The 144,179-nt window shown below is 41.6% G+C and overlaps 3 protein-coding genes across 3 annotated transcripts; 1 reads left to right on the top strand and 2 right to left on the bottom strand.

Annotated features, from left to right (window-relative positions):
• The first annotated feature begins 863 nt into the window (after positions 1-863).
• LOC140239916 (tRNA (guanine-N(7)-)-methyltransferase-like) lies at positions 864-13,194 on the top strand. Its single transcript, XM_072319732.1, has 6 exons — positions 864-986; positions 2,662-2,774; positions 6,531-6,715; positions 7,474-7,587; positions 8,578-8,679; positions 9,950-13,194. The coding sequence occupies exons 1-6, from the start codon at positions 901-903 to the stop codon at positions 10,085-10,087; spliced, it is 738 nt and encodes a 245-aa protein (XP_072175833.1). The 5' UTR covers positions 864-900; the 3' UTR covers positions 10,088-13,194.
• A 16,813-nt stretch (positions 13,195-30,007) lies between these two features.
• Positions 30,008-84,833, bottom strand: LOC140239656 (uncharacterized; the record flags this gene model as incomplete). Its single annotated transcript, XM_072319486.1, has 35 exons — positions 84,149-84,833; positions 83,458-83,707; positions 82,881-82,975; positions 81,998-82,203; positions 76,566-80,352; positions 75,681-76,039; positions 74,871-75,063; positions 73,731-73,911; positions 72,962-73,191; positions 70,518-72,416; positions 69,703-69,834; positions 67,089-69,121; positions 66,416-66,590; positions 65,878-66,114; positions 64,838-65,199; positions 64,124-64,484; positions 63,325-63,621; positions 56,582-62,815; positions 55,406-55,527; positions 54,750-54,903; positions 53,393-53,670; positions 49,057-52,314; positions 48,347-48,548; positions 46,130-46,774; positions 45,025-45,198; positions 43,932-44,441; positions 42,630-42,791; positions 41,405-41,794; positions 40,384-40,626; positions 39,455-39,734; positions 38,220-38,343; positions 33,322-37,708; positions 32,597-32,724; positions 31,461-31,801; positions 30,008-30,584 (listed from the first exon to the last, which is right to left on the bottom strand). Coding segments are annotated over exons 1-35 (29,691 nt in total), but the record flags the coding sequence as incomplete, so codon positions are not given.
• Positions 84,834-85,203: 370 nt separating this feature from the next.
• LOC140239577 (uncharacterized) lies at positions 85,204-93,769 on the bottom strand. The gene is made up of 6 exons (XM_072319408.1): positions 93,476-93,769; positions 92,701-92,882; positions 90,940-91,165; positions 89,159-89,363; positions 87,569-87,718; positions 85,204-85,463 (listed from the first exon to the last, which is right to left on the bottom strand). Exons 1-6 carry the CDS (start codon positions 93,767-93,769, stop codon positions 85,204-85,206), a joined length of 1,317 nt encoding a protein of 438 aa, XP_072175509.1.
• Between the last annotated feature and the right edge of the window lie 50,410 nt (positions 93,770-144,179).

The raw sequence follows: 144,179 nt of genomic DNA, 5'->3' as shown, positions 1-144,179 counted from the left end.
ATCTATCTATCTATCTATCTATCTATCTATCTATCTGTCTATCTATCTATCTATCTATCTATCTATCTATCTATCTATCTATCTATCTGTCTATCTATCTATCTATCTATCTATCTATCTATCTATCTTTCTTTCTTTATCTACCTATCTATCTATTTATCGATTTATCTACCTACCTATCTTTCATCTATCTTTATCTATACCTATCTATCTCTATCTCTATCTATCTATCTATCTATCTATCTATCTATCTATCTATCTATCTATCTATCTATTATATCTATCTGTCTAACTATCTATCTATCTAAACTTCTATCTATATCTAGCTAGCTAACAACCTATCTGTCTACCAGCTATAGATCCTTTTTTATCATGTTTATCTATAGGGCCTATCTACCCCTTCATTCATTCATTCATTCATTCATTCATTCATTCATTCATTCATTCATTCATTCATTCATGATCATCTGGGAGGTGATATTTGCTTGGTTTTATAGTTAGGCCTACTGCACAAAGTTTGCTCATGGTACATTCAAGGGAGGTGGTCGAGCTAGTTTAGAGACCACCTCAATCATATTTTGTGGTCTTTATTTTAGGGCAATGATTATTGTACCCCCTGGGCAATTACTCCAGACCCTTCCCCTGACCCTAACCCTAATCCTAATCCTGAGCCCAAACCCTTTGCCTAATCTTAATACAATGTACTCTCACCTTATCACTAACCAGTATTTAGCCGGAGCTCCCTGGTAGGATTTGATCGATCTCTCGAGTGCTGCTGCTTGCATGCCGATATGGACCGGCGCCGCGGCCTGGCGCCTGCTCTGCGTGCAGCGAGCGTGCTGCTGTTTGTGAATGGAGTTATGTGTGAATCCCGACGATTGAAGTTGTCTGCACAGCAAGATGGCAGGGCCTCTGAAACTACCGCAGAAGAAATATTACAGACAGAGAGCTCATTCGAATCCTATGTCCGATCACACCTTTGAGTAGTAAGATATTTTTCGAAATAAGCTGTTTTTTTTTTTTTTGAATCGTGATATTCAAGCAGTATAGAGGATGATAGTGACACCGCGAGAACCTCTTACCGCACATTGTTTGTACCTCAGTCCCACTCCTTTAAGACTGTGTAGTGGAATAGCGTTGACTTCAAGAACGTTCGATCATGATTGCTGTTGCTAAATAATTAGTGTTGTTAGACCCGAGTGTGACTGTTCAGTAAGACTAAGTGGAATAGACCACTTGTTGGATATTCAGCCTATTCATTTAACGAATTTGGAACACATCTGGCACGGTTGTCCTCATGGGCAACTTGATCTAAAGAAACTAGCAAAGCAAGGTTGGCTACGTTTTGTTGATCGCAGACGTGCAGACCTGACCGCCAAGCAGCTCATTTCCACCCATGATGGGTCTACATGCATGCTGAAAGTCGCCCAATTTCCTAATAAAAAAGCCTCTTGTTTAAATCATCACTAGCTTCCAGCTACGTGGTGCCTTGCTCGAGCAGAGCACACGCTTTAGTGTGCCTATTTTATGCTATGCAAACCTCGCAAATCAAATGCGCACAGCTTGAATTCCCAAGTTAATTACGGTACCATTGACCCTCTCTGCAAAGAGATTGAAAAAAAGAAATACTTCAAAAATCCATGAAAATTCCTGGATCATTACCACCTTTTCCTGCAAGTTTCCTTCAAATCCATTACCATTCACAACTTTCAGTTTGCAAACAGACAACCAGACGGCAGGAGGAGGAGGAGAAGCCGTCAACAGGAACAAAATGATGCTGAAAACGTTTATCTGAACAAGAATTAATCTTGAATCTAGTTAGAAAAGAGTGATATTTTGTGACTTGTTTCCGAGTTTAAAAAAAAAAAAATAATAATAATGAATGTACATTTAGTAGATCTCTAGTACATGTACTAGGAGTCCCCTGTTGTCCGGTTTGCCCATGCATAGTCAAAAGTTAAGGGTGTTGGACAGTATCTCTGAAAAAGAAAAAAAAAAGAAAAGAAAAAAGAAGAGTCTGGGTCTAATGAATGGATGTGGCTAGACCTACAATGTATAGACTAGATACATGATACATTTGTATTGATAGGCTCTGTATAGAATTAATAATTTTCTGTAAATGGTCATTTGCAACATGCCTCAGTACAATTAAAAATGACACTTGCTTTAAGACTGCCAATTGCCAGAACCTACAAGTAATTCTCTAGTATGCTTTAACTTTAATTTTTTTTTTTTTTTTTTTTTTTTTTGTTTCAAAAGTTTCAAACTTGGCAAACCTGGTGTAGGTCGGTTTTTTATTTTTTATTTTTTGTTTGATTGATTGTATAAGACACATAATAACTGGTCATTTGAAAGAAAAAACAATCATGTATTTGTCATACGATTTACATCAAAACAAAGCTCGGCATTTTTTCTTCACATTTTTCTCATTACATGCCCAAGGTAACAAAAAGTTACATAGATTTGAAAAACAAGACGTTTTCCGAAAGCATGACTACATTGCTGTCTCAGAAGTATGTGGCATACAGGGGGTTTACACCATGGCACATGAAGAGTTAACGGTCATAATAATGCTGCTGCTACATATAGAGCTTTGCACATTGTTTTGTTCATAGAAGGGGATATATTCTTGATCCTTGATATATGGTTTTCCTCATGTAGCCCTGTCAAGCCATCAGAAATGGACTGGACGCAGTACTATCCCACTGAGCAAACGAGACCGAACCAGAGGGTGGAGCTTCTTGACGTTGGCTGTGGATACGGTGGACTGTTAGGTGAGTTTCTGTTCCTTTTTGCCTAAAACTTGTGTAATAATTGTAATAATATGCATGATGGTAACATACAGGGTATAATTATATGATAGAGCTTTCATTTCCCCTTATTCAGCTGTTCTTAAAACTCTATATCCAGTGCAGGCAGCCAGTCAAAATTACCGGTATTGTAATTTCTTACATGCATCTGTAGTCTGTCGGGAGCATAGACAGGACAGACCAGTCCATCTACAGCTGTTTTGTTGATCCAGGGTTGATATAAAATGAGCATACATGCACAATATCATACTTCTCTGTTGTTTGTTGTTTTTTTTTTGTGGTCTCTGTGAACCTGTACCTTGCTTAATTTTGTGTTTCTTTTCAATTCTTCTTTTGTTTATTTGTGTATGTAAATATTTTGTGTATCAATTGTATTTAAACTGCTATATTGTATCAGGGCATCCCAACACAAGTTATTGTACCTGTTAGTGTAACTTCTTGGGACATATCCTCATCAGATCTCTGTATAGCTGTTGTGTTCCAAGTAAATAATCTTTGTGATTGATCTGATGTGAATGGAATGAATGCATATGAATTTGAATTTGAATTTGGATTTGAATCTAAACTTTTGGAGTTATTTTGCAAACAGACATACAAGCAGACCAATGCCAGCAAAAACATGACCTCCTTACACGTAGCATAAGTAATAAGCCTTTACTATTGGATGCAAAAGCAACAACAAAAATGCACTCAAGTCAAATTTTCTAACAGATACAGTTGAAATACATGTATAACTTTTAAAAGTTTTATGAAACTCTATAGAGAAAAGCAAAACAAAACATGAAGCCAAGAATGGTAATTTTGATCGTATTTATGCTGCTTCAATTCAAAGAAACTGAGCAATTAAAAACATTTGTGAGGTTTTAAAGCTAAGAGAATCAATAGCATCTAGGGGCTTCATGACGCATGGTGAGTTGTTGAGACGAGGTAATGAGAATTATGAAAGTACAAATGTATTATATTTCCCAGAAAATGCAAGACGTCTTGGGACACAGTTAATAGTGCACGGTGAGGCTTCCCAAGGATTTGCAGGTCTCTTCATGTGGCTTCATAGTCATTATGAATGTGAGCAATGACGCTTGCAGACGAATGATTTAAATTGGCTTAGAGATTTGTTGATTTATTTTTCCTTTTCCTCTGATCCTACCGTGACGTTAAATGTCCATTTGTTTTGTTTTGTTGTGTTTTTTTCTGTGGCATCTGATGACATGGGTGTTGCGTGCTCATGTACACTGATTTGTATTTTTTTTTTTGCTTTATCTTAAATTTGCATGAAAGACAACAAATTCAGTTATATGACTATTACGGAAGGGAGGAAAATACTGGTTGTGCAACAACTTGTCACACGTATCATTTCTGACAACAAAAAAATCACCACCACCACCATGCCTGACTAAATGTAACCACAAGATTTTATTCCTCGCCTCGCCTCCAGGGCCATCATCCCCAGTCTCGATCCATCCTCTGCCCCAACTTGAGCTGAATTGTGTGGGGGTTTTTTGTTTTGTTTTTTTATGCCTCCGCCACGAAGTGGTGCCGGAGGCATTATGTTTTCGGGTTGTCCGTCCGTCCGTCCGTCCGTCCGTCCGTCCGTCCTTCCGTCCGTAATGAATTTTGTGGACAAGGTAACTATCGAAACCTGTTGAGGTATCCTAATGAAACTTGGCATGTATGTGTATTAGGGGGTGAAGTTGTGCCTATCAACTTTTGGGTGCACATGCTCAAGGTCAAAGGTCAAAAGGTCAAGGTCAAATACATAAAATTTCACTATTTCCACCATATCTATTGAATGCCTGAAGATATTTTCTTGAAACTTAGTGTATACATGTTTTACCCAATTAAGATTCTCTGGTGAAAGTTTGGGTCATGAGGTCAAAGGTCAAAAGGTCAGGGTCAAATACATGAAATTTCACTATTTCCACCATACATTGTATCTATTGAATGCCTGAAGAGATTTTCTTGAAACTTAGTGTATACATGTATTACCCAATTAAGATTCTCTGGTGAAAGTTTGGGTCATGAGGTCAGAGGTCAAAGGTCAAAAGGTCAAGTAAAAATATTAAAACTTCTTTTTTTTCTCCGTACCTTGGAAAATTGTTCAAGGTATCTTCATGGAACATAGTATTTACATGTACTGACTGGAAGTGATTATCTAGAGAATGTAGGGTTCATGGGGTCAAAGGTCAGGGGTCAAAGGTCAAGTGCAAGACTTCAAAATGTTACTATTACCCTCATATTTATGCAATGCCAGCAGGGTTATTTTTTTACACTTGGTGTATGCATGTGTAACCTAATAGAAATTCTCTGGAAAGTTTTTTTTTTCTTCTTTTTTTGCCTCAAAGGTCAAAAGGTCAACGATCAAGTGAAAGTGCTGAACTAACTTTTTCCTCCATATCTCGAAGTGGCTCAAGTTATCTTGAAACTTAGTACATATTATGCATGTTCTACCTGAAAGTGATTATCTTATGAATTTTAGGGTCAAGGGCCAGATGAAAATGGTAACAATTTACTATTCAATTCAGAAATTGCACTTTTTCTCCACACCTGTACCTTGAAAATTACTCAATGCCTAAATGTATGAATGGGTCAAAGTCAAGTTAAAGTCCTTAAATCCCTAGATACATGCTCTCCTATTCATCCAATTAACCCTAAAGGGGCCGGGCTTTTTTGGCTATGCTCAGGCCGGGGGGGATGGATTCCGCCCCCCCCCTGAGATCTCGGCCATCGGTGGCGCGATCGAGATGAAATTTTGCATGCGTGAGACCTGCGTCATAATCTACAAGATTGTGTCATAAGATTTTTTGAAACAATCAATTTCTAATTTTAATTAATTAATTATGCAAATTAAGCTCAAGATCATATTTTAGCCTAATTAAAAGCATTGAGAGTCTAATTTTTGGTCTGTAAATCTGTTGCAGCATATTCAACGATTGTACATCACAAAAACTTCCAAAATTCATTTCAATTCTTATGTATTTTATTGTTTTCAGAATTTCTTATGTATTTCTTTGTTTTTCAACTTTTGTTTTTTCTTTGTTTTTTCATTGGAAATTGTCACTGACCACTTTTCTACCATAATTAGCACAAAACTAATCAATGAAAGTGATTAATTGTAAAAATAATCAGATTTTTATGACTTTCACGACAGAGCACTGTTTTCCATAGGAAATGTACACAAAATCACAAAATTGTGCCCGTTTTGGGGCGACATTCCGTTACAAAAATGGGCGTGGCTTCGCAAAAGTACGCGCGGACGTCGCAAATTTGGTCTCAAAAGTTGCGCGAGACTTGAACAAACAAAGTCAAGAAGCCTCGCGACGAGGCCTTCTCGCGTAACAGAATTATAGCGCGAAACGTCGAGGGGGGGGCGGATTCCGCCCCCCCCGGCCCTTTTAGGGTTAAACCTACGTCAAGGAAGGTGAACATTCAACACATTTGTGACAAACTTGTCATTTCAATATTTTGCCAATTTTGTGAAAATGTAATCACACATTGTCCACATGTACTATCTAGACCTATTGGGAAAATCATGCATTATGGCGGAGGCATACCAGTCGCCAAAGCGACATTTCTAGTTTTACTTTGCATAGATGCATATTCATGACAATGACACACAACTGATATAATTCTTTTGTCTAATTAGTTTGCCATGACTGCCTTGTATCCAGACATTCACAGCTTCACTCTGTTTGTTCTCCCTGGTTTCCTTTCCCTTGCCAGTTTCGCTGTCCCCCATGTTCAAGGACACCCTCATTCTGGGCATGGAGATTCGCATCAAGGTGGCTGACTATGTGCAGCAGCGAATAGAGGCTCTCAGACAGAACCACCAGGACATGTATAACAACATCGCCTGCATCCGCTGCAATGCCATGAAACACCTGCCAAACTTCTTTGAGAAAGGACAGGTGGGTTCCTTACCCCTTCCCCTACCAGCTTCAAGTCTCAATGAAGTTGTATGGGAACTGCCAAGTCCCAGTTGTCAATGGGTTAAATGATGTTCACATAACAGGCAGAGGGACAAGAGTATGTGTTTTAGTTTATGTACTTTGTACAATGTATTTCTGTATTTTTTTTTTAAATTGTATTATCTTAAATCTTACATGTTTGGTCAGAGGACCAGTGGAATGTAGTGTTCCAAGGGCCTGTTGCATAAAACTTGACATCAAACATAACTTGAAGAAAATCAAACATAATTATCTGAATTCTTAATTCTGAGTGGCTGATGTATGCCATTTACAAATACATGTATGCTTCTTTAGTATGATATTTTACTAATTTGAACTTTTTGATGACAATTTTACCCGTGATTGAACCTGTGATCAAGAACCACGGTGATAAAGTGAAAAATGTACTAAAGTTTCTTTTCTTTGGAGAGAACTGTGGATTTCCCACTTAAGATTATGACAGGTAATGCATTCTTGTTACAGAAGGCAATGTAGTCGAGTTGCGATTTTGTGAATGTTTTTTGACTTACAAAATTCACAGAAATTTATGTTGCACCAATAGTATTCATACATGCTGATGCATCAGTGCGATGGTATGTTATGAGGTAAAAGTAGATGAACTCAATGTGATACTCTGCATAAGATGTTGTATCCAATCTGTGTACATCATTCTAAGGTCCGAATTATTCTTTGCACATTTCACTTTTTTTTTTTTGCAGCTAAAAAAGATGTTCTTCCTCTTTCCAGACCCCCACTTCAAGAAGACCAAGCACAAGTGGCGGATAGTTAGTCCAACCCTGATAGCCGAGTATGCGTACGTTCTCTCTGAAGGGGTAAGAGACCTCATACTGAAATTTGGATAATAGGCAATACAGGCAATTCCCATTACAGTTAAGACCTTGGGACCTGCAGATTTCTTTTGGTATATTAAAATTTTTGTATAAGCAAACAATAGAATATGTAAACATATACTGTAAAACATGATATATTCGCGGCATTAATTTTTTGCGAATTGGAGCCGATGGTCTTTTTAGCGGCAGGAAATTTTCGCGAACTGCCTCTGGCATTCCATGCATATACTGTAAAACGAGGGATGTTCGCGTGCATTTTAATTTCGTGAATTTCGCGAGCGCCAAGATTCGCGAAATTAAAATGCACGCGAAAGTTCTTGTCTTCACTATATGCATTGAATGCCAGTGGCAGTTCGCGAAAATTTCATGCCGCTAAAAAGACCGTCGGCTCCAATTCGCGAAAAATTCATGCCGCGAATATATCATGTTTTACAGTAGTGAAGACAAGAACTTTCGTGTGCATTTTAATTTCGCAAATCTTGGCGCTCGCGAAATTAAAATGCATGTGAACATTCCTCGTTTTACAGTACAGAACCCGTCCTTTTTTTTGACGGTCAAAAGGAATCTGGTTTGGGGGTGTTGAAAGCTCTGAGAATTATTGGAAGGAATAGGTTATCACAATTTTTGGACCTGAATTTTTACTTTGTTGTAAAAAAATTTCTGTTTTAATGGTGCAGATGCATGAGTTGAGAATGAACAACAATTTTGAAGACAGGAATGCCATTTCAATCTATGCAGCACCAAAATGGATTTGTGTTATGTGATTGGTCAACTGCCAAATAAACAATGATAATAATTAAAAAAAAACCAAAAAAACAGAGTGGATAATGTTGCAGTCTTAATTTTTACTTTTGTATCTGGAATTTTGTTGTAAACATGCTTGTTATAATGGGGCTGCACCGTATCTGATAAATGCAAGTACAACACACTCATATCATAATCTATCATACTTATTTTTCATCTCTTCTGTAGGGGCTCGTTTACACAATAACTGATGTTCAGGAGATGCATGAATGGATGGCAAAGCACTTTGAAGAACACCCACTGTTTGAACGACTCTCGGATAAAGAAATGGTAAGTTTATATGTAACCAATTTGTAGGTATCCTACAGAATTACACGCTCTGAGATGTACATTGTAAGGTATAACAACAACTCTAGCAATGTTTGTACACCTTGCCCCCTCCCCCCAAGAAAGAGAATGATGCAAATGTCTTCAATGACAAAACCAAACCAAACGAAAGACTCAAATTTGTACTCCTGGGGGATGTTTCACATAGAACTTAAGTTGATCTTTAATTCTAAGATCAACTTAAAATTATGGTAGGCTTTGTATGACTTTCATATAAGAATGAAAATTTTGGAGATACTTTCATACTTGCATTGATTGATAAAATGAAATAAGGAGTAAAATTTTTTCTTCTGTAAATGTTGATAACAATTTGAAGTGGATTCTGGAAACATTAGATGAAACTGAAAATAGAAACCAAATGGCATACCATAATTTGAAGTAGATCACAACTTTTAAGTTCCACTTAATTCTTTGTGAAACACTACCAAAGGCTTGAATGATGCATACTCCAAGACAAAATGTAGCGCTTTTCATAATACAATCCCAACACTCCAGTTTATATACGAGCGAGGATGTTCTTGGACAATGTAGGTCTGTTCGTCTGTCTGAACAAACTGGGTTGACCCAGACACTAGAAATGTGCTTGTGTTTGTTTTTGTTGCAAAATATGCATTACACCAGCCAGTAAGCCTTTCTTGTATATACATGTATTATTAAAGGAACAAGTGGAGCTAACCAGTGTATGACAGAGGTAGGAGTGATGAACAAACTAAATGTCCCAGTTTAATTTCATAGTGGTACAGTGCTCTCCCATTAAAACGAACACGGTTATAACGAAATTCCGGTTACAATGAAATAAAAATCCAGGTCGCAAAATTATTGGCTCAGTGTTTTTGTATTGTTTATTTGTTCGGTTATTAAAAAATTTTGATATAACGAAAGAAATTTACTGGTCCCGAGGACTTTGTTATAATGCGAGTCCACTGTAATACATGTGCGTTGTATGTAAGAACATTTCATTATTTTGCTGTGTGATGATTATGCAATTATGCAGAATGCTAAATTTTCCTTCTATGCTGAAATCTTCACATGCCTGCATATTTCTGTATCACTTCCCAGTGTTGGGTATTCTTATAGATTGTATGTATCCTATACATGAAGAATTCACTTTTTAGCTACATTTTGTCATGAAAATGTGCTCTATGAGGTTTTTCTGGATGTTCCTATATACATGTATATGGTACTGATATCAGTTTTACTCCTTTTTCTACAGAACGAGGATCCTGTAGTGAAGAAACTATACGAGAGTACTGAGGAAGGTCAAAAGGTCACACGTAATCAAGGAGACAAGTTTCCAGCCGTCTTCCGTCGAATTTCAGACCCGTATGTCACATCAAACAGTAATTCATAGCAGCTCACTTACAACATGTATCAACGTAATCATGTCATTATGTTTCATCTGTATTTATGTGACATTCCTGCCTCCTGTGGGCAGTTAAAATAAAAGAGGAGAAATAAAAGGTTAATATTTTTGATATACTGTATTATCATGTCCATATGTTCGATCTAATAGCATTCTTATCCTGACGCTTAAAGTGAAGGATCACCCAGTATATACAAGGTGTATTATTTTGCAATTTGTAAATAAATGTTAGGAGAATAACAGGTATCATGAAGTAGAAACACAGGGTGGTTTTGATAATCAAAACTCATCAACTGACAATGCATCTGTCATGAATATCTAAATGTTTGATTTGTTCCAAACATCACTGGTAGAATATGAGTGATAATGTGGATGTGGAAGAGTAAAGAATAAGGAACAGCAAAGCATTTGATTTTCCTCCCAAACCACAGACTTCACATTCTCACTGCTTGCAAGATTCAAATACAATGTACTAGTGAAAAAAAAAAATAAATAAATATTAATTTTGGATCAAATACCCAATCTTATGATATTTGAGAATTTGTTTTCATTACTTTCTCAAAACAGGATTTTCTTTGCTTTCGCATTAAGGGCATTTCCAGCTTAAGTGTCATACAATGTTATGGTACAACATTGTATATTGATTCATATTTGTTTCACCTGATCTGGACTGTAATATTGGAATTGTATTTGGACTTACCGCAGCAGAAATTGTAATGAGTAGAATAATACACAAATGAGTATGACCTAATTAGCATATCCTTTAATATGGGAACCTGGTATACCAGGTCCCTAGAATATTGATAAGCATGTCAGTATTTGTGGTCTGAATTCATGTTTATTTCTGCTATCCTAACCACAAAAATGACTGATCGAAAGATTCAGGTTTTGTCTATTATTAAATGATCTATTCTTTTTCTGCGAAAACAAAAACAAAACAAAAAAAACCCGCTTGAATTTTTTTCCTCGGCATGAAATACGATGGGACATTGACTGACATGATAATACACCACATTGGTTCACAACCAAAAGTAGTGCAATTCGAAGTGCAGATGCCAAAGTGCGAGTACCTAATTTGTTTACAATGAAACCTTTGTGTACAGTGTTCCATTGGAACGCCTCCTTGAGCAAAATTCAGTAGGCCTACTGTATTTGGTTTGTTCAATCCCAGTGTCTCTTTTTTTCCCCCCCATCTTTGCATTTTGGTTTCTACCGTGGTAAAGTGTCTGCAGTAAAGACAAAAAATTTGCAGTCCCACAGGCTCCACGGTACCATTTTTTTTTTCCCCAGATGTTTTGCAATTGACTTTTATAGGGATGGACTACTGTCATTCTGTGATCAGGCAGTCATTTCTTACTACTGTGCAGTTTCACCAAAAAAATATATGTGTACTAAGATTTACAAGCAGAAATCAGTCAGTGTGTTTGCACTTTTTTCAACATGAAGATATTTACATGTACATTGTATTGCTTAAAGGCAGATGCAGTGCACCCCTGTTATAACAAAATTCCGGTGAAAACGAAGTAAAAATTCAGGCTACAACATAATTTGCTCTGTGTGTTTATTGTTTGTTCGGTTATAACAAAATTTTGATATAATGAAAGAAAACTGCCGGTCCTAAGGACTTCGTTGTAATGGTAGTCCACTGTATATGGGTACGTGGTGCCTTTAGTTTATCCTTGTGTTCATGTACAAACATCAGACTTGTAATAATCCATATGTTGTATTTTGCAGCGGGGAAATACAATATTGTATATAGATATTGCCCTTTAATCTCATCTGTACCCTGTCCGTCATATGAATTAGTGTATGTGTACAATGTATGTTGGCATAAAACAGATGTGTCAGACTGTGCGTATGAGATGTGGACGTTCAATGTGTGCTTGAGTGTACATACGTACATGTATCCATGCGAGCGTGCTTGTGTGTTCATTCATGTGAGGCATGCAGGACTCTAAGTATACATACCGTGTGCACGTGCCTGATGTCTGTAGTGGTCTTTCAGTAATGCAGGGGTGGGAAGTCTCCCTGATTTCACAGGACAGAAAACCCCCGATACTGAGCAAATCATGAACCATTTTGACCCTTTCTGTGCAGGGACTTAGGACAATTTGTACTGTACAATGTTATGGAGTTTGTATGTCATTAGCATGTCCAGGGAATGTGTATTTTTTCATACCAAATATTTTTTTTTTGAAATTTTCTTTGTTTTCTTAATGTCGTGCATAAACCTGTCTCACATCATGATCTGCTTCCTTGAGCCCCAACTAGTGCATTCTTATGGTAGGGCTGCCATGTCATCATCCTTCTTCATTGCAGTTTGTTATACATTTTGAAAACATTGTTATTCCTCATCCCAATCACTACTGAAACTCTGTACTCAGTATAACTAATTTATCATAAATTCAAATGTAAATGTCTGAAAAGCATCCCGAGGTCTCCTTTAATGTTACACTTATTGTACAATTGATACAAGGTACCCAATTACTGTGTATATAACAAACAAGGTTGCTGGAACCGTTGATTTCACATGTACTGGTACCTCAATATAACGAGTACTCCATTGTAAACATACTCAATAGGCAACAGCCAAATACTGTTATACAAAGGACTCGCGTTATAACAAAGTCCTTGGGACCAGCAATTTTCTTTTGTTGTACATGGATCAAAATTTTGTTATAACAAATGAATAGACAATAAAAATACATAAAGTTGATAATGTTAAGGCAACAAATTTTACTTTGTTGTAAACGGAATTTTGTTATAACCTTGTCCTTTATAATGGGAGTGCACTGTAAAACGTCCAGGAGAAGACAGTGATAATGAACAACACATCACACATTTCTGTGACGCTGAACAATAATTGGAGCTAGGTCACCATCAAATGTTTGAAGGAATTAATAAGAACTGACTTTATTACGAGAGTGCCACGTGTACAATCTCCTTCTCTAGACACTTTGCAATCTGCATGATTTACACAAATTTGCATAATATGCATAATCATACATGTTTAAATGCAGTAATGGGAAATTGGGACCACTATTTTCACTTTTTTGTTCGAGCTAAATGCACATCCAGTGTTGTAAGCAAGCTCAGTTTAATGGAACTTCACTGTAATGCTTATATATTATTCATTTTGAATGAATATCAAAAAGTCTCACGTACATGCTCAACTCATAACTGATTCTACAATTGACAACTTATTCAAGAGGATATGTATTCATGTATTCAAGATTAATAGCACATTCAAAAAAAAAAGAATCTATTTAGATTTTTGGCAGATTTGATACAAAAACTAACGACAGTCAACCTTGCTTAAGTTGACCTTGCCTAAGTCGAACAATTGCATAAGTCAAAGGTCTTTTTAAGTCCTCTTATCTTCATATTCTATTGACTTTAATCCCTTATAAGCCAAATGTTCTCTTCGTCGAAGCTATTTCTTCAGTCCAAATAGATTCGACTTAGGCAAGGTTGACTTGAGGTCTATCTCATATTTCTCCAATACAGGATGTGCAGTGAAATCAGAGTTGTGAATTCAATGATAAGAAGATTATAATTTTTGCAGTAAATTTCCCTGGGAGCTGACGGAGTAATGAACACTACGGGAAATGAGATCTATGGGAAATGAGATCACTACGGGAAATGAAATTGCAGTTTATCCGCTTCCTTGAGGGAGCGGATAAACTGCAATTTTTCCAAATTACAAGTGGAAGAAGTCATCAAATAATTCAATACAGGAAGATGAGGTCTGAGATCTTAAAAATGGATCAAAACAGACCTTCAAGCTGTCAATATGAATGCTGTGTAAACATGTATAGCAAGGTTACTGAGTAGATATGTCACACACCAAAACATGATGATTCAAGTTTTCTTTGTCTTGTACTGAATGAATAAACAGTTGATAAACATAGTAATGCAAATACACAAGTTACAGTGTACTAATAAACAATGTACTGTATCTGAACTTATCTGAACTACATTGCAAAGTAACAGAGATCTTGGATAACACCACATGTGCTACAATGGCTTGGAATGAAAAGCTTGTATAATGTCAATAAAATGTTAATACAGTATGAGAACGTCAAGGAAGTTAAAGCATGGTTTATGCAGGGCTCGACACTGACGGTGGCCCGGTGGCCTGGGGCCACCAAAAATGCAAGTCGGGCCACCAAAATTTCAGAAATGAAGAATTTGGTGGCCTGATCGGGCCACCAAAAAAGGTCGGATGTTTGCCTTTGGGCCACCAAAAATAAAAGTTAGTGTGGAGCCCTGGTTTATGTCAAGATGTACAGTATATTCACTTTTACATGTACTAGTATATGCTACAAATCTCAAGAGGAAATTGAAAACACACCCTCTCACAAAATATCCAATTGCTATACTTTGAATTGGCTCTTTAACGGTAGGACTGTATATGCTATAGCTGATAATACTACTATACTGTTAAAACTACTGTACTACAAAGTATACTACGAAGGACAGTGTACAACTAACTACATGTACTACAAAACTACATGTGTATGTATATGTACTATACTACTACTAATACTACTACTACTACTACTACAATTTGTATATTACTTTAATACAAGCACTGCTATGATAAGACCAATTCTCACTGGATGCACAGGTATTATATGAATTATTTCATGAGCATTGGTGTATATAAATTCATTGTATCGACACATTATTTCAGTAAATCACCAAACTAATACCAAAATATATCGCCCACAATTTACATTATCCCTGTGTGTATATTACACAGTATTGACCCGTCTTGCCCAAAATACCAGCAGAATTATTATTGTTTTATTAGTAATAAATAGACAGGGAATTATGCAATTATTTATGATGACTAATAATATCAATAACAACAATACTTTTCAGGTCTTAAATATGCATAATACCCAAAGAATGTCTGTGTATGATTATGGTACATAAAGACAAAAATATAAAACTTTGAATGTTCATATATCACTAATAAAATCAACAAATCTCAAGAAGGTAAGATTTTAACACAGATTTGTCAATTCATTTAATTAAAATCTGTAATAGGTGATCAACAAGTTACAAAGAAACAAATGCTTATTCCTTGAGTACCTGAGTAAATATACTACAAGAACTACCAAAAATGTAAGGTGAAACAACTGTATAATGTACAGTATGTGTCCGGTAACCATCACAAAACCAACCAATAATGTACATACGTATCTATGTACGTATGATGGAAAATTAAAAAAGATGAGCAAAATAATGGACCATCAGCTCACAAAAGATGCTATAGGAATGATGGTTATGTGAAAATCACAAATTCATGTCATGAGGGAACATACGAGATTAAAACCATGATGGTACAACATCATCCACTACAAGTGAAATATCTGTGAAAAAACGTACAAGTGCTATCCATACTCGAAAGCTTGGAAGTGCAACATATGTGCTCACCAAATACAAATTTGAGACAAGACATAACATTGCTACTTACTGACAATCTCGCAAAAAATCTAGAAATTGCGGTAGTAATCCTAAAACTGTTTTAATTTTGTCCATCCCCAAGAACACAAAAATGCAAGCTGATGGCACTGCCATGGCACCATTGTACAATATACCTGTATGACAGATTTTAAAATCCAGTATAATGATAAATTTGCAGACAAGAAACTAAAGGTACTGTATCTTTGTCACATTCCTTTATCTTGAATGCATGTTAAATTGCATGGGCCTTCTTGATTTTCTCCATTTCCTTAACTAAATCTGCCAGTGTTTCTTAGCATAAATTTAATGTGACAGGCTTGCCTAACGAACCATCATTTCTATGCACAACCCACATTGTTCTTGAAGAGAAGCAATTTTTACTTTGACATCTTTTGAATTTTCATCTTGTTTCATAGGGGTAAAAATGAAAGTCTGTGAAATGGATAAGAAATGAAGTTAACAATACTGCACATACAACTTTGTTTCTTCAAGTTTAAGCTGCAAGAGGTATGTGAGTATACCTAAAGCTTGAAAGCATACTAAAATTCATCTTCCATCTCCAGAGTACGATTATCAAATTGGTAGTCATTCCAGGCTGTGCGAGACTCTGGTCGGTCAGGGTCGGGTTTTGGTGCACAGATTTTGGTCACCTGACTCAGTCCAGGAGTAAACCTTCCACTTTCTTGACCATGATCCACAGCGCCAAGCTGTAAATCATCATTCTCATCTGCTTCGACCCTTGTCCCCTTCAACTTTCCTTCACGCCAGACCCTATACCTCCATATGCACACCGTAATGATGATGACAACCAAGACTGCAACAAGAATGTAATACCAAGGAACGACTGTTTTTGAAGCGTAACGACAGAAGGTGTAGAATCCACACAGTTCTCTATCATCGATGGTCAGGGTTTCCTTGCACAGAACAGCAAACATATCAGCAGATGTATTTCCAGCATCAGGGCGACTGGTTGCCGCAATATCATAAAGGCAGGCTTCGTAGTAGAAAAGGTGAGTACTCTCTAGGGCACGGCAGTTGTTATACAGAGGACTATCGAAAAACAGCAGCTGACAAAGTCTTAGTGCCTCTACTTGAAGGTCAGGAGATGCGAATGAAGGCCTGTGGTCTGGTTCTGTGGAGATTGGAGCAGAAGATGGCATCCACTTTGGCAGGGTATCTCCCAAAAGATACCCCAGAATCTTTCTTGTGCTGGATCCATTTTTCCACACAGACATGGTCTCATTACCCCATCCTTCTTCCATTGGTATGGAAAGGATAATATCACTTTGGAGATTCTCAGTGTACTTCATACTCGCTCTTCTAATGTCCTCTTGATTTCGGAACTGATTCCTCATCACAATATGATCGATGTCTCCACTGAACACTTGGGGTGTTCCCATTTGATCATCAGGACTCCGTCCAATCCACAAGTTACTGGAAAGCCTTAGTCTTCCTGCAACTAGTAGATTGAAAACTGTGTATGTTCTTGTCATGTCGACCTCTGTCTCGTACAGGTAGACAGCCAGCCTGCCATCATAATTTCTCCAGGTCACTGCAACATGGTACCAGACACCCATTTGAACAGTCAATGACGTATCAATGGTAAGTCCACCTACAATTAATCTCAAGTTACTCTCCATCAGGCTAATGGCAAGAGATTTCCCAGTCCATGATATGAATGTCTGCTGCAGTGCAATCTTGTCAAGAATCCTCACCCACATTTCAAGACTGAATTGGTCCAGGCTGATTGAAGGACAGTTGCTGAATGTGATTGCACCTGCCACAAAATGCAACATGTAGCCACCACTAGCAAAGGGTGAGACCATTGGGTCCTGGAAATCGATCTCAGTTGAGGATAGTTGGAAGCGCGAGGCAAAGTGGGTGTCTATGTATGCTTGGTTCAGCACAACATCCCTGAAGTATGTCTGGTTTACAGGGATCCAGTGTCCCTCACTATGTTGAGAAGGCAATCCAATGTTGACATCATTCATCCAGTCATTGTCCCAGGACCCAAGCATTGACTTCGACCCCAGTGTCACGCCACTCCCGAGGTAAACCACAGCAGAAATGAAATGTGAACTTGCTGATAGCTCTATCTCAATATCATCCAGTAATGTGATGGAGATGAAGGTCTCTTCTCTGAAAAAGAACCCAATGCCATTTTTACTCGATTGTCTCAGTCCAACGTCAATTCCTCTCCATGTTCCTTGATCATGAAGCATCACCTTCAGTTTACCGTTGGTCTCCTGGATAGACATCTCCTGTGTGCCACTGGAGGTGTGAACTTCTGTTAATGCTCTGCAGGAAATCCGTGCATTGCATGGTTTCACAAATGCGCTAATGCGAGTACGTTCTGTGACCAACAGGCTGTAGAGTCCAGGAATGTCAATAACGACACTGATTCCATCAAAAGATGTAAAGTGGGCATTGCCGGATAATACTGCCACAGCTTTTTGTCGCGTGTCAGTGTGGTTATGAAACAGTGATGATCCCGAGCAGTCGGTACCAATCCACCCTTCAGAACATTCATCGCAGGCATACTGGTCTTGTTTGTCGACCCCTGACCCCAACCAGTGACTATCGCATTGGCATTCTCCCATGTCCAAAAGACATTCTCCATGATTTGAACAAGGTGAGAGTATGCCAGATGGACAAACTTCATCACATGCATCACCCCAGTATCCTTCATTGCAGATGCAGATTGTGCTGTTTTCGCTGCTCCTCTTACCAAAGATGCATGGGATGTCACACTGCGGTCCTATCCAATATGGAAAATCACGACTGGGGAAGGCATTGCACAGGTACTGCGCTGGCCAGGTATAAAGAGACAATTCTGTCAGGCAGATGTCCCCAAACACGACAGTTGATTGAATAGCAGCATCCAAGTCTGAGTGGAAAGCAATGTCATACAAGCACTGAGTGTAGTACAACTGGAGCAGTGCTGATCCAAGGTTTTTGCACCGTGAATGCAGTAGTCCCTGTAGGAAGATGTTGTGGCAGACGTGCTCTGCTTGTTCCTGCAAATGTTCATCCGAGAATGTAGGGAAGAAGAATGGTGGAATGTTTTTGTCGCTGTATGGATCATCTGCACGGCGCCATACTGGATTATGGTCATCGACTGGGTTCAGATGGTCACCATTTGCGGTGTCATAAACAGTTGGACCATGACCTGAATTCATTTTCCAGAGATTTACTAAGTCTTGGGTGTCTGATGGTCCATTAAATTTCCAACTTGCAGTTACAACTGAGGGATTGGAGTGCCTCTTCCAGAGTCGGACTTCATCGATACTGCCTACAAAGGCACCTCCAGGTAGGTTTGGGGCCACAAGTGGTATCACAGTGTACCACTGTCCAATCACCAGGTGACCTCCTGGTTGGAAGGTCAATGGATCCAACCTAACAGCATTGGCAATTGCCACACCATACTGGTCAAAAAGGTATACCTCCATCATTCTCGTGCTCTGTTGCCACACCACAGTTATTTGCTGCCATATGTTCAGTTGGACATGGAGATCCAATTCATAGAATGTTACACCAGTGCTTATCTGTACGCTTGAATTAGACAGCAGTAAAGCAAACACGTTTCCTGCAGATCCATATGATAGAATAACTCCTTCAGTGCTGAGAGGTTGCACATACACTTCCAATGTGAATAGTTCTGTGGGGAAATGCCAAAGATGTGTTGATACAATGACACTGTCATCGAAATACAAGTAATATCCGCCCCCTCTGACCGGCAGTAACAGATCTGATGTTTCATATTCACTGTTGAAGAGATCTTGAGCAATGAACCTTGATGTGTAATCATCAACGTCGTCCTGTGTGCCGTTGAACGTGCATGATGTAGTTGTGTTGCCGATGGGCTGACTGCTGCTATGATAGGTCTCCGTAGTAACAGAGGAAGGCACATTCGAACACTCGGAGGCAGGGAGTCCTTCCGCTGTATCACACGCTGCAAGCAAACCAGATAGGGATGAGTCATCACACAAGTTCGTATCCGCAATGATCTGTATGCCCATCTCTGATTGGTGTACGGTCAAGATGACTGTCACTCTTGGGGATAGGTGTATGTGGTACTGCAAAATATTCAGTCTGGTGATGACCAAAGTGCTAGAAATTCTTGTGACATGGTCGAGATAAATTCGTTCATAATTTCGCCAGCTAACCAGTCCGAATAGGCTATGTTCATCTGCACGAATGGTAACCCTGTCCTCTCCTGACTGAAACACGACAGCATCGTAGCAAAGATCGAAACTGTGAATGCTGACGCAATGTGAAGGTCTCAACAAAATTCTCCAGTGCAGAGTTGTGTGAGTAAGGATGTTGTAGGTGAAGCCATGGCGCAGAAAGATGGATGCACCATCGAAAGTTGTGACCCTTCCAAGAATGGTGAAGTATGCACTCATGCTTGCACTGTTCCTCCAATCCAAAAGCTTGATAAATCCAAGAGCACAGTCATGTCCATACCAGCCTTCTCTACACAGGTTGCAAGCTGCACCAGCCCAGTTTGGCAGACACTCACACGTTCCATTTTCCAGACACTTTCCGTTGTTCATGCAGGGACTTGCATAACCACCTGGACACTCATACGTACAAGTTCTTCCCCAGAATCCATCCTGACAGATGCAGTTTCCAGTGTCGTCACTGCTCCCAAATACACACGACGGTGCGCAATCTTCCAACAGCCACTTTGGTAATGGCACATTGGGTAGTAGTTCGCATATTTGACTGATTTCAAAGGGTTCTCCAGCTAGAGTCAGGCAGTGCTCTGAAGAGGCTACTATCAAAGCAAAACCAGCATCTGTGTTCTCAGATGTGGCAATTGCCTGAACACATGACAAATAGAAGAAGTCTTTGTATGCAGATGTCGTGTTTGGACAGAGCGTGTGTATAGTGCTATTCATACCATCATCAAAATAATTACAAATAACCATTGCCAAAGATTCAAGGCTCTGGTTGGCAAAGGTTGACATGAAAGGATCTGGCACCGTAAAGGCAATAGGTGCGTCTGATGGAACCACCTCAGGATGTGGCCAAGGATAGCTGGGTGAAAAAATACTGTGATCGCGAATAGAGTCCCTGAAGCCTGTGCCATGATTGTCATTGAATTTATACAGCCCTACCAGTGATCCGTCATCATAGTTTGCAATCATGTTTAACGTTTTTCCTGAATCAATGAGAGCTGGATGAATTGCAGAAGACCACAAATGGAGTTCATCTATCTCACCAGTGAATGACGATACAACAAGGATGTTGTCTTGTGCAGGCTGGATGATGTGCTGACCTAATGAGAGTATGTATGTTCCCATGGTATCAGAAAATGGATGAATTGACACTCTGTAGGCACTGGTAGTTCCGTTGTCAAAGTAGCAGTAAAGCTGAAGCAACCCGCTGGCTCTCATGACAAGGTAAATATGGGACCATGAGCTCAAAGGAAAGAATATATCTGTATCAAAGGACTGGTCCCCAAATGATAGCTTCAATGTTCCATCCAGATGGAGAGTGAGTGTTTTGTCCAAGAAAAATGACAGAATGACTCCTTTGTGCTCCTGGACCTTAACCATGAATTCCAGAGTAAATGCTGACTGTGCTGTCACGTTGCCAAATGTGCCATTTACTGGATCAGTGAGAGCACCTGAATTTGCAATTCTCAAACTGTAGCCCGCTCCAGTTGGCACTGACACTTCTGCATAGACACCATAGGTAAGGATGAAGTGACTCTCCTCAGCTGGTACAAGCCAGTGCTTGGCCAGGGCATCGTTGATAGCTTCTTGAGATGTATTGGTTGGTAGTTCGAGGAGGTCATCGTCAGTTATGCCATTACAATTTCCAAGCAAACCCTCAGACATTTGACAGATCTCATCCGGAAGGTCTATCCTGAGCTGCATAAAAAGTCCAATGATTTGGACATCGATGACCACATTTTCATCAAGGGATGATTGAAATCTGTATCTCTCTGGTGATAGCTGATGCATGCTCCAAATATGACTAATTTCAACTGATATGCTGTAGATGTTAACATGCTTCCCATTTAGCCACAAGATAGGCGTCTGACCGGTACTGTAAGGAGCACGGAAAACAATCAGGTCATTGTGAAAATTCATCGCAACTGCATTGATACATGATCCCTGCGAAAAGCAGGGGACATGGCGTATCTGCAGGGTGAAAGTAGATGTTCTGACCAGGTAGAATTCTCCAACAGATCCAAAGTAGAACAGAAGTCCATCAAACACAATGTATTGCGCATGAACTGTAATTGTTGCAGTGAAGTAGACCCTGTGGAAAATTGTTACGGATCTTAAGGATTGCTCCACAACTGTGCAGTCTTCTCCTACCCAGTCTTCTGCACATGTACCACAGTCTGCTCTTCCTCTCCAGTTCAGCTCACAGAGGCACTGCCCAGAGGGTTTGCACATCCCATGATCGCTGCATGCAGCCGCCAGCCCCCCTGGGCAAACATACTGACAGGCGCTGCCATAGAAACCTTTGATGCAGTCACAGGTTCCAGAGCTTTTGATGCCATTCACACAGTTGTCCTCGCAATGACGCCCAGACCTGAGGGTGGGCACTTCCAAGCAAAGTGGCTGGGCAGGCCATGTTGTAAGATTCAAGGCTACCTGGCAAATATCAGCATAGGCGAAGGCCACACTGTATGCCTCGTGATCACCGGCACCATCAGCAACATCCAAACACAATTCAAGGTACATCTGTGTGGTTGACACCATCAGCTGGTCACATGCACCTGCCAAGGGATCAGACCAGAACAGTCTCTGACACAGTTGAAGACTTTCATTGAGATGCCCGTTCTGCCCACCAGACAATTCGACTCCGCCATATGCTAGAGGTACATCTGATGCCACCCATTCTGGCTGGGGCCAAGGCCCTGAAGCCATGGTCAGCTCTAAGCCTGCCATGGCGTCAACAGCAGTATTTCCCTCTCCCTCATTCAATGGCCAGTAATGTGTAAGGTAGTCTTCATCATCAGGAAGTGATGCTTGCCAAAGTGCTCCTATCTCCCCAGGAGTAAATGCCCTGCAAGGAAGAAAGAAAATAAAAGATTCCAAATTAGTCTTCTCATTATCTTCCAGCAAGGTTATTTGGGGGGTTTACATACACTGTATGAAATCATACAAGAAAATGACAGTGAAATGCTGAAGATCACCTTACAAATATATTTTTTTACTCTTTCAGCGTAATGCATACCATCCGCACTGACATTACATCAAAAAAGCAATTTCATGTTAAACTTGACTAACAGCAAACGTGAAGAAATAAAAATGAAATTCTCACCTATTCCATGTACTGAGATCACCGAAGAACCCAGAGAAGCCTTCCAAAGCTGTCACCTCCCCATCACTCCATCCTGGCAGCCATGAGCCCAGGGCAAGGTATCCAGCTTGATGGAAGAAAGCAAAATGACTTCGCAGTTTCACTGTTCCCCGGGCAGTTTCTTGGTGAGTAGATGTGAGGTATATGTCGATATGGTTATTATATGAGGTGTACACGATTGCGATGTGACTCCATACCTCTAGCTGTGGCCTGAGTGTTGTTGAGTACACTTCTCCCCCAATGTAGAGCTGGAGGACATGGTGGACGTACAGTGAGAATGTAGTTGAGTGAGAAAACGACAAGATCACCCCTGTGGCCCGCTGGATCTTCACGGTGAGAGAAAATGTCAAATCATTTCTCACTGGAGTGAGGAGGACAAGGTCATGTGTGAACATGACTGATGCAGAGAAGTGGAGACTGAATTCCAAGCGTACTTTGGATCTTTCCAGTTCATTTATATAATCTATGACTGACTCGCAGTCATTAATGGTCCATGCTTGTGTTAGCTCAGAAAGACTGTCAGACGTCACTGGTGTGGAGGAGTCCTCTTTGCAAGCTTGACTGGTCGCAGGATCATCAAAAGAAAATTGTTGGTTGCCTGGATCACCAGAAGATGGCTCTAGCTGTGATGTGCTATTGTCTCTGAAACAGACGTGCGGCAGGATCGGAACGGTTATAGATTGCGAGGTGCAGCACCCACCCACGAGGAGTCCTTCTGCTAATGGGCAAAGTTCATTGGGAAACTCGGTCTGCAGTGTGAGATGATGCTGGGATGACGTCACAACAAATGATAAGCCACTGGGTCCATCGCACTGGATCTCAGTCAAAGACAGTCTTGTGAAGGTGTAGCCAACATTAGCAAATGTTGCACTGGTGTCAATGTAGAATGGCCTGTTATTTAGTCTGAAGGTCATACCACCTCCTCTGTAGCCAGTAGCACTTATTGTAAGCCTGGCAAAGCCATGGGTATTATCCCCAAATACCAGTCCAACTTGCTGCATGCAGCTAAGACCAGAAAAGCAGAGAACAAATTTAGCTTGCAGAATGAATCTATTCTGAGCAATAGACAGGAGGTGGTACTCTCCCACACCAATGAAGCGGAATGTAACACCAGTGAAGGTTGAGATGTAGGACAAACCCACCACAGAGATCCTGATCCTAATGTTGACTCCAATGTTAACCAGAGCAAAGGAACAGCTTGGTCCAGTCCAACCAGGAGAACAGGACGAACAGTCCGGTGCACCTTGCCAATTCACAGGACAATGGCACTCCCCTGTTGAGATGTCACATTCTCCCACTCCATTGCAGGGGTTAGCAGACCCACCAGGACACATCACATCGCAAGATCTATTCCAGTAGCCCTCGTCACAGACACAGATGTTACGGTTATGCGGTGCCTTCTTGCCATAGATGCATTTGATGTCACAATTGTCGCCGATCCAGAGTGGGAAAGGGGCTTCCCCAAACTTGTTGCAGAGTGTCCTTGCTGGCCAGTGAGTAAGGGCGAGAGAACTCTGACAGAAGTCTGCATGCTGGACTACCACAGAAAGAGCAGCATCCGTGCTGTTTGCTTCCACAGAGACCGAGACACAGTCACTGTAAACCTCCCTGGAAACTCCTTGTCCTAAGTGGCAAACCCTGCACAAACAACATCAAAAAAAGAATAAGAAATCACACTCCTCCAATAGTCACAACACTTTCATGCTTAACCATCTATTAAAAGCTGTTTACTCTTCATCTTTGGATGTTCAAACTGTTCTCCACTTTATGGGTATACAAATAAAACTACAAAGTTTGTACCTAGGCAATACCAGTCTAATTTGCTTTTAAATTCATAGTATCCAACGATCAGTACACATGATCTGTCACCCTTCGTTAGACTTTTATGTCTTCTCAGTGCTTGATGAAATGAATTATGCTGCACCCAAAGCCATCATAAACCGAGAGATCTGATTTTTACGATTGCTTGTTTCACTCAGTTATATATTCTTTAATTATGCAGGTCCTATCTGTCGCAGGGCTCCATTGCAGAGTATGCATGGCTTTGAATGAGAAGACCTTACCACTGAATAGAGAACTGATAAAAAAATCCAATTCAAGTAAATAGATTTGAAATTATTTTTCTCTCTATGCCATTGTGCCAAAGTCATGGATTATTCATGTTTCTTGTAATATGATAATGATGCCATTACAATGCACATTTTGTATGTATCAATAACATTCAAAACATGCCCATACAGCATAGATAAATGTTTTCCTTCACTCATTTTGTCTTCCCCATGGAGTAGAAGTACAAAGCATAATACTCACGCTGCTATTGGGCCAGAAAGAATGACGTCTGTGCAGAAAGTCACGATCCATGATGGCACTTCACTCTCTTCTCCACAAGCATCTACGAATGCCATTCCATCATCATCACCCACCACGGCTTGCTGGGAACCAAGAGTAGGAGTGTCAGAGGGTGGGATACCAGAACCAGGAGGGCCCAAATCCAGTGTAGAGGGTTGTAGGGTGGCTGGAGAGAATCCAGGAGAAGACAGGTGCAGGGCCAAACCAGACACCAAGTCGGTGACTACTCCATCTGTCAGGACAAAGAATACATTTGGCATTTATTATAAAATGGGCTTTTGAATCTCTGCAATCTGATTGGTCAATTGTCATGCACTGATTTTTACTGATCCACAGAGCCATGCATCCAGTAAAATCTGAACGCATGGCCATGCGTCTGGTAAAATCGGAACACATGGCTCAAGTCTTGTATGGTGTTGTAGGTGTATTGGACGCATGATGGGGAAAATGGTTGTATTTCATGAATTTACGGGCCCATTTTATAACACAAATGATGCACAGGTCAATTTGAGGATCAGCGAGAATTGGATGCTCTCGATTAACTTTGGAACAGTCTAAAACCCACTCGCTGCACTTGTGGGTTTTAAACAGTTCCAAAGTTGAACTCGCGCATCCAAATCTCACTGATCCACTCCGTCCTGTGCACCATTTGCATACAGGAAAGTACATACCTGGTATGTACTGCCAGCGTCAATATGGATATTATGGAGAGCTAATTATTGGCATTCCATAATATCCAAATACTTTTCTACCATAGGGACACCAATGGCATACAACTGTCTTATAAGCTACTACATGTATGTCTATATAAATCTGCAATACATATTGTTACATCAAAAAGGTGTTTGATTTTGTTTTTGTAGCTTAGCATAACTGAGACATCATAATTACCTAACAGTATATATATGTTTACACTTTCATGTTAAAAAAAAAGATTTGCAATCTGCCAATATTACATGGGAAAAATGGAGAATGATGTAATGTAGTGTGCATAATGTGATATCAATCACATGTCACTTCTCACCAATTTGTACATTAACATTAGAGCGTAAGAGCTACCAAACTGAAAAGAAAGTCTCATAAAATGGTGATGTAAGAAGCAAGGTGAGCCATCAAGTTTAGGTAGAGACTTGAAACCTTAGGATGCATTTTTTTCCAGGTACTAAAGCAAAACAGTATACAGACTGTGAACACTTCACGACATAGATTTGATTAGTCATTCTTTCACTGTATCATTTCTATCTTATTTATAAATGAAGTGTTTATTAGAATAACAACATGGTATCTCAGGCAAAATCAAACTCCTTTACAATCATCGGGAAAGCCAAAGAAATAAAATGGGGGGGGGGGGGGGAGAAGGGGTGGTCACAATTTGGAGTTCTCTAACTCTTCACAGCAATAGCCATATTGTTGTTATCTCATGGCACATTTCTAGAGTTCCAAAGTGAGAAGATATAGATATTCATTGCACCAACATCACTCAATGTATACATTCCATAGAACAAAGAAAAAATTTCAAAAAATTAGGATACATTTACACAGTATCAATACCTTGCACACTATCAAAGCGCCACTGAACTTCAAGATTTGGAGTGCAGGAATATGGACTAGCTCTCTGAAGATCTTGCAGTTCTGTGTCATCCAGGAGTCTAAATGAAATCAAGAGATTCACCCTTGATCATCTTGTACAAATTGTACATGTACAAAATTGTAAATGCCATAAAAAGAATACAAGTTCCTACATAAAGTCTCTATTTCATACACCCATCACAGATCCTCCTGTCACTTAATTGACAAAAAAAGGTTTACCATTCTCATGAATATTCAACAAAATGGGTTTATGTGTGCTTCTTTGTTGTTGTTGTCATATCATCCATTGTGATACCGTCACATCACAACTTGTTGGTAGACCAGTTGAAACCCCGTGACACATTGATAGCCAAGCAATACATGGCGAGGGCATAAGCTAAATGCGAACAGGCTGGGCGTGGTGGCTTGAACTTGGATGTACAAATGCAACATGTCTTTCAAAAGCAAAGGACTAAGATTTTGACAAATGATTGCAGGAAACTTGGCAAGGCTGTTGTCACGATACTTTCTTAAAGAGATTTGTCAAAGGAACTGCTGTAACATTTGAAGTGCTACTGTTTAAAACTTTAACATAGAGACCGGATATATGTATAGGACAGGGCTTTCATTGGGAAAGTAGTCTTCTTTTTTTAATTATTATATAATTATATCTGACTAGGTAGTCACAGCAAAAACTGGACTAGAAATTATAAAGGGTATCCCTTGTTCCCATCACAGAAGTAAAATGTATGATTGACCATTTTACAGGCGACATACATATGATTATTGAAAATAACCAAAAACAGCGACAACAATTTTTTTTTTTCTAGTTTACAAATGATATCAGAATCACAACTGAAGGAGTTGTTGCTACTGTATGTGACGAGTTACTGGAAAGAGCCCTCACCTGCTCCACAGGGTGAGCTCATCAACCTCTCCAACAAAGTGTCCAAGCGTGCTGTAGGGTGCTCCGCTGTCCCCTGGCAGCCAGTGGCCAATAGCCAAAGTCCCGTGTGATTCCATGATGTCTCTGTCTACTAGTTCTAACCTCCTCCTAGCAGCACGGCCACTGCTGTCGTGCAAAAACACCTGCAGGATGCCCGCAGCCCGATCATACACTAGACTGAGCTGGGTCCAAATTGCAGTGGCCATCACCAAATCTGTTGGATAGGCTAGATCATTAACGTAGATGGTAATACTGTTGCTTACTGACAGGACCAGTGTAGAGGTGCTGGCATAGGACAGTATCACACCACCACAGCTAAGTCCGCAAAACCTCACCTGCAGCGATATGGTGATCTCGGTGTCTACAAATGCTACCTGGTTACAGTAAGCCAAGGAGTTGTTCAGTAGGATAGAAAAGCCTGCATACCCTCCAGGTACGACATACTCTACTGAGTCATTAAAGGTGATGAAGGCCTCTGGAAGGGTGATGGTAAAATTCTTAATCTTCTCTGCAATATCTGCGTCAGAATCAGATGGTGTGATTTCATAGGTGGAGTTCAGAACTGCACCCTGGCACGTGCAGGACCCTGCCAATCCAGTCCAGGTTCCGCCCAGGCAACATGCGTCTTCGGCCACCGTCAGTGTTGTTCCAAGAGAGCCCTTGCTTAACTCTGTCCTCAGCTCAAGGCCACTTGAACTCGCAACAACATAGTGGCCTGGACTTACTGGTGAAATGTCATAGGTATATCCAAAGTCATCCGCCTCTTGTAGGGTCTCATCAAAATGGACTTCGTGGCCATCGACAACTACCTTTACTTGTTGTGTTTGCATGTCAAGGTAGAAGGTGACTTCTTTCTCATTTTGTTGAAATGAGACAGTGGTGATTGCTGTGGATTGACCCAAGTGCACTTGTTGCACCTTGGAGAAAGAAGGTGAAAATTCATATAAGTTTCATTTCAGTCACTTTTCCTGGTTTATCAACGAAAATCTCTGAAAAAGAAAGAAATTGAGTCACACAGGTGTATACAAATATAAAGTAAAGCTCTTACCCTTACTATCTACAATGTTCTCGTTTGCATTCAAGAAGGTCATCAGTGGAAGATGTACAAATATACATTGTCAGTGCTGATGAGTGCTTTCTAGTACTTCTGAAGCATTCTCAATCAGGAGCTCAGTATTTGTAAGGTTTAGTTGTCTAAATGAAAAGCTAGTTGAGTATATATCTTGTGATAACCCCCTTGGTATATAAGTCGAAGTCAATGATATAGCAACTTTGAGGCAAATACAATCTCTATATGCAAAAATGACAAATGTCATCAATGAATAAATCGTCGCCGGTCACACAAACCGACGAATCCCTCAGGTTTGCGTAAGAATGACAATTCGAGAAAATCGCATTTGAAGTTAACCCATTTTTGACTTATGGTTGCTACACTTTCATGTCTATAATTTCCAATTATTTTTGTAGTACATCAGACTTGCATTCTTGCTCTAACTTGTGAAGTTTTTATCAAATTGTATTGTTAACAAATAAGCGGGAAATCGTCAAAGAGCTGCATGCATGTATTTTCGGTCTGCAAAGAACGTTGTCATTTTCCATGTGTGTCCATATGTACATGTACATTGAGCGTTGTCATTGTTAACGCATGTATTACATAGTACGCGCACTGTGCGCGCGGTCAAAGAACTGTTGAATCTCAAAAACTACACGCAAGTCAATGCGCACCGAACCGTTGAATCACCTGATTGTTTAACACACGCGTCTATGGGGAAAACAAATAATTTTCACAAATGGAATTACATACTTCTACAAAAGTGATAACTTTGTAAAAATTACACCGAATTACACACTGAGAATTTCAGAATATGTAGTATAGAATGTCTACTATCGAAATGATTGAAAATCTCAAAATCGAAAATTTGACCCAAAATCGAGTAATTCGTCGGTTTGTGTGACCAGCGACGAAATGTCAGACTTCTCGAGAATGCATGTTTTACAACCTTTTCCTCTACCTTATTACATTAGCCTCATTAGTTATCACTCAGAGAAAACGAGAAAATCACGAAATTTCAACTTACTTGGTAAGATACGGCAAAGTTAGAGCCAGTAGTTTGTGCAATTTGGTATGTTCCAGACTGGTTAAAGGGGAACATGAGTCCACTGTGGCTTGTCACAGTTCCAGGCATGATGGTCACAGTGTCCAAAGTGCCATCTGGAGCACCTACATCAACGATGGAGCAGTCCCTCCCTGTCACACCATCAGCACAGGTAGAACAGTTAGTCTCGCTCTTCCAACCCCATTCACATAGACATTTCCCAGTCTCTGCATGGCACAGACCATGCCCACTGCAAGGATTGTCCGGTCCACCAGGACAAATTTGGTTGCAATGGCTTCCATAGTAGCCGGAGAGACAATGACATTGGTTTGTGTAGGAGCCGTAGATACAAGGTACATCACACTGGTCTCCAGCGAAGGGCCAAGCAAGTTCTTCTGTGAACTCCTTGCAAAGAAATTGAGCTGGGGATGATGATAGATCTAGATCATCCTGACACTGACCTGAGAAATCCAGGACACTGTCCACTGAGAGGTGAAGCATTTTAGAAGCAGCACAGATCTGAAGACAGGACTGGTAGTGGAAGCGAGCTGATTGAGTCAGGCTGCTGCATTGGTCATTGACTGGACCCGAGTACAGAAGACGTGTGCAGGTGGCCACCGTGTCACTTTCAAACTCTCCACTAGGAAATTTTACAATGAGGGAAAAACTGGCTGGAAGTTGATTCCTCGTTAGGGCAAGAGTTGATGCCGTCCAGTACGGACTGTTTGGTGAAGTGTGAGGAAGATGCCAGGCAATTCCCAATGTGCCACCCCCAACAACCCTCCCTTTCCCACTGTTGAAGGCCAACAAACTTGACACAGATACATCTGTATGAAATCCTGAATTCATCCAGGAAAGTAGCACTTCATTGTAGGTCATAGTAAGACCTACAAGCATGCTGAAACTGTCCACCTCACCATTGAATGACCCCACTTGTAAGGGGACAATCCCAGATGTTGGCAACAGCCATGATCCAATACTCATTGATGCTCCAGGAACAAAGTGCGATTCACTGAAAGTGACATAAAATGATGCTTGTGCAACAACCCCTGAGGAATCTATGCAATAGAAAAGAAGTCTTCCTGCTAGGTTTGGTACAGAAAGAGTAATGAACAACCAGTCATCAACTGGTACCGGAATGGTTGTTGTTAGAAACGTTGTTCCCTCAAATATCATAAATGTGCCATCATCTCCAATAACCAATGCCAGGGTCGTTCTGCCAGACACAGAGAAAAGAGTTCCACCTGGTGTGTCTGTTATTCGGGTGTAAAATTGAATTGTAACAGCAGTATTTATTGGGAAAGTGTCTGGTAATGGATCGCTAAAGATACCTGTCCCCCGAAAGCGTAGACTGTAACCAGAAGATGAGGGGAAGAGTGGGAGAACAGGGCGAACCCTGAGCATTCTCTGAATGACACTCTGTGAGTGTTGCAAATGGTAACTGGCAAAGTACCGCAATGACAGTTCATGGCTCAGTGGAAAAAAGGATGCATAATTCTTTATTCCCATGGCATTGATGGCACATATTGGTGATGAATCGTTACATGAAGTCTGGTGTGTTTTACATGGCCCACACAGGCCCACAGAATATGTGCACCCAGTTTGGACTAGCTCGATGTTGAAATACGCTCCAGGACTGAAGATGTTGAGCAAGAAGTCCTGGGGACCATGTAGTCTGTATTCCCCTGTGGCCACTCTCACCAAAGAGTAGTCTGTAGACCCTACATGTAGCTGTGCTTCAAGGGAGAGAGTGCTGTTATCGACAAGAATGACTGGATCTGACTCTTGGGATGTCGATGCACTAAGCAGCATTTGTGTTGAACCAAAGTCAAAGCCAATGGCTGTCACACAAGAAGACAGTCCACTGCAAGGAATCTGTCTGATATGAATGGCCAGCTCTGTCGTCGTGTAAAAATTGAAGTCATCAGTTACTGGCAACTGGAGAGAAGAGCCATCGAAGGTTGTGATATATCCATTGACAAAGAAGGAACATCGAGATGTGTCAACACCAGGAGTTGATGTTGAGGATATGGAACAATCAGTTCCAAACCATCCTGGTGCACACTGGCTACAATCTTTACCGATCCAGTTTGGCTCACATTGACACAATCCTGTGCTTACAGAGCAGACTCCATGGTTATTACAAGCAGTTGATATGCCTCCGTCACACTCCTTAGAGCAATCATCACCCCAAGTACCAGGTAAGCATGTGCACACTGATACATCATTAGATGCTGCTTCGGAAAAGTAGCACATCATATTGCAAGTTGGTCCATGCCACAGTGGAAAGTTGATATCTTCGAAAGAATTACACAGACTCTGGGCTGGCCAGGCTTTCTGAGTTGTGTGCAGAAGATACAGATCTGAGAACCCTAGTATCACTGCAAGTTGCGAGAAGTTAGAGATTGACATCGCATAATCTCTTGCACATGCAACCAAGAACACATCAACACTTAGATATAGAGATTGGTAAGACATTTTGTTGAACAAATGCACACAAGAGTCTGACCACAAGGTAGGGTTTGCCAGTGTGTACACAGGAGGATGTAAAATGATTGGAGCAGAGGAGAATTGCCACTGGGAATGTGCCCTCATCCATGTGTGAAAGCTCATATCAAATATTTGGTGACGAATCAAGTCCACAGCCTCAGAACCTTGACCTTCGTCAAATTTCCACAAAGCAAGCAGATGACTGTGACCAGGTTTGATGCCAGCACCGATACGAGTCAGTACTTCGTGTAGAGACAGGGCTTTGTCCCAGATGCAGAGTTCATCGATGACACCAACAAAAGGGATGGACACTGGAGATGGAAGAAATGTGTCCTCACCGGGCAGCCAACGGCCAAGCACCAAGTACATGTCTGAAGTGAAAGGATTTAGGAAAGCACTTCCTTCCCATGTACGGTACAAACCGTTTGCATCAAAGAGGTATACATTGATGACAAAAGAATTGACTCTCCGTAGGAGAGAAGGCTGTAGCACAAAAACCAAACGATTCCACCCTGCATAAGGGATTAGTCCTGTGTCGATCAGTCCGAGACCTATGGCTACTCGAAGAGTGCCATTAAGGAATAAAGAGAAAGTTACCTGCGAACCACATGAGAGGAGAACACCATTATTATCAATACTTGTAAAGAAGAACTCTAGCGTGATTTCAGTGCTAAGCTCTAGATTCAATCTTTGTGACTGCAAGAATGTATCGTTAAATGAAATGCCAAATCCTGCTCCTGTTAATTCATGTCTCTCATTGTAAAACGTGGACTGATGAATTGGGTTGAACAATGAATTGTCAGATATCCACCACCTCCTTCTACTGTCTTCAACAGAATAGAAGTCATTCATGTCAACATTGTCGCATGACCCACACAAGCCTGTTGAAGTGGTGCACTCATCAGCAACTACAAGGGAAAAGATTGCATTGAGATAGCGATCAACTGTGCGCACATGTATATCCCAACTCTCATCAAGAGCTTTAATGTGATATTCCCCAGAAGCTGGCTGTTGTACGATAATGTGGCCAAATGTTTGCTGTAGATGAGTCAACTGTGTCTCTTTGGCATTGAACCAGAAGATGGCGTTACTTTCCGATGTGTAGCCTGCACGAATGATCAGTGCATCGCCCTGATATGACACGGCCACACCCACTACACATGACGTTTGTTGATAGCAGGGGATGATCCTCAAATGTACCTCCAGATTAGCATTCAGGTACTGGTAGAACAGGTATTCGCCATACTCCTTGAAGTCATACTGAGCACTGTCAAATGTTACAAAGTGACCTTGGCCAAAGACAGAACATGTTTTGTTTGCAATTGTTTCTCTTGGATCCGGGAGGGCAATGGAACAATTGTCTCCAGTCCACGACCCAGCGCATTCCGTGCAGTTACTTGTCTGTGACCAGGTCAGGAGACATTTGCACTCACCTGTGTCTCTATCACAGAAACCCCGCCTGTTACACGGGTTCTCGTGTCCACCAGGACAGACACCATCGCATTCCGTGCCCCAGTAACCCTCTAAGCAGTCGCATTGACCGCTTACCATGTTACGAGTTCCAAAGTTGCATGATCCAACGGTACAGCCAAGGGCAAAAAAGGCTTCGGGATCCACACTAACGTTTTTGCAGAGTGCTGCGCTCGGTAACGTGGGAAGTGCAAGAGTCGCCATACAGTATGAAGAGTACATCCTTGCAGTAATGTAGGCTGTGATATTGCTGCCCTGAACTGATGAGTTGTAAACACAGTTCTGAAGGAAAAACTGCCCAATGGATGGACCTAAAGAGCTACAAGCTTCAATAATACCTTCATAGAAGACAATCCTCTTACAGTGGTCATATGCCTCCTCATAGGAGTCTGCACTTGAAAACTTGTGGTAAATCTGTGATGAAAAGTCAAAATCCATGTCGAGCTTTTCAACAGGAGCCCCACATATTGCATACACAGGGGCAGCAATACTTGAAAATACCAGCTGCGATCCATGGACAGAATCAGTTGCAGCAGTTGATCCAGCACCTTCCGAGAACTTCCACAAGGCGACAATATCTTTGTTCCTGCCCTGGAGGTTCAGATTGATGTTATACCAGACAGTGTTCAGATCGAATGCTTTCCTCCATATTCTGACTTCATCAATGTATCCTTCAAATCTAGAATCAAAAGGAACTGCAAAGATTGGAGTGGTGGGCCAGGTACCAAATAGAACGGTTCCTCCGGGCATAAAGAATCCAGTTCCAATGTTGATGGACACCCCGGTTATGTTCTTTTCACTGCTCACATATGCCAAAGTGCAGCCTCCAAGATCTCTGTGGTAGATCAGTGATATAAAGGCCCAGTTATCTGCCTCAGGTGAGATCCCTGTGTCAATCTCCACACCAGGAGAAAAGTGGAGGAGTAGAGTTTGACTCACTGAGACAGTGAGGTATGTTTCTCCATCAGCATAAGCGAAGATACACCCGGGCTCACTGTTGAGGGTCAAAACCAGGAATTCAATGGTCAAATCTGAGTTTGGGTCAAATGTAGAATTTGAGATTGGTTCACTGATGCAGCTAGAGCTGTTAAAGTACAGACCATATCCAGCAGGGGTAATTTCTTTAGCATCAATACGGTTGGCCAGTCTGTAAACAAACTGTGTCTGCATTGTTCTTGGCAGTGCCATATATTCTGCCCAGGGACCATTGATTAAGTCATATGTAACATTGCTAGCATGGACCTTGTTTGAGCTGTTGGTTGCTATGTCATTTGATGGATCTCTGTCACAATTGCCACTGATGATACGTCCCGTCAAATTTTGGCACAATTTTTCACCAGTTGTCACTTGGATGTCAAAATACTTTAGGTGATATGTGATGAGGATGGTAGAGATGTTATTGTAGATTGTAAAGCTGTCAAATGATACACTGACATTGTGTCCCAATGGCAAAACTATGTCTGTGGGATAAATCCTCTCTCCATTTAGAATGACCATCAGTTCTTCCTTCTCAGATGTTGGTATCTGTATGGTCAGATTGGCATCCTCTAGCATAAGCCACACAGATGTCAGGCAGGTTGGATGTCCTGGACATGGAGTTAGCCGAATGAATACATCAATGTCCTCTACTTTGGTTAAGTGGTATTCTCCTGCAGTGTTGAGGGTGAAGGCTAGCCCATCATATGTGACGATGTGTCCATAGCCATACAGGGAACAGACAGGATATGTAATGTTCACAGTCTCAACAATGGCTAGAGAACAGTCTTGCCCATAAAAGCCAATGCCACATGACGAACAGTTCAGGAGTGAGTCGTGTGACACAGGACAGGAACAGTCTCCTGTGTCTTTGTCGCAAACGCCGACACCACCGCAGGCAAATGATCCACCGCCACCGTCGCAGAAGTTCTCACATGCTGAACCCCAGTATCCTGCATAGCACACACATGAACTAGCTCCTTCTCCAGAGTGGCATGGCACATTGCATTGTGGGCCAGTCCAGCCTGGGAAGTGTCTGCCAGGGAAGTCATTACAGTGTGACTGGGCTGGTGATACAGTTACTCTGTTAATGTTCTCACACTGAGCTGCATACACCAATGCCACTTCCATCGTAAATGCAACAGTATTGTAAAGTGCAGCATCTGCTATGCACTGTAAAAGGTAGTAGCTGGATGTCTCCATATTGCTGCAGACGTCATATGATGATGAAGTAATAAGGTTGTGGCAAAAGTCTCTTGCCTCTGGCTGTGACAGAGAGCCTGACCAGAAAGTACCATACACAGCATTGACAGTGAGAACTTCATATCGTTCAATGTGGGCTGATGAAAACTTCCATCTTGGAGGATTCCATGCATCGGGCAACATCTGCATGGAAACTGCAGACTTGATATCATAGATGACAGATCCCTGCCCTTCATTAAATGTCCAGTAATTACAAAGTGCGTGATCGGATACATCCGCTGCAACATTGATACGTGCGAGCAAATCCTCAGAAAAGTAAAAGGTATTCCAGATCCTGACTTCGTCAAGCCATCCATGGAAACCTTGGTAGAGGTACGGTCCATTGTAATTTGGAGGCAGATGCCACTGGCCTAAGACTAACGTTCCTCCAGGATCAAAGAATTCAGAGTTGACATCACTTAAGACAAATATCTCTGTTGACCACAATGTAGTAGACTGGAAGGCATACAAACGAAGCGTACTGATAGATTTCTGCCAGACAAGAGCAACACGATACCAAGTGTCAACCAGAAGCTCGATTTGAGATGTCCATATGAAGTCAGAGCCGATGGATACAGCAAGATAGCTGTTGCAGAGAAGCAGTGTTGAGGTGTCCTGCAGTACATAGGAAAGGACTGCCACGCATTCAGAGGATGCCCTTGCCGGCTTCAGATCTAACTCCAGAGTGACATCCGGGCCTGTGAAAGTAAGTACCTGGGTAGTTGTTCTGATGGCTGAGTCTTGAAAATACAAAGCATAGCCAGAATCAGAATTGCCAGACAGCTTAACCTCGTTGTAATCTCCAGCACCGTAGATGGGCTCCAGCAAAGATGTTCCTGTTTCTTTCCAAGAGGGTCCAAATATTGTGTGAATGTTGCTCTGATCCAAAGATAAAATATTGTTCCTGTCCTGAACCAGTGTTTCTCCACTTGAAAGGCTGAAGTCATTGAATGGATCTCCATCACAACTGCTCAGCAGTCCCTCGGTTGCACTGCAAACCGAGCTGACAACTCTTACATACACATCCAGGCTTCTGCCCCTTAGATGAATATCAATGTGCACAAGATCAGTTTTGAATATCGAGAAGTGGTCGTAAGACTCTTGTTCAATGAAGAAACTACCGCCAAGATGAGGGGAGTTATTGATGTTGGTGACTACCCCATCGAGCCACACCGGGAATTCCACTTCGTCATCTGTGTAGCCAGCGTGGATGACAACAGATCGTCCTCCCTGGGGAGCAAATGCCACTGCATTGATGCATGTTGCATACATCCTGGCCTGGCAGGTCACCAGCTGAACCTGCAGGCTAATGGATCCTCTGATCAAGGTGTGTATCCCTTCTCCTCGGTAAGTATAAAGTGCTCCATCAAACGTAATAAAGTGTCCAGGTCCGTAAGCTGCTGCAAAGTGCAGGAGAAGATCTGCGGGCACCACAGAGTAGCCAATGGAGCAGTCCACACCAAACATACCTGCGGCACAGGCGGTGCAGTTGGCCGAGTCTGGACTCACTGCGCTGCTACAATCACAGACTCCCGTTGAAGAATTGCATGCGCCGTTGCCATAGCAAGGGTTGCTTGCTCCACCGATGCACTCAAATTCACAGGCTGGACCCCAGTAACCCTGTATGCAGAGGCACTGATTGTCATTGGTAGCTTGTTGGTTCTCCTCCTGCAAGATTGACAGATATTCCATATTGCAATTATGCAGAGCCAATTTGGAAGTGTTTTGTGCAAGCCAGTGGATATCATGATCATTTAAACCAAGTGACCCGAGACAGTAAATTTGCTTATCTGATTGTAATCATTACCACATAATAAGTTTTTAATCTAATGAGCATGTTGAAACTTTATAACGCAATGTGGCTTGTGTGAGAGAGTAACATTTCATTATCATTAATTACCTAGTTTTCAGTTAAACATTTTTCTACTTGATTAGGTATTGTACAGTAGCATTATATCGTCATTTGGCTTGTTACTTCTTTCCTCTTACTTTTAAAGATGGGTTGTAAGAGAAAGAGATGTGCCCAAGCTTATTAACATCTGATTTTCTCTCTGATGAAATCAATTTAGCTCTTTGATGAATACATGATGCCATGCAGGCACAAGCCAAGAAGAAGGCACAACGAACCCGATAAGAAGATTTGTTTTAATATGCAATTCGAAGATTTGGTTGCACTCACTTCTGCCATCTGCTCATCCACTGTTGAGCAATGCCTTACTGTGTCCAATGATGTGGTGATGCTGAATTGTGTGTTGGAAGGACTGTAAGTCAAAAACCATGCTGCTTCTTCATTCTCATTTAATCTGAAATTAAGGAAAGGTGGAGGAAATCAGGGCTGTAGTTTTCCCACAACACATTTTTTTTTTTTCCATTTAGTGGTGCTCACTGAACTTTACAACACATCATTTTACAATGAAGTGGAAACTAAAATACTCAACTTCCTGTAGAAAATTCCATTCTGGTTGACATATTCTAACACACACACAGTCTCAAATAAAAAGACATTTGGCTTACCATCGGTTCTCCTGCTTTCGACAGGGTTAAATAAAAAGCAATGGACAAAGTGTCTCGATGCAAATTAAGAATTCTCACTTCGACTCTCTATTGCAACTGATTGACAAATTACCTTACAACAACATATGTAAGCACTGATTGTTTTTAGGAGTAGCCATGATAATCAGGAGATTGTTGCTTTGAGTCCACCTGCGTATGTACAATGTATGCTCTTGATTTTTTATCATGGCTACTAGTACTACTAAAACACTGAATCATTGGTGCTTATTTATGTTGATGTAGCACAATTTGTCAATAATTTGCAACAGAAGTGTCTCTAATTTAGGACCGAAGGCCCTGACACTGATAAAGCCAAGGACTCTGCTTAAAAAAAGAAAAAAAAGAAAAAAAAAAGTGTATTACTCCTCCCCTATCCGAGATAAAAATACCCTCATATGGCTAGCTTTCAAAAAATGCCAATGCAAAGGTGCTTGATAATTTCCCCTTTTCAAAGTTTGCTCATGGCAAATATTCAAGTTTCATTAGTGAAATTATTGTCGTGATAAAAAGACATACGTAGAGTGATGAATGATATTTTAAATGTACTTCACACGTACAGCTGCAGTGCACTACATTTCAGATAACGTGGTGAAGCAAGGCAAACTGTTACAGGTGATTTCACTCTGAGGAAGACTGGTTTCCACCATCTACTCTTGCATTACACATTCCCGACACTAGAAATGTAAAGATGGATGTCACACATGGAGATGAATTCTCATGATGTTGTGGCATAACCCTCAGAAATAGAATGTACAACTTTCATAGCTCCCCCTTAAATGGTGTACTCACAAGATTCTTAACAAACTAAATAAGCAAACTTGATAGGATAAGACATTAGAGAACAGTGACAGGTTAACCTACTTGACTCTCACTGCGCTGTAATGTAGACCAGGTTTGAACTTGGTTGGTTGACCTTCAAAATCCTCCCGATCGAAATGGTTCGCCGGGCCGATGGGTATGTAGATGTTATGCCAGTTACCATTTTCATAGCCAAACCAGGCCTCTCCTTCGTCGGTTTCATTCCCAGGGGTCACACACTGCAAGAAAGGTCGCAAGACCCCACGACCTCCCGACCCATCGTTGGGGTCACTGTAAGTACCTTGACCTTCAATGCATCTGATGGTGCAGTCTCCTACATAGTCTGGGAACATACGACAGACAGGGAGACTAAATTTCATTCAATATTCTTGGCAGCATGCACTGAATCTTGCTATGTATTACATCTCTCTACTTTGAAACTAAATAGAATAAGTTTATTAAAATTGCATTTATCATTCCATAAAAATACTGGTAAACTAGACATAGAATGAAATTGGAGGGGGATGAAAGCAAAGTAGGTCTTGGAATCATTTAATATGTTGAGGAGTCCCGAGTATACTCGGGCAAGTGTCTATGGGAAATGCATGTTGTAGCAAAATCAGCCCATCCTCAACTTGTTAATACTTCTTACTCTGACTAGGCTTTATAACACACACACAAACAAGCACACACATTAACTAAAACCTGTAATATGTCCATTCATTGTGACCCATACTGCTCTTTACTAATTTGACGAATGAAAGTGTTTCTGCCTAACATTTGAACTCCCACTCGATAAGGATCAGCATAGGAAGGATATGTGTATCCCTACTCACTGACTGTATAGTTTCAGAATGTGAGTAAACAGACAGAGTGTGCATCAGCAGATACATATATATCGACTATTTAAAAGAGCTCACAGAGAGGTGCTTTATTACCTGTCTGACATGCTCTGCAGTATGGCAGTGCATATCCGTCCTGGCACCGCTCACAGCTGACGCCTGCCCAGTACCCCAGCTCATTGTTGCTATGGCAGTGGCACTCGTCACCGCCAACCTCCGAGGCCACACCCCGGAGGCAGTAGATGCTGCAGCTTGCGTTCCACCCGATGTAGTTCTCGACGCAACGTTCGCAGTTGTCGCCGCTGAATCTCTCGCGGCATGTGTCGCACGAGTCGCCAGCGAATCCGTGGTCGCAGATGCAGACAGGCTGGTCTCCAACCAATGTACATGTTCCTAATTATTGATGAAAGGATTTCAAGAAAGTTTTAATCCAAGGTGCCCTGGCATGTTTAATTTGATTGATCATGAATGAAATCAAAGAGAGCCAACTTAAATAGAACTTCATGTAGCTGAACAATCACATAGTATTTCCTTTTTAACCCGTTGAGGACGGACTGATTTTGCTACAACACACATTTCCCATAGACACCTGCCCGAGTATACTCGGGACTCGTCCTCAACGGGTTAAAGTGAATCAATCTTCATCTATTCTTTGAATATCCACAAGAGAATGTGCAGCTTCTATGGAGTAAGTATGATGCGATAAAATATATCATCCTGCTCTGTGTTGTTGAAATGAGCAAATTCAAATATAAATTAAGACTAGAAGGGCATGGGTTCAATGACCTGTAGGACCTACCTTGTCCTGTAGATTGCTGGATAAAAGAAAGAAGCAATGTACACATTTCCAATGACATGTGATTTCTCACACTTTACCAATAACTCTTACTTCTATGGAAGCTGGTCACCATTTTAACACGGTTTTCAGGAAAAAAAAAAGCAGTTTTGAGATCATGTTAAATGCAGTCAAGTGTTGACTGACTGAGACATTACATAATTATGTTAGCTCAAGAAACCATAGTAAAGAAATCATTTATAAACACTGAAATAGTCCAAGTTCAAGACATCTACTGACTTTTCAAGTGGGGCAGGATTCTAATAAGGTGTGTGGTGGTGATAAATTGTATATACATGTCATACATAATACATAAGAAAAAAGATCTTTTCATACCATGGCCAGAACATTGAGGCTCTCCAGGACAGATGATTTCACTACAGTTCTCAGAGGTGAATCCTGGGTCACAAAGACAGAGAGCCGTCTCGTCACGGAAAACGCACGATCCCCGACCCGAGCAGTCCGGTTCGCCGGGGCAGTCGTATTCCTGGCACAGGTCTCCCTTGAAGAATTCAGAGCATGTACAAACACCGTTTTCTAGACAGCTCCCTCTGCCTGAGCACTCCACGTCGCAGCTAAGCCCAGAGAAACACCCATGGCACTGGCACATTCCAGATCTTGGCGGCGATTCCGTTCCATTGACGCAAGACGTGTCACAGTTCTCTCCCATCCATCCGGAGTAACACACGCACTGGGGTGGGACGAATTTCTCCCCGTCACAATATCCTTCATCGAAAGCAAGAACCATATGAAGAGGTTTTTTTTTTAGGTTGAGATATTTGTGATTAAAGCTGCTAAAACACAAAGAAAATAATAAGAAAATACAGGATATCTTTAATCATAGCTTCTAGAACATTCCTTGTTATGCTACAAGTGAGGTATTCCTGGAAAGGTTTCATTTTCCTCTATCTGATGATGAACTTACTTTGAAATGTTTAAAAATGGCACTTAGCTCATTTTGCAATAAAACTCTTGATGAGTACCATCCCATCATGACATTATGACTGCGTCATAACAACAGCATTTAATTATAGCATTGGAGTTTGCACAAAACACTGCCATATGTTTGTGTGTCTGTGTCTATTTCAAGTCCATGTTTATGTTAAGTAATGTGACATTTTTTACTCACTTATGAGAATCATTTTTGTATGCTAATAACTGTGATATATATTACCATATTAAATCACTCAGACACTTTGTAGATAAGTTTTTGGCTTTCCATCTTGATATTGGCATTAATTGCTATCAACAAATCAAGCTGGTCAGCCCCTCCTCTACATGGAGACATCCACCCCCCCCCCAAAAAAAAAAAAAAAAAAAAAAAAAAACCCTGGGAAAAAAAAAATACTTCCTCCTCACATAGTCACATGCTTTGCATGTGTATGGAATGCTTTCATCCCATAAATTTTTAATTGGGCCATTTTCCAAAAATAAATGTAATTTTGTAAATGTAAGATTCTTGAAAATGATAACTGTCAATGAAATCATGCCATTTCTCACTTCAGTTTAAAAGAGGCAAATTATAAAGATTTTGACTGTTTTGAGAGTCAGCAGCCCTTACCGTTTCCTCCACAGTCGGGTTCACCATAGCAGTCTGGAATCTCACAGCCGACTCCCTTCCAGCCCTGCTCACAGGAGCACTGCTGCTGTAGAACATTGCAGTACCCATGGCCAGTGCAGTTCGTTCCCTCCCCAGGGCAGCCCCTGTAGCTGCACACCGGACCTAAGATTACAAGTTCAAAGTTCATGAACTCTCGTATGATGATTTGATTTGAATTACTGTGATGATTAATGTCTATTTGTGACCCTGCACCACAAAACCAACAAAAAGTCGCCAGATATGGATTTTTAGTTGATGTTAGATTCTGAAAGAGCAGACTCTAAGTAGTAATGAGTAGCGCCATCCCTTCTAAAGTTATTGAAGTTGAAAGTGATGAGCATGGACAGGGTTTTTAAGAAATTAAAAGAGGACTCTTTGTGAAACACCTAATCACACTATTCTATCAAAAAGTGTTCCAGAAAAACTGCTAAAAAAAGAAGTTTCCTTTTTGATTTATGATCCCAAACTTCAGTATAATGTAGAAGACGACTTGCTCTTTCAGAAAATATGAAAAAGTGAAGATTGGCTAGGTTGACCTATTTCACTTATTTTCAGCTCTCACACAAAATCAGTCAGTGCGACTTTTTGTTCATTTTGTGATGCACAGTCACATTATACTGATTCTTATCAGTCACTGACTTGCACTATCACATTGTGCACACCACACACAAATTATAACAGATAGCACTTATGCACAGAAACTGCAATCTTTCTCATACAATAATTCTTCACACACACACACACACACACACACACACACACAAATGAATGCAAGCACTCCTTCACAAAAGACCAGGAAGTTACAATGTAGATCAAATGATGATAATTATTCCACTCATTTGGTCTAATAATCCCTGCCAGTCGGCTAGCAAACAAGGCAAAATCAATCTGATTTTAATTCTTCGCAATAGTTGCATAGATTTTCTTTTGCTTATCATCTCTCAAAAAGACACTCAATCATTTTTGTGACATGCATTTATTCCAAAAATTAATGTAAGGGAGAAGTTCTCTTAGAAAACAAAATCCTACAGCATGACACTGTGTTTCAATGTTTATGCTCTTTCGTTTTGAATTCATGTATGCTTTTTTGAACATTTATATTCTTCAATATCAACACTAAAGTACTTCTGTATGGCAAATAATTGAGACAAGGCATGAACACTTAAACCATGGTACAAACTATCGGAACTTCTCTCAAAGAAGTAAAGTTTACATAATTTGACCATATTTTTACAAGCTGAAGACACAGGCAAGTAATCTTACCCCACCATGAAGCCTCACACAGGCAGATGTCATTTTCACATTGACCGTGTGCTGCACATTCCTGATCGCAGGCCGGTCCCGCGTAGCACGGGTCGCACTGACAAGTGCTGTTCACTACACTCCCGTTCTGACACAAATAGCCGCAGTCCATGCCAAAGTGGTTGGCATCGCACTCACAGGTGGGCACACCGGAAGCACCGCTGCAGACACCATAACCACTGCACTCCCCAGGGCACACAGGAATCTGGCAACCATCCCCCGTCCAGCCCTCATCGCAGAGACACGCCCTGTTGGACTGACACACCCCATGGCCGGAGCAGGGCATCCCGTCGCCACGGCAGCTGAGGATCTCACAGAAATCTCCCCAGGCTCCGTCCAGGCAGTCGCAGGTTGCGGTGGCGTTGTTGCACGAGCCACGGCCACTGCAGAGGTCCAAGCAGCTGAGACCGTGCCAACAGGGGTCAGTACACTCACAGATGCCACTGTCCATTGGCCTCTGGATACCGTGTTCTTGGAGGACGAATTTGGAATGAACATTAATCAGTTGAGTATCATAGTGAAATGGAAATAATCTGGTCCAAAGTAAATTCTTCCTGACGTAAGCTCACCTCCAGTGACATTTGCAAAAATTTGTTTTCACTTCCTAATCATATAATTAATCTTTGTCAAGTTTTATGTCATTTTGGATTCTGAAGACCTCACTGAACCGACATTACAGAGGATAGATAAATATTTCTGCTAATTAGCTATCACTGGCAGCATATAATATGTGTGTGTAACTTTTGATATTTGCACAAATCCATAATTCATAGATACCACCTAGAAAGTGTATCATTCATTATTTACTTTATACATGAATTCTCTTTGGTAAAGGCAGCATTACTTACTGCATGGATTTCATTCTGGTGTTATAGCTAATCTAACATTATGTATAATTGTAATTATGATAACAAACCTTCAAACAACACACACAACAATTGTAGCCTGATACTCCATGGAAAAATAAGTCATCAAATTCTAGACTGAATCTGATTACAAGTAGTCACCAAGCCAAGTCATATTGGGGGTGGGGGATACCATCTTAGCGTCATACCTGGACCACACGGAATCTCGCACGCCTCTCCCATCCATCCAGCCATGCAGTTCCTGCATTCCGGAACCGACACCTCGGCAAAGCAGTCGCCCCGCCCATTACAGTCTGGATCCCCGGGGCAGTCCGCCTGATCGCAGCAATCGCCTGCCCAGCCCTGATTGCACAGGCATTCACCTATACAGGGAAGAGGCACAAGGGGGTTTTCCAATGTTGTTTAAAAGAATGCACCCTTAAGAGATGTCAACAATCAATACAGGCCCATTAAATAATATCATGCATCGTATACTTCAATTCTTTGTATTGCTTTACTATTACGACATACAGGTAGTATGCACAAAATGATAGGGTAAGAAGTCATGATGGCTACTGCTCAATATCATCCTAGCTACCCTGGAGAAAAACTCATTCTGATATTTCAAAACATAACTGCCACACACGGAGCAAATTTTATCAAATGATAGCAAATGCTACATTGATATATACAGACCATAGTTTATACTGCGCAAAGTGATGTGTTGCCTTGTGTAGGTTTGTGAAGGAGGGCTAACACTTTCTACAGTATCACAATTGCACCTTTCCGAGGTGCATAAACAGAAGTCTGTATTTATCACATAATCTAACAACCTTGGTGATGACGTACCTCCAGCTATATAAAATCACTTGCAAGTATAAAGTTTACAGATTTTCATATATCAACTTGTGTGTGAGATGATTAAAACTTTGTAACAGATGAGAAGGCTGACATCAAATTAATGCATGAAAATGAAACAAATGACCACTTCCAATTGTTGTGCATATCTTAAATGTTTACTTTGGTATTTAAGAAGAGAGAAAAGTAGAATAGTCTGAAAAATAAATATACAGTAAAGCTGAGAGAAGAGAGGATGCATCAGTCAAAACAAGGTATTTTTTTACTACATATTGTACTTACCACTTATCAGAGAACCTCTTCCCATACAAGGCAATCCAGTTTGACTTTGGCAATAGTGTCCACAGTATGTGCCTTTTCCAGTGGTATTCGAGCAGTCACACGTGCCATTGTCTAAGCATCTGCCAACACCAGAACACAGTTCATCACAACTCACGCCATGGAAGCAAGGCTCACAGACACATACACCAGAGTTTGGTGGATCTTGGGCACCGTTGACACAGGGAATCTCACAGGCTGGTCCCATCCAGCCATCACTGCAGTTGACGCAGCGTGGGGAAGGGTTATCCTCCAGGCATATCCCCCTACCATTGCAGTCGTCAGGCTCCCCTGGACAGTCCGGAAGGTGGCAACCTGCTCCCGTCCAGCCTGCGTCACACAGGCAGGAGTGATCGGCAAGGTTGCACTGTCCACGGTTGCTGCAGTCGGCACCGATTCCCGGACAACCGAGAACATCACAACGCTCACCCCGCCATCCTCCGAACCCGCAGTCGCACACGCCATCAACACACTCCTCGCTTTGGTTGTTGCAAAAGGACCCGCAGTCAAGTCCAGCATAGCAGTCATCACAAGCGCACACCCACGTCGAGTTTATCAGGGTAGGCACTCCATGGAAACATCGGAGCTCACAGGCATGGCCCATGTAAGTGTCGTGACAGTGGCAAACAGGGTTTTCTCCTACAGGCGGTAGAGGGCAGTCTCCATTTCCGGAGCAATCTGGAGTTCCTGGACAGTCCGGTAGCTGGCATCCCACTCCCTCCCACCCAGGATCACATAGACACTCCCAGCTGCCTGTGTTACAGCTGCCATGCCCGCTGCAGTCTGTCATGTTACCAGGACATCCTGGAATTTGACATCTATCCCCATGGAAACCTGTTTCAAAGTGGCAGGCGCACCTCCTGTCATGGAAGGATGAAGCATAGACAGCTAATTTGAATGATTGTGCAAATATCTCTTTAATGAAACTTTGAATTAACTCTGTTTATTTCATCACATCATAAATGATATATTTACATGTACAGAAATTCGTATGAAAACCAAATGAATATGACACCAATAGAAATTGGTGTAAATTCACTTGTCTATCCTGTTGTCATTACGTGTACATACAAAGTTAAGACACCATGCAAATGAGGTTCATGACTTTAGGCTATCTGCTACTACTATTTACATGTATATCTATCTATCTTTTATACTTATCTAAGTATCTTATCATCCATCCGTATATATATTATTGGAAAGTGTACGTCATTAAACATGAAAGGATGGAGGATCAAATTGTAGCAATAAAATTGCACATTATTCAACCTACAAGGAGAATAACATTTCTTTGACACCAATTGATTCTTACAAATCTACATACACTATAGGATCTTAAGGCTATAAAAGTTGTGTATGAATTGAATTATATGAAATGAAAGTGGGAATCACCCACCCATCCTGGCATAGTCCATTCCCACTGCAGATCTCTGTGCAGCCTACACCAGTGAAGCAGGGATTGCACACACATCCCGTCCCATGCGTGTTGTTTCCGTTGGAGCAAGGAACGTCACAGGCAGTGCCTGCCCACCTTGGGTGACATTTGCATTTTCTCGGTATTGTGTCTCTGCAAACACCATTACCTGTGACATGACACATGGAGTCAAACTATCACAGTTACAGGTATAATATCAGCTTATAACATGGTGCATTCAATGAGATTACATTCTTTTACGGTTATTTTATGGTTAATAAATGAGTCAAAATATGCTGAATTCTGAAATTTCTCTGGATTTAAAGAGGTAACTTTGCATCATTAGCTTTAATAGCGATCAGCCAAAACACGAATTGACATCGAATAGAAGCTGTCATTGATGCAAAACCAAAACAAAAGCGAACATTCTTTACTCAAACCAAAGAAACAAAATTGGGTACTGCACATTCACTCCTTTGGTCATAAAACATATCATAAAATATCATAAATCATAGTGCTGTCTTTGAAATAGTACTAAAATATGAGACGTACGATCAAAGTCTCATTAATAGACAAAGAACCCCTCTGAAGAATTCCTTATTTGACAGTATGGTGACATAATGGTCTCCAACATTTGACAAGGCTATTATCAAACCTGGCATAATATCTTGTTAAGATTTCAATAAAACATGAAAATCACATCAGACATCTAAACTTGACAATTTAAGTTGCTGGTGGCAAGGTACTTTTAAGCTTTGTAAAGGAATGTAGTTATCAAGGGTATTATTGTACACTCTACTTACCTGAGCAACTGGGTGTTCCGGGACAATCTGGAGTACTGCAGTCCTTTCCTGACCATCCAGGGTAGCAGGTACACTCTTCTGTACCAGAGTTGCAGGAACCATGTCCACTGCAGGAGCCGGGACACCCTAGGAACTCACAGTGTGGTCCCACAAAGGCCTGTTCGGCAGTGCTGGTGCACTGACACTGACCATTCTCGCACCGCCCATTACCAGAACACTCGACGTTGCACTCATAGCCAGTGTAGCAGTCATCGCAGGTGCACACCGAGTCCTCCACACTACCGTGGGCACAGTGAAATTCACATGCACTCCCAAAGTGGTTATCGGAGCAAGCACAGATCTGCAGATTGGTAAAATTAGGTGCACCTTCATATCAATAGGAGCAATGTTCTTCTTCTGACTGATTATAAGAGGAAGTGGCATATCGAAGTTGTTTTAATAGATAGAAATAAGTTTAAAGCACATAGCAAACATTTGAATGTTCTTTATTCAGAAGTCATGAAAAACCATTACATGCAGTTAGGTTAAGCATAATGGGCTGTGACTGGGTAGACTGCCATCAGAAAGCTACTTCATGTTGAAAATAATCTCCTATGGTTCATTCAGATGCAAAAGAATATAAGTTTCAAACAAAAGTGGAGTAGTTCTTTTCGGTGAGCATACCTACGTGTATTACACAATGTTCAGAACAATGTCTGGTAACTCCATATTTCCTTTTCTACCTGTAGGAGAAATACATGCTTGATATTTCACCTACATTTCTCTGAATCAAAACTTGAGTGAAAAGCACTCTTTCCTTCAGGTTTCGAGAAGTATTGTTTACCTTCGCAGCAAAGCATGATACTTACAGCTTCTTGTTCCTCGGATACCAGACATTGGCCTTGTTCATTGCAGTCAGGCTCCCCCGGACAGTCAGGCTTGTCACAGCCCTCTCCAGTCCAGCCAGGAAAGCAGAAGCAGATGCCCACGGCAGTATTGCAGTCGCCATTCCCGCTGCAGTCTTTCCCCTCACCAGGACAACCAGGGATGTTACAAAGTGGTCCTCTCCACCTTGAGTCACACGAGCACTCCCGCTCGTCGGTATCAGGGTTGGTGTAACATCGGCCATTCCCAGAGCATTCTGAGTTGCAACCGCTGCCAGCGAAGCAAGGATCGCAGACACAATTGCCACTATTGGCAGGTTCCTCCCTGCCAAACTGGCACAAGCTGTTGCAGTCATGGCCAATGTATGGCCAAGAACAGTTCACACAGCGAGGACTTCCGGAGTCATCAGTACATGTGCCACGATCAAAGCAATCTGGATCACCAGGACAGTCAAGGTGTTCACAGCCCTCTCCCTTGTACCCAATGTCACACTGGCATGTGTGTGTGGCTGCATTGCACTCTCCTCTGTTGCTGCATGGTGATCCCACACCAGGACATCCTGGATCACAGCACAGAGGACCCCACCACGCAGGGTCACATTGACACTCGCCATTCACCACTGTCCCATGAAGACAGCACTCAGCATCACAGCCGACACCGGTATATCCTTGACTACAGTTGCAGAAGCCACTGTTGGGAGGGTCTTGTACACCATGAATGCAAGGATCTTCACATGCTGGTCCCATCACTCCAGGCTCACAATCTAAACATCTCGGAGGATCGAAGGTATCGTTGCAAGTGCCTTTACCATTGCAGTCTGGTTCACCTGGACAGTCAGGTTCATGACAGCCAATGCCCCTCCAGCCAGGGTCACAAGTACAAATATGAAGTGAACTGTCACAGCTTCCATGACCACTGCAATCCACATCAATGCCAGGGCAGCCTGGGTTGTCGCAGAACTCTCCTCGCCAACCCGAGTCAAAATCGCAGTGACAGACACCATTCACAACCTTTCCATGTCCTGAACATTCCGAGTCGCAACTTGTACCAACCCATCCGGGCTCACAAACACAAATTCCGCTGTCCATAGGCTGCTGGATTCCCTTTACACATGGCTCATTGCAGTCAGAACCCATGTACCCAACAGAACAGTTTGTACAGGTTGGAGAGTCCAGGGTTGTATTGCAGAAGCCTCTATCATAGCAGTCTGGCTCTCCGGGGCAGTCTGGCTCATGACAAGCCACTCCGGACCAGCCAGGATAACAAGTACACTCGTGAATGGCACTGTTGCAATCACCGTGCCCTGAGCAGTCGGTGCCAATTCCAGGACATCCTGGGATTTGACAGAAGTCTCCTCTCCAGCCGAGCATGGGGTCGCAGTCACACCTCTGTTCCTCACTGTTGCAAGCACCATACCCTGAGCAGAGGACATTGCAGCCTTGACCAACCCAACACGGCTCACACATACAGATGAATTTTCCATCTATCACTGTGGCATTCCCGTGCAGGCATTCTTCTTCGCAGGCCTGCCCCATCCACCCTGTAGAGCAGACGCACTCAGGAGGGTCACGGATGGGCGAACACTGTCCGTTTCCATTGCAGTCTGGGTCTCCTGCACAGTCTGGGACAGAGCAATCTGCTCCTGCCCATCCTGGATTGCAGTAACACAGGTGGATTGCTGCATTGCAAACACCATTACCAGAGCAGTCAAGGTCATCTCCTGGACAGCCTGCAATTGAGCACAGCTCTCCTCTCCACCCTTTTTCACAAGAACAGAGACCACTGATGCAATTCCCATGTCCAGAACACAAGGAGTCACAGAACTCTCCAGAGAAACAGCTGTTGCATTCACATCTTTCGTAAGTGGAACAAACCCCAGCATCTCCGCACATCACTGAACAGTTTTCTCCATGGTAACAAGATTCACAGAGGCATTCCCCAAAGTCCGTACATTCCCCGTGCCCATTACATGTCTGGCTTTGACTGCACTCATGCTCACATCGGAAGCCAACGTAGCCTGCATCACACTGACAGTCACCGGTGTCTGTGCACAAACCTCTACCATTACAAGTATCTAGAGCCGAGCAAGGAACTTGGCACCTGCTTCCAACGTATCCAACATCGCAAGTGCATCGTTGCCGAGTAACATTCCAAAAGCCATGGTTGCTGCATTGCAAAGAATTGGTGCAGAGTGTTCCGTCTTCACCATCATAGGCAGAAGTGTATGAGTTATGGCCTTTTTCTACCGTTCTCCTTCCAGAAATTATATGATACTCATTTGGAGAGTAAGTTCTTATTCTCCCCCCTCCGCCTCCACCACCAATATAGTACGGGTGGAGATAGCAGGTTCTCCTTGAAGAACCACCACCTGTGGCTGACAGAATTCCACGTCCTTCAAAATAAGTACTGTCTAACCAAATAGTGCCCCCACTGCCACCTCCACCAGCATATCGTCCATTGCTCCCATCCATCATGACATCCCCTTCAAGTTGGGTGAGGTATGAAGCAACAAACTTCACTGCTGATCCGCCTTTGCCACCGGTCGAAGAACAAGGATTAGAAGCGCCTCCACTCCCGGCTTCAAGTGGGAGACATGTGGTGCCATACACATTGCTTCCAGAACTACAGCTTATCCTCTTACCATGCCCTCCATAACCACCGCCACTGCCCCTCGTGCAGCTGCCTCTTCCGGGACCTGCGGATACGCCATACCCTCTCGCGATTCCATCTACCGATGCTGCCATCTCTATCTTTATTCCCCTTGTGTACACCGCAAGACTGCGATCCGGTCTGATCACTCCATGGTACTCCACTTCCATGTCCCTTGACAGGTAAAGACGCACTCCATCCTCATGTCCAATGTGATAGCTCCCGCTTGAAGTGTGTAGGATGCCGGAAGTGTGCACTCTCAAACTCGCAAGACGATACTGGCCAAGTTCAGTGGAACTGGTTGAGCAGTTACTGCAGACTGTGAATCCTTGGTTAGCAAGATTCACAGTCCCACTCACAACCAGACTCTCCATACCGTGAATCCCTCCATTTACATCGAGTGTGTCAATTATTTCGGTGTAGCGAGGAAGTACACAGATGCCCATGAACTCAATTGAGATGCTCGATTGAGGTCGGGTTCGCCTGTCGCTGGAAGCAAGGTGCACCTGAGCATATCGGCTGACAAACATTAACCCAGTCCTGTCTCCATCAAGTCTATGCACAGATGCATACTGTATTGAGTCTGCAGCTCCCTGCAACAAAGGGGGTACATCAAGCAGACTACCATTTGAGGAATGTATGTCAGTATAACCAATTGGTTTACATATATTAATTACATTCAAACAGTGATCCCTACCCTCAACGATAGCTATCTTTGAGGATAGGCTCTTAGTAAGGCATGTGTAGACACACTTGTTGATAGTTACGTATCTTGAAGTTAACTTGAAGATAGCTATCCACAAGATATCTCAGGGTAATGCTCTATCAATGAACTGCAGGCAGTCCCCACTCGTAGTCAGACATTATGTGGACAGAACTTAACAGGGACTTGTAGATAAGCATAGTTATGGGGGCAGTGAGCCTATCCTCGAGGATAGGCTTTGTCATGTGAACGTACGTCATAGTTAAAAGGCCAGTGCCTATCTTCGAGGACAGCTATCCTTGAGGTTAGGGATCCTCGTCTGAACACAACTATTGTTAGTGAATGTATGCATATTTTATTCGGTTTTGTTAGGTTAAGATTCCTGCTTCAAAATAGCTTCATACTCCTCTCAGCTGTGGAATAATTTATCTGAATGTATAAAACAAACTGACTCATGAGAGAAATTCAAATCTCTGTTAAAAACCTATTTGTTTAATGAACAGTCTCATGCATGAGCATGTGCAGCTGGTAATTGTTGTTGGATATGTCTGAACATTCTGAAACTGTACTTTCTTCTTTTCTTTTTCTCTAGTTTCTCAGTGCTTGGAGACATTTAATGAGATAAGCACTTTACAAATATTGTGAAGTGTTACTATAATCATTAATCATAATTGCTGAACCTAGGGCAATACAATGTCTGTAATTAAAATCAATCGACATCCACATACACCTCCACACCTTCTACAACCAACAAATGCAGTTTAATCATAAATAGACACTAAACACGTGTACCATACTGTACAAGAACACCAAAAAAAAAAAATGGATGCACATTAACCAACAAAAAAAAAACAACCAAACAAGTAAAAAAAAAAAAAAAAATACCACAGATAAAATGCAACTTATCTATTGCCCAATTGACACATCTTGTGAGTATACAATACAATGGAACCAAACTCAATAAGAACCTGAATATGAAGTCGTCCTCCTCGCAGAAGTTTGACCACATAGAAGTTGTGTTGTATTCCATCCATCAGAGTCACAGTGTTGGGATTGCTGCTGTAACCACTGTTGTCTATCTCCAGCTCATCCCTGGTGAAATCTGCAGTTGTGCTGTGTTTGTACACAGTACCTGGCCCACCAGCACTGTCACCGGAACCGCCCAGAGCTTTCACAGTTCCCAGGAACCTGTACAACTCGTGTGTGTACACGGCAATACGTCCTCCGCTTCCTCCACCATAGTTGACTGGTATTTATTGGTCATAATAAACAAGAGAGTGCAACATAAAATTGCCTGACTTGCAGATAAAATCAGAAAGCAAGTGCAAAAATACTTTTCTGAGCATTTCTTCCCTGGCAATTTGAATCTATATTCATTCAAATATTGTGCATATTCATAGGTAATGATTGGTGTGTGAGTGTGAGTGTGTGTGTGTGTATGTGTTCTGTTTTATACAAATAAGATGAAGAAATACCAAGCTGCACTGATACCACATGAAGCTTGTCGAATGTCATGTACATTGTACATGTCAGAAATTTTGTTTTAAATTCATTCTTGCTGATTGCTGTTTGTAGAACAAACATCGAGTGCCTGTACAAGCATATTAGTGTTGACAGATCAAATCAGTGTAAATCTGAGATACGTTACAAAAGTGCGATGTCAACACCATGCTGTGCACTTAACTTAAAGTGCACTTAACTTAAAGTCCACAACATTGGCGACTGCTTTCTATATATTCGAGTTAAAGTCTGCTTGACAGTGAAAATTTTAACTAGAAGGTTTAGTCAAATAAAACTTGTGAACAAGTCTTAATACAGGTACATGGAAAGGAAAAAAAAATCCACTGGAATATCTAAATCAGAAAGGATATCCAATTATCAGGTCAAAAAAGCGTAAGTTTTTACCTGTTTCTACACTTGCTCAGTGACCATTAAAACAGTTTAATCATCAACCTGTAGTACATACATGTGCTGTCTGTTTAAAGAACATATTTTTCCACATTCAGAGAAAATCAATTCAAAACATAATTATGACCACCAAGCTTAAAGTATAAATCTTGTCAAGTATTGTTAGTTACATTAATAATGATATCGCAATCTATAGCATTGGTGGATTAGAGAGTAACTTGATACAGATCAGAAAATGATGTACAGTGTACTTATGCTGAATGCAATGAGGTATTTATGACTGCATGCTCCCACTTAACTCGTTTAGGACGGCCTGATTTTGCTACAACATGCATTTCCCATAGACACCTGTCCAAGCATACTCAGGACTTGTTCTCAATGGCTAAAAATACCTGTTCAAAATGGGATTGCACATACCTCCCCTTCCTGATCCGCCATTGGCTGTCACCTGACCATGACCTCTGAAGCTGCCAGTCTGTATTAGCAGGCTGCCCCCACTTCCTCCTGAACCACTGTAGGCACTGACTGGTCCAAGTCCGCTGGCAGATATGGACCCATCGCATGTCAGCTCCTTGATTATAGCACATGATATGAACAATTTAGAGTCCCATGATTGTTAATGCAAACTTTTATGTGCCTTGGTATCTTGTAAACTAGTTTGTAGAACAGCTATTAAATAATATGTGTTGAACAGTTTCCTTCACCATAATATCATACTTGAATGTGACTGAAGATAAGATATCACTTGAAAATGAATAAATCTTCATATGCAGTATACTCACTAGAACCAAAGACTAAAAAGGGAACGTGTTATCGGATCATTATTTCAGCAGCTGCATTCTAATGTAGCAGCTGCATCTTCTATGTAGCTCTTGAATGTGAGTATTTAAGAAGTTGGTACACATATACTTCCAAAATGAGGTTACATTCATATAATTCTCCTCACTCAGCCCTCCAGCAATTGACAAAAGTGACTGTCAATGGTAACAAAGACACATTAGACACCATAGATACATATCACAGACAGAGGGGTTCATCCTGAAATTGTTTTCTTTCATTTTGCACAGACTTACCCCGCCCACATCTACATGAATGACTCCGCCCCCTGCACAGTCGTCATGATATGAAGCCCCTCCACTCCCTCCTGTGATTGGCCGATAGAGATCACCATATGCAGATCCTCCATTACTGCCTCCTGTGAATATTTAAATGAAGACAGCAGTTGACACCAAGAATGCTTCATATAACTCTTATAGTTCAAGATCATGAAATCTTAACCTTTGCAGGTGACACACAATATTCCTGTTGATGAGGAGATTATGTTCACTACATCCACCCAGGATAGAACCATACTACAATTGTAGCAACCTCTATGTAATGGCAAATAGGGGTTACTATGGTAATGAAACAACTCAATTTTAAAAACAAAACTGGCTCAGGGGATGTGCATCTCCAATAATCAACTAATCATACATGAGAACTATGAATGAGGCGTATTGAGGTTATGGCAAAATGAAACTCAAAAGTATGTCTATCTGGCACTAACAATAACAGCCAGGCATCACTGAAAGTATCTCATGCTTGTAGAAGGTTGCCCATACATGAAAATAATGAACTTAACACTCTCTAAACCATATTACAGACAATTTTTGTGAAGTCAAATGAACTAAACACCATAGCTCGAACACATGCATACTAATTAGATACACCGCACACACACACAGGTAGGACACAAGGAAAAAGGAAGAAGGGACAGAAGTAGAATGTGTCTACACAGCCAACGCTAACTTCTAAACAACAACAAAGAGCACTAAACAACAATTTGAGCAATTAAATCTTGGGAGACACAGGTACAATGTAAATATGGGGATTTCTGCAGCTACATTAAAATATTTTGAAGGAAATGGTTTTTGAAGTTAAGGTACAACCATATGTGTCAGAGATAAGAGAATGTGTTCAATTCAAAGATCATGACACAATGTTTCAGGAAAACAGTAATGAGATGTTTTGCAATTCAAAAGACTTTTAAGACTTTAGAATTCACACAGGAGATACAAGTTGCTACAACTCTACATCCAACTTTTTCCAATTCAATTAAAGCTCAGATCATGACTCCTCCAGGGATAAGACATTTGACCTGCATTGTATTTCTCAGTGGAGGGATTTCAAGTTTATGAGGGTAACAAGGCAAACATTTCCCAAACGAGATAGTGAGGGAAGGACATTATAAGGCTTGAGTTTGTTTTTACCTTGAGAAGCATGACTTGCACCCTTTATCCCTGTTCCAGCTCCAGGTCCTGTCCCAGTTGAGAAGCCAAACCCATCTGCTGATAGAAGCCCACCACTCTCTAATGAAACAGCACCTGCACTCACTGCAACCTTCTGACATGCTGCAATTACGGATCCCCCTTTTCTTATGGTAAGGCTACTTGCGTCAACCACTGACTCAGCGACAGAAGTTGTCAATCGCAGCACAGCTTCATTATTGATCTCTATGGAACCGACATTGATGATGCCTTCATCTCTGGTGTCATATGGTTTATCGATGTACCATTCCGAGCTTGGTGGTAGGATTGATGTGAAAGCACGTCCTCGGAACTCGATCTCTCCAGTCCTTTCGATGATGAGTTCCTCCACACCTGCGAGTTGCCCTTCTACGATGATCCTTTCGGTCAACACAATCACGGTAGTTGGCAACACCAAATCGCCACCCCAATCAACATGGAAGCCGCAAGGGGCGTCGAGGTAGGTGTGAGTGGCCTCAACGATGTTCACATACAGACGTTGCCTGCTCTGAACTCGAATGAGTCCACGCTTGTTGCCGGTCAGCTCATGTATGACTACAGTGACATTGTGAGCAGTGCCGGGATGGTAAAAATGTACATACGAATGCCCCTCGACCTGCACCTCATCAAACTCATAAAACCATGTTTCTTCTTCCATGACAACTGCGGGATGGTCAACTTCAATGATGCCATTGTGTACCAAGAGCTTGCTGTGTTCGGGTTTGATGAAAGTGACGTTCTGCACCGGGTCATGGTACTTCAGGTCTCTGTACTGCGGCCCTCTCCTAGATTCGTACTTGTAGACGGTCCCAGCTGCTCCATGGCCAACGTGGTTTGGAGATTGGACAGTTCCATGGTGGCCTCCTACTGCATTGTATTCTCCACCAAAGTTGTTCTGGTGATCAATGTGGATGGCGATCCTTCCTCCTGCGCCGGCAGCACCGTTCCTATTTCCCTCACCACCGTTAGCCCTGACCTCTCCATGACCAGTGGTGTTCATAGCTTCAATCAAGATGCTCCCACCACTACCCCCTCCTGCATCTATTCCACCGGAAACACCACTAGCCGTAATAAGGCCATTGATGTGAATCAGCTTACCCACTTTCCAATGTAGTACGCCCCCTCCAGCTCCACCAGATCCATAGTAGCTGTTTCCCCCGCCACTTCCCTTATGGTGAGGCTGAAAAACAGACCCGTAGGATGGAGCTACATTCACGGATGAAATTCCACCACCAATACCACCGTAGCTTCCTCCAGTGCCAAGCCCAGAAACCTTCCTTCCACTTCCAGTGCCCATCGCACTATCATGTCCTCTGCCATCGAGACTAAGAAGACCTTCACTCTCAAGGTCAGCCGTATCAGACTCGATGAGCCCATGGTTCATCTCCAGGAGACCATTATATTTGATTTCAAGGAAGGATGCGTCGATCATGATGTCTTGGGAGACTCGTCTGAAATCAACGCTACCACCTTGCTTGATATAGATCCTTGGCACAGAGAAGTTGCCTTCAGATGAGATGTGTATGTACTCCTGTCTTTCAATTAGTGCAGTTTGTGCTGTGGAAGACACCGTAACGGAGGCGTCCTCTTCAATGTACAAATCATGAATTCCTGTTACCAAACCATGAAGAAAAGTGCGTGTTCCATGTAAATGGACTTCAGATGGGAGAATGATTTCAGCTCCATAATCAATCAAAAAACTACATGGAGCTTCGGTGTGGTTTGTTTCAGACTCCACTACCTCGGCAAGCACAGTTTGGTTCCTTTTAAGGTGAAGCTGTCCAGTTCTGTCTCCTATGAAGCGATGAGCAGTCACGGTCACATGGGTTGCATTGGATGGGTGGTAGACAATTAAACGTGCATGTCCGGAGAGCTCTAGTTCATCCAATTCATATGAAGTTGTGTCCTCTTCGAGAACCATCGTTGCCACGGGAACAATCTTGTCGGCATTGTCCACGTGTAAGTACGTATGATCGGCAACGAGCAAGGTGGTGTTCAGAACTTTAATGTATTTGCTCTTCCTGTACTCCAGTGGACGCATGTTTTCCTCCTTGTATATAGTTCCGGCAGCAGCGCCTCGGTCATGTTCATAGTTAGTCCCGCCACTGCCTCCAAAGTCTGTGAACGTTCCTCCAAAAGTGTACCGCCATCTACAGAGTATGGCAACACGACCACCTGCTCCACCGCCACCCAGCCCGGTTCCATTTCCTCCTTGGACGTTGATCTCGCCATGACCTGTCATGTTGGTTGTCTCGATGATTGCGCTGCCACCGCTTCCACCTCCCGCATCGTCCCCATCTCCATCCAGGCCCTTCAGCGAAAATAGGCCATTCAGCTCGAGGTATTGCCCAACATGCCACTCAAGTAGGCCCCCACCTCTGCCGCCCTGGCCACGCCCATTCCCACCTCCACTTCCTGGAACGACTGGCGTGAACATAGAACCATACGGTTGAGCCACTGCATGGATGTCTGCGCCTCCTCCCTCGCCGCCATGTGCAGCACCATAGCCAATACCAGACCTTGTAAATCCTCTCCCGGGACCAGACTCGGCCTCATAGCCCCTTCCATCCAAGTGGAAAACTCCTTGGCTTTCAATCCAAGCATACGATGAAAACAGCTCTGCATCATTCATGAAAAGCTGGCCCCCATATTTGACTCTTACTTCACTTGACATTAAAGTGACAGTGAGCATGATTTTCTGGAATCCAGCAAGTCCACCTTCTTTCACAGTTAAAGTTGCAAATGAAAAGTTGCCAGGTGACGTAATATCTGTAAACTGTCGTTGTGTCCATAAGGCCGTATTTGCTGTGGATTCAAAGATTATCATAGCTTTATCTTCGATGTACAGGTGGTGGACCCCAGCAATCAGACCTTTGATCGTACTGTTTGTTCCATGGACATGGAATTCTGTTGGCAGAACAAGAGTTGCTCCTGGGTCGATAATGTAGCTACATGGTGCATCTGTCTTATTTGTCTCTGTCTCTGTAACCTCAACAAAGGCTGTTTGATTGTAGCGGAGATGGAGCTGTCCTGTGCGGTCCCCTATAAAGCGATGAACAGTGATATTGACTTCCGTTTCATTATCTGGGTGATAGATCAGAAGTCGTGACGCACCAGTGAGTTCCATTTCATCAAAGACATAGTTCACATTCCCCTCCTCACGAATCAAAGCCGCAGGGGGAACAAGAAATCCATCATTATCACTGTGAACATATGTGTGATCCACAGCAAAGAAGGTGTGGTTATGCACCTTGTCCCTCTTGAGAATGCGATATTCCAGCGGTCGCATATTTTCTTCCTTGTAGATTGTTCCACCAGCTCCGCCATGGGAGAGTATAGTTCCATCGTTGCCGAGACCGCCATGGTCAATAAACTTGCCTCCAAACTGATAGCGCCACCTGCAATGGATTGCTGCTCTTCCTCCAGCGCCTCCTCCACCTCGCCCACTGCCATGACCTCCGCTGACATCTATGATCCCATGACCCGTCATGTTTGTGACCTCGATCAGAAGTCCTCCGCCGCTTCCGCCGCCAGAATCAATGCCACTGCCATTACTACCACGTAAGGCTAGTTCGCCGTTGAGCGACAGCACTTCGGCTACTTTCCACCACAAAAATCCTCCTCCTTGACCACCTATGGAACCCTCATCTGCACCGTTGCCACCACCAGAACCAGTACCATGTGGTTTATAAACAGAGTCATAAGATGCACCCCCAAGTTGTGGGTGGGGCCCACCTCCTTGACCACCATGTCCTCCTCCGGTGCCAACACCATCAAGAGTGGTGTTTCCAGCCCCACTTCCTGTTCCCGCAGCATGGCCCCGCCCATCCATGTGAAAGCATCCCTGACTCTCAATCCAAGCCTCCGAAGCTTCAATCTCTGCCTTGTTCATGTACAGCTGCCCCTCATACTTCACCCGGAACTTGCTCACAAACAGTCCCAGAGGATGTACGATTTCCAAAAAGTTTCCTTCGGAATTCCGTTCTACAGTAAAGGAGGCAAAGCTGAAGTTTCCTTTGGGAGTGACATCAACATATTGAAGGTTCTCTAAAAGAGCTGTCTGCGCGGTTGACATGAAAATAGCTGTTCCACCCTCTGCGATGCTGAGATGGTGAATCCCAGTTATCAGGCCACCAAACCATGACCGTGTTCCCAACATGCTGACTGTTGTGGGGAAAATGATTTCACCACCTTCATCAATCCTGAAACTGCAGGGTGCAATTGTCACATTGCTCTCTGTCTCAACAAACTCAACGTATATTTTCTGATCGATGCGGATGTGCGCAAGTCCAGTCTGATCGCCAAGGAATTTGTGGATGATGACGATGACACTATCTGCATATTCTGGGTGGTCAAATCGAACATTGGCATGTCTAGTGACATGGGCTTCGTCCAGTTCCCATTCAGCCAGGTCTCCCTCAGAAAGCATGGTAAAGGTCCAGGGTGACACTTGGTCTCTATTATCCACCTCCAAATAACGATGGTCAGCCACTGAATATGTTGTGTTTGTGCCCTTATCGTATTTGATGTCCGCATACTGAGGTCCACGGTCTGTCTCCTCAACATAGGTTGTTCCTGCGGCTCCAAAATTTGTGCCATTGTTGTTGCCACCTGCATTTTGGAAGTTCCCAGGGAATAGGAATGATTGCCTGGCGTGAATGGCAATACGTCCTCCGGATCCACCAAAGCCATCACCACCAACTGCAGCATTGCCCCCTTGAGTGTTGATCTCACCATGGCCAGCAAAGTCTGTGACTTCTATCAGGATTCCGCCTCCACTACCTCCCCCTGCACTGCCACCTTGACCATCTGAGCCTGAAAGATAGATGTAGCCATCGATCACCATCGTCTTGCCATTTTTCCAGTGTAGCTTCCCACCACCAGATCCTCCGAGTCCCGTACCATTTCCTCCACCGCTTCCCAGATGCAGTGGTTGGTACAGAGAGCCATAGAAACTACCGCCTTCATCTGGCTCAGGTGCTCCACCGGCTCCACCGTGGCCCGCCCCAACACCAACAAACTGTCCGTTGGTCCAGCCTCGACCAGGACCGAGTTCCGGGCCAAATCCGGTTCCATTCAGGTTCAAGTTACCGTCACTTTCAATGACCGCATCTCCAGTGTGGATATTTCCTCTGTTCATGTTTACCTGGCCGTGGTACTTGATCACGAACTTGCCCGCTGTTAAGGTAAAGGTATCTTCTGTTTCCAGGAAATCTACACTGGAATCCTTCTGCACCGTAACTTGACTGATTGAGATATTTCCTGCTTCTGTCTCGAATACATATGACCCATTAGCCAGCAAGGCAGTTGTGGCTGTTGACGTAAACGTCACATCTGCCCCTGCTGCAACAAACAAGTTCAGTATTCCAGTTAAGCGACCCAGTACCGTAGTTCTGGTACCAAGCATTATGAAGGTGGAGGGACAAATTACCTCAGCTCCATAGTCTATGAGGAAACTGACAGGAGCAACAGAAATGCCACTCTCTGACTCGACAAACTCGTTGTACATTGTTTGCCCAGGCCTGAGATGGAGAAGGCCTGTGCGATCACCGACAAAGCTATGGACCACAAGGATGGCATCTGTCTCAGATAGCCACAGAGTGACATGATTCACAGTCTCTACCTCATCAAACTCATAGAAGTGAGTGCCGTTGTCATTTTCGATGACAGTTGGCAAGAGGTGGTTGCGATTCTGGTTGTCGAGAAACAGCTTGGTGAAGCCATCTTCCCAGAGAGTGTTGTTGTTTCCATCTACTAATGCTTGCCGATAGGTCAGGCCCTGGTTGGTGTCCGTGTAATAGACAGTTCCACAAGCGGCATTCTCTTCACTGTCTATTCCGCTTCCTGCTCTTCCAAGCCCACCGAGGGCGGTGTAGGCACCAGAGAATTCTCTAAGCCATGACACATGCACCGCTATACGACCGCCCGCACCACCAAAGCCACGTCCGCTGCCGTGCCCTCCATTCGCAGAAATTGTGCCATGGCCAGAGAACCGCAGTGCCGATATCCAGATGCTTCCGCCACTCCCGCCACCACCATCGGAGCCACCTGCATCTGCACCATCTGCCAGCAGGGATCCGTCGACGTGCAGCTCGTTGCCTACTTCAAGTCTGATGGTGCTTCCACCACTGCCACCTTCGATACCTCCCCCACCACTTCCACGATGTGAAGGAGATATGTATGAGCCGTACGGCAATCCTGAATGCACAGAGATAAATCAATGCAGCATTCAATACAGTCTCTTCAAACTTTCTACATGTTTAAAGAATTCATACTTTACTTTTGAATTAATCTTGTTGATGCATTGCTTTGGAAATCTTGGTTTTAAGATGGTTTGGACAGCTAGAGTTTAACATTAGAGTTTATATAGGATGCCCCATTAGACGTCACTTGTACAACTGAAGATATCACAGAAAAAGAACTTGTTTTTTCTCATGCAGGTTACAAACTGAGAAGACTAAGACTACAGCAATCGTGAAAGTCAATGACAATGATTTGCAAAATACATCACAAGATCACTCTCATGTATTTTCAACAAAGGTTAGTACTGACATTCAGTAGGTACAAAATGGTGGAACGACAATCACTTTATTTGTTAAATCAATAAGTGCACAATGGCAAACTTATGCCATATCAAGTCTGTGGTATAAGAGCATTGCCCAGGCTGAAAATGATAAAAGGACTTGCATAACTGCCAAACTTCTTACCAGTTGTGTAATTCAGCAAATTGGCTCCACCCCCATAACCACCGTGGCCTGCTCCATAGAAGTGACCTCCATCATTGGTGCCCACTCCGGGGCCTTGGCCCGCAGCGGGGCCCCGCCCTGATACCTCCAAATGGGCATCTCCTTCCACTGACAGGTCATTGACCCTCAAGTGCAGGGCTTCAGCGGTGATGTAGGATTGGTAGTGCATGATGACGTTGGCTGCATCCATTCTCAGTTCGGCTGGGTACGTCAGTCGCGCGCTGGACTCCAACTCGAGATGACCCACTCGAATTTGACCTGCATAATTCCAAACAGATATAAAGATATTTCAACGGTAATTTGAATGAGAGTGAATTTACAATGAAACATCTTTTACAAACAATAAATATTTTGATAACTTTAGCCATGTGTGAAGACGCACATCATCTGGACTTGTCATAATTCAGCTCACAAAGAGAGGAAAATGGTTATCAAATTAATAGGTCGCAGAAACTCACTTGAAACATTGCCACTGTCCAAACAAAGGTATCTGCAAAACTTCTAGGGCTCATTCTAAAAAAAAAAAAATGATTAACACAGAATGTCTAAAATGCACTGTCACATTTCTTTACGTCGGCAAACACATTCAATTAGAACTCACATGTACAAATGTAGTTAGACCAGACAAATCTTCTGCAATATGTCAACAATTTAGTAGACAAATATGAAAGATTTTTTTTTTCTTGAGAAATAGGACTAGGTACTTCAGCTTTCATTTTAAATCTGGTATGTTTATCCCCAGATCCACATTGCATTGTACCTTCAGACGGCTGAGACACAAAGGAGCCATTGTTGATTTGAGCATTGCTGGCATGAAGTCCAAGTGCAAACTCCCTATCTTCTCCCACCGTCAGGTTGTACACTCCTATCATCTGGCCATCCAGGAAAAAAGGAGGGCTCCGGTCCCCGATGATGCGAAAGTCGGCAGGGAGGAAGACCTGGCCACCCTGGCTCACCCGAAAGTTAACAGGTGGGACTGAGCGTCTCTCCACGGCCGCAGTATACTCCACATAGAATGTCTGATTGGATAAGATGTCCAGGAGGCCGGTGGAATCGCCAAGTACTGTCAGGATGGCCAAAGAAGGATCGTCATGACCAGATGGAGCAAGTTGGAACACCGCCTGAAGAGAGGATACATTTGGAATTCAGTTACATTTGAAATCAGATTCAATTCAGATTGAATTTGGTATGCACATTCAGATTTATGTCAATTTGAATGAATACATAAAAGTAATATATATTATGTTCTGTAAGTAGTGACATTATTCTTTGTTGTAATCATTGACCAGGACAGAAGTTGTAAAACCCTTGCACATTGTATATAACCATGAAATATTTCAGTAGAAATCCAGAAAATGAAGAACCCATCAATCATCAATGAGTACATATTCCATTTAATGAGTGAAGAAAACATGAATATATTGTTCCTCAAATAGACACAATGTACCATTGACACAAAACTGATAATACTGACCCCGCCTTGTATGGTGACTTCATCGAAAGCAAATGGTGCATTGCTGTGCATGACGCTATCTTCATAGAGGATCCGAGGATTGCTTTCGGTCAAGACAAATTCTTTAGCCGGCGCCACATTCTGATTGTCTAGGTACAATCGTGTGTACACCGTGCCATTCTTGTACTCCTCCACATAGACGGTGCCTGTACCGCCCACATCACCACTACCATCGGTGCCACCTGCACCAAGGGCCACCAGGGCACCGCGGTATTCATCTTTCTGCGATATGTGCACCGCGATGCGACCACCGGCACCACCACCAGACGATCCGTCACCTTGTCCACCTGACACAGTTGCCCAACCATGGCCTCGGAAGTTACCTTAATTGGGCATATTATGTTTAAGAAAGGCATCAAAATCACATGTAGAAGTTGTTTTGTACATGAAACAAGTAGAAGCCAGCCAGAGCACAAGAGCAATTGTTTATACCCCATTTATAATGTGAGCAGGTTTTCAGAGGTTCAAAAACCCACTCGAAAAGTGGTCTCTCGTCCGTTTAAACTGCACAAGCTGATTTCGGCAAAAGCAGGCCCTAGCAGGCCCTAGCATGCCCGGCTGGCTCCATTCTTATGGTAACTGAGTTCCACCACCAATACGGTACCAGCCTTTGAATTTCTTTATGTATCTGCAAACATGATTGAGGGCAAAAGTGTGCAAGTTGTGGGGTGTCTATCAGCGGTGGTTGGAAATTACAGCTGGGTTGTTTACGTAAGCTACAAGTGTACATCTATTTCCGAGAAATTACTGAGTTGAAAGTCGGAACTAACATCTCCTTAACAAACACGGCAACATGTTGTGTTTGAGTTGTAACCATCCATTTATGAGAACAAATTTCACTTCTTCTCAAAGAGATTAATTCTGCTTCACAATGATTACTAAACTTACATTAATTATAAACACAAACACACTTTGGATACATAACATACAAACATAAAATTATCTCACGATGTATGAAAGATGAAAAAAAGAACACAAGGAAAAAAAACCCAGGTACTTACCAGTTGATATCCATATGGAACCACCACTCCCACCTCCTGCATGACTTCCTGAGTTACCATCAAGACCATCTGCATTCAGAATGCCATCAAGATGGAGGATGGAACCCACACGAAGACGTATGTGTCCTCCTCCTCGCGGTCCTGGGTTGCCATGGCGATCCATCCCACCCTGACTTCCCGTGTCGGTCGGTTCATACAGCGAGCCGTACGCACTGCCACCTCTGCTGCCATCTGAAGCTACATGTGAGTGAATTAAATGTACCCACATTTTATTACTGCCACTACAGATTGATAGGTCATTCTAATAACAATAGAAGGTAAATATAAGGAAGTTGGGATAAAAAAATTACAACCTTCATTTATTTTATTAGGAAATAATGAAACCATACTTGACTAAAATTTGTCTTGAATGTTTATTTCTCCTTTCCATTTGTAGGTAATTTCAATCAATTTGTCTGGAGAGTTACAGTGAGTTTAGTTAGTACAGTGATTAGTTTTTCCTGCCAATATGGATCAAGACGTAGCCAAAGCAACCTACCAGAGCCACCTGTTGTCGCATGCCCCGCCCCAGCTCCAAGGTAGTGCCCCATGCCAGGGCTGTCATCCTCGCGGCCACGCCCTTGGCAATCGAGGGTGGCAGCCGTCTCAAGGTTGAAATCTGACGAGGTGATGTTGAAATATTCTGCGCTGAAGATGGATGCCCACTTGATGTCCTGTTTTTGGAAGCACATGTTCATCAAGCGAATAAAATACATTGAATGTCAAATTTCATTGACAATCCAATCAAATTCCATTTTGGGAGTGCAATAGTTCTTACTTCACATCGACTGTTTACCTCCAATTTCTACATTTACAAGGCCATCATTGACATTCCAGTTAGGGAACAAAGGGCATAAATTATTCTAGACTTCTCATAGATTTCTAAGTCTATTGGTACTCAAGCATTTTTTTTTTCCCACCTCAGGGTGCGCAAACTTTTACCCATCCCGCCGAAATCGCTGCAAAATTAATCATTGAAACACTGTGTGTGTCTAACACTTTTCCTAGGTTAATATCCTGATTGGGCAATAACATAAGACTAGAACCCATTCTTTCATTTCTAAGCTGAAGTGGTTTCTGTTATAAACAAAATTAATGTTGACTATTGTGAGTTTGAAATATCTAATCATTGAAAACAGTTATTGTGCATTATCTCAGTTGCATGTACGTACCAAAAAACCGACTGTGAATGTGACCCCCAAAGGTCGAGGAAAGGTGATGGTAGTCTCGGACCCAAACTCAAGACTTGAGAAGCGGAAGGTACCCGGAGCATCAAGGAAAACATACTCATTGTCAACCATGAGGGCGGTATGAGCATGAGCTCCTATGGTCACTGCCCTTCCGGCTGATATCCGCAGGTTCCTAACACCGAGCAGCTGTCCATTCCAGTTGAAAGCAGGATCTCCAAGGCCAACCACATCGACAGTGGTAGCCATTTCAGCCACTCCCTCGGGGTCAATCTGCAGATTCACTGGCAGCTTCATGGTCGTCACTTCACCGTCAATGACATCATAGGAATGCTTTTGCCGGTTCCAGATGTGGAGGAGACCTGTCAGGTCTCCCATGATGTGGTGGATAACAAGCTCTTGTTCACTGTCATTGTCCAGCAGTTGCAAGGAAGCCTTGTTGATGAGGTGCACTTCATCGAAGTAATACCGGGAGACATTGGTTTCTCTTAGGATAAAGTAGTGCGCCCATGATCGATCCAGGTTATTGACATAAAGTTTGGTGTATGGATAGCCATTTGGACTGTCATGGAGATATACAGATCCTGGGCTGCCATGAAACTGCTGGCTAGCTGTAACTGTTGGTAGGTACCCTTCTCCACCGTGGGCATCCAGTGATCCTTGGAAATTGTTGATACCAGTGGTGTAAACCGATATTCTGCCTCCTGAACCCCCTCCGGATGATACGCCATCCCCACTGCCCCCGTGGGCGGTGATAGATCCTAACCCATCAAGATGACTCACCAGAAGGTGCACGGACCCACCACTGCCACCGCCTGCTCCGGTGCCCTGTTCCGCATCGGATCCATCCAGTCGAAGTTCTCCATCAAGCCTTAACTCAGCACCAACAGTGATCCTCATGAACCCGCCACCTTTTCCACCTTCCTGACCACTACTACCCGCACCACCATCACTTCCCCGCTCTTGTGCTTCATAGATGCTCCCATAAGGGTGGCCACCACGGGCACCCACGGTGGTTGCATCAACATAGCTGTTGCCACCAGCATTTGCATGCCCTGCCCCACCGGCAGCATATGTGGAAGTCGCTGCTAACCCTTGACCTTTGACAGAAGAAACTGTATCCTCTGGCCTATCGGCAGCAGAGCAAGTCAAAAGAGCACCATCCTCAATGTAAACAGAGGATGCTTCGAGTTCAATGTGCTCAGTGGATATCACTGAATCGTAGCGTGCATGAAGCTCAGCTACTTGGAAGCGCATACCAAGATCTGCAGCAAAGTACATTGTGGACTCTGTGAGAAGCTGAATTGTTCCAAAGGTAAAGTTGCCCGGAGCATTGACTTCAACGTATTCTCCATTCTCTCGTTTTGCGGTGTGAGCATTTGCTCGGAACAGCACTGTTGCATGCTGGGTGACAATGATGTCGACAACATCAGTCAATCTGCCGTCGACATTCAGTGAAGCTTCCCTACCATCGAGGTTGGGCACGCCAAGACCGAGGACGTGCAAGGTAGGCGCAAACACCATCTCTGCCTGATCATCGATGACAAAGTTGCAGGGAATTTTGCTGACCGTTGGGATCGATTCCACAACCTCGAGGAGGAACCTCTGGCCGTGGTGAGACTGGATCAGGCCAGTGCGATCGCCGACCACTCTGTGAATCACGATATCGGCCCACACAGATTCATTGGCATCTAGCGACGAATGACGCGGCAGGTGAACTTCGTCAAATTCGTAGACTTCCCGTTGCTCGTCAAGAGTCACAAACTGGGAATGAAGGCGGTTCTGGTTATCAATTTGGAGGATCTGGTATGGAAAGCTGTTCCTTGGTTGCCATAGATACACCGTCCCACTGCCTCCTCCCCTGGGAACCACCATCTCATCCTTGGCTGATCCTCCACCAGCATTGTATGAGCCATAGAACTCATTGGTCAGGTTGGTATATATAGCTATTCTTCCACCAGCACCACCCCCACCATTGCCAAGCCCAGCACCTCCAGCAACTGCAATTTCACCACTCCCTGAAGAGAAATGTGATGAATGTTATCTAAAAAAGGATACTCAAAACTAATTAACTTAAAGCCTTACACACTGAAATACAAGAGAAAACATTTTCATTTTAGAGTATCTAGTAAATACTTCACAATAAAGCTGCATTATCTCAGCTTCAAATAACAAAGGAGTAAAAAAAAAAAAAAAAAAAAAAAAAAAAAGAAGGTAGAGACAAAATAGAAAGGTCTGGAATACATGTAGTTCCAGGAGAAAACAACAATTCTTTTTTCTTTAAGAATGAAATACCCTGAACTGATTATAAATGATGAATGTTATATGACAATATCAAAGCCATATCAGATATCATATTTATAGTAATAACAGCATACAAATATAGTAATTGCAGGAAAGAAAATTTTACATTTACAACTAACTTTTAATAACATTCTATAAGTACTCTATAGATCCATTCTGGTATTTCACTCGTTCCCTATGGGAACCTTGTGGCCAGCGTAGTAAAGTCTATGGGCATTTCAGAATTCAGTATGAAAAGGGTTAAACAACTGCTTACACCCTTAAACTAAATTTCAGCATTGCCATATTACATTACCTATCAAAGAGACAGCCTGCACAATGATGCTTCCTCCACTGGCACCGCCTCCATTGTTTGCTACGGCGGGACCCCCGCTGGCAGAGAGGGCGCCATAAATGATGGCTTCATCAGACAGCAGATGCACAGTTCCTGGGAAAAGATTTGTTGTCGCGTGTATAGACACACTTTAGTTATTTCAGTGAATACAAATCACACGAAAGCATACACACGCACCACAAGCAATACCATATAAACAAATATGATGTGGTGAATACACACATTATGTGGCATTGAATTAAAACCTTGTTTAATTTTGAATATTTGTCATAATATCAGTGCCCTTCGAGGTATCACCCTTTTGGAAATTTGACATGAAATTTTTGAAACATGGAACTCGATCAGTTAGCACTAACTATTTCATAAGCTATTACACTGAACACAAATTTCAAACCAGATTGGCTACGTCATCAAAGGCTGTTATGACTTGGTAGTAGGCCTACATACTGGCAGCTGCTGTGCAAAGTTCCTATAGTACTCTCATACTGTACCAGTCATCTCATAATAATCAGACATTAATGCAAGTTTACGTCATCACTTGTACATAACTCGTAAACACATCAATATGCTTTTCAACTAACTTAATGTGATATCTATGCATTAATCGTATTGTGTTAAACGGATACCTGATTTTTATCGCTTCTCAACTGGAATCAGTACAAACCACTATCATATAGAACTTAGTTTGAAAACGACTCCCTCAAAATGCTACATTTCCATCGGACTTCACAGTGTTGCTTGCAACATTGTGGCTAAAGAGAAGCATGCACTCTCACCTCCTCCTTTGCCTCCTCTGTTATTGCCTCCACCGGCGATGCTATCACTACCTCTTCTGGTTGGCCAGTAGAGGGAGCCATACGGATGTCCTCCAAGAACGTCATCGTTGAGCCCAATCCCGCCGAAGGATCCATGTCCTGCACCGGAGTCACCACTGGCCGAGGTGAGCCCACTCCCAGCAGTCTCAGAGAGTGTGGAGTCTGGGCGATCTTCTCCAGAACAAGTCATCTTCGACCCAATTTCCATGTCCAGAAATGATACCTCAGCATTAATGAAATCTGCGGACAGGGTTGCTCCAAATTTCACATCCAGGGAACCAATGGTAAGAACAGCCCCCATGTCAGTCTCAAAATACCACTGACTTCCTGCATACAGCACGACGCTTCCGAACGTGAATTCACCCGACACACCAGCCGTCACGTTGTAGTCTACCTCTGACTTCGACATGGCCGATGGAGAAACCTTCAGAGTGCGACCCTCCGTCAGCACAAGGTCATGCACTCCCAGCATGCTGCCCCTCAGATCCAAAGCAGTGTGAACCGACCCCTGACCAGCAATGAAGGTCAGGGGTGAGAAGGTGATGACCCCACCCTGGTCAATCTCCAGGTTTACGTTGGTTGTTACGTGTGTTTGATTTTCTCCCAGAGTCTGCTCGTAGAGAACGATGTGGTTAGAGTGAACGTGCAGGAGACCGGTGCCATCTCCGATGACCCTCCTGAGATCAAGGGATCTTGAGAGGTTATCATCAAGCATCTGAAACAGCACGTTGTCATTCAACTCTAGGGTATCAAGAGAGCCTGCTGTCCAGGTCTCATTCAGAGTGAAGTACAGATGAGTCTGGAGGTTCCTGTTGTCAACTATGAGTTTCTCCAGGTAACCAGAGCCTTCACCGCCATACCAATTAAGGTATATGGATCCTGGACCCCCTTTGCTACCTGCACCGGAACCACCTGCAGCACTGTAGGTTCCCGAGTATTCAAAGGAAGACAAGGCGTAGATTCCAATGCGTCCACCACCACCACTCCCACAAAGTGATGAGCTGGTAGGGCCCCCCTCCGCAGAGATATGACCTGTTCCAGTGAGTGACCGTCCAGCAGTGAGCCATATGGATCCACCGCTTCCTCCACCTTCAACCGAGGCTGCCCCATCGGCAACCAGTGTGCCATCCACTCTGATGTTGTCACTCTCTACCAGGATTGCAGCACCACCTGAGCCTCCGGAACCTCCACCTCCTTGCAGTCCACTGAGGGTAGGTTCGTAGATGGTCCCAAATGATGGGGAGGCATGAGAAGAATCTACACCATCTGCAAGTCCTCCTGGACCGCCGTAGCCACCGCCACTGCATCCTTCAGCCAGCGATACCTCCAGACTCCGACCTGTGACGCTGATCTGTGCTCCATCCTCCACATGCAGCTCACTGGTCTGAATGTGGTAGAAGTCTGACTCAATCTCTGCCCCTCTCTTGAGATGCAAGAGTCCTCCCCTTAGAATGAGGCCCCCTTGGGTGCTGAATATGGCATCTCGCTTTAGAGTCAAGGATGTAAAAAAGTACTCGCCAGGATCGGAGACAGGTGTGAAGTCGGTTCCATTGCGTCGAACCACATAACTAGAGTTTGTAAATTGCAGCACACCGTCACTTTCCACAGCAATATTTTCCACAGCCAATCTTCCAGCAGTGTTCAGTGAAATTTGATCGATTGAGAGGTTGGCAGGGAAGGTGAGTGTTCCCATCTGCTCGACTTCAAAGTTCCACTGAGTCACCGAATGCTCATCACTCTGGAATGATGTGTCGACCTGCACAACTTGTCCATCCTTAACCAAGACTGTGGCAGACTTGTCCCCAAGGTGGGAGCCAACAGCCATTGCTGATGAGGACTCAAGTTCAAGGATGGCATACCCTAAACAAATGAATAGAAACGACTTACTTACAATCAGCTCGCTTCTTTACTCAAAGCATTTCACAACATACTCAGGCTGGATGCAAAGTTATCCATTTTGTATACAAGAGGAAATTTCCCAGGTCACACAATGATTATCGGAGTTCTCTTTGAGTAAGCTCCTGTAAGATGTTTCAATTTGTATTCCGTTTTTGATCATCAAAAAATCAGCGTCATGAGCACTGAAAAGTGGACCTGTGCACTACACAAGTAGCCACTACATATTATTATCATTATCATTATCCTGAAAAGCCTAAGCTCCTATGGCCTTTAACACCATAACCTTACAGCCCACACAAACCACATCTCCAATGCAGCCAAACTAGGCAAAGTTCTCATCATTTCTACTTACATTTCACCTAAAAAACCACTGCGGTATACGAGCTGAATTTTGCAAAATGGTTCCTGTGTTGCTGCAATACATTAGCCAAGTTAATATTACGGCATATGAATGATTACCAGTTACATGATAGTGCAGAATAAGTTTAGTATAATAGGGGGCCTACCTCTTATATCTGCTTCATCAAATTCAAAGTCTCCAGAATCAGATACGAGTATGGTAGAAGCTTGCTTTGGGGTGCTGCTCGTCCGTCGGCCATCAACCACAAGTCTTTGCCTTGGGATCCCAACCAGATTGTCGGTGACATAGAGAGTTCCAGTTGCTCCACTGTAAGTCTGTGGCTCATTGACTTCACTGTTGCCTCCAGCTAGGTCAATGTCACCAGCAAAACTGAGCCTGATGAATTAGACAAAGAGAATTTCAAGTAGGATACAACATTGAAATGGGAAAGATGTACACTGTACCATGTTGGATATTGAATCCAAGAGCAGAGAGTCAAACAATATGAAACAAAACATGGATAGAGTAATCTGAGGGAAGATTCTCCTACAGTCAGCACACAGCTACTAATGGTTTCCAAAATATACTTCCTAATAAAGCTCACCATTCCAATTACTTGACTTCCTTTTTCTTTTTTGCTTTCTTCGAGGGGGTAGGGAATTTGAATTTGAAACATGAGTACCTCTTCATAAAATACATCATTTACATTCTTTATTTGGAGCACTTTTTACTTTCAAACACACTGGGACCAGTCAGTTGCAACCTTCTTAACTATGCCTTCCCTCTATAAAGATTATAATCATGGTGACTGACAACCTCTCTCGTCCAATTGAAACTCAGAGCTTTTACATCAGTCGACCAATGACACACACATACACACACACACACACACACACACACACAAATAAATAAAACAAAACAAAACAAAAATGAACCTATTCTGCATGTAGAGTGCTATTCTGCCCCCTGATCCTCCACCACCGACGCCTGCTCCAGCCCCTCCTCTGGCACGTATTGTACCAACACCAATCACGTCCTGGGCCTGGATGTATATCCCGCCACCGCTACCTCCTCCGCTGTCTCCAGTACCTGATCCCCCATCCACTGAAATTAAACCTGGCAAAATGGATAGACAGAGTACACTTAAAGAGTTTGATTGCAAAAACGAGTTAACTCCATATTTGCTAATTTGAAATATTTCGGATTGAACTGCTAAAAAAAAAAAAAGAAAATAATAAGATAACATGAGATAGTTTTGATCATAACTTCAAGAATATTCCTTGTAATGTACATGTATGATGACTAGTGAGGTATCATTGAAAAGGATTTATTTTGCTCTATTGTATATGACATGATGAACTTGAAAAAGTTTTTAAAAATTTTGCTTACCCTGCTGTGCAATCAAAATTTACACTTGCTCTATTGCTTTAAGGTGGTAACAGAATATTGCTATGAATATCTATTGCATCATGCCCATCAGAACTAATTTGACACTATCAACTTAATCTGAATATGACACCACTATATGATCATTCATATCAAATGAATGTTGTACACTTGATTAGAAACAAAAAAAGACTTAGTTGCTACAAACATTAACCAGTGAATATACATACATACTATTAAAGTGTACAGATATACAGTAGTACGTATCCTATACCTAAGGGGTCTGCAAAGTAGACACATAATACTATAGACTCTTTACCATTTGTGTATGGCACGTAAAGTTTGAGATTCTTATCTCAATCTAAAACATTTGACATAAAAAACAAAAAGATAAAAATTAGCTTGGACTTACACAACAAACATTTTGTACAACTAAGCTTTTGATCCAACTATGAACTTGTGTAACAGATTAGAGCTTTAGAGTTTAATAATTGTACGAACAGATGAAATCTTACGAGAGATGAAATGTTAGTTCAAATGTATGGCAAATTTAATATTTGGATTAGTGTGCAGTTATTTTAGGGAGCAATTGTCGCAGCAGCAAATGTCATGGAAAAGAATGGAGAGTATGATATGGGACAATGATAACACCAGCAAATCCTGTACTGAACACATCTTAACACCATTACCATCGATTGATGCCGATCCGCTCAGAGTGATTGATAGAAATCCTCCACCGTCTCCTCCATGTCCTACAGTCCCATCACCGCCCCTGCTGCCCCCAACGTCGGGCCGGAGGACGTCCCCGTACCCCGGACCACCAGGAAGCGTTTCACCCATCCGTGACCCTCCGCGGCCACCATGTCCTCCACCAGTCCCATTCTACATTTGTAGCAAAGCAAAGAGCAATGTCAACAACAGAAAGGTCATTTACACATACATGTACATGTATTACACACCTGTAGGTACTGTAAAAGCTGTTATTTTGCGCACAGATACATTGTATTTTCGCGAATGAGGAGGAGGACATTTTCGCGAGATGTTGTTTTCATGAATTGACATCAAGGCTGTTATAAATGTGCTATTACCCTAGTGCATGGCGACATTTTCGCATGTTGTTGAATTCGCGGTCCAACTGTGATTTGTGAAATTCATGAAAATTAAACCCTCACAAGAATAATTTACAGCTTATACAGTATCTAATAGCTGTCACTAACACAAATGGTAATCCTTGCTCACAAAGGTCTGTTTATTTATATAGTATCACTAATACATAAAATAATTTTGCTATTTGATTGTGGAAAGCGATGGAAAGAAAATAACAGTGTTTCACATTTTGAAGAGCTGAACTAATTCAGTTTATACTGGCAAGAAAGTGAGCATATTGGGAAATTAAACTGATTAAATCCACATCTTCTGCCTTCACTATCTACTCTATCAACAGCATGAACTAGGTTCAATAAAGATGTGCTTTCCAAGTGAGGTTTTGGTTAACATACCACCTCAGCACCTGGTCCCTCAAGAGAGAAGCTGCCACTTCCCCCTGTCAGATCAATGGAACCTCCCGGATGAAGAGCAATCTCATTGCCCTCCAAAAGTAAGGAAGGAATGCGGAGGACGCCCCCATAGTCCACTTGCAGCCGTCCAACAGAGAGTCTGGCTGGTTGATCTGCCGCCACAGAGGTGTCAAAGGAAAGAGCTGCGTGCTCCTGGATGACAAGTGACGCCAGGTTGTAGACTCCACGCTCTGAGATGAATGTGTATTCGCCCCCAACATTTACAGCTGTGCGAGCTAGGGGTGAGAGGGAGAGCGTCTGGCCGGGACCGACGATGAGCTCAAACATGTTTGTCAAGGTTCCTGCAGAATGAGTGGTCACACAAACAGTGCATCGCATGATGTGCGAAGGACACAGGTACACAGTTACACTGTTATGCTAAGCAGGATGGACCAGAAAGTATTACTACTACTTGATTTGTTGTATTGATCAGAAGGTGTGAATACACAATGAGAATTGACATATTTCAAGAGCTAGAATCATTTGTTTGAAAAAAACAAAACAAAACATACTTTAGATAAGCATTTTCCTACATGTCTGACTTGTATATGTTGCTACTTGTACGAGCGCACAACTGACCAATATATACGGGAGTTTGGAAGGTGCCCTTGTAGAAGCCTGATATTTCATCAGTTCACTGAGATTTTTATTCAACCCGTCAGGGAATATGAAATCCTACAGTATTCTATGATATGTTCTTCCACATTCCCCGAGTCAGATCAAAGGATGATTGATTGCATTTGAAAAGTTTACACATTAGGAGTTTCCCTGAGAACTGAATAAATTACAGTTAATGAATACCAATAGTATAATCTACATGACACTTACCTGAAAACTGATTGCTAGGCCCCATAAACATGACACTAGATGGTAGCCTCAGCTCTCCATCCGACTCAACGTCAAAGCTGCAGTGAAAGATTGAGCTGTGTTGCTGTGCCTCGATGCTCAGGATCATACTGTCGTGGACGTCTATGGTACATGATGAATCACTGTCCAGGATGTCTACAACCATGGCAACGTCCTCTCCTACTGTTTCCAAGATTACACCATTGCGTACGCTGAGTTTGGAAAAAATGTGGGGTTCTTCCAGCGTCTCATTGAGTACGGTCAGAAGCGGCGAGGGTGAAAGAGCGCCATCATTGTCAATGTAAAGCTCTCTCCTGGTAGTGATTCCCAAGGATGTCCAAACTAATGCAGTGCCTGAAGCTCCAGCTTGGTTGTTCAGTGCAGCGCTGCCACCATGAACGACAAAGCTGCCAGTAAATTGACTCTCCGAAGTTAAGAAGAGAGCAGCCCGGCCCCCTCCTCCACCACCACCACCAACATCTCCCCCACTCCCGCCTGCAGCCCTCACTGATCCTGACCCAGACATTGACTGTGTAGATATGTGAAGTGCTCCTGCACTGCCACCACCACTTGTACCACTGCCAGGAAGGCCATCGACACTGATGGTACCATCTAGTCTTAAATGTTCTGACTCTATGGACACCAGGCCTCCACCTGATCCTCCGGTCCCACTACCTCCATCACCTCCACCACTCCCAAACTCTTTTGTGCCGTACAGACTCCCTTTGACCAGAGGAGATGTGCTTGCACCACTGGAGGAGGTACCCCCAGCACCACCATGACAAGCACCTGAGCCACTGCCTGGGTCAGACACACCTGGACAAAGACCTTGTCCAGACTCGTAGCCACCTCCGTCACCTGAGATTTGCCCACCGTATTCCACGTCTAGGATTGGTGTTGTGATCTGAAGCCACCCGCCCCTTATCGAAGCCCCATACCTGACATGAAGCTCTGACACGAGAATGAGACGAACAGCACTGCTGGTTGAGAGCGCACATTCAAGCTGTGAATGGCCATGCAACTGAATTGCACTAACCGATAGTGTTCCCTGCGGATCTACAAAGAGGTATTCACCTCCAGTATCATAGGCAGCGGTGTGGGCTGTGTGATCTACCAACACGCTGGCACCTGCACCAATGGTGAGAGAACTCACGTCAGTCAAGCGGCCAGAGAGTCTTAACGAAGTGTCTGTTGCAAGAGATGATCTAATGTAGACTACAGGTGGGAGCGCCAGTTCTGCATGCTCTCCAACGGTGACTGCGCAGGAGAGATAGTAGGTTGTGGCTGTTGCTTGGGTCTTTGCCAGAAACAGTTTTTGATCACCAACTATGTGGATGGCACAAGTCCTGTCCCCGTCCAGTTCTTGAACTGTGATCCTTGCACTGGGAGGGGTCTCCAGCTGGAGCTGCGCATTTCCTTTCATCACAAGCATGTCTAAGGAAGTGTCATTTTCTGAGGAATCAAAGACAGTCATGCTGCTTGTTGCTGTCCCACTATTGTCCACAGTCAAAGATGCTGTATCTGCTGAGTTAGTGACATATATTGTTCCTGCAGCACCACTGCTTTTACCCACCCCACCAAATGCTGTTAGAACTCCATAAAATCCTGCATTCTGGGAAGAAGAGATTGCAATTCGTCCTCCCCCAGCTCCCGATGAGGAACTGCCACTCCCTGCACCTCCATTAGCACTGACACTTCCATGACCACTGAAGTCTCTGCCGACTATCAGTGAGATACTTCCTCCTGATCCTCCTCCAACATCTGGAAAACCATCTTGACCATTTGCAGAAACCCTACCATCAAGCACCAAATTCCCCTCGACGCGAAAAATGACAGCCCCTCCTCCTCGTGTAGATAAACCATTGTCAGCTCTGACACCACTTCCAGGCTCTCTGGGTAAGTGACTGGCCCCATATGTCTTGCCTACAGAACCACTGAATGCACCCCCTTGGCCACCATGACTAGCTCCTGATCTGAAGTCTGGGGGACTTCCAATGCCATCAACAAAGCCCTGAGAGTCGACAGAAAGAACGGCACCTCTAGAGATGAAGGCCTCCTTGCAATAAATGGAGAGTGATGCAGAATCTGTAGCGGGAGGAAGATCGGAAGTCAGCATCGAGTCTTCTCGTATTTGCAACTCCTGAGTGTAGACGGTAAGAGTTCCACCCACACTGAGGTGTGCCTGTACTCCAATCTGAATGCTGCTCACATTAAGCGCTTGGGTCTCACTCATGTGACCTACAATTGCTCCATCGAGAACATGAAGAGATGCTGCTCGTCTGAGGTCAATTGAGGACACTGGGAGTTCACCATATATTAGAGCACTTCCACCATTAGCGAGGACAAGCTGATTCGTTGACAGAGTTCCTCTCAGATTCAAACACGGTTGAACAGAACACGAGATTGCAGTATCATTTGGAAGAAGCAGAGTGCTGTTTTCGCTAACATCAAAGGAGCATTGAGTACCAAGGTGCTGATCATGTACACGTTCAACTCGAAGGAGTGCATTGCTGGTGACAAATACTTGTCCAGTTGAATCTCCATGTAGTGTCGATACAGAAAATTTTGAACTTACTTCTAGCTGGTATCCAGAGGTAATGTGAAGATTGTCTATTCTGTGAAGGTTTCCTAATGCAGCCCGTTCTAGCTTTGTTGCTCTCGGTGTGTGCCCGGAGAGGATCAGCTCAGTTTGTGCACGTGAATCTTGTATGAAGACGGTCCCAGTAGAGCCATCCTCAGAGCCAGTTCCGCCATCAACAACAGTGGAACCAGCGAAGTCATACTTGTCTTCACTGAGATGAATTGCAATACGGCCTCCACTTCCACCACCACCAGACCCAGACAAAACATTCCCTCCTCGACTAGACAACATTCCAAAGCCTCGCAAACACGGTGTTTCAATGAGGATACTTCCACCGCTTCCCCCTCCGTGTCCAAGTGCAGTTGCTTCAGCACCATCCACTGAAATTACGCCATCAACCACCATGCAGTCAAGAATTTGTATCGTAATTTGGCCTCCCCCTGGCGATCCATATCCTGGTGCTCCATAAGCCCTTGGACTGATGATGCTTCCAAAGGGGGGTTCAGTAGCTAGTCCACCATATCCACCGTGGCTGCCCCCAGAGTTCACAGCAGTGGAGGGAGAGTGCGCTAACCCGGCACTATTGCCGTCTATTCTTCCTCCAGGATAAACATACAGGCTTGTAGCTGTGATCTCAGTGAGCACTGTTCCATTGACATCTCCTTGTAATGAGATGAAAGCACCTCCATGGACGGTGATGGATTCAAAGGTGAAGGATCCCGTTGGCAAAGAGCAGTTCTGGCCAGAAAGAAGTGTCAAATGTCCACTTGTCGGACATTCTATATTCTCTAGCAAGTTTCCAGAGGGCTCCAGTGTAGGATGTGCCATTGTGAGGTTAAAAGTTGAGGGGTCAAACAGGGCTCCAAACAGTGTTTCAAATACTGCAAAATCAAGGTTAAGTTCCTCGTTGGTTGGGTCACACCTTGAGGATGCCCGAAAGACACCGTTTTGGTATACATGAAACTCATTGATCCGTAGGGTTCCAATCTCCGTCGTAAGCAAACCCGTCTCGGCTGGGTAGCTTGCCAAGAAGGAACCTCCGTTCCGGACATCAACGCGTCCATCCTGGATGCCATCAATGGCTCCACAGAGGTCCAGGGTAACACCACCTCTAAGAGTGATGTGGGAAGGTACTCGCACCACACTCCCAGGGTAAATCACCATGGTGGCTGCTAGATCGACTTCTGTCTGCATCCCAAAGACACATGGAGGAGAACTGCAAGTGCCGATATTTAATATGACACCGTCGAAAGTGTGTACAGTGCCAGATCGATCTCCTATCATGGTGCCTGTGTCGATATCAGATGGACCCGTGTACGGACTCCTATGAATATTCATGTTACCTCCTTCTCTGATGATCAAGGTCTCAAGACTGAATGAGGGGGTCTCCAGGAATAGTTGGGCAGATCGTTCTGTTTGTTTATTGCAATTTTCGACGATAATCTGCGATAAAACACACACACACATAAATGTGCATTAATCATACATCTACACGTCCAAAGAGGTGAATTCATTGGGTTGTCAATGGTAGTTTTAGGTGTGTATTTTTTTCCAGCTGACAGCGGTATCACTCACATGGCAGTTGTCTTATGCATAAAATGTCATCCCAGTTTCATTGAAAACTTTACTTTACTCAAGATTGTTAAAGCATTCACGTCCCCTAAATGAACTTTAATACTTTTGACATTTTAGGCATGACCACAATGAATCTTTTACAGTCCCAACAGGATAACATTATCATTGAGAGGCCGTTTTTCAATCTTATCAATTTTCACAATATTGCTTGTACAAGTATATATAAATACTTTAATTCACCACATACAACTATATGCACTTCTCTATCTGGGTAGTATTCCTTTTTATTTTAATCTAATCACCCCCAAAGTTGTATTATTTAATGCTAGGGTAACAATGTCGCTACAAGCACTGAAATGCTACAGTATGATTAGCAGTCTAGGAAGTCTACATGTATGTACATACAAGTTTGTGGTGCGAGCTGCAACAATATTATGATATTTTACTGAATCAAGGAAACATGACCTGTACTGCATATACTGTAATAATCTAGTAGGATAAAGCCAATTTATTCAGTTTTTTGTGCATTTTATTTGAAATTTGGCACATGTGACAGATGTGATGTGCTGGTATGGAAATTTACTTTTTGTTTCATTTGAATTATTTAGTTGCGATAGTAACAGCATTTTTCTTTTCTCAGTGTCAAGCAGTGTGTTGCTGTGTTGACAGCATACATTGTACTTCTTATCTTTCTTTACCTTATTGATAAAGCAACCTTAGTATGGTTTGGGCTGGTACCCTCACTGATTGAGCATTTGTTTTGAGATTTGGCACATGTTACCACTGTAATGATTTTGATATGACTAAAAGGCATTATTGTGTATGTATTTTTTTCAAGTTTTTTCTTTTTAGCTGTGCAAAAAAAGTTATTGCATTTGTTTACTGTTATCATGTCTTTATTAATTGTTTATTCAGAGTACTGAAATAATCTGTTTTTATGATCATGATTGTAAACATGTGCCATTCAGCCTTTGGCTGTCAAACATGATTTTTAACCCATTGAGGATGGAATTATTTTGCTACAACACGCATTTCCCATAGACACTTGCCCAAGTATACTCGGTACTCGTCCTCAATGGGTTTATAATAAAACTTGTTCAATTCAATTCAGTTCAATTCAATTCAATTCAATTCAATTCAATTCAATTCAATTCAATTCAATTCAATTCAACTCAATTCAATTCAATTCAATTCAATTCAAATCAATTCAATTCAATTCAATTCAATTCAATTCAATTCAATTCAATTCAAGACCTACATTATAGACCAGACTTCCGATCTCCTCCCTCCTCAGCAGAGTAATACCAGCTCCACCAGACTGGTGTCCGAACCCTCCACATGACACCGGGGTGTTCTCCACAGTACCGTCTGCATAGAAAATAGTGATCATGCCACCACTCCCTCCACCACCGGTGTACGTGGATCCATTCTGGTAACCGTCTCCTCCACTAGCATCAATGACACCTGGGACACAGAGAATGGTCAAGAATATCATGTCACTTGAATATTAACACCAAAGTCTGATACAGCTCTCAAACATATTAGATGTAGTCTAAACGTGGCAGAGCTAAATTTGCCATAATCTTTTCCTCGAATTGAACATGACATGTTGTTTTTTCCTCAACATTATTTAAAATGCGTGCCACAGAAAATTTTGAAAGACGACCAGAGCAACCACACAACAATCACAGTCTTGACAAAATCAGCTTTGAGGTTCAAATGGAACCAAGCATGTGGGACATACAGCAAAAGATTTAAACTTGATTTGTCAGTTCAAATCATAATATTGATATGCATCATATTGAAATGAGAAACATTCTTAGACTTGAAAATTTACAGAGAATAAGATATGCAACTTTTTGAATACTGATATTTTTTCTATTGTTTCAGCCAATTAACCTTGTTTTGTAATTGGTACATTTTTGTCCATTTAGAGTGGATATATTGTTATGCCCATGGACACACTAATAATCTGATGCTGAAAAGGAAGTTTAATTTGAAAGCAATAGGGTTGTTCAAAAATTGTGAGAGAGAATGTCCGTCACAAAATCAGATTGCATCAGTCCCTCAGGTTATTTTTGGTTGATCAAGACACAACTGACATGGTGCCATATCTTTCCTCACAGAATGCTGTGCCTTACCTGTGGAATAGATGTAAGTGGCAACAAGAAAGATACTACCCCCAGATCCTCCACCCGAATGTAAATGGATATACGGCATAGTAGCACTTGCTCCTCTGTGAAACAAATAAAATATTGGAATGATTAGGCACTCGGTGTGCAAAATATATCAACAAGAATCACAACTTTACTTTATTTGGGGATTGGGTTTTCAGACTGGACCCTGAATCTTATTCAAATTTATCATTGGTAACAACTTTTGGTTAACACAGAAACTTGTATCCTATTTGACTAAGTTCTGATTTTCCACTCAAGTTGTTTCCAAACAGAATATTTCAAGTGTTCAAATAAGGGTGTAGAGTGTACGACGTATATTCTCATATTTGCAAATGATCTGTGTTTGTGACCATCCAACCAGTGACAGATGTAAACAATGGTTGCTTGACAACCTGATTGTTTTTCAGTATGGGTGTGGTCTTGTTTGCTGTATTGTATACTGATATTATATATCAGCATATTGCTACATACATTAATTTGATACTTCTTATATTTATATTCGCTAGATACTGATATTTCAGTATGATAGTGGCCCACTAACTTCGCACTTATTGTTCCATGGTTGATGATGTTGGATGCCCTAATTTGCAGCGTTCCACCACCCGAGGGCGATAGTCCACTAATGCAGGAATCTTGGTCGTTTATAGTGGCTCTGCAGTGGCCTGCTTCACCGGGCAGTGTCGGTGAGGAGAAGCTTGTCCTTCTGTAGTCCAACAAACTTGATTCCACGTTGGTTTCCACCCCGTATCCTCCTTCTCCTCCGAGGCTTCCTCCAACACCAGGATTAAACTCTAATCGAGGAAGGAGAGCAAACAGACAACCTTTCATGCAAGTGATTTATGATTATGCTTATTCTTGGCTATGTGCTTTAATACCGACAATTTCTTTCCTTTTCTTTACCAATATGTTAGGTTATAGTCACATTGGTCCCATTCCTTGACCATGGTCCCTCTCAAATTCCTCTCCACCATGATTAACAACTACTGAAATTGGTTAACATCAACATTTCTTTTTTTTTAGGAAGACGAAAATGATTGCTACTAAATGTACAAAAACTGTAGGTGCTATAATGAAACAATTGCACGATAAACACAGATGAGTAGACTTTAGTTAATAAACATCAAACTCTCAGAGGCTTTGGATCAGGTACACTAAAAGGATGAGACAGTGGTTGAAACATCACGTATATAAAGTGTTTCTTATGAATGCAGTAGGGTCCCATTCAATGATACCTGAAACACTGGTAACGGAATCAGGTCCCCCGTAGTCTACCGACAGAATGCCGGTTTCTTCAACTACGATGCTATCTGCTACAATAGACAGGGAGCGTCCAACCAGCTGGCCTCCAGGAGATATGTTGATCTCTTTTGCCTCGAGAATGAAAAGATCATAATCGTCGGAAACTGACACGACGCTACCGTGCTTGACGTTCAACACCTCAAACTTGACCGTGTTGGGCGTGACATCGGGCAGTGACGTTGCGCCTCGTCCCAATGATAACTGCGCATCAATGACCGTGGCAGTCGAGGCACCCCCTACAGCCCCATCGAGTGTGCTGTGACTGGATTGGAAGGTGACGACGTCTGGGAGTACAAGGGTACCGCCGCTGTACAGCCGTAGATTCAGGGGCAGGTACGTCGGCGTCTGGAACAGGCGCACGAACTGGTTTGGCCCAATGTGGAGGGTTCCAAATGTGTCAGACTTGTGAACGTCCGATCCGATGAGGTTCCGAACCTCCAATGTCAATCCTTGGCTGTCAGTCATCTCAAAGGCAAGGTGGGCAGATCCACAGAGTGTCAGTTCTTCCAAAGAGAAGTCCAGGGCATTTGGTACCACAGGTACCCAGGTCTTCGCGCCCAATCTCTCTGCATTTGCGTAGTCGTCTACGACAGTCTGTTTGATAAAATAAAGGAACATGTTATCTGCAAAAGGATGGAGTCAGTTTGACAATACCTACAACTTTGTCATTCATGCTAGTGATCTGAATCTCCACAAATGGTGCACAATCATAATTGGACACAATAAGTTATGGCTACTTATACATATGAACGAGGGATCAAGTTATGATATGACATGAGTGTAGAAATTGTAAGTGAAAAAACCTGATCAATAGTGGCTAATCCATGGGAAATGTATCTCACTGTCAAATGCTTGCACAGAAATAAATGCAATGCACAAGTCTACAGCAATGCTTCAAACTGAAGAAGAATAGGCCTGCATGCTACTCAAAGAACAGGACAAAACACAATGTCAAAAATGATATACTTCCGGCATTAACAACAAAGAATTAATTGACAGATGAAAGACTGAAGACAAAAACAACCAGTCTTACGTCTCTGACATTCTGTCCATTGTTGTCGACGAGAAGACTGCCAATTCTCTGTGACGCCTCGGTGGACTCGCGATACGTGTAAACGGTGCCTGCGGCCCCGGGCTCCTCGGAACTTGAGGGCCCCCCATAGGTGGCCATCTGTCCAATGAAGAAATTTTCCCAGTAGTAGACTGCAATACGTCCTCCCCCTCCTCCACTTCCCTCTGTGCCATAGCCTGAATAAAGAAAATTTGACATTTGGTAGGTGAATAGATTATCCTTTATCCTGTGATTAACCACTGAAATAAAATGCCACCTACATGCTCCATGATAAACGTTGGTCAGTCTGTTGAAAATAAGTATTATCACTGTTGCACTCAGGAATAGCATAGGTAGAAAATATTCACCTCAACTAAGATTGAAAGTCTAAATGGAGTTAAGTCTAAAATTGTAAATTCACAAAATGGGAGTGATAAAGCATCCAGAAACACTTTGGAAGTAAATTGCAGTCATGAACCATAAGTCCAATGGTAATAATATCTGAAACGTTTATCTACAATTTTAACCCATCTCTTCTAAAACCGCGCATGTGCATACTGTATTATATAATATATGAGGAACAAACATGCATCAGAGGTGTCAGGTTAGGATCCTTTGCACTGTGGCTTTCATATAGGCCGCCAGGGCCCTGTTGCATAAATAACCTGAGAAAAACTCGGGTTAGAGGTGGGTGCCTACCTGAGTTTCATGGTTAGTCAATTTCTCTGGTTAAAAAAACTAAGGTTACGGTATTTCGGCTTTCTTTTATTCAAATAAACTTGGACGAGGATAAAATGCGAAAGTGCTAGTGATTTTCTCAGTTTTACGCTCCGCGCGCAGCTAGCGATCACCGCTACGCGTTGTCTAAATGTACAATGTACTGTATACAGTATCGCGCTGCATGCTGTCGCAGCCACACAAACATGTAACAGTTAGTACATACGGGTAGCGGTATGTCTGCTAGCGAGCCTGCTACAAGCTTCCCGACAGCCAATCTGTTTTCGGAAATAAGTTATGAGTTATAGGGATTTATCTGTGATTCTGGTGCAATACGACATTATGGAAGCTGAGCTATCGACACGGATACGAAAGTGCAAACACCCTACACATCTACAGGCACAGTAAGTACCTGTATGTAGATCTAACTCAACTGTTACGGCTACATCTAACCCCAGGGCGCTCCTTCACACAGATAACGTTAGCTTCGTTCGGGCTGGTCGCAGTTTGTACCCAACGGTTTACGTTACAGCTACTTGCAGTAGGCCTAGGTCTACCTCTAATAATGTTAATACTATTGAATCTACCTCTTTGGTGCTACCTTCATTCACGTATCTAGGGCTCTAAAGTCAGGCCTTCTAGAATTTAGAACTAGATTGTTCTAGAGTCTAACGTTATATTTAGTTCTAGTATACTAGGTCTACGTCTAAAACTATGAGTGTCTATTCGATTCTAGCTAGAACTTTGAAGTAGGCCTAGAAGCTCTAGTCTTGACTAGGAAGTAAGAACCTAGCTGGATCTAACGTTAGATCGATAGTAGGCCTACATTGATAAAGGTGATACTATAGATAGAACTAATTTATAATTAGAGAACTAGATCTAACTGTTAGGCCTAGGACCTAGATCTAGTAGAGTCTACTAGCTGTTGTACTGCGTTTCCGACTCCTGCACCAAAATCTTCCCAGCTAGATCTAAATTGTTTCCAGAATGGCAGCCTTGGTAGCTCCGAGTCTGCTATAAGATAGAGTGCTATTAGTTGGGCTAACCAGAGAAATTTAGATTTAACCTTTGGTCAGACAGCTAAGGTTAAATAACCTGAGTTTCTTGAACATTAACCTGAGAAAAAACTATGGTTAAGCTTTATGCAATAGAAAAACTCTGGTTAAAAATTCTTAACCAGAGTTTCTGGATTTAACCATGAAAAAAAAAACTCTGGTTAAGGCTTTATGCAACAGGGCCCAGGTCTATGAAACAGAAAATAGTCAGCTCACATGGATTCATTACATTGTATAAGCTGCAGACTTTGTCTCAGATGTTTATCTTCTTTTCCATGACATGTTTTTTATTTATTGTTATTTTCTAAATGAGGTAAATTTAAATGATCCCTCAAATCTCTTAACCATTTCCGATGCACTTGTCCAAATATCTACGTCTGTCTCTTTGTACTTCCGCCTGTCTGTCTTTATGTGTAGTATAAGGTCAATCCATCAGTAGAAATATATTCAACATTCCTATCTCTCTGCTTCTCTTTAAGAAAGGACTCTGACATTACGTCTCAATCTCCATCAAAACTGTCCCAAAGTACCTCTTCCTCCGTTTGCATGGATACTACCAGAGCCTGCAAGCACCATCGTCTCCAGGAGGATGCTCCCTCCGCTTGCTCCCCCAGCACGGCTGGGCCATGTTGGGTGCCCAGTATGATGTAGACCTGGAGCGCCATCACACTCAATGGATCCTACACATGTGGACCCAACAGCAAGTCACAAATTTTTCTTAAAAAAAAAAAAATAAATAAATAAATAAAAATTGTAAAATTACACAAAACACACTAAATTGTGTAAAAAGTACAAATTTACAGCCAAGAATAGAATATTTACATGATACATTAACATAATGTGTGTGCTTGTGTGTGTGTGTGTGTGTGTGTGTGTGTGTGTGTGTATGTGTGTGTGTACTTGCTACAAACATTGCTACCAAAATAGGTTATGTCTTCTTCCATCTTCTGTTCAGAATATTTGATACACACACTCTCTTTGTGCGATGGCTCTCTGTCATGTAAAACTACTCTAAGACAGCTCAGGAAGTCATAAAAAATAATCATCCACTTTATCTGGCTAATATAACAAAAAACCACAGACATAGTGTATACTGTAAAACACGATATGTGACCGTGCACCTCTAAACGAACATACAGTCGCACACACTGATTTTGCGTGAGGACTGAAAATAAGTGAAATGGGTCAACCTAGCCGAACCTGACTTTTTCATATTTTCTGAAAGAGTGGGTCTTCTTTTACATTATGCTAAAATTTGGTATCATAAAACGGGCAGGAAAGTGTGTTTTTTATCAGTTTATCTCGAACATTTTTGGAAGAATAGTGTGATTAAGTGTGTCTTTAGAATCCCTTTTTCGTTTCTGAAAAACCTTGTCCACACTCTTCACTTTCAACTCTAATAACTTTTGAAAGGATAGTGCTACTGCTTTGAAAGTTAGTATTAATTATGGACAGAATGTGTTTATGAGGCATGCTTAATTTCAGTTCAATCTGATAATCTCTTCATTGTTGTTACTCTGGTGGTTTACTTCCTGTTTTTTGTCCCATTCATCGCACAGCCAGCACGGTTTGGTAAAGATTAAGCGCTTGAATAGACACTGTACTTCAGAGCCTCTTTTCTCAGTTCACACTTTTCCTGAGTTTGTGCTTTCTTTCCAATATTTAGATGGGTTAGGAGAGTCCATTTGATTTGAGTTATACATCATTTTAAAGCTTAAAGTCTGCTCTTTCAGAATATGGTCTTAACTAAAAATTCATGTCTGGCGACTTTTTGTTTGTTTTGAGGTGCAGGGTCACAAATATTCGCGGCATGAAAATTTCCATATTGGAGCTGCTGGCCTTTCTCGCAGCATCAAATTTTTCACAAATTGCCACGACTGCCATCCAATGCACATTGTGTAGGAAAGAACTTTTGTGTGCATTTTAATTTCGCAAATGTTGGCGCTTGCAAAATTCGTGAAATTAAAATGCACACAAACATTTGTTGTTTTACAGAAGACCTTTCAGATCCAGCAAAGATTGAGCACTTTATGTTCAGACAAGATTGTCAATTGTCAACGTGAGCAAACTATAGGAAACGAATCAGTCTTGGACAGTGTACTTGAGGCGACCACACCCACCATCAATTGTGATTCTGTTTGAGGCCACGATGTGCAGAATACCCCCTCCTCTTACATCCTCGCTGCCACCAATGCTGCCGAAGTGGGATGGGCGGAGCATATCACCATAGGCCGCGCCCCCTAGATAGCCATCAGTGCTTCCTCCGGAACCACCATGGCCTGCGCCAGAACTTCTGATGCCACGCCCACTACCAGCAATCACTGACTGAAAATGGGAACAAACAAATGACGAGCAAAATTCCTATGTAATAGCATGTAGTAGGCATTGCCATGGTTGGCTACAGGTATGTTTCCACCAGCGTTTGGGGAGTTTGATATGCCTGTGACCGCTGTCCAATTTAAATTTTTGAATTTTAAATTCACATTCCTGTACGTGTATGTATCAAATTGCAGACAGTTTGAAAATTTATATGATTACTCTGAATACATCATCATTCTATCATTTTCTATCACTTACAATATTTTGCTAACAAATACATGTACACATACAGTGTACACATCCACAGGCACAAACATACTCCTCAAAGGAAAGACATTAAAATGTTCCACTAAAGGAGAAGAGTACAGATAAATGTGAAACGAGTCAGAATCAAATTCACAGGCATACTTTATCCTCACGATTCTGCAATGTGATGTATTTTGAGAGATGCTGGGATCATATCATATCAAAGGTTCTCAGTTGAGGACGAGGGCTTGTTTCCATAGAGATAGGCATGAGGAGCTACCTAGATGTGGTAATGAAAGATGAATGTACATGTGTAGAAGGATAGCCCCAAAATAGAAGTGGAAGCAACAATGACATTTTAAGAATATGATTATCATCAATAGTAGATGCCAACAATGTCTGTCACTGTGACATCCAGTTTAGGTATATTTTGGAATTAAAAAAAAAAAAAAAATCCTCTAGCGATCACTTGAATGAGCTTCATGTGATTACAGATATTTTCAGCTATCAATGTCTGACCATCTCTACTGTCTCCACTAGTGCAACGTCAACTTCTAGCCCATTACTGTCCCCCACTCTTCACTTTTTGCCCTCCTTACAACCCCCATATGTCGCTTCCCTCTTCAATTCTCCTCTTTCCAGGCTCTTCTGCCGAACAACAATCCGGTTAAGGACTACATACACATGGTGTCACCGCAAATCTTTCTCCCTAAATGTCAGAATGTCGACATGTTTGACACTCCATGGTGCACCATATTTGCAAAATGATGTGACTTTCTATGATGTCATTTTCCAAACAGCATAGGCTATTTGTGAAATGATGTCACAAAGCCATTCTGACATCGCACACTGCTTTGAACCATCACTTTGTAAAGTGCAACAATTTCTAACAAAAGAATTGTGACATCACAAAGCAATTCTGACATTGCACACTGCTTTGCACCGCCACTGTGTGAAATGTAACAATTCTTCTAACAAAGCAATTGTGACATCACAAAGCAATTCTGACATCATGCACTGCTTCGTACAGTCAGTGTATAAGGCTCCCTACACAACATCACATCCACCACACAACGTCTGGCATCATATTTTCCCCTTCTTTTGCTATAATTTTTTTATCAAAAACATACAGTGCAAAACAAATATACACTGCCTATTTTGAGTTTCTAGTCAAAACCATAGGCCTCGGTGCCTCTAAAAGTACTATTCACTCTAATAGGGGCTGCACCCCATAATAGATAGTACTATTTTGGAGTCACCTCTGCCTAGAGTTTGAACCAGAAACTCTCGAGGCAAAGAAAATTTGCATACTGTCCTTTGAGTACACTGAACCCACCATGTGACTCAGATCGATCACACCCAGTTCTTCCACAGTGACCTCAGCTGCCGTGATGGTCAGGTGGTCTGCTTGCAAGATGCCACCGCTTTGGACGACGAAGCGATTACCGTCGAGAGAAATGCCTTCCTCTCCCCCCTCCACCACCATCCTGCCTCCCCCACGAATGATGATGGTGTCAAATGCTAGATTACGAACAACATCTGTCGAGCCATTGGTGTAAGGCCTTCAACAAACCAAGGAAACATACAGAAAAAAAAAAGAATGTCAAAATTGCTTGTGGTATAAATCCTCAACTGACAATGAATGAGTTGCTTTAAAGGTAGGGGAAACCTTTTACAGACCTTCCAAAATGCAGCAAAACATTAAATATGAACCTCAGGGGACTTGTTTAGGCCACTGCTGAGAAATTTGGAAGTCACATTTATCTACAATTTGAATAATGCACAAAACTTAACTACTCAGTAGTTCTGTGTGTCAGCCACACTTAAGCCTTTTTGTTGCAGTCTTCTGTATCTTTTATCTATAAACACAAATCTAAAAGTATAAGAGCTGATGTCATAACATATAGAGTGTGTGGCAAGAATGTATATAGAAATGTTTGTAAGTTTGGATGAACTTTCTTCACAAAATATACATGATGGACACACATGCAGTGCATGGGTCTGCAAAGGTAGCCTAGTAATGTACTGGAATTTATGGTGAGCCCCGAAAAAATTCAATTCAAAATCTAACGGTCAATAAAAATGTACTAAATGTAAATTACCTTCCACTTTCAATACTTTATGGGAGTTTCTAAAATGATACTCTCTTCAACATACCACTGTATTTATACAACTCTTCATTTAAGGCATGCAAATGGGATTCCCTACCTTTAAATGGATGCCTTGTTTCAGCGTATCCTGGCAATTACCCCCAGCACCCAGGGCAATTACCCCCCCCCCCCCCACATTCATTAAACTGTGCTGTCTCAAATTCAAAATGATGTCACTGACATTTATCAAAAAAAAAAAAAAAAACTATAGAAAACTACATGTCAATTGAAAAAGAAAGAAATGGCCATTCACATAAGATGTAAATCAATGTCATGTCATGAATTATGTGACGTTATATGATTTCAGTATTTTCGTATGATTATTACATATTTATGAATAATCCCATCCCTTATTTTAAAAAAAAAGAAAAAAAAACCACTAATGAAAAATACCCATATAGCCTTTATACAGAAAAACAGCTATCAATTTTGAAATCTTCATTATGTAAACTTTCCAATGGGTATAATGCTTACAAATATGAAGAAATATCGAATAATAACTCAAAGATCTGCGCTTTGGAGACTAGTGTGGTCTATAAATTCAGTAATAGACTCTATGGGTGGGACTACAGTAAAGTAGGCCTGCATGTATGCGTGTCTTTACAAATTCACAGATCACTTCCAAAATTCAATCATCTGTTCCTTGGATTATTATAACCTTTCCTGCAAGTTTCAACCAAATCTTTTCACAACTTTTTGAGTTATTTTGCATACAGACAAACAAATAAACAAATGCCGGCAAAAACATAACCTCCTCAGCCAAGGTAATGAATTCAACTAAATGAATATATCAAAATCAAATCCTTCCTAGCTCTCCAACTCAAGCACAAAGTCTTGTAGCTAATGCCTTTGCATAAGTAGTATAACAAGAGCCGATAGAAATTCAAATTTTGCTTTGACAATGTAATACACATAAAAACTACCGATGAAATGGCAAGATGACCCACCGGATGTTGACCACACCCCCTTGACCCACAGTGATATTCCTCACTCCATGCAGCTGACCGTCCAGTTCAAAGGTCACATCATGTATCTCGATGTCAGCGGGCAGGTGCAGGTCGCCATGGTGGTAGACGACGACGTCCCAAGACGCGCGGGGATGAGAAGGTGGGAGGTCAATGTGAAGATCCTTGAGAAGAGAGATTAACATTCCATCTTTTTCTTGCATTCATGCAATGTTTGCTTTGCATCTAAGTATTGTAGTACAATGTACAAGTAACATTCTATATTCATCGATTTCATCCAACAGGTTGCAAGGTCCTGAAGACTGAATATGGAGTGACATATGTATTCTATTACCAATGGATTTACATGCAAAATCTTGTCTGTTCAAGATCTATGGTCCTGGCTGTAATCATATTTATAAGTCCGACTAAAAGGCACCATTAAACAGATCCAAAAAATAAAAAATAAACAGAGACCAGAAAGAAACTGGTATGTTTACACACATATCTCCCTCTCTCTTTCTATGCCCACTTGCTCTGTCTGTCTGTCTGTTTGTCTGTATTTCCAGACCCTCACTCTCTCTCTCACACATCATATGAAAAAAAAAATGACCCCCACCATTCTTTTCTTCTTCCTTTTCATGCAGGCACTTAAACACAGAATTACATCACAATGGTATAAAGACTGTGCACTCAGTGTCGGGCATTATATGTGTCCTCCATTTCATAAGGTTATCTGCAGCACAAAAGTAGCCTATCTTCTGAATACTATACACACCTGATGCGGGCCAACATGAAACACAGCGCTATAGTCTCCAGAGCTTCTGCCTACTGAGACAGTAGTATTCTGGTCCGGGGAGTCCCCTCCAGCAATGGCTAAGTGGGCACCACCTCGGAGATCGAGCTCGTCGAAGACAAACGGCTGCTCTCCGTAAGACGGCAGGAGCCAAGTCCGGCAGCTCTCCTCGCTTGTCGTGATGTCATAATCCGTGGTTTCCTGGAGTGGGCCTGGAGAGGCGTGCCCATTGTCCACAGTCAGGGCCCAACTGTCGGCATTTTTGTCGTGGTGCATGACGGTGCCAGCACCACCAGTCTCGTACCCACTGGCACCACCCGTAGCAAGTTTGGTACCGTGGAAGGTGCTGTTACCGACATGGAAGGCAATACGGCCACCACCTCCTCCTCCACCGTGGGTTCCTCCACTGCCACCACTGGCCGACACCGAGCCCTGTCCGCTGAATACCCCAGCTGTTGAAAAATTGAATCAAATTACAGTGCTAATATTTGAGCCACATCTTTTTCAGTGGATACAGCTTTTGTTCTGTCAGAAAATAGAGAGTGTGAGAGAATTGCATTTCTTCACAATCCGAGCATCGCTGGGATAAGACGACGGAAGGTCTTCTCCTCAACTCAGCCTTGCATAAGTGTTTGCCAATCCAAGGACACCTGTTCATGAAGTATGCTGATGTATAAAAGTACATGTACATGTATTGCAGTGGCCCTTTGACTTTAGAACCACCCTTCTCATCCTTTTTTAACCCAAGGTCCACTTTGGCTCCTGCAAATGTGTTTTTTTTTTTTTCCAAGGCTCAGTTAGATTGAATACTTGTGTATTCTATGAATGTTCTTTATTCTACTTTTGGTCTACATCACAACCACCTGTGAGAACTTCGCAGCTCACCAGCTGAGAGGCAGTGCTTTAGAAGAATACCAATATAAGGGATGCCTCATACAGAAAGAAGCACATATTTTCTTCATAAATGTTCCTGACAATAAATCTACAGTTCTGATTTCCAAGTAAGACAGATATATTGGTTAGAAGCACAATTTGCTTTAAAAGAGGAAAAACTCTTTCCGCAGCGCAAGCTCTGCATAGTGCATGTGCCATCTACATGTACCTGCCCAACATTTGATAAACTTTGAATTTGGTTTTATACAAAGGGAAACCATTCATTCCTTAATATTTCCATCAATCTTTGCGGTGGCAATTAGGGTCCATTCATAACTTTGTTTTACAGCAGAAAAATGTTTTATAAAAATGTTTGCTGATACCATCAACAAGAACCGAGCCTCCGCTTCCTCCACCATTTCGGCCACCGGTAGACGATGCACCATTTGCCAGAAGCTTGCCATTAAGGTCAACCTTCCTCGCACTCAAGGAGATGACACCCCCTCCGTAGCCAATGGCTCCCCCGTCGGTCTGCCCTCCACAGCTACCAAAGTCACGGGGGTAAAACACAGACCCCCTCGGAGGAGCCGGAATGGACTGGTCGTAGCTGCGTCCTCCGGTCCCACCAAGACTGCCACCGGATGATCCTGGAAGCAAAGTGAAATTATATGTTCTATTAATTTAACCAGTGTGTGGCCTTTAATCTCCAACTGCGAAGAGGCGAATACAACTATCAAGAGAAGTCTAAATCGGGGAGGTGGTTCCATCTGTGACACGGCAACTGTATCACACCTACGAAGTGCGATGTCACAAGTTTGGATACCACAAACTCGGGTCACTCATGTCTGTTGTGCGTTGAAAAATTGTTCTTGCTTCCAAGCAGTTCAAGTAAGAGAACTATCTGGAAAATTGAGAGATATTCAGTAAGCAGAATGTTCTGTTTTCTTTACTGAGAAAATGCTAAGTTCCAGTTCAGTTCAACGATGAGAAATATGATGCTTTCAAAAGATATACAATGTATGTGGTTCATTTTCTTTTCAAGAGAACAGACTTTCATTTCTCCTAAAAGTTTCCCATCTAAGCTGTCAGCTGTCTTCGATAATACCTTAAGTATAGGGGTTACCAAAAAAAAAAAAAAAAAAGAAGAAGAAAGAGGTATGGACATTAAAAGGCAGGACAATTTACCTGTGTTTCCATGGTAACCGCTTTCGAAGTCTGTAGGCCTGACAGGACTCTGACCACTCACGTCGATGACCCCAGCAGAATCGACCTCCACAATTCGGCCTGCCGTCACATCGATCCAATTTCCCTGCCAGAAAGAGGAAACACTGAAGTTCCTACTCCAAATCTTTGAACAATTGTTCTTTGTGTTTAACACAATGCTATCATAATAGTTACAGACTAGAGTGAGAATCGTTAAACCACACATCTGTGGTATCTAGTGAAATCTCCACCAGAAAAAAAAAAACACAAAACAAAACAAAAACAACATGTCTTACATACTGTTACATAACACCAGCAGCCCAATAGTCCCAAGTGGAAATATTTTATCATGTTTAGCAGCCACAGAAGTAGAACATTTATTTGTCGGCACATCACACGAATATATATTTTTTTTTCTCGCATTGTAGACGACTGGTAGATTGAAGTGGATGCGTTCACCTGCCAAGATGTTCGTACTATCAAATCAATGGAGAGTTCAGACACAATGAACCTTGCATAGCCAAGTACTTGAACTGCTAACGCTGTTTGTAGTGTAGCACTTTTTTTCGCTTCTGAATAACTTCCACATTCATATTTTGCTACTGTTCAAAATAAGCACCACGGTGAAGACTAGTCTCCCATCCCACAACCAATCGGCATGTCTCACCTGAAGTTGTCCACCTGGTAAAAGATGGAGAGAATCAGTGAGCTCCAGCATCAAGGATGGACGGTCGATGTCGTCGAATTCAAGAGAAGGGCTGTAGTGAGAACTGAGCAGTCCGTCGGCAAGGATCCGCAGCGAGTTCATGCCCAGACTCTGGGCTGGGAGTTCTGCTGATCTCCCCTAACAGACCATGATGCAAAATAAAGAATTTGACTATCATTAAAGGGAGTGCATTAGAATTAGTCTTGTTTGCAGTCTTACACTTTTTCTTATATCAGCCAGTCACTGGATGTCTGAAGCAAGACTACTGATCTAACACTTACACTGTTTAATGGTTTGTTGTTTGTTTATTTATTCACTGTAAAATCATAAAGTAATAATGATACAAATAAATTGGAATAGAAAACTGAAGATAAAAGGATGGATTGCCCTGCTCAGTTCAGCCTTTATGGTCGTGCTGGTCTTCCAAGGGGTCCAAGGGGTAATGGTCTTGGTTCACAAAAGAGACAGGTTACTCCACTTTCTTTTGGCTTCTTGTTTTTCACTTATATCATATCGCAGAGTCCTCGTACAAATGAAGAGTTTCTGCAAAATGGGCTGAGTGCCACTTTCAAATATATTTTCTTTCATTAGAAAGAGCAAAATAAAAAATCTTTTCAGTGATCCGTCACTTGTAACATAAAATGGAATATTCTTGAAGTTATGGCAACAAAAAAAAAAAAAAAATCCTGTATATTCTAATCATTTTCTTTGTGTTTTTAGCAGCTTTATTCCTAAGGGCACTTGCTCACTTTATGATAAAACTCTTCAAATGCTATATGACCCTGAACTAGAAATCATGTCAAATTGACATTTACAGCACTTACAAGAGAATTGTTTGTCTTTTGACAAAATGTCTTTTGAGTGTACAATTTAATGGAAAAATAAATAAGTTTTCTTATATGACATATATGCAAAAGATGCAAGCATGTATGATACAAAACAAACAAATGAACGAACAAACAAAAAACAAATCATACTCATGATGACAGTGGACTATGGGCTTACCTGATCTTGGACAAGGACTTGGATTCCAGATCCAATGGTCAAATCCTGTAGGTCATCAAGAGTTCCCTCCACATAGATCTTATTATGGACCAGGTCACTCAGATATGTTACTGAAAAAATAGAGATGCCGAAGCCACATTTGTAAACACACAATGGGAAGCAGCTTACACATCTTAGTAAGCGATTCTTCAAAACCAAACTACAACAACAACAACAACAACAACAACAACAACAAAATATCACAAACTCTCCTTTGAGCTTCTCCAACATTTTTTGGATGGCTGAACAGGTAATTGTTATCTAGCTCTAATGTCTGATTCATTGCAGCTGAAGATGATTTAAACTTAATCTATACATTTTTAGAGTTACATTGTATGCTCAAATTACCACCAAACTAAGCAACACGCTGAATACATTTCAATCTGGGGATATTTCATGTGTCTGAACTCTAATGATTCTGGTTTTACAAGTATGTGAAAGCATCAAAATCTTAAAAGTCTCTGAGCTTGCATGTGATTGTCAAGCTTGATGAAAATTTGAATTAAATGAAACACCCTTGAAATAATAATAGCATATACAGTTTGCAGAAGTGGAAAAACTACTAAACGAATCATGATAAGGCACCTGCAGGATCACAACAATAGCACCATACGCACCATTTGGAAGGCCCAGGAACGAGTTTCTGTAGCTCCTGAACGCCACGGGAAACACAGAAGTTGAGCCAGAGATGTGCAAAGAAGCATCCGGAGTGATGTGCAAGAGACCAGAACCGTCACCGACAACCTCGCCACACCAGATCTCCCCTGCTGCATCAGAGGTACTCCCGAAGACCACATGCGCGCGACCTCTGACATCTAGGCGCTCCAAACGCAAGGGTGGGTCGTCAGGATTGGCAAAGACGTACGTGCGACTGCTGTCCAGATCACGATTGTCCGGCAGAAACTCCTGGATCGGCTGGAAGTCTTTGTTGTGGACGAGGAGGGTCCTCTGGGTAACGTTTGAGATGACGGTGCTGGTGAAGATGGTGCCCGCCGCACCCTGCTCCAGCTGGCTCTGGCCGCCATAGGCTTGCAGGACGCCACGGAAGGTGTTTCTGACGGTTGCATGCACTGCGATGCGTCCACCCGATCCACCACCTCCAATTTCCTACAAAAGTGTATGCAAGCCGGAAGGAGGAGCTTCAAATCTGCTGGGGTTCAAGCTCAGTATACACCTCCTTATCATAAACTGTGAATGTGTAAACGGGACTATCCCATCCCAATAATGCCACATGCATCCCATCGTATCGCGAGAATCGCAGTGTGAGGTGGCCTTTAGACTGCTGTCACCTGACGTTATCGCGTTGCCGAAAGTTGTCTATCATTCATTGTGTATAATGCTGTTTCTATTTTTTCTTGGGGGGGGGGGGATATTCATAAAAAATCGCTATTTCATAAAAGAAATAGTTGTTCCGTTGTGTGACAATGTAAATGCAGTGGACGCTCGGTTTCTTCAGATGGTGCGCACTGCGTCCTCGCCTAATGGCTCGTACGCAGAGGCGGCACCTATCTAAAGAAACCTCGCGTGCACTGCACTTACACTATCGCACTCCGTGCCGTGCGCTATTTCTATACTATAAGCCCCATAGATGCTTTGATATATCAAATCTAATCTTACTCATCCTGAACCAAATACTCTGGGGTTTATGAAATCTACACAGAATGCACACTATAATTCGGAAGAATGTACTCACTGACACATTTTTAAACTGTAGAGATGCTATTTGCCTCAAACCAAATAAACAGCTCAAGAATATAAGCAGACATGTAAGTTTAGGCAATGAGCTCATAAAGGAACATGTTGCCCAATTCCTATCATATATAATAACACTGCAAAGACTTCAACTTTGTTCAGTTTTATTTCAATCTTTAACAGATAAAAATAGTGCTCTTGAAAAAAATGAAACCCAATTTTGATTTAGGATCCTAGTGTAACAGATGTTTGTAAGTTATCCCACATACTTCTGTATGCAGTATTGACATCAAAGAGCTTATAATTATGAAGGGCTCTATTAAGGAGAAGCTAACTGCACTCTACACATATCTGCAATGCACATTCATATCTAACACTTTCTCAACACCCTTGGATAAAATAAGGAAATATAAACCTTGGTAGTTCTGCATGGTTATGTTACATGGTCATTTCATCAAACATATCTAAATGCAAATATGGATTATGCATAACTGCAGTCGTGTTAGCAGCTGCATTTCTGGCTTCGTGATTATAGTACACATTTTGTACGTGCTGCTGTAATCATATTTCAAATACATAATGTAGTTGGTTAACTCTTCACGCACCACAGTGTTAACCCCTCCCCCCCCCCCCCCCATTTGCCACATTATTCTGAGGCTGCAACAAAGGCATGCTTTAGGAAAACATTCTTTTTTTTTCCATTCTATGTAACTTTTTATAAATTTTTGCTATGCCTGACATGTAATGTAAAAAGTTATAGAGAAATTGCCAAGCTTTGATTTGATGTGAATTTTATGACAAAGATATGATTTTGTTTTTTCAAATGACCAGTAGCTGCACTGTACATTATTTTCTTGGCATAACTTTTGCACTCAAAACAGTGACAAAAAAATTTATTCGCAAATCCAATAGGTAGCACCGCTTGATATCTAATCACCACATAATGTAAGCTAGTACACACCTGTTCATGCAACAGGAATGAAACTGTGAGTGGTGCTTTCATTGCATTGTGGCATTTGGTGATTTATCGATCGGTTTAAGCGGGTACTTGCGCGATTGAGCAAAATATGCAAACTTGGCACGCCGTCCACAGAGTCGGGCAGGTGAATGTGGCACATGGAGGGTTAATCTGTCAAAACAACAGCTTTCATGCCTACATACCTTTATGCCACCATCAGTTTCTCCTCTGCAGTACCTTCCAACCTCACACCCATCCTCATAAGGATGCCTATAACAGTACCAACTTCTGTACCTCCTGTTGTCTGGGTTGGAGCAGGAGTCGACGCAGTTGTAGTCTATCCAGAACTTGGAGTTGGTGCACTCGAGGCAGCGGAGCTCGGCGTCGCACTTGTTGCAGTCTGGAACGCAGGTGGCGTCCCCACCGTCCGACACGATGCGTCCTCGACCTACATGGAGAGATAGGATATGAAAGTGACATGGCTCAATTTCACAGCACAGAGAACACAAGATTAATTTGACTTGGTGATACTGTCTGCTCTGTGAGAAAGTGTGTGTGTGTTTGTACGTGTTCTAACATCAGAGGAAAGTTGTTGATTCTTACCGACATACAGTGGGTATTCTAACAAAGTGAAGAATAACAATGCCCTCATTCTTTCTACTTTATCATTGAAAATCACTGATAACGATTTGTTATGTCTATCACTCAGAAAATGTTTGCATCGCTCCAAACTTTTGTTTTGCTCTTGCTGTTTAGAGTGTTTGTGTTTCTTTGTCTGGTTTTGTTTCTTCTTGTTTGTTTGTTTGCTCTGACAAAAGAACCCAAAGAAATCCCAAACGATAGCTTCCTGCATGCATTTGCTTATTAAGGCTCACAATGTTTCAGGAAATGAGGTTTAAAATTAATGCATTGAGAACTTTGTGAATCATTTAGGAAAATTCTCCAAATGTAAACAGTGCAACAGGAAACCTAACTTCAGTATAAAAAAAAAAAAAACAATTATTCAATAAACTACTTGGACATCGACACCCTGAAAACCAATGGGTCATAAATCAATAATCTATGCCTAAATTCATGTTTTTACCAAATAAATAGTATCAGTGGAGAACACAGATAAACATCTTCATATACATGTACATATGTGAGAAATGCATCCCTTCCGACGTCTGCAGTACGCATCATGGCTTGAAACCTAAAGCTATCCTCACTGGCCTACAAACATGATAGATCAGACATGAAGCAAACCTACAAAATTGCACAGGGTATATAGATGATCTCTAGTCAACTGACTTCTTTGACTTTTCAACTGGCAGCCGAACAAGAGGACATCGATTTAAGATTTTGAAGAAGCATAAAGGTTAAAGCGATCCTCTTTTTCTCATAGAGTGATAACTGAAAGGTAATGGTCTAACAGCTTATGTAGTAGAGAGCATGTCAATCAAGACATTCATCACAAATCTAAAGGGTAGAACTTTAGGACAGTTAAAGGGAACGTAAACCCAAAGAGCAATGTGGGTTGAGTGAAAGCAGTGACATTAGTAAAACACATCAGTGAAAGTTTGAGGAAAATTGGGCAATCGATGCAAAAGTTATGAATTATTAAAGTTTTGGTATTGGAACTGCTGGGTAAGGAGACTACTAGAGGTTATGACGTATGAGTAGACTACAATATGAAGAAAATATAAAGGGAATTTAATAAAAATTCATATTTCATGAAAATTACACATTCCATCAACTTGATACTGAGATATGTTAGGGGTAGCAATTATTCCCCCTGCTTTCTGAAAGCTGTTTGTCAAGTACTCTTTCATTTTGCTAGAAAAGTAAATTTTTGTGGAATTCCTTTTATATTTTCTTTATATCGTTGTCCACTCATACGTCATAACCTCTAGTAGTCTCCTCATCCAGCGGTTCCAACACCAAAACTTTAAAAATTCATAACTTTTGCATCGATCGTCCGATTTTCCTCAAACTTTCACTGATGTGTTCTACTAAAGTTAATGCTTTTACTCAATCCACATTGCTCTTTGGGTTTACATTCCCTTTAAGACCAGATGACTTAAACTAGGATGACGTTTTCAATATTGTCCATGTACTCCACCTGCACAGAGCCTATCACACAGAAATTAATCATCTTTATTGGTGCAAAGGGGCCAATAAGCTTGGTATAACTTTAAGCCCACTTCCAAGGTATGATATTACACACTATGTATACATATAATATAATACATATACCCTAACACATACATATTAACCCCTCGAGGACGAGTCCTGAATAAACTCTGGCAGGTGTCCATGGTTTATGTACATATGTGACCCACTACAACAAAAGGATCCGAAAGTCGGGGAAGGACAATTTTCTGAAAATGACATGACATTATTCCCTTACTCTTCTACTTTAATTTCATATATAGCACAAACTAATCAAAGTATTTGGTTGCAGATATATTGATGATTTTATGAGCACATGTCAAGTAGTTGAGGAAATCAGAGTTTCGAGAAAAACGCCTTCAAAGTTTTCCTCCCGACACTATCATGATCAAGGGAAGGCACAGTTTTCACCGCTTGACAATAGAAGGCATGCTCGTAGCGACCTCAGTTACGTTCATTCAAGCTTAGCGCCAGCAGTCTATGCACCACCAATCAGGATGCCACACACTGACCAATAAGATCACTCCCTCGTAGCTAGGGGCGGAGTCTAGCTGCGGTGCTAAATCCAAATCTTCGGACACGTTTCTGTTCGTATCCGGGCAATTACCCCCCCCCCCCCGGCTAAATACTGGTTAGTTGTAAGGTTAGAGTTAAGATTAGGGTTAGGGTTGGGTTTAGTGTTAGGAGTTTGGGTTATGGTTAGGATTAGTTTCAGGATTAGGATTAGGATTAGGGACAGGGGAAGGGTCCGGGGTAATTGCCCAGGGGGTAATTGCCCTAGACCCGTTTCTGTTACGTTGAAAGTCGGAAAATCATGGCCCAGAAAAACGCTTATTTCTTGCCTTTCCTTTGATCATTTAGCTTCGAAATTTTGGCAGATGATAGACAAAACAGAACAAAAGACTACAAAAGTATACCCAAAACTGAAATCAGATTGTTTTGACCAATTTTGATGATGCGACTTCACACTCGATTTTCTCGGCTCTGCCGTCAGCGACTTTAGGATCCTTATGTTGTAGCGGGTCACATATTTTTGTAGTGCATACCTGTAACGGTTGCCCCTGAGAGCCAAACACTTCCTCCGCTTCCTCCGCCCGTCCTGAGCTGGTTGGCGTCCCTTCCGCTGGCCTGAATCTCTCCATCCATTAGAAAATTATGCCTTGCATGGAAACTAACAACTCCACCGCCGCTGGACGTCTGTAAATCGGTTATCAATATAATTCATGATGTACATACGGCTCCAAGATACAATTGTATTTGCTCCTCCGACAATTGCTCACATTAAATATCTGTACGCTATTAAAGAAGAATCCAGCCCAAAATGTTATCAATTTCATAAGAAAGAGAAAAAAAATCCCCTGCAGAACAGTGCAAAAATTATCAAAATCGGATAAAAAATAACTCAAGGAAGTTACGACATTAAGAAATTTCACAATTTTCTGGAAGACACTTCTTGACCAGTAGTTACGAATATTCAAAGTAGCAAGTTGACAATATCATGCTCTCGCAATTTCTTATTCATTTCATATACAGAAATCACAAAAATCTCATATTTCAGTTGTTTGAATATAAAACTTGCCTTAAAAACCACCCTAAATACCAAAGAACAAGTGTTAAACTCTGATATACCTTCACTTGGTATAGGAACATACTCTTACTTGTATTAGCTAAAAATAAGAATTTTTCCAATTTTCATATACAACATGCATGAAAAATTATGAGGATATGACATCATAAACTTGCTCATTTGAGTATTCATAAGGTCTGGTAGAACAAAGCTTTCAGAAAAAGTGTGAAATTTCAATGCATGTATGTCACATCTTCCTTACTTACTACCCAGTTTTTGTCATTTTTTTTTATCATGATGGAGGGAATAGTTCTCTTTTTATTTTGAAGTTTATGCATTTTTGGGGTGGATTTCCTCTAATAGAGCCAAACACAAATTCTACCCACAAACATAACCCTAACCCTAACCTTAATCCTCACATCATATCAAACCTAAAACCCATCACAACCCTAACCTTAACCCTTAATCCTTGGAGAAAACATGACTGGAGCAATTGTCGCAGGAGCAAATATTGTGTCACCTGTCAGTATAGAGGATATTTGACAGAGTAAAAACCTCTTGGACTTTCAGTGAAATCTTCTGAGGTAAAATTTGAAAAAAAAGTAAGGTACATGTATTCCTTCATACAAGTAGTAAGGTGATTTATCACTTGGTCCACTCCCACTTTGTCTTATAGCAATTTAGTCTCAACCCACATGGTCTTATCCCGTTTCATCTACAAACATTTCGTTTAGTCCAATTGCCACTTGGCCTCATTACCAGCTGGTCTACTACCAGATGGGCTATGTCCATTTGGTCTAATTATTAGACAAAATGGGAAAAAATCCAAGGAGACAAAATTGCAATTTCACCATCTGGTCATTTGACGAAAAGACAATTAGCCAAACTGGGCATTAGACCAAGTAAAGATTAGACCAAATGGGCATTATATGGAATTGATAGCAGACCAAACAAGTGGCAATAAACCCATATTAATACCATACCATATCAATGACTTACTTGAACTGTTCCACTGAGGAGACTTCCCCCACTACCATGTTCCATGGGGCGTGTCACATCCCCATAGGCGGGGCTACTGGACCCGGTACCAGCGCCCTTGCCACCTCGGCCCCCATGAGAGGCACCGGATCCTCCAAGAAGTCCAAAGGTGCCTAGCCCCGGGCCCATACCTGCCGGCCAGCCCCGGCCACTGACGTCCACTGTAGCATCCTGATCAATTTCAATGTCTCCAGCTGTTTGAATCAAAGCAAGCAATTCATTTTCATGGTTTTCCTCATACAATTTGTACTCATTACTTGCTTCTTACACAGAGTCTAGTCTTGTTTAGAGTCATACCAAGAACTAAACCTTCTCCTGGATCAGTCTCAGGTTGTCAATGTACACTCATCTGCTGAAATCATGGCAAGAATTTTCGATAAACCACATTGTTAAACAGTGCCATACCATAGCTTCCTTTGAGAGCAATATCAAAGGAAATGTATCAGAATACAATATTTTTTATATATATATACACTTTGATATATTTGACAACTTGCATGAGTTGGTTGACTCTTACTTTCATATTGTTGCCCCTTGGTACACCAGGTTAGGGCTCCCTGCCTGCTCAGCCCCCTACCCCAATTTTGCCGTTGCTATTTCACTCTTTTCCTTTCTTTATCCCTCTGTTGTTCCTCATCATGTTTGATGTTGCCTCCCTATTCATCCTTTATCCTTCAAAGGTTGCCCCCCCCCCCCCCCCCATGGTCCTCTGGATCATCACTGACCTTCCTCTGCCTTTTGTCTGTCCACCCTCCTTTAATCGCCCTCCCTTTACCTGTTGGCCCTGACCTCCAACCCACCCCTTTTGTTTTCTTTGTTATGGGTCCCTAGCCCTCCCCTGACTGTTCTTGTTGTATGTAGTCCTTATATGTGATTGCTGTCCCTGCCTGTTTGTCATTTTGCCTCTGACGAAGATTGTGCAAGGATTGAAAGCTCAGGCCCCTTTTGACTCCAGAATTAAATATCCCAAAATTCACAACCAGCCAATTCGTAAATAAGTCATTTATCATTATCAATACTCAGGCACCAAATCATTGTATTTTTGGTGGTTGGTCTCCAGGCATGCATTGTCCCAAAAGAATACACAAATACTGAAGGTAACATCTTATCTGAAGTGGAGAAGTCTGAAATGATACTTGTAAGCTTAGAAACTATAACTGCAAATGCTTTTGTTGTATTTGCCTTATGTATATTCATCTTTTATTTTTTAAAAAAATCTACTGTTGTTTCTTCTGAAAAGTTTATTCTGCAAAATGTGCGATATTGGAACAGGCAACATAATGTTGTAACAGGCACATAATCAATGATAATGTTCTTATTGATTAAACATTCATCTTACACATTGTAACATGAAGAAGTGCCTCGTCATACAATATACATGTACTCTGCAAACTAGAGCTATATTCATGTTGACAACAAGTTTATTGGGTCTATACTTAGGTAAGGAAATGTGTTTAGTATTAACACAACTCTTTGTGGGGTGTTTTAATTATCAAGTTGACATTAACCAGAGTTGATTCTGCTTTGCAGAAGAGACAAACACACCGTCAAGTAAAACCGACAGTAATGTTGATCCTTTCACACCAGACTTTATCGACAAACCTGTGACTGACAGCTTGTTGGCCCGCATGACTCCGCCCCCTCGCACCAACAGCTTCCCACTGAGCTTCATTCCGAGCTCCTGATTGGCCGAGACGCTTCCCGTGAACTGTAGCGCTCCGCCCCCGAGCACTAGCAAGGAGTCGAGGTACATCTCGCTAGCCGCCTCGGCATTGACACGTGCCATGGGGTCAAAGGTCATCAGGGCGTTCTTGCCAATTTCCAGGGTAGCCACACCCTCAACACTACCCCCGAGAAGTGTCAGATCCACCTCTTGGAAGAGGGAAATTGGTGGCAATTGGACTGTGCCATTCTGTTGGAAGACAGATGAATGCATGCAGGTGATAGACATATTCCCCTTTATTTGTGAGATCAAACACCAAGTAGAAAATTTGATTTAATTGCTTGTTTCATTTTCCATCTGAAAATATGGCTAGAGAGCCCACATTCATTTGCACTAGCTGGTCTTCCATGGGGTCCAATTCAGTGTGAGGCAGACCACTTTATGATAAACACTCTTCACAACAAATGAATGTAACAGGATCTCTTGCGTTAATGAGTTGAGACTCTCTCACATATGGGACCTCCATTTTATGTCCCGAGGAACAGAGTGCTTTTGGTTCTTACCAGAGGGTATGGTATGATTACAAACAACATTGCTATTAAAGCTAGACTCAGGAATTGAAGCTGGGCATTTGGATTACACAGCACACATGCTCGTATTGAATGAGCCAAATCACCACCATGATTTTCTAGGGCCCACAGTTGCAACTTTGGGTAAGTACTTTAAGTAGTGATGAATTATCAAGTAAATATGTGGAGGGTGGAATAAATGTAGAACGATAAAAGAAACTCACAGGATAATAAGAGCAGACCTCACAATTAACAACGTGAACATACCTGATACACAACAAGACTAAAAGGAATCCTTGAGGTAGAATTCTCCCCAATCCACACGCTGTCGTTTTCCCCAACATGCAGCGTGCCGCGGAAGTCCCCCGCGACATCTGACACACGTAGACTCCTCTGCCAGGCATCTGGCTCGGGCTCCCCACCAATGTCTACTGCCTCTACCTCAACATGGGCATACTGACCAATGTCCAGCAGGTCGATGTCGTGGTCCGGGTTGGAGCCCGGTGGGAGGGGAATGACTGTCCTCCTCGTCTGGCCAGGGAAATTCAGGGATAATTTGATATCGGATTTATTATCCCATCAGGACCCAATATTTTCATAGCCTACTGACGTCATATGATTTGCTAAGATGCCAGTGCTTAGGTTAGCATTGATTTTGTTGACATTAAACTTCAACAATATTTCCATTTGATTTGCTCTTCTATTGTTACATGTATTTGCATGGGAAAAAGAAAATAGAACAACTTTGCCCTCCAAGATGTTTGAAAAGATATCACAGGATGACATATACACATACTGGATTTTTTTTTAAAACAATATATGTGACCCTGCATCACAAAACCAACAAAAAGTCACTAGAAATGGATTTTTAGTTAAGGGCAGATTCTGAAAGAGAAGACTTAAAGCTTTAAAATGATGTATAACTCAATTCAAATGGCCTCTCCTAACCTAACTAAATATTGGAAAGAAAACACACACTCTGGAAAAGTGTGAACTGAGAAAAGATGAATGTGACAAAATAAAGGATGTAGACCACCAGAGCAGGAACAATGAAGGGATTATCAGATTAAGCTGAAACTGAGCATGCTTTATCAACACATTCTGTCCATGATCAGTGCAAACTTTCAAAGTAATAACATCCTTTCTAAAGTTTTTAGAGTTCATTAGTAAAAGTGAGGAGTGTGTACAAGGTTTTTAAGAAATTAAAAGGGGACTCTTAGACACACCTACTGGTAATCACACTATTCTACAAAAAAAAAAATGTTAAAGAAAAAACTGCTAAAACACAAATTCCCATTTGTTTTATGATCCCAAACTTCAGCATAATGTAGAAGAAGACTTGCTCTTTCAGAATGTATAAAAAAACTCAAGATTGGCTGGGTTGACTCATTTCACCTATTTTCAATCCTCACACAAAATCAGTGCATGTGACTTTTTGTTAGTTTTGTGATGCAGGGTAACATATTGTCTTGCTCTTGGAATATAACCAGCAAACATCGATTCTTATGAATGGTCTGAGGTTTTACCTTACTCAGATGGTCTGATTTTCTTCTGAGGCTGATGTTTGAACCGCAGATACAATGTAGTGACCATAGCAATTAGAATATCTAGAACTTCTAAGTAAAGCCAATAACTCTGGTGGAAGTGGTAAAGTGATGAGGGTAACATTGGAATTAAAGATACAATACAATTATTAACAATGATTAAAATTCATATAATGATGATCAACAGAAATGTGTACAACACATGATGAAATTATTAAAATGCATAGATCTTGGTATAAACTGCGGGAATTAAACTCTGTATATACAGTTGTAAGGACCGCTGGACGTGTTTCATGGCTTCATTGCTACTACATCGTCTTGCCTTTGGGTATAGCAGGGTTAGTAAAATTTAATGTGGAAGAATAATGTAACATAAACATCAGGAATGTGTCGTCGGCAGTCTGTTATTGGCGTCATACCTGAGAGCTTGCTGTTGGAAAGTTGTTGTATGACTTCAGGACTCTCCTCTCTGCGTCGCCCTCTTGCTTCAGATAAACCGTTCCCGACGCGCCATGCTCGCACGTCGACCCACTACTACTAGTACAGGCACCTCCCTCCACCTGGTGAGCAATTCCCTCACTTAGATACTGGTAGTAGAGTGCCATACGACCTCCGCCGCCACCGCCTTGACCAGCGCCCCCATTGGCCTGGGTGGTATAAAACAAAATCCATACTGTGTGTTTATCAAACAGTTCAGCACACTACTACATACAATGTATGTCTCGGACAGATCAGTAATACATTTGTATAGCTTTTCTGCAAACTTCTGCATGCAAGATTACAGGCTGAGTGATACTCATATAGTACATTGTAGTTACTTAACAGCTCAGTTATTTTATACCTGAATTGTAGACTTCCATTCATGAGCCAGAGAACGACGAGGGAGGGGAGAGAGGGAATCAGTAGTGTCCCCTCCCCAACTAACACACTTTTTGCTACAGACATCCTTTCCATTTTGTAGTAGGTTCATGTCGTACAAAGCCAGACAAATCATTAATGACATGAAAGCTTACAAGGACAGTTTGCATTTGTGGTAACATGACATTTGTTTCTGCGACAGTTGATCCAGTCTTATTTTCTCCACGGACTCAGGGTTGTGATAGGGTTTTGCAGGTCCAGTTTGATGTGAAGATTACACGTAGGGTTAGGGATTATGTACATGTAGGGTTAGGGTTATGTTTGTGTGTAGAATTTATGTTTGGCTTAATAGTGCGCAAATATTTCATGGGAGCAATTGTCACAGGAACGAATGTCATGGAATTATATTTAGCATATACAGGAAGTCGATTCTGCAGCATTATCATGCTTTCATACTATTTCATTGCATAATATACTCACTGAGATAACTCCAGTGCCATGGATGGTCTCTGCTTGAATCAGAATGCTTCCACCGCTAGCTCCCCCTCCTCTGTTAGAAGGCGAGTCCATACCATCGGCAGAGATGCGACCTTCAACTCTCAGTTCGTCGCTGACACTAACCGACAGGATTCCCCCTCCGGAGACCCCAGAACCGTCCCTTCCCCCACTACCAAACATCCCTGGCAGGGTGAAGGAGCCGTACGCTGGAGGGACGATGTCCGAGGAATGCTGACCACCCCCCTCACCACCATGGGATGCTCCAGTCGAATCATAGGCACTCCCCAGTCCCTCTACCAGTCAAGACAATATGAAGAAATTTTACAGTAATCTCAGTTACGTTTAACCCTTGTGTGGCCATCTTTTGAAAATGACATTAAAGGGACTGTACAGTACTGGTTGAGGTGGGGATTCGTGTTTTGAACATTCCTAAGTGAGATAATGAGAAACCTCTTATGAAATATGAAAGAGCATGTAATTCTAAGGAGGATTCAATGTTTATTTGATGAAAATTGGTTTTGAAATGGCTGAGATATCCAAAAAAGTGCTAATAATAAAAGGCGACATGCCACAACTTTATTAGGATCTCTTTGTTTCACCTTGTTTTTGGATATCTCAGTCATTTCAAAACCGATTTTCATCGAATAAACTTCTGATACCCCTTAGAACTGCATGTTCTTTGACATCTCATAGAGTGGTTTCTGAATATCTCGCAAAACGTTAAAAGCTAAATCCTCACCTCGACCAGAACTGTACACACCCTTTAACATTGCATGGGGAAAGGCTGGAAATGGTAGGATGCACAGGAGTGTGGCAAGACTCCCATAGGGGATACACTGTAGTGACATAACGATCTGGACCATGTAAGCATATCATCATTTCACTATGAGCCCAATTTAAAAGCGTGATATAGGTTGTCATATTCGTATTTCATTTACCCTTTATGGTCTGATGTACATGTACTATGCTGTAACTTGCCAAGCTATTGGCATTGACATTCATTAATTCAACCATAATTTGACTTTCCAGACACAGACCATTGCTTTTTGACAGTGAAACAGTCATGCATAATATTCAGAGGAATAAAATGAGGATATTAACCCATAGAAGATGAGTCCTGAGTATACTCGGGCAAGTGTCTATGGGAAATGCATGTTGTAGCAAAATCAGCCAGTCTTTAATGGGTTAAGAGGGTTGCATTGATTCTATACAGAGAGCAAGTGGAATTGTTTTTAGACATTGATCTATGGAAATCAGCTAGGAAAATAAACCAGTGGATGAACAAAGTACGAACACAGGGGTATAGGAGATAAGATTGTAATGATAATTACTATCATTAACCTGTTGAGGACGGGCTGATTTTGCTACAACACACATTTCCACATAGACACTTGCCCGAGTATACTTAGGATTCATCCTCAACGGGTTAATGACAAACAAAGCACACATCAATAGCCTTACCTCCAGCATCGTAGCCGCCACCGTTGACAGAGATGCTGCCGTATGAATCCACGATGGCTCTCTCGACCTCGAGATGGAGGTTTCTCGACCTCAACTCGCCACCACCGTACACCTATCAGATTCATATCGTACCAAGGGTCAAAGGCATTCTTAAGACATATAAGTCAAAGAGGCATCATAATAAGGAAAAATTCAAATTTCATCAATACCTTTCATAGCCAGGAGGTATAGTGGCATGTATGATCAATAGACTAGTCTAGCAACATATTTATCATGCAAATTTTTTTGCAAAACTTAGAATACATGTAACAAGTACTTTCCCTAACAACCAGAAAGATCTTCTAAGGCTTTCCTGACAAAGCAACAATGGATGCAGGCAATGTACACTCAAAGTATTCAAATGGATTTGGTACACATGTGGGCGACTGGAATACGACTTGTTATACGGTCCTAAGAGAAAAATATGCACTAATGTGAGAAACCAGTAAACTGACCTATTCACTTGTTCCTGCTAAATGATTATGATAAATAACACATGTATGAAATCCAGTCTGTCTACATGTACATTCATTATCAAGCAATGCAGGGATAAGCTTCCAGTTAATACAGAATATCTCTGTTCAGATAGGTGGGCACACGAAGATAAGAACAAGTTGGTACAGAAATAAAAATAAAAAAATCACAAAGCAAAGTCATCTCAATGCATTTTACATTATGCCAGCTCATTAGGGTATCATTAGAGATGATGAATTTCTATGCCGTATCATTAGGCCTAAAGTGTATTTCAAGCAATGTTTTCATTTTTGTGCTTAGAGAATAGTGGAAAGTACATTCAGTACCCCCTCCCCACCCCACAACATCACCAATAATTGGCTACGTCCTCAAACAAGTGCAAAAACTCACCTGTAGAAACTTTCCAGATAGCGTCCGCCTCTGCTCCCCGTTGTGAGAGAGGAGCGTGCCATGGTTCCTTATGCGAATGGCGTTAAACTCCACTTCCTCCGTGGCTTCACCGTCCAAGCCTACCATCTCATGCATGTTGAGTACCCCTAGCACATATTAACAGGAATTACATTGATATAGGTGACTGCCAATATTAAACACATTCTAATATTTTTGTTTCCATAATTGAGTATTGGCGCAATGCCACAGAACTGTTGATGTTTTTGAGTCCAACTGCACCAATTGCACCAAAAGGGTACCATAATAGACTTTGATATAGGCATTGCACAATAGCTGAGTTCAGACATTTTTTTTTATATCAACCTTTAATTTCATGCTCCATTCAATTATTGTAAAGTCTGCATTGTTAACATTCCTTATAAATAATATTTTATCATCAACTGATATATAGGAATAGTTATCTACTACAACGTACAGTAATGAATTGCAAATCAAATAGTGATATATCCAGATTACAAAGCTGACTGTCTTATTTACTCCACAAAGAAACCGGTGAAATAGCAATTTGTTTGCAACTTCAAACATTTCATTTCATTTCATTTCATTTTTATTTCATTTCCGGCCAAAGCATATAATATGACAATATCATATAAACAAATTAAGTACAATGTAACTTTTACATTTCCAAATGAAATTAAAAAAACAAAAAACAAACAGGACAGGCTTTATAAAAAATCTACAAAAATAACAACATCAAACTTCTCAGGAAAGAACTTATTTTTCCCAACTTATCTTCTTTTTTTTTCAGAAACATGATTTACCTCCGTCTCTTATTGTTATGTTTTCAGCCAGTGGAAGGACGCCCTCAATGTTGAACGTCACACCACTCACAATGAGCTCCCCATACAATGTTATGTCTCCTCCGCGGTACACGTCCACGCTTAGGGGAAAGTCCGGCTGCGCAACGAACATAGTCTGATTGAACCCGATCAGCATCCGTCCCGACCTGTCTCCGGCAATCGTCCCGAGCCTCATATGGAGGCCCTCGCTTGGCCTAGCAGGGTCAATGAAGGCCAGCTCGGCTCCACCATAGATGTGTAACTCATCGATGACGAAATCAGCTTCGTAATCACTGGACTTGTTGCAATGGCACAGTGCTACATCAGCCAGGTGACCAGGTTCCAACCACGTGACTGTCGTGGCCCTCTCGTAGGCCGAGTAAAACTCCGTCAGATTTCGGTGGGAAGCGCGAGGCAGTCTCCCGAGGTTGTTCAGGTTCAAGGTGCGATTGGTGCGCGGCGCGGTGACGTTGGAATCGTGGGTGATCTGCGCCTCGGGTAGCGTGGCATCGAGAAGTGTGCTCTCATTCAGCGGCTGGAGCTTGTGGAGGTAGACGGTGCCGGGACCGCCGGGTTCATACTGGGAGTCACCTCCTGCTCCTACAAAGGATCCTAAGACATGTGCAATTAAGAGAGCAAAAAGAAATAAGAACAGGTTGACCTTAGGCTACTACACCTACGGAAATCTGATTTGTCCTGTGTGAAGCCTAGGGACATGACGTAAGAATGGCACTGAATGCATGTTTCTGCAAAGTTTTTATCATATGATGCATATGGTGAAAATTTAATGAAGATTTGGTGTAAAGTGGGTGGCATAGAATGTATATTGAAGATATGCAACTATTTCAAACAGCAACCTCTCTCTCTCTCTCTCTAATGATCTCACCCAGCTGTCTACCTGGTCATCTATCTGGCAAATGAGCTTCAATGTAAAGAAATGCGGTGTTCTGTCGATCACCCGCAAACTTTCCCCAAGCATCTTCAATTATAGACTACACAACGATGTAATACCAAGGCCCACTGAGTACAAATACCTAGGAGTTACGGTGACACCAGGGGGGCGTTTCATGAAGGAACTTGTCGGATAAAATATCTGACAAGTCAGTTATATCCGACAAGTTTTGAGAAATTCTCTAGTCTGATTGGTTGATTTCTCTGAACTTGTCGGATATAATTGACTTGTCGGACATTTTATCCGACAAGTTCCTTCATGAAACGCCCCCCAGATCTGAGATGGAATACGCACTGTCAGAATATCAGACACAAAGCAACTCGTACTCTCGGTCTCATCTGGCGAATACTGTCACCATGCTCTATGGAGGTCAAGACCAGAGCTTATGCTGCATTAGTCCGCCCACAACTGGAATACAAAGCCGAAGCATGGAACCCACACACTGTTACGGCCATAAATGCACTTGAACTAGTCCAGAGAGCAGCGGCCCAGTTCGTGCATGGGGACTATAGTAAAACAACATCTTCTTCAGCCCTGGTTTCTGCCCTAGGCTGGCACACCCTTCACAAAAGTCGACTTCTAGCGCAGTGTGTCTGTAATTATTCCGTAAAATTCATCATTAACTGGTTTGCATCCCATACCCACAAATCATCACACCTGCAACTTATATTGGAAGACATGACCACCAACTCAAGTACACAGTACCCACAGCAACCATTGACTCCTACAAGTTTTCACTATTCCCAAGAGCAACAAGACTGTGGAACAGCTTGCCACTAGGCGCAGCTGTTCAACTCACCAACCCAACAGAATTCAGAGAGGCTGCACTCCGACATATCAACATAATGCAGCCTTCTTCTGGTTCCAGTGTTCTGTAAGGAGCCAACCTTATTTTTACTTGCACGGGTTCAACCACTTTTATTGTAAATATGTGGGTTACGATTATGGCACCTCTGCACCCTTGTTGACGCACAACAAGGAGTGTTCATTCCGGTATAGCTTCAACGGAGCTGCAGTTTTGGGATTATTTCAACAAGTAACAAGTAACCAAATTCCCTCACCTCAAGGCCCTCCCAGTTTTAGGTTCTTGATTGCGGAGTTCGACAGTAGGCCTACCCCCTAACAACTCGTTGAATCAGAAACATCAACAGATTATTTTATTACAACTGTTAAATAGTGAAGCTACAGCATCAAAGCTGAGGACTGAAATGATTCAATTTTCTTTTCACAATTGAAAACACCTTCACTGTGTGACTCAAGAGCTTACCTGAGTAGTGATTGTAGGTGTAGTAGACTGCTAACCTTCCGCCTGCCCCTCCGCCTCCACCGGTATCCGCTCCTGCCCCGCCCTCCACGTCTATTAACCCATCTCCATTCAGAGTCTCCGTCTCCAGCCAGATGCTGCCAGCACTGCCTCCACCTGCATGGGGGGAATCCCCCATCCCACCTGTAGGAAGAATACAAGATACACCAATTCAACACTTTGCTCATAGGGACTTGGTATGCCAAGGATACGAGCTTTGGGGATAACTACTTTAGAGAGGCAAAATTTTGTGAGGGTGTTAAATATTATGAGCAACCACATCTCCAACTTCACAATCCGAAACTTCTTAACATTGCCATGTCCTTGCTATGCATGAATTTACACGTAATGATATTGGTCTAATTTTTCACAGCAGAGTAACCAGTTCAGCTCCTCTTACACACAATTGAATGTCAAAGGCTTTTGTTTCTTAACCAGTCAGTAACTGTTTATCAGAACTTTGAACCTATCCAATCAAGGATTTCTTTGTGATTGAAATAAGTAAAAGGTGCACACAGACGTATCCCTACATGGCGTTACGGTACCTGATATGGGGGTACCTGCTTTCTTTGTCTCTTTGGTACAGTCAATGTGATTTTGAATAATAAATGCATCGATTTTGATAAATTGTTTTTGTTTTTAGATTTGAAATTGATTTTGGTTTGTACAATTAAAGAGAAACAAAATAGATAATAGAGTCTCTATGTATATAAAGCAGCTAAGCTTTAGACGGTGTGATGTTAAGCGCTGTGAAACATCTAACTGTTTGTAAGAGTGCTATACAAATGCAGTTGTTATATTGTGTTGCATTTTAGAGGAACAAGAGACAAGGGAGGCTATTCTTGCTACCTCTAAATCTAATTTGTAAAGTCTTAGCTTTGCCTACCTGCAGCACTAATGGTACCATCTACGTGCAGGGTGTCAGACACGCCAAGGAACAGGCGACCTCCCGGAGACCCGCCTCGATGAGGAAATATGGAGGAGCCGCCCGCCGAACCAAAGGTGTGAGGGGTGAGGAAGGAACCGTACGAAACACCAGCAATGGGCTGTGATGACCCTTGACCCCCATTGCTACCATGCCCCGCCCCCGAGTTTCCAGTGCTGCCGGACAGACCATTTCTATTCGCTGCAACAAAAAAAGTAATGAATAGGTAGTGGCTGATATGCTGTCGATTCTCATATCATAACGATGAGCAAAGTACAGACAGTGCTCCCAAATTAGCAACATTTTCACTTTGGAGTCAAAAGGGGCCTGAGCTTTTGATCCTAGCAGAATCTTCAACAGGGGCAAAATGACAAACATACAGGGATAGTAGGCACATGGACTTCACACAGCAATCAACATGCACTGTCTGGGAGGGGCTAGGGACACAGGACAAAGGAAACAATGGAGGTATAAAGTAGGCAGGGAGTCAAAGAGATAAAGAGGGAGGGGGGATTAATCAAACAAAGGGGTGAGCAAACAAAAGAAAGAGGTGAGCCATTGATGATCCGTGATCATCAAGGGCACCCTGTGAAGGGTATGGATAAACAGGGAGGCAACATCAAACATGATCAGGAACAATTGAAAGGTTAAGGACACCAAAGCAATGGGAAAATGGTGAAATGACCACAGCATGAGTGAAGGGGGGGGGGGGGTGCAAGCAAAGAGCCCTAAAACTGGTGTAAAGCAGAGTGGCAAAAATGAGGGCCAACTTACACATTACACAGTACATAACACATAACATGTGACAAAATACAACACATATTGTATAACAATAGATATACATACAGTAAAAGCACAGATCCATAATAAAGCGGGTGTACATGTATATGTACGTATGTACAGGGTGTGTGTGTCTGTAAATACAGGGCTTTAAAGCAAAAGCAGGGGAAATAAGCATTAACACTTCTCAGTAATATGCTTTGAGGAGTTTAAAGGGTGCGTACAGTTCTGGTCGAGGTGAAGATTTAGCTTTTAACGTTTTGTGAGATATTCAGAAACCACTCTATGAGATGTCAAAGGGCATGCAGTTCTAAGGGGTATCAAAAGTTTATTCGATGAAAATCGGTTTTGAAATGGCTGAGATATCCAAAAACAAAGTGAAACAAAGAGATACTAATAAAGTTGGGGCATGTCGCCTTTTATTAATAACACTTTTTTGGATATCTCAGCCATTTGAAAACCAATTTTCATCAAATAAACATTGAATCCTTCTTAGAATTACATGCTCTTTCATATTTCATAAGAGGCTTTTCATTATCTCACTTAGGAAGGTTCAAAACATGAATCCCTACCTCAACCAGTACTGTACAGTCCCTTTAAACACTGATCACACAACAAAAACAACACAGATGCACAATGTACATGAATATTTCCTTATTTAAATGTTGTGCAGCTTTCTTGTCATCTAACATAGTTGTTCAGTATAGATGGTTACATTGGTAGTACACTATCCTTGACAGTTAATTTTAAAATGATCATTTAGGTATCTTGCAAAAAAGGTGTATATAAATGTGTTCATGTTTACCAAATCATACCAACATTGTTTTTTTTTTCAGATTTTCAGATGATCAAACACATCTACCTTAGATATGAAAGTATTGATAAATTAATAATGACAAAAAAAAAATCATTGTAGGACTTTGAAATGATGGCATGTTAAGCCACTAGTCACGAAAAAAAATATATAATTAGAAATGTAGCTATAGGGACTGATACGCCTCCACCATATTGAATTATTCTATTAAATTCTTTCCTTGACCCGTTGAGGACGGCTGATTTTGCTGCAACACACATTTCCCATGGACACTTGCCTGAGAATACCGTACACGGGACTTGTCCTCAATAGATTAAAGAATCACTGTGTGGTATTTTATCTGCAGCTGTAGTTTGATTAAGTGTATGCACTGGGTAACTTTCAATGTATTGGGAAATACCGCATAATTTCAGCAGATTTCTGGACATATACCTAACCTTTGACCCTTGACCTTTCACCCGAATGACTGAAACATTGTAAAGTGAATCACTGTCAGGCAGTTCATCCATACATACAAAGTTTCATGAAGGTAACTTGAGTCATTTTAATGACATGGAGAAAAAAAAAATGTATTTTAGCATTTTCACTTCACCCTTGACCTTTGAACTTTGACCCAAAAGCTCAACATTTTCCCTAGAGATTTTTTATCTGGTAATACATGTACAATGGTATATGCTAATTTTCATGAAAATACCTTTACAAATTGCAAAGATATGGGGAAAATAGTGGAATTCTAAGTACTGGTATTTGACTTTGACCTTTGACCTTAAGCATGTGCACCAAAAAGGTTGATAGGCCCACCTTTGTCCACTCATATACACGTATTATGCCAAGTTTCATTTTGGACACCTCAAATGGTTTTTAGTTAGGCTGCCTTCAAAATTTATAACAGACAGAAGGATGGACCGATGGACAGATGGAAAGGCAGACTGATGGAAAACTTGAAATCAATGCCTCGGGTGACACTTTGTAGTACAGGTATGAAAATGTAAAGAATTATGTGGCTAATCAAACAGTAACACAAACGGAATGCCACTTCAGATCAAAATAACAGGGCAAAAAGTCTCTGTTGTATGAAAGTCACATAAATAAGTACAGTACTGTACCTTCTTTACTTTTGTGTCTATACTCGGGTGAGAAACCAGCCTGAATGATTGCAGATGGCTCGACGCTAACTCTGTCAAAGTGTAGCTTCAGGTCTCCACACCGTACCTGCAGCATTGTCAGCAAACAAGAAAACAAATTACTGAATTTCCCTGGCATTTACATGGGTGATATGTAATTTTGATAGTGCAACTGCAAAATGACGTCTGTCAATGCAAATACATCTCCTATGTTAAAACTGGGAAACAAAGAAAAAAGATTAAACTGTAGTTCATTCACATTCACTTCTTGCAATTACTCTTTCAGTAATGTTCGCTAGAGAATATACATTAATGTACATACAAATCACCAAAAAATATTCAGGATCGATGCACATCACCAGATATGGATTTTTAGTAAAGGGTATCTTCTAAAAGAGCAGATTCTAAGCATTTAAAGGATGTACAACTCAATACAAATGGACTTTCACCCATCTAACAGATTGAAAGAAAGTACACTTTCTGGAAAGGTGTTTACTGAGAAAAAAAAAAAGTAGAAAAACTCAAGAATGGCTGGGTCATTCAGTTTCTCTTATTTTGAGTCCTCACAAAAAATCAAGGCGTGTGACTTTTTGTTGGTTCTGTGATGAACATACACAATCATTCTGAGTACTTACTCTGATGATATCATTGTTTGGGGAAGTAAGAGAAAATAATTGATCTTCAACTGGTCAGAACAATGCAAAATAAAAAGAAGAATATTTGGAACTGACCGATCCGCCACTTCTGACATCCAGCGTTGACCCATTTATGGCGGTCAACCCTTGGCTCTCATCATTGATGTCCAGGGAACCTCGTGTCTTAATGTCCAGTCGGTCAATGGCTGTATGAGTATGGCCAGGGTTCTCTAGACTCACGCTACACTGGGAACCAATGGTCATCCTGTCCATATCATGAAGTTCACCTGAAGTACAAAGAATCATTGAGGGATTGGCATGAAATGATCCAAGGGATGAACACAATGATGAATACAAAATTGTATAATACAAGAAATCTGTTTGCATTTGACAATGTCTTTCATGGAGAAACAAAACAGTTGGAAGACCTATCCAGCGAAGAGTGATTAAACAACTATACCAATTTGGGCAGTGTTTACTTGGAACCAACGAAACCTACAATGTATGGCCGGTTCAAATAAACCTGCACAAAAGTGGAATTTACTTTTTTCCACATAATAATAGAACTTATTTGGACTTCAAACAAGTTCATATACATTGTGTACAGAGTTTATCACAACTTAGAGAGACATTATGATTACATGCATGGTACACAAACCTAATTGAAAGTCTTAAAAGGCACAGAAAGCCATAAAAAGAAAGCAAGAAATGCACATAGAAACCACACACAAAATGTTCGCGTAAATCTACGTACGGTGTAAAGTTATACGTGTACATACAAATGTTAGGGGCTAACCATAGAGTTTCATCCCGACACGACGGCACTCCAGCACTTTGGACAACGTGATGGCGCTGTTTGGGTTGGCTAGCAGAGACACAGCTAGAAACATGCGGGAGGCAAGGATGTCCAGAGTCTGACCGCTACTGACACTGAACTGACCAGTGTGGTCTCCCGTCAATGATTCTTGTATGGTCACTTGTGTTGAGTTTGATGTAAACCTCAGCTTTGCCTGGCCATTCACTGTCACCTTTTATAACGATAATGAGTTTGAAAACATAAGTTTGTATCTTTATTGGGGGGGAGGGAGTGGGGGTGGCTGAGGGGAATGCTTTAAAAGGTATGTGAGATGATAGAAAATAGAATAATATACAGTAAGATAAAAAGAATACACTGTAGTAGTAGTAAAATAATAACAAATATTGTTATTATAATCATTACCATAGTAATTAAAATCATTGTTATTATTACTTTTATCACCATTAACATTGTTGTTATTATCATCATTTATATTATCAGTATAATCATCACTACCATCATTATTGTGATGACATAATTAGAGGTTTTAAGATGGTATCATCTTCAATCCTGGCACTACCAGTACCTTTGTAGAGCAGTCCTGCACTATCACACATGCATTTAAGATTCATTATCATTATGCACAATTTTAGTCTGTTAGGGCTTTCTAAAATTGCAAATAACCAAGTTTGGGGAAGTACTGCAAAAACACCAATTAGATAATCATTACTTTACAAGTAACCTGTTGATTCTGATACCCCGTTATTTTCAAAGTGCACTCATAAATTTCAACCATGTCCATGAGTGCAACTCACTTTTTCATACTCAAAGACAGACTCCCTTTCATCTCCAGTCACAACGAGAGTTTCGGGCAGGGTGGCAAACGGCATCTGATTGGACGATTCAGGCTCTTCCCGGGCAACAATCTCCAGGTATCGCATCCCTACATAGCCCCCAGAGGGCAGCAAACTCATCTCAATCTGTGGTGAACAAAAGACAGAAAATAACCCTATCAAACAGTAACAGGGGAACATGAGAGCTTAAAGGCATAATTTACCATTTGCAGATGAAACAAAAACCCAGCATTAGTGCTTTAAAATAGTTTCAAAATGTGAGTCAGGGATAGAAACAACCAATGTGAAAATTTGAACCAGTATAATTGATGTTAAGTATTGTTAAATATATGAAATGTGAATAATACTTATAATATAAATGTTTCCAGACTAAACCATCTACAGTTACGGTTGAATGAGAAAAATAAAGATATCTCCTTATATTTTAGGCTTTATTGCAAAAATTCTATATGGTAGGATGATTTGTGATACAACTGACATACAACACACATATGCATCAAAAGAAATATCTTGAACATTTTTTGAATCACTGCTCCCAAAGGTAAACAGGACCTTTAATATGAGCATGACCAATACGGTAAAGAAAAAATTGGAAGAATTATGATGAAAAGGAGGTGAGTCAATTTCAAAGTTTTATAAGATTATGTTTTTGTTAAGTGCAAAGATTTTAGTTTCTATTATGTTAACGTATCCATACTCTCTAGATCATGAGTCATTTGGTATAAAACAACACTATCATAAACAGGCATGTTTTGAATAATTTCTTTTTGTTCACATTCTTCATGTTCTTGTTTGACTTTCAATATTGCGAAGGCTTTCAGCTCTGAAGGTTTGATTCATACGTTTTTCTTTTTTTTTGGTCAATATTCTCTGCTGATCATTCTTCCTTGCTTGTTATATTTTGTGTTTCTATGAGTGGTTGAATGTTGAATACTCACCTGTTCCACATATCCGTTGATGTTGTACGTGGCATGCGGTGAACCTGCACAGCCGGCTGTCTGGATGTAACCCTCGGTAACCGCAATTGATTGTGAGCCAAAGCCGATTCTGATGTTGAACTGTGTTCCCATGCCATTCCTTCAGTCAAGTAACAAAATATTAAAGGGTGTGTACAGTTCTGGTCGAGGTGAGGATTTAGCTTTTAAAGTTTTGCGAGATATTCAGAAACCACTCTTTGAGATGTCAAAGAGCATGCAGTTCTTTATTATTATTATTTATTCGGCAATTCAACATACATGTACAATACAAGCAGACATAAAATACAAACAGAAAATCGTATTACATGATATAAAAATTGTGGTGATTCCAGGTGCATGCTGCTGGTTGCCAGGGGAGGAAAAGGCAAACTTAATCATCGAGGCTCAAGGCCTTCCTCCCCGACCAGTGCATGCACCCAGAATCAGCTATATCAATGTAAAACAGTTACAAACATTATCAAATAATACATTATTACACAAAAATGCACTGTTCTAAGGGGTATCAAAAGTTTATTCGATGAAAATCGGTTTTGAAATGGCTGAGATATCCAAAAACAAGGTGAAACAAAGAGATCCTAATAAAGTTGTGGCATGTCACCTTTTATTACTGGCAATTTTTTTGGATATCTCAGCCATTTGAAAACCAATTTTCATCAAATAAACATTGAATCCTTCTTAAAATTACATGCTCTTTCATATTTCATAAGAGGCTTTTCATTACCTCACTTAGGAATGTTCAAAACATGAATCCCCACCTCAACCAGTACTGTACAGTCCCTTTAAGAATGTAGCCTAACTACATTATTACATCACAATTAACTACACCTAATATCTCCACTTGCAGTTTACCATGATTATGATTATGTGTGTAATGACTTTATGTATTTTAACTATCCCATTTTTTATAACACAGAAAGAGTATAAAGAAAATAAATATATATTCCAAAAGAAATCTAACAGAAGGTAGCTGAGTTGGCAAGATGTATAATAGTGTAGCTATCGAGGTATCACCCTTGCAAAAGAGGCATGGCACATGTTTAAGACTCTTCTCCATGTGTTGTTTGTTTTGTTTTTATTTGATTTTTCCATAAGTGCAAAATTAGATGTTTGTGTCTTCTGGTAATGCTTTACACACTATGCCCTGTACACCCACGGCTTAAGGGGGTTTCACACCAAGCTTTGCGTAGAGTTGCGTAGTGACTACGCCGAAATCGGCTGCGTACTCATGAAAAATAATTGTGATGATCCGCGCAGGGTTTGCGTAGTCTCAGCGTAGGGTTACGTATGGTTGCGTAGGAAGCGCGTATCAACGTAGCGTATTCGGCGTGTAGCGGGCGTAGAGTTGCGTACATAAACGTAGGTCGGGCGTACAGGCCGCGTAGACTTGCTTACAGTTGCGGGAAGTTGCGTACTGCGGGCGTATGCACAAATTAATGTAACTGCAAAGCTATACTTCAGCATAGCCTTCTGCTTTTTATTCCACTAATTGCCTGCTGTTCACACATGATGTGGTGGGGAGGTTAAATCCATTGCTGGTACCTTCAGTTCTCCAGCATTTAGCTGTCCTAGAAACCGCATTACCATAAATACGAACGTTTTGCAAAAATGAGAAAAGAGAAGAAAATAAGATGTTGCAAGAATCCGAATTAAGAAGTGCGTGGGCCAAATCTCGGATCCAGCGGCGACCAAGGGGCAATATATACGAACAACTGATGAAAAACACTGCATGCCGACAATGTTTCTTCTTTTATTCAATTTCATGTGAATGAAGCCACAGGCGTTCAATAAACTCTTGACACGACATGCACCGAGAAGTATGCAATAAGATACAAATTTCAGGAAATCTTTAGAACCTAGCTTCAAACTTGCAATAATCTTCACTTGATCGAGATGACCAGCAGCATTATCATGAATTAACTTCAGGTTCGTGGAGATACGTACAACATCCACCTGCCAGACATGGAACAACTGTACATAGCGTGGCAACACAAGCAGAGCAGAAAAGGAACTACCTCATGGTGCCATGGGAAGATGAGATACCCATCATTTAGATCAGTGTGATTAAATGGCACTTGCAATTGCAGTAGCTTCCTCTACCTTTATTGGGCATCCAAACCACCAATAACATGAGGAGACAACATGTCTTTATACTGATTCTCCCTGATGCTCCTCCAGAAATCTTTACTAGCTTGCCAACTTTGTCTCGTTGAGTTTTCACCCATGTCTGCGTGCGCTAGCCTGGTTGATCACTATACTGTAGCATACCTTCTACCCCAATCTCCATTTTTTGGTTTTTTGATGATTGATACAGCAGCTTCTTAGCCTCCTTTTTATAGTCTTCACGAGCCTTATCATGGAGCATCGGGTGCTATTGAACCCACTCCATAAGAACGTGTACCTTTTCTTGGTCAGTTAAAATAAGGCTGGAAGCACGTTCTGTTTCCTCTACTTCGGTGATTATTATAGGGAACTTCCCGCTGGAGCTTCATTGCCAGATTAGTTCAAACAGTGCTGGCAAATTGTCTGCATCTTGATCAGTAGAGTTATGTAAAAATGAGCAGGAGAAGAACTCTCGCACCTACCACAGCAATTTGCTCTTCCTTTTCGGCCTTTTGCAGTCAATAGGCCTACAAAAGATAATGAAGACTCGAAGAGCACAGGAAGATACATTCACCAGCCATTCAGAGTCCAGTGGGATGAATGATATCATGCAGTTTTTAAACATGGATCACTTTGGAATGCCAAATCTTCACCAATAATAATTGCCTACGCAGTTGTAAGCAACACTACGTAAATGTACGCCAGGTCTACGCAAGTCTACGCAAATGTCTACGTAACAGTACGCAACACTACGCCAAGTCATACGCGAGCCGAAAAAGTGCCTTCGTGTGAACACGGTTTGATCGCGTACTGTTGCGTATAAATGGCGCACAGTTGCGTAGGATTGCGTAGACTTGAGTAAAACCTGCGTATCAGTGCTCTACGCGGAGGGTACGCAAAAAAATTAAACATGTTTAATTTTTTGCATACATTTCGCGTACGTATTTTGCGTTCCTCGGCGTACTCTTCCGTAGAGTTGCGTACTCACAGCATACAGATGCGTAAGTCACTACGCAACACTACGCAACTCTACGCAACAGTACGTAAAGCTCGGTGTGAAACCCCCTTTACACACATCATCAGTTTTATAAAATTACACTGCCTCCCTTTTTCTTCGTAGAAAGTTAAGTTTGTATGTCTGTGAACGCAACTATAAAGATGATGAGCAATATTTCCTCTGCATTTTACAGCTTTCTGTGAACTTGTGTTCCTCCTGAGGCAATTAGCACAAGATAATTCCTCGGGCTTGCCCCCCCCCCATAAGATACAGGTGTAGTACAAAAATGTAAATATCTTTATATCGATGTCCCCTTCAGTGTACTACACTTTAATAGCAGGCACTCTGTAAAGGCCACACACATTCCATACGTCTTTTGTAAGAACAGAAGTCCCTGGGTATTTTAAGAAAATGAGTTTTCAGACTTACCCTGAACACACTGGCGTAACTTTCAGGGCACGAACGAAGACAGCAAAAGGGAGGGCGACAGTGATGGTTACAGCAGAGCTGGCTGGAGCGATGTAAGCGGCCGGCACCGAATTGAAAATGTTGCTGAGAGATTCGTATCTATGACAGATGTGATTAATGACGATACACCATGGTGTAGCAGTGGTAGTTACTTGTGCTCCACTGTACGTGGAGTAGCTCCTCCCATTACCAGAGCTTGGTCCAGCCATGCTCAGAGATTCTTCTTCGACTACGGAAGACGATTGTGAGTCTCCTTGTCCATTGTCTGCCACTAGGTGGCGGTAGACTGGTATTCCGTTGCTGGAGTTCTGCTGAAGGTACAGCGTTCCTGCAGCAGCATTCTGCTCCGCGCCAGCCCCTCCCCAGAGAATGTAACTCCCTGAGAAGCTGGTGTGTTGGTAGTAGATAGCTGCACGTCCCCCCGAGCCACCACCGCTTCCGTCAGAGTCACCTATTGGGAATATTATCCACTCTCACTTTAGTCTTTGTTTTCATTTTTTTACCAATTCCAGTCCAAAAATATGTTAGTCTGATAGGAGAGAGTAAAATATTACAAGTTCAATGGTACAATTTATATCAAAATCGGACATAAATTAAGGAAGTTATGTTATGACATTTTGAAGTTTCACTATTTTGGGGGGAAACAGTTTTCAAACAGTCAGTATGAATATGCAAATGACAAAGTGAGCATGTCATCCCCTCACAACTTACCATATAGTTTGTACATAAAATTTTGAAATTTCCATTTTTTTCATTCAAATGCAGTTACGCCCGAGGGTCAAATCCTCGTATATCTAACTGATCAATACTCTGAAGTTATTCAACCAGGAATAATGTCATGTTTCAGAGTTCAATGACAGAAACATTGAATTTTCATCATTTTTGTGAACACGATCAATGGAAAATTGTGAGGGTATGATATATGGTGAGCTCACTCATTTCCATAATTACATCCACTGTACAAGAACTTTTTGCAGAAATTAGAAAAACTTCAAAATGTCTTAACTTCCTTATTTTTCATCCGATTTCAGTCAAATTTTTACTGCTGAACTCGTAAGATTCTACTTCTTTTTTTTTTTTTTTATCAGACTGACTTATATTTGCACTGGTTTTCCCCTTTAATGGAAGAGAAATTACGCACTGTACATCTGTTATACCAAATTATGCGTAAGTCTTCATCAAAATACAGTCAACCTTGCTCAAGTCTACCTTGCATTAGTCAAATAATCATCATGCAATCAAATAATAAGTCAAAAATCTTTCCAAGTCCTCTTCTATTTATATTCTATTGATTTCAAACCCTCATAAGTTGAATTTTCTCTAAGTCAAAGCTATTTCTTCAGTCAAATAGATTAGGGAAGGTTGACTGTAACAGTTTTTAAAAGTCAGATGAATTGTACTCAATCAGCCGTTTACAAAATGAAATGGGGGTCACGCTACATTATGCTAAAGAAGAGATCATGTTCTCACTGACAGTGATCTTACCATCTCCACCCCTGGCCTCGATGCTCCCAGACCCGTCTAGGTGGAAAACATCTAAGAGAAGACTGCCGCCAGCGCCTCCCCCACTTCCTGTCAGACCACCCTCTCCATTGGCATGGAGACGACCTTCGACCCTCAGTGTATCATTTACATGAAGCATCATGGTGCCTAGGCAACAGAGATTTGACAATTGACAAGTTGACAAGTAGAGTGAGAAGAGATGCGTGTATTTGAACACAGCGATGATATCAGTATAGATTTAAGCCATATTATAAGCGTTGGCTGCAGACATTGGTAACAAACATTTTCCCAGACCCATAAATGTTAAACAGAAATAAGATACAAAATGTACTGCTCAAACAACAGATCTTTCTCTGTGCAGCTCAATCTTTCATGGATATTACAAAATCACATAGAATATCGACGAAACACAATGTATTTTGTCATATGAAATGTGGAAACATACTCTTAGGTGATCAAGTGAAAAATGCATGTTTGAACAATCATAAGACTGAAAAGTGCATATTAGTTTATCCTGTGCAGAGCAAGTGGTTCTTATCTTACTTTTACAAGAACTTTGTCAGATTCAGTTTCCTTTTTTCTATGGAACTTTAGTATCAAAAGTTTCTGTTTTGACCTCACAACTTGTTGTCAAAGACTCGGAACAGAGCATGGTATGACAGTTTTATAAATGTGACAGTTTTAACCCCAGCTAGTGGGGGGGGGGGCAATACATCGCGACGTTCCGCGCGATGTATCGCTATTGCAAAAAGCTATCGCTGCGATGTTTCATGACTTTTTCTCTTACATTTGCTGAGGGCACTAAAAAGAATATTTACTCAAAAATGATTTAATGCATCATTATGCACAAATTAGCATAATTTAGCATAAATGACATTGAAAAATTAACTTCATTGTACTTTAGACTACTGTAAAAGTGGAAATTTTCGCAGTGTTGAAATTTTTGCGCATTTTGCGCAACCAAAAACTAGCGTGAAAATAAAACCACGCGAATATTTTTGCTTGCCATATGTTCCTGTGCCTGATGTCTTGATTCCGCGGAATTAAAAACACGCGAATCTCTCCTTGCCCGGCCAAGTGCGAAAAATTAGTTGCGCGAAAATATCCACTTTTACAGTACGTCATAGGCAATGTGTGTGCCAATTTTCGTTGCGGTTACATGGTTGATGCCCCCCCCCCCCCCCCCCCCCCCCCGGCTGAAGGCACAACACTTCTCCCAGTACTTTACTTGGACCAATTTTCACCTGACATCACTACACACAAACAGCTTGTACTGGTTAAATAACTAAAGATTCAAGACAGCCTAAAATGGCAAAATCTGCATGCAAGAAAGGGGCGCGGTCTTACCTCCCCCACGACCACCGGTTCCTCCAACTCCACCCCCACTGCCCATCTCTCTAGGCCAGTGGGCGCAGCCATAGGCCACTGATGAATAGATGCCATGGTGGGACCGGCCACCCCGGCCTCCATGCCCTGCCCCCGAGGCTCCCCGGAGTCCAGGGTAGGCAGAGGCAGACAGTCCTGCTCCGGGACCATTCCCTGTCGGATAGCCCCGAGAGTCTGCATAGAAGGTTCCTGAGAGAAGAGCAAAGCAAACATGACAGTCAGCTCAAGATATAACTCCAATGTACAATGTAGCATGACTTCATCAAGAATCTTAGAGCAAAGTACACTAATTTTTTTATTTCTCCTGAAAAGTTCAACATTTGCATAATTGTAAATTGAGTAAAAACTTACATTGGTAACTTCATATCACTTTCTAAACTACGAAACATTGACATTATTTTACATTTCATATTTGATTGTTACAACTAGACTTTCAAAGAACAACAGGTGTATTCTACAATACATTCTTAATCCTCTCATGTTCAACATCATTATACTTGGCAGACTATACAGTACAAATACACATCTTAACCTTGAAATTCTAACATTATCTCTTACAACAAAACGTATTTGTCCTGGGCTCTTTTAGGTAATTAAGTCTCGCTACAATCAAGTATGCAGGAATTTTTAACTACATATTGTGGCGTCACTGGTCGGAAAACCCATAAAATCTGCAAGCTACTAGTCCGATACAAGAAAATGTCCCTATTGATTTTGACATGTAAAAACGGTTCATGGAAATTTCTATTAAGAGGAGTGTATGATGAGTTAGATACCGGACGCATCGATGGTCACAAACTGGGCGTTGAGGATCAATCTATTGGTCTCGACCACACCCCCGGCGTGTATTGTGAGAAGTCCAGTCTGGAATGTGATGTCATTGTCTTCTTCAACTGCCAAGAGCTGGTGGGAATGGTGTTCATTGTATCAGGTTTTGATATAGGCAGAAAAGAAAAGGTACAGAAAAGCATAACAAGAGAACTTCTTAATTGGGGAAGTGTGGCAAGATTTAATTTTGACAGGTATATAAAATACATCAGATCTCTTAACCCCCTGAAGACTAGTCCAGAGTATACTAAAGGCAGGTTCTATGGAAAACGTGTGCTATAACAAAATCAGCACGTCCTCAATGGGTTAAAAATCGTACGCTGAAGAGAATGACATCATAACATACTATTGCTTTGTACAGTCATCTCTGATGCAGTTGACACATCAACTGTAAACACCAAGCAAGATTGCTTCAAGCATATAATATCTGTCTCATGATGTTAAAATATTGCATGACAGCTTTGAAAATTTGATTCTCTACGATCAAAACATTCTACCTTGAGTATGTGGCTGTTCATTTTCATTCAGAGAAGTTCATTGATAAGCTTATTCAAATATTTTCAGAGAAGTTACCAGGTAATTGATGACTTTATTCAATAACATTCAGAGAAGTTAATTGACAATTATATTTACTTATATTCAGAGAATATCATTGATAATTGCATTCACTTATATTTAAAGAAGTTCTTTGATAATGACATTTACCTACAATTACAGAAGTTCATTGATGATTATATTCACTCATACTCAGAGAAGTTCATTGATAATTACACTGTACACTATATCCAACCTTGAACTCAAGGATTTGACAATATCCGTATTTTGCACTGGACAGGGAATGCCAGTAGGTAAGCATTGAAAAACTCTACCTTCATTTCTCCTCCAGCTCTCACGGTCACATTGACCGCATCGTACACCCCCTCCCGCTGACCGTCTGAGTGACCCACTGACCACAGGGTCAGCTGTCCTTGGCTGTCCACAGTAAATTCGTCCACCCCATTAAACCGTCCCTTGATGTCCATCCAAACCTCCCGCAGACTGAGCCGTGGGGGAACAGTCAGTTCTCCATACCTGTCAATCGTGTTGTTTACAAAGTTATCCATGGTTTAAAAAGAAAAAAAAATGGAACAGTTTGTTCAACTGCACAAGTCAGTAAATGCCAGCTTTGATAAAATCCTAGGATATTGAGCCAGAAAATACATCTCGTTTTCTCTTCTTTCTGCTACCAGTATTCGATTGAATTGAGTCATGAAACACTATATCTATGCAGTTAATTCCTTGCAACAGGATTCAATAGTTTTCCATTCACTTTCTAAATTTATAGAGCAGAAATAGATTCGCTCTAAAGGTCTGCTGAACAAAATAGTTTGCAAGGAGGGGAAGAGAGAGAGAAAGACATGATTTAGTTCAGGCTACATTTTCATGACTACTACCAACTTTCAAAGAAGTAGCAGCACCCTTTCAAAAGTTATGAGTTGAAAGAGAAGAGTGTGTAGAGGGTTTTTAAGATATGTAATGGGGCAGGAAAACATTCACAAATCATACTACTTTACCAATTAAAGTGTTGTAGAAAAAAAAAAAACACCAAAATTCACAATTTACCAGTCACTCTATGATCCCAAACTTAATAAGTAGGTAGAAGAAGAATTGCTCTTTCAGAAAATAATAATAAAAAAAAAATTATTAACCAATGATCATGATGACCATCTCACCTATTTTGAGTCCTCATGTAAAATTGGAGCCTGCAAATTTTTGTCGGTTTCGCGATGCAAGGTGTCATATGTATACATATATGCAAAAATTCATGCATGTATACCTGCATTTACAACATAACTGTACAATACACTGACAAAAGATGCCATCTTATTTATGTCTGCAGTACATGAATTATAAGCACTTCTTCTCCCTCATTTGAACACCAACCTGTAGAGGAGTACATTAGCTGCAAAGTAGACGTCTACAAAGTCGAAGTCCATGGACTGGTTCACCCCGATATGAAGGACTGCTGATCTGTCCCCGTACAACTCTCCTCCATTGACCAACACGGATTCGTGGGAGGTGTTGCTGAGAATCGCTACATGAGCGTTACCATGGAGATGGACCTATGAAAATAGATGGGGGAGACTTAGTAATATATTTGGCATACTTGAGGCTCACTTCATTGACAAATATTGCAGACGGAATACCTAGCAGGCAAAAGGAATCTTCTTGACTTTTCTCCTCCAAAGGAAACTTTGTTTTTTTTCTAAAGACACATCGAGAAGATAATCATTATACATCTTGCACTACAGAAACACCACTTACCATTGTGACAACAGAGAATACCAAGATGCAGTAATTGTTATATCTATGTTTTTCTTTTCTTTACAATATTCATTTAATTTCTAACTTAGGAACAATCTCATATACTGTTCCTTTTCTCAATGGCTTAATTTTGTTGATTTATTCACGGTATCTTGTCTTTATGCGACACAATCTTGAAAAAAAAAAAAAAAATGACCTGTGAAAAATAAAGGATCTCAAGTCAAAACTTGGAAGTCGCAGCTTTCAACTTTACAATTGTATATTTGGTCTGGTAGAGCACTGTGAGCTAGGCAGGGACATAGATATGAAACATGTATGCCGGGCAGCTCCATGTCAAAAGCTGAAAAACATGAACTGTGCCAAAAATTGTTGTAGCCAGTGAAAAAGGAGCCATAAAGACTTCAACCACCATGAAATATAAATATCCATTACGATCAAATCATAAACTTTTACCCCTTCTAATCATGAGTTGAGAACTTTGTCTGAAACCATTTGTAAATCTCACTGTAATCTGTCCACCCCTCACCTCATCAAACTCATACTGGTTGCTAGGATGATAGAGCCACGTTATGCCACCAGCTTCCGCGATGTCGTCATAGCGACCATCGAGCAGATTGCGTCGTGGTCCCTGGGTCCAGTCGTCAGCGAGTGGTTCATTGTTCCCTCGATTGCTGACTTTCAGTATGCGGTGAGTAATCTGTCTTTCAGTGCCATTGTTCACATACGTGTGTTGTTCAAGATAAATCGTTCCTGCTCCACCATCTTCAAAACCTCCCGACCCTAAATACGAACATATCATCCATGTCATATTTTATATTTTTTGTAATCAACTTTTATCTACACAGTCCTGTAATGTGACAGATTTATATACATACAAAGACTGTGTTTAATAACTAGATTCGATACAAATACAGACAAGACTTGAAATCAAATCAAATAGAGTAGGCCATATCATAATCATAAAAGTATCATATATGGATTCACTTTTGATCAAATGTACATAGGAAACAAGAATAAAGCTACAAGGCACATGGAGGTACAGAAAGTCCCATAAATGTAGGTGTACACATGATGAAGAGGTAACCTATAAAAGAATGTCTGAGTAAAATGAGCACACAATGAAACAATTTTGAAAGGGCCAGAAAAAAGTTTGAGAGAATGGCCTACCACCAGTGGCACTGATTGTCCCATTGAAATTGACATTCTTCTGGTAGGTAATGGCAACCCTTCCGCCGCTTCCTCCTCCTCCCCCTTCATTGCTACTCTTAGAACCATCTCCACCATCCACGGTGATGCGGCCGTAGCCGTCGAGGTCCTCACACTCAATCCACACGCTACCTCCTGCACCGCCCCCTATAGAGTCAGAGAGCAGACATGAGAGAAAATTGACATTACGCTTGCAAAGAAAGTGAAAAAGACTAGAAAAACTAACTTCATGTTCAAAGAGCAGCATCCATCATTGCATGATCATTCCCTTAAACTCCATTACGCTAATGAGTACCACATCACAGCATCAAAACTGAATGGGAACGGGGTCTCTGACCTTTGCTTTTGAATTTAAAAAAAAAAATTAAAATCCTCTCCCTTTCTAGCTGTGCTAACAATTAAGTGCCAAATCTGAGCAATGCCAAATAGGAGACCTAGGGCCTTTGACCTTTGCTTTTGAATATTTTTTTTTTAAAAATTGAAATGAAAATAATCTGTTAAAGCACATAATTATGTAGACAAGTTGGTAAGGTCTCTCACTATCTTTAATCAATACATGATCATCATGGACAACAATGATGATTATAAATTGCTATTATCATAATACTAAAAGCACATTATCATCAAGTATCATTATTATGAGTTTTTATCATGATAATTGTTGCAGTAATTGTTATTATCATTATTAACCTGTTCCATACTGAATTCTGGAATCCCAATAGACTTATCGTACCGGTACACAGGTCACCAAGTTCCCGTAGGGATCAGGTTAAACAATAAATCTGTCACAGAAATATACCTGCTCCAACGTTTTGTGTTGATTCTCCATTGGCTGAAATCACTCCATCAATGATCACATGACGTGACATCACTCCCAGAGCTCCGCCTCCACTTCCACCTTTCCCGAGCAGCTGAACAGTGTTCTTGTATGGCTGGGAGCCAAAGTACAGTTGACCTGCAGAAACAGGGCATTAATTGTTATCATACACAATTTGAGATAATATTGGATCACAGGGAAATTTGTGCCAAAAGATTTCTTAATGTCTATGTGGCACTAAACGCAGCTCAACAACTGAGCAAATTAAACGCACATCATAAAAATCTGCTCCAGAGACGTGCAGTGCAGCCCATTGCTGTACACTCTACATTCCTATATTTTTGCACAGATTATCAGAAATACAAATCACAAATACCAGCAGGTCGATCTATACACAAATACACACCAAAAAAAAAAAAAAAAAAAAAAAATTGTCTGTCTTTCTATTGATCTCTCTTTCACAGTGAAAGTTCAGTAATGGGAATCGACTTCTTCTTCTTCTTCTTTTTCTTCTTCTTCTTCTGCTTTGTCTACCAGGTACCTAATCCTGCCTCCTCCAATTAGCTGAAGACTTGCAGACATGATTAAAGAGAGTCTGTGTTCAAGTTAGTGTGGGTAAAAACTAATTACATTTTACAATTTTAAATCGATACTAGTATCTTAATTTACAGCTGAAAACATAGTTGAACTTTCTTAATCTTGGATACAGTGGACATAATGTTAGATAATGGAGGCTGATGAGATACAGACAACATGTTTAGCCTTTCAGTAAAGAAGAAAACGAAGTAATTTAAGATGTGATTTCCTTACCATAGTCCCGCCCAAAGCCTCCTGCGCTGCCATACTCGGTTGGCTGGTAGAGGGAACTGTAGGCCAGACCAACCCGGGACTCTCCCGAGCCCCGCCCACCGCTTCCTCCGTGTCCTCCTCCACTGGCACCACTTCCCGAACCTGAATAAATGGGTACGAGTAAAATAGTACGTGTATTTTAAAGCCAGTAAGAGTAGATACCCTTCTCACACTCAAAATGCAAGAGAGTCCAAGTCCACGACAATCATTCTCATAAATGGTAAAGTTACACAATGTTGCCAGATGTCAGTTGGTCCCCGTGTTGGTCCTGATACGTCTCTTATTGCGTTTCTCTTCTCTCGATCCTCCACATCCACACACACTACCGATCGCATATCGATAAAGAGACTGTCGGTACTTTGATTGCGTCATTCATGTCAGGAGTGTGACCAGGGACGTCGATCGGGTGGGGGGGGGGGGGGGGGGGCAAACATATCATTTTGACCCCCCCCCCCCCCATAATTCCCGGGATGATAAGCTTTTCTTTTTTCACCAAAAGTGCGCACAAGATTGCTGAATTTCAATTTCAAAAAGGCAAAATCTCTCTCGCGTGGGGGCTGGGGAGGGGGGCACGGGGAGGGGATAGGATCCTACGGCCCCTCCCACACGTACCCTCCCCCGTTAGGTCCTTTTTCCATAGGCCTAGACTTTCTTAGTACACTTGAAGAGTTTGTTTACAAAAAAGTCCATTTTTGAAGATTCTGAAGTAAGATCTCTGTCATATACAAAATGATACCTTTCAAATGATATATACGCATGGACTTATTGGTTTTCAAGTTGCAAACAAACTCATCACTTTTAGACTGCCAGATTTCTTAATGTTTCATCAAAAGTGTGCACCAGATTTGCCACATCATTAAAATAAGAATGCAATTTTAAGTCACCCATTCCGTCGGGTCTGGGAGGGGATATAGCATGGGCGTCACCTTCAAACCCTAAAAAATAAATAAATAAATAAATAAAAAAAAAAAAACTTCAGTCTGCGAGCGACCTCAACGCCGAACCCTAAATAATAATTATTTTTTTATCTATTTTTTCTCTTTTTTTTTTTTGAAATTTTGCATCGGGGACAAAAAAAAAATAAAAATCGTGGGCAAAAACAATTCGCACCCCTGGTTCTGGCAGCACTGATTTTATACTTATCTACTAGTACAAGTGTATTCTATACAGTGTTTACTATTTAGATAGATTTTTGACTTCCTTCCCATGCTTGGTCACTTCGACGCCACCTCGCTGGTCATACCTCCCCCAGTCATGAACATAAACCGACACCCTTGACTACCAGTGGTGGATCCAGGGGGAGGGGCGCACTTTTCAAGCTCGCTCTCTTCGCTTACTCGCATTTAATCGTTATGCCATTCACCTGATGTTGCTGCCAGCAGTTGCGCCCGGTGCGCCCCTCCCCCTTAATTTCCAGAGCAAAAAAAAAAAAAAAAAAAATATGGCTACAAACGGCAGTTTTGGGACTGTAAAATGTAAAAATTTTAAAGTTCGCTCGCTCGCATTCTCCCGATGTCAGTAATTGCCAGTAATTTGTCGTTTCACACCGTCATTCCATAATCCATTTATAGGGGGACAACCCCCTCCCACAACCTACCCCCTTGCTCGTTCCGCTTTTTCGGGCTCGGTCGCGTTTATGACATCAGTGTAAGAATTATTACTAGAAGTTTATTTGAATTATACCATTTATAGGCAAATTGTTCAATAACAATTTACTTCAAAATGTACTGATACCTTAAACAAGTGGGACTGTTTCAAGTCGATAAAACACGCAAAATACCTGCATCAAATTGCACCATCTACAACATCAAAATGCAAAAAGTTCTCACCGTGGGGGGGGGGGGGGGGGGGGGGACAACAGGCACTTCCACACCCTCTCCCCCCCCCCCCCTTGCTCGCTCCCTGGCACACTAACACCCCCCCCCCCCCAAGATGAAATCCTAGCTACGCCGGTGCCCTTTCCCCGTTTGGTTTCCCTCAAAAACAGTAAAAGTCTATAGGGATTGAGAGCTTATATTCCAAATGTCTGTCAAAAAAAAAAAAAAAAAAATCTCGTTACATTTTAGGGTCAAAACGCACCCCCCTTGAAAAAACGCTGGTGACACCCCTGTATAGGGCCTATCTCCTTTTAGTTAAAGGGGCATCCCAGACGATTTTCATGATTTCATATCATGTGATACATAAATCGATAGTTCCATGTATAGATTTGTGGAATTTATTGAGGTTCTTGAGCAGAGAAACAATACTTTGAAAAACCTTAAACAAATTACACTGAACAGTGTCGATGACATAGGAGCCTCACATATTTCAGGAATGTGGCAGCGTAATTCCATTACAACACCACTTGCTTGCAAGTTCACCTGTGTATAATCTATGCATGTCTTCTTCTTTTGTTCTGCTTCCTTGAGCCCCAACTCATGCATTCTTATGATGAGGCTGCCATGTCATCATCCTTGTTCATTGCAATTTGTTATAAATTTCGAAAACATTCTTATCCTTCGTCCCAATCACTGTAAATTCTGAAACTCTGTACCCCGTATAACTAATTTATAGTTGTTCAAATGTAAAAATCTGAAAATCATTCGGAGGTCTCCTTTAACCTTTCGTCTCTTAGTCCTATGGTTTCCCGTCATAATTATATTTAGGCATATACCTAGTAGTACATTGTAGTACCAAGTCTTGGGGAATGACAGCTTTCCAACTTCCATCAAATATGTGTTACAAGATGTAATTCATTTGAATTCTAAAAATGCAAAAGCTCCGTCGTATCATGGCCATCGTATGCAGGCCGGGGCATCAATCCCGGTGGACGTCGGGGGGGGGGGGGGGGGGGACAAACGCCATTTTGTCCCCCAATAGGGCCTAATTCCAAAAATGAGGAGACTTTTCTTGCCTTTATTTTGATAGAAACTGTTTAAATTATTCACCCATTGTGTTTATGCAACAGATTGTTGAATATTTCAATTCTGAAAATAAAAAATTCAATTCCCCTCGTGTGGGAGGGGATACCGGTAATCCCCTCACACACAACCGTTGGGTCCCCTTCCATTGTACACTTATTTAAGGGGGATTGACAAATTTCAAAATATTCCAGCAAAAATTGTGCATCATATCTGTCACTTCGATTCAAAAGATCCCTCATCCTCTCTAATTTACGGTTCCTATCTATAGATTTAGAGTCGGTGCACTTTGAAGATCGACAATTTTCCCAACATTCCACCATAAGTAGTGTGCATCAGATAGTTCTATTTCAATTCTAAAAGTGGAAAAGCTCCATCGTGTGGGAGACAAGGGCGCCGGAAGCGGGGGGGCAGGGGTGGCACTTGCCCCCCCAAACAAAATGTTGGGGGGGCAAAACGAGTTTTTGCCCCCCCAAAGTGCCCCCCTGTAACAAATAATTAATCACTGATTTAAAGACCAAAATGAACAATAAAGGCATATTTCTTGTCTAATGTTGTAATTTCATAACTGAAAATGCAAAAATTTTCGCCCCTAACGGGGCAAAAATTATAATACACTAACAACATACATTATTGTATCTATACACTAATAGTAACTTACGAGTAAATTTAGTGTATACATGGTAGCCTCGTGTCCTTGAGTGTGCCCGCTGAAACATACCTTTAGTAAACCTTACACATTTCATTTTCTTCTTTGCTTTCTAGCATATAAGAATATTTTTTATTGTTCGAACGATGCGATCACGTTTAAGCTTTTAATGAGTACATTTCAGATAAATTGCAAAGTGAAAGTGGCTCGCTCGTTTCTGCCCGTACAGTAAAATGAAAAGTTTTCATAAGTTATTATCATAGTCCTTCGCAGTGATTTCTTTTACTATGTTTAATTCCTCAGAAATTTAATTTAAAATGCTCTATAAGAGCGACTTTTATACTCTGTTTTTACAAAAAGTCCCTACCGTGGGAGGGGTATCCCCCTCACACACCCTCCCCCGCTCGGTCGCTTCGCTCCCTCGACGAGGATCTCACACAATACCCCCGTATGTTTAAGATCATAGTCCTTCCAACTGATTTTCTTCAATATGTTAATTCCCTAGAAATTTGCTTTTAAATGTTCTATAAACGCGACTTTTATACTCTGCTTTTACAAAAAGTCCCTACCGTGGGAGGGGGTATCCCCCCTCCCACACCTTCCTCCCGCTCGGTCGCTTCGCTCCCTCGCCGAGGATCTCGCACCATCACATTATTAATGTACTCCCGTATGTTATGATCATAGTCCTTCCAACTGATTTTTCAATATGTTAATTCCCTATAAATTTGCTTTAAATTATCTATAAACGCGAGTTTTACACTCTGTTTTTACAAAAAGTCCCTACCGTGGGAGGGGGTATCCCCCCTCCCACACCCTCCCCCCGCTCGGTCGCTTCGCTCCCTCACCGAGGATCTCACACAATCGCATTATTATGTACTCCCGTATGTAATAATGAGTCCTTCGCACTGATTATTTTTCACTATGTTTAATTCCTTAGAAATTTGCTTTTAAATGGTCTATAAACGCGACATTTGTACCCTGTTTTTACAAAAGCTCCCTACAGTGGAGGGGGGGGGATCCCCCTTTCCACACCCCCCCCCCCGCTCACTCGCTTCGCTCCCGCGCCGAGGATCTCACATCGTCACATAATGTGCCCCTGTTGAGATTTTGCCCCCCCAAAACCAGAAGTGTTCCGGCGCGCTTGGTGGGAGAGGCTATGCCCCTACCACCACCACCCCCCCCCCCCGCCCCCGCGCCTGTCAACCTCCATGACATAACTATAGGCCCATACAGTGATGTCGCATACGTGGAACAGAAATGAGATATACCGCGATTTAGTCGTTCAGTTATCTGTGAATATCTATTTTTCTGACTTTCTTGATATAGGAAAAAATCCAGATGTAACAGAAATACAGGAGACCATCATCATAAGTAAACGCTTGGCGAGGACAATGGCCTCAGAAATGATTGTCTAAACAATACAACATAGTAAGAATATAATATTCAAGTCACCACTCACTGAGTGGCGTTAAAGAGAGAGAGGGAAGAATGAGGACCAAAAAAAAAAAAAAAAAAAAGAAGAAGAAAGAACACCGAGGGAAGTTGGTTGAACGTGTACGTAGGTATTGTGCATAAAAATTGCCGTTTGGAAAGTATGAATTTCATTAATCTTCAATGTTTTTAATTGAGAAAACAATGGGTCAGAGGGAGATAAGTAATGGGAGTTTGTAATCAACCGCATTGCTCGTTTTCGTAAAAGTAATATTGAGTTTCTTTTAGTTGTACCACAAATCATTTCCCCACAATGTTACAATACGTATATGAGGTAAAAGCATTATACAATATAAACAAAGATTTCTGAGAAACCATGTTTCTCAGTTGGTATAGAATTCCGATGCTTCTATGAAAGTGAAGTATGAACATTGTGTAAATGATCATTCCAAGACATCGGGTCTACGACTTTCAGATTTCTGTATGCAGTCTCATGATGGTCAGCACCGCAAACCACAAAATTAATGATAATAGATGGTTAAACGCTTCTTTTCTGAGCATGATTCTGCACTTAGAATACATGAAAAAAATCAGAAGCCTAACCTACCATAACCCTGACCAGGTCCTCTCACTGCTGTAGGCCCAGATTCGGTTGAAAGCTGAATGCCGAACCCAGAGTGCTCTAGGTTGATTTCTCCTCCAGAGTAGACGGCAAAGAGATGAGAGCAGGACACGTTCAGGCCAACATTAGACTGAAAGTGGCCACCTCCGTACACCTGAAGCGTCAAATGTAGGGGATGTCATATAGCCTATGGTATTCATCATCATCATCATCATCATCATCATCATCATCATCATCATCATCAATCATCAACATCATCATCATCATCATCAGTCTACGGATGTATTAAGTCCTGCCGAGACTTCCGGTGGCTCATTTGGTAATACCAATTATAAGTAATTTAAGTAATTTACCTTACTTTTGTGAGGGAGAGAATATTGGCCTAAACTTCTCAAATCTCCAAAGGCTACTGACGATTGGTTGGTTTTTTCTTTTGTTTGTTTCGGTTTTGTTTTTACAGATTTTTACATAAAAAAGGTCGAAATCCATACAAATTAAATAGAAAAGATGGATTGATGCCCCCCTCTCCCCGCATCCGGTTAATGGTCGAGAGCCTTGCCTATACACGTGAACGTGAATTATTATTTATATACATATAGTGTATAATGTATTTTTTTCTAAACCCGAAGATTATGCTTTCATTGTCATTAAACCAAGCTTTCGACCTTTGCTTTTGTTCATGAACAAAAGCAAAGGTCGAAAGCTTGAGAATGAAATAATAGTGTGGTGGCAAGCAGCATCAGTGGATGCAATATGCTTTAATATTCGAAAACTTATAGGTACGCCCGATAACTACCAAGAAAGGTCCACTTTCTAAAAATCTACAAGAGTTATAAAAAGACCTGGAATATATTACGATAACGTACCCTGCACAATCCCTTTTTTATGCATGTCGCATTATTTTTCGTGAGTTTAATTTTCTGACTGAATGTCACGAACACTGTGGGAAAATTCATTAAATATCATTGGCAATCAAGACAGGTTTGCAAAATTTGACAAAGTGCAACATTTTTACTTCATAAGGGTTAAAGAAAACAGCATACTGTAACATTTGTGGTACTGAGTTGCATTCTATCGTAGACAGTGGCGCCCTCAAGCCAGAAAGTTCCTCCATCCTGCACGTGTAGACTAGACAGCTCGTGCTCACTGGGGGCGCTGTTTGCTCCCAGGCTTCCATTCGAGTCGATGTGAACGTACCCGCCATCGAATACGAACAAGTCTTCGATGCCAGCAACCTGGATGAGGCACATTACCAACATAATACAATAAAATAAACGGTAAATGAAGAAGATACATTTTTGCTTCATAATTTTTACAAGGTCGCACGACAATTAGGGGTCTAACTTTTCTTAGCTTTAAGGTACACAGACCAGGGATTTAAGAGGGCGCTGTTGTATGGACGCATCACGTCACTGGATGCATCTGTTCCGAACGTCGGACAAATTACTAGATGTGTCGGCGAATTTTATTGTAAACGACTATTGGACCTGTAGGCGAGCGCGCACGCATAAGAGAGCACCCATGATCCGCAAGATTGACTGTAAACTAGCGCTTTACATCGTCGGTCTTCTCAATGAACGTGGCGGGATCATTCGGCCATCCAAAAGCGCCCCTTTGAATCCCGGATATCCATACCTGTGCCTTTAACTGATAGTGAATTTGTCCTGAAAAGACGTATAATACCTCATGCAGTCGACAACGCTGTTATTAAGAAAGTACAAATATTAATCTCTGTTGTTATACACGAAAGGAGGTATGGAGAGGAATGCATTTGGGCATTTGGCACTTCAATGGAGATTATCTTATTCAGCTTCAGGCAGCCCACCACATCACCGCTTTCTTCTTCTTGATAGAGCAGATATAGTATACAGTGAAGCTATGACGAAATCCTAGCAATTGCGATGTGTAAGATAACAGCATTTCATCTGACTGTTAAAGACGAGGACTTGCAAGACAAAAAAATATAAAACAAAGCAAAACATGGAAAACATTTTTCCTCTAGCCAAATTTTCAGAGAAAATACAACCTCAGAGCACTTTGACACTCTTATAGTTCTTTGTGGACGTTTCCGAAAAAACTCTGTTGCGTCCTTTCCATAGGCTTTATAGGTTTCAACACGCAATTCGATGTTTGCATATTTCGTATTGAGATTGTGGTCTCATTTGTACCATAAATGTAGTGAAAGCAGATCAGACAGAACGAAGTTAATACAATGTTCATTCAGCCTCCTTAAAAAAAAAAAAGAGTTTTCAACTCTACTAACGTATAGGTGCTTCTTAGCTGCAGGGCAAATCAAGTTTTTAAAAGCATTTAAAGCATTAGATAAAAGCAACGTGAAACACACAAGGCATTTAAGAGAACTTAATCCTCTCTGAGAGTCTATCTCACAGAAACTGGTGACCTTACATTGCCAGAAGACACAAGTTCCACTCCCTTGAAGAAAGCCCGAGAAGGCATCACCAGTCCACCTTCCTCGTACACACGCGTGCTAAAGGAAATGTCGGGGTGCGTCACGTTAATGCTCATCGTCTGTTTGAAGCCCAGATGAAGGCGGCCTGAGTGGGAGGGGGACATACAAATTTCTCACCTATAAAAGGTCTGACTACATATCTTGCCTACAATGTATTTCAAGTCTCAGAATCAACATTTTCCACCGTAATTTGCTTAAGACTGTAAGTTGTTTACTTCTTGGATTTTTTTTTCTCACACCGTACAAGAAAATACTTATTGCACGCAGTGAACTCTAAGAATTCTACTTTCCGTTAGAACGGAAGACCTGTCGGACGAATGAATTCCAGATTGATTTCGGAAAATATTACCTTGGTTATTAGTATATTCTCGTTGAGGCACCTATAAAATGCCATCATAGATAGACATCGCTCTATAAACATGATACGATAAACGAAAACTTCCCCATTCATGTGTTACACTGTAAAAACATGGGTGTTAGATTTAACACCACGGGTGTTAAATCTAACACCGATCAAACTTCAATAAAGGACCACACCCACAGGTGTTAAAAATGCACTGTGATGGTGTTGAAATGTGTTCACCTGACACTTCAGTCGTGGTGTTAATTTGACACTGTACCAGGTGTTATTTTGACACTGTACTGGTGTTAATTAAAAAATGACACCACATGGTGTTGATTTGATACTTGTTGGTGTTAATATCAATGGTTTAACACCCGTCCAGCTTCAATAAGGGACCACACCAGCTGGTGTTACTTTGGTGTAAAATTATTTTCACATTTTTTCAAAAATCTAGTATTTCAACGTAAAATTCTTGATCGTCTTGTTTAAATTAAAAATCAACAAGAAGTGCAGTTACTAAGAAACTCTTCAAAAAACAGTTTAAAATTTGGAAATGACACCCGGGGGTGTTAATTTAACACCATAAATGAGCATCGAAAATTTAACACCAGCTCGGTGTTCACTATTTAACACCGGACTTTTTGCAGTGTAGCCATAAAAAAGGGGGAGGGCGGAATCAGTTCCCCTGCGTTTGGTGCAACAATAAATTCTGCAAACAGAGGAGACATCAACATGAGGCTTCTTGTTTCTTTTCCATTCTCGCGCAACTTTTCAGTCCAAATTTACCGTCACGAAGCCATACCCATTTTTTTTTTCTTTTGTAAATGCCTGTCACCCCAACGCGGGCACAATGTCTTTTTTATTTTGTACACATTTCCTACCGTATGGGAAATAGTACTTGGTCATACATGAAACTCATAAAAGCTTGATTATTTTTCCTATCAATCACTTTGATTGAATCCTATGCTGAAAATGGTAGAAAAGTAGTTAGTGGTAATATTTCCAATGGGAGAAAATAAAACAGAAAGAAACGACAGTCGAAGGCAAGGAAATAGATTATAAATGCCAAAAACAAAATACATAAGA

The sequence above is a fragment of the Diadema setosum genome, chromosome 16, assembly GCF_964275005.1.
Source record: "Diadema setosum chromosome 16, eeDiaSeto1, whole genome shotgun sequence".
NCBI classification, from domain to species: Eukaryota; Metazoa; Echinodermata; class Echinoidea; order Diadematoida; family Diadematidae; genus Diadema; species Diadema setosum.
This window is presented reverse-complemented; position numbering and strand designations above follow the sequence as displayed.

What these genes read in the sequence shown, in the direction of transcription:
- LOC140239916 (XM_072319732.1), top strand. Translation starts at nt 901, where the DNA reads ATGGCAGGGCCTCTGAAACTACCGCAGAAGAAATATTACAGACAGAGA. An exon ending in ACTTCTTTGAGAAAGGACAG is followed by an intron (nt 6,716 to 7,473) that starts GTGGGTTCCTTA and finishes TTTTTTTTGCAG; the next exon opens with CTAAAAAAGATGTTCTTCCT. An exon ending in GACTCTCGGATAAAGAAATG is followed by an intron (nt 8,680 to 9,949) that starts GTAAGTTTATAT and finishes CTTTTTCTACAG; the next exon opens with AACGAGGATCCTGTAGTGAA.
- LOC140239577 (XM_072319408.1), bottom strand. Translation starts at nt 93,769, where the DNA reads ATGCACCACGACAAAAATGCCGACAGTTGGGCCCTGACTGTGGACAAT. An exon ending in TTCATGTTGGCCCGCATCAG is followed by an intron (nt 92,883 to 93,475) that starts GTGTGTATAGTA and finishes TCTCTTCTCAAG; the next exon opens with GATCTTCACATTGACCTCCC. An exon ending in TGATCGATCTGAGTCACATG is followed by an intron (nt 89,364 to 90,939) that starts GTGGGTTCAGTG and finishes TCCCATTTTCAG; the next exon opens with TCAGTGATTGCTGGTAGTGG.